Here is a 144179-nt window from a genome sequence, read left to right on the forward strand (position 1 = left end):
CGTTCTGTGAAAGTTTTAGTTGTTTGGGCAGATGGTGAAAGCACTTCAAAATCCTGGGGACAGAATTCAACATGAGTGAGCCCAAGTAAGGGGGAGTTCATCGAAACGATAAAGGGGCATCTCAGCAAATCTGGAGAAGCCAAGCATTTAAGCATGCCTTAAGGAAACCAAGTTATGGGCCCAGAACCCTTTCTCCTTGCAAGCAGGGGCGACCTCCAGCGGGTTTCAGATAAACTAAAAGTGGCTAATGCTGGCCGGGCGTGGTGGCTCACGCCTATAATCCCAGCACTTTGGGAGGCTGAGGTGGGTGGATTACCTGAGGTAGGGAGTTTGAGACCAGCCTGACCAACATGGAGAAACCTCGTCTCTACTAAAAAAAAAACAAAAAACAAAAAACAAAATTAGCCAGGCATGGTGGCACATGCCTGTAATCCCAGCTACTAGGGAGGCTGAGGCAGGAGAATTGCTTGAACCTGGGAGGCAGAGGTTGCAGTGAGCTGAGATCATGCCATTGCACTTCAGCCTGGGCAACAAGAGCAAAACTCCATCTCAAGAAAAAAAAAAAAAGTGGCTAATGCTGTCATGTCATTTGGGGAAAGATTTCATTCTGGAGATGTCATGTGCCTCCACAAAAGGAAACGATATGACTTCTTTAACTAAATTCAAAGTATTCTGTTTTGACCCAGATGTATATAGATCAACACAAGTCCTTATCAATATACAGCATAAGAGGAGGTGTTTAATGTCTCTTTTCTCAGAGTTGTGGTACTGCACCACCCAAAGATTTCTAACCACGTGAGATTTTTGAGAGCCCAGACCCAGAAGACATTCTTTGGGGGGACATAAAAAAGGATGCTGATCAGTCCCCAGTTAAGGTCATACAAGGAAATAGAAATAATCTGGAATTAGGGAGGCCAGTCAAAACTCTGCTAAAATTATGAGCTACATTAGGAAAAATTCAAAAGTACCATTTATCTGCAGATGTCTATGCATTTAAACAGAGAGATATTCTGAGCCATTCCACTCACAGAGAGACTGATAACTACTTTAAAAAGTAACCTGTAGGTTGCTACATTTAGGAAGGTCCTTAATAAATATTATGGATGGCGATATAACTGATGCTTAAATATCTGTAATATGGGGTTGAGGGCAGAAAAAAAAATCAGAGTTGGATATACTGCATTGAAAATAAAATTCCACCCAAAATATCAAAAACATAGAAATTGTACAGAGGCAGGTGAGCAAGAGGAGCGAATTCTTAAGAATACAAGGTGGCCTGCTTCATCGTTCTTTCTCAGACTTTTATAATCTTCCTTTGTATTAAAAGACTAAAGCCGACATGGCCTCTTGTCTCTGTCCCCGACTCAACACCTGAACCATATATATATATTATTCTGCTTCTCTACAGAGGTCAACTGGCACGTGTGTTTATTTATATGCAAAGATCCTCAATTGGCTGCCCCAGAAAGAGACAGCATGTGCAGAAAAGATTTAGAGAGATCCCAAATGGGACACAGAGAGAACGCAATTGGTTGTCATTTATCAATGAATCAGCTCCTCAGGAATGAGATGTCTGTCCTTGTCCTGATCAGCTATGATAGGGATAGAGCCACCTTGCGAGACTTTTTTCTCTTTAATCAATAAAGAAGTTGTGAGTTGGGCACCCTTTCCATAATTTCTCTATTTTTGGTAATTTGGGTGGAATTTTATTTCTCATGCAGTGTATCCAACTCTGATTTTCTCTCTCTCAATTCCACATTATAGATAGTTAAGCATCAGTTATACAATCACCCCTAATATTTATTAAGGACATTCTTAAATGGGGCAATGTATCGATTACTTTTTATTTATTTTTTATTATACTTTAAGTTCTAGGGTACATGTGCACAACTTGCAGGTTTGTTACGTATGTATACATGTGCCATGTTGGTGTGCTGCACCCATTAACTCATCATTTACCTTAGGTATATGTATAGATTACTTTTTAAAGTAGTTATTAGTCTCTTTGTGATGGAGTGGCTCAGAATATTATACACCTGAAGATTCTCTCTTATCAATGACCAGCCGTGAACATCCTCAGGGTGACACCTTGGAAAAAGAATTTACATCTGAATCTGTGTTTTATGCTTCTAGTCAATCTACCAACTTTTGGTACCACTATACTTAAAATACTACAAGGAACAACATAATCTGTGCCCTCAAGGAGTTTTAATCTAGAGTGAATCATGACATATATAAGTTTTTAACATTTTCTCCAAGCCCAGCTGTGAAATGAATAACTAAATTGGCTCCTCAAAACAACAAAAAAAATGCCTTTAAAATATCTTCTGTTAGCTTGCATGCAAAAGTTTTAACTACTCTCTTCCTAACTAACTCTTTTCTGGCGAGGTTATGCTTTAGCTGCCACCACTCAGGAAAGCATTATAATTGTAGCACTAGCTTAGCCAAAAGGCCATGTTTTTGCTTTAGGATAAACTTGTTAAAATTGGGAACTCAGCCAGGGTCATGCATCTAAGAACATTGTGAAAGCATCTTAGGGTTGTTCATCTAGCTACGGTCTAATTAATTTTCAAATGGACAAAGTAGCTTCTTGGGCCATATAACAAGCATTTTCATTCATTTAAGTGAAGCTGGATTTGGCTCAAAGCAGGGTCATGAGAAATTCTAATGGCTCCTTCTCTTCTTTGTGTGTCCTCAGGAGAGCTTCCTTGATGTCAACAATGCAAGATTTGTGCTGCGGGCAATTGGAGTAGAATCAGCTTCCTGAGAGCCAAGTTCTTTGACTTCCCCTAGAAGGAAAGGGTATGGAACCGAGCATATGGGAAGGCTCTCTAGGCCCTTTTACATTATTGGATTTAGCTACGCTCACATAATGAAATTGTTGAGATTGTTTAAACCTTCTGCAGGGACTTCTGTTAGCAGAAAAGAAACTTGTACTAAAGCCATAAGAAGATTGTATTATAGATATAATGGAATCTTTTTTATCTTTTGCCTGGTTTTCTGCACAGGACTGACATATTTTTCTGGGCATGAAGCCAAAGGTCTATTTAATTTCTACTTAAAATTTCCCATGGCCACTAATACTCTCCCCCTAGATAGCTGCTTTATAAATGAATAAATAAAGACAAAGCCACTAGAAAGGTTGTGAATCCTTGTAAGCTTTTTTTTTTTTTAAGGTGGCTATTTTGCACTCCAATAACATCTATAAAAAGCGTGTTCCTGAATCTTTAGGACAATGCTTCACTGCTATCACTCAAACTTCAGTAAAATATTGAACTTATCTTTGTCCTAAGACCACAGCCATGATTAAATAAGACTTGAATATAAAAATGCAGGTTTACTTGCATCAGATGAATTCTCGTGAACATATGAGGTTATATCACTCCTATTTTTACTGCATTTAGGATTTTTGAGTGGTAATAATGTTTTTCAATTTAAAACTGACTTATTTTTATTTTTCTAGGAGGTTTTTGCCAATTAGGTGACAGGTTTTTTTGTTTGTTGTTTTGTTTTTGTTTTTGTTTTTGTTTTTGAGAGAGAGAGAGAGAGAGCAAGAGTGAGAAAGAGATTGAAGTCGGGGAGAGAACCCAGATGTTAGAAACTGGCCCAAGCAGTCAGCTTCTCATAAAGGACCATCCTGACAGTTTGACTGTAAAAAAGGCACCCCGTTGAGCACTACATGTTCCAGGAAATGGCTGGCCACGGAAAACCTTCTGTTCCTAGCATTCATTTCCAGAATGTCCCCAGACTGCTTGTTTGCTCCCTCCCAGCCAACAAAGGGCAGTCAAATGTACCTGAAGATCAATTAGAAAGTCACCCTGGCTTCCAGAAATCTCACCTTTATAGAACCCTCAGCAGTCAGAGGCTGTCTCAGCCTATCCTTTTTTATTCTATAAAAATCACTCTCCTCTCTAACACCCGGGAACCCTGCTGAAACGAAACTGACAGCAGATGGGTTCCCTTGCCATCAATTTATGAATAAACAGCCTTTGTTCATTTTGTCTCGAACTTAGTTTTGTCTTTGACAGATGTAACCATGACTTAAAGCAATACCCGGCTTGTAGAAGAAGTATTTACTTATTCAACAAATATCTACTAAGTACCTACTAAGTGCCAGACACCATTCTCAGCACTGAGACGTAAGATACGTAATTTGTCATTGGTGACTCACTTCTTGTGAATCCAAGAGCTCCATAAATAGTGGTCATTTATTATTAACAATCCTTTCTGAGATAAAAACCTGCTTTTTATAGTTTACGGAGAAGTAGCTTTTCTTTTATAAGTGTAACTGCAACCAAATAGTTCCACATGATATCATAGCCCACTTGTGATACGGGAGTACCGGGAACGGAAGAGCGTGGTCCCTTTAAATGATACGGAAGTGGGGAAGGGAAGTGAGGGGTAGAGGAAGGCGGGTTCCTGGCTCGGCTCTACCCCCATGGATCTAGGTGAGGACAGGCGCTCCTGCTTTCCCGCCCAAATGTTGTATTTTCCAAGCCTACCCTTGCCGGCCACGCCCCCAACCTGGGCCTATAAAAACCGCCCCCCGCAGGCCCTAGCGGGCAGACACACTGAAGTCGCTAGACGTCTGAGGAACACATCCGGGGAAGAAGACACAGGTGGCTGGTCATCGAGAGCCCGCTGGGGGAAGAGCACACAGACAGGCACCGGCAGGCCATTGACCAGCGGGACAAGGTGGAGTTTGGCTGGGGCAGTGGGAGGAGAGCTGGGGCCGCCGAGCTGCCCTACTCCAGGGGAAAACCACCTCCCTTCTCGCTCCCCCATCACCGGAGAGCTACTTCCACTCAATACAACTTTGCACTCATTCTCCAAGCCACGTGTGACCAATTTTTCCGGTACACCAAGGCAAGAAACCCGGGGATACAGAAAGCCCTCTGTCCTTGCGATAAGGTAGAGGGTCCAATTGAGCTAACACAAGCTGCCTATAGACGGCAAACTAAGAGAGCACCCAGTAACACATGTCCACTGGGGCTTCGGGAGCTGTAAACGGTCAGCCCTAGACACTGTCGTGGGATCGGAGCCCCACAGCCTGCCTGTCTGTATGCTCCTCTAGAGGTCTGAGCAGCGGGGCGCTGAAGAAACGAGCCACACTCCCATCACACGCCCTGAGAGGGGGACAAGGGAACCTGTACCGTTTCACTTGTGATAGAGATAAAGTTATTATTGTTGTAATTTTAACTTATAGAACTATAATATAATGGCACAATGATATATATTGACAATATTCCTCTTTCACCCACATTTTGTATCTGTGTTCAAGATTAAATGAAAAAGGATATTCTCAAAAAGCTAGCAAAACCAAAAGCAAGACGTTATGCCAAATATAAACATATTTCTGTTTAGCAAATAGCAGGAGTGTATAAAACATTTCTCTTTTCACATAACAGAATGTTCTATGCTTACTGTATTAGTTAACAAATTCAAGTCTGTTTATTTTGTTTGAAATTCCACTTCATCCATAAATTACAGCATTACACAATAACACCAGAAGGACAATATCACCATTGTTTGCTTTTACAGTCATCTCAGCCCACAAAATGCTTCCTATTGTCAGCTTGCTGTCATCAAGCTATTGTTGTTTTCCTCTTTCTGGGGTCTTGTATTAATATCATTCAAATTATTTAGACACTCAACAGTGTTTTTGCTATCAGTGCAAACCTCTAAAGAGCTGGAGCCCCAGCGTGATGACCAAATAACCCTTGACTATTTATCTTTCCATAAGTCATTATTTCCTGAGGCCCTGGAGAAGCTGTGTTGCCATGTGTGCACTGCAGGGACGGGGAGCTTCTCCTGCCGGAGCTGGTTTGTTCCACTGGACAATGAGCCCTTTTCTGCTTGGCTCTCTGTATGGGCACATACACAATGAGGCGGTTTAGGGAAGAGGGGTGATGTGGGTCATTGATAACAACAATCCCCAAACTTCTTAGAGTAAAGAATTGTTGAGCCCCCTAAAAATGTGTTGCCTTTATGAATTATCCTTAACCCTTTTTAATTGCATAAAAACTTCAGGCACTTGAAAAAAATTAAAAAACGAAAAGTAAGTCTCTAGTATCCCTCTTCTCCTTTGTAGAATTACATCCTTTATTCACTCTGCCACTATTTATTATGTGCCTCCTGTGTGTAAGACATACTGTTAGTCATTGGAAATACAGAAATGAATGGGACAGACACACTTCTTGCCCTCATGGAACTTAGGGCCTAATGGGAGATACAATGTTAAGGTTGTTTCTAGTGTTTTTTTTTTTTTTTTAAGAATATGTTCTACATGTATACATGTAATATGTATTCTCTCCCATTTCTAAAAAACATAAATGGTGGTTTACTATGTGTACGCTTTTTGGTTTTGCATTATTCTTTTAACAGTATGTAGAGGATGCATTTTCTACTGTATAGTGTTCTTTCCCCCTTAAATAGCACTCTGATTTTATTTTGGGGGAATCACGACTTTCTAATTTTGCATATTCCTTGTGGGATTGTAAATCAGGTCCCCTGTCCTCAAGTAGGCAATGGTTAGGTATGCATCCCAGCTTATTTCTCTTTAGACTGAATCTCAAGCAGATCCAGAGTTACTCAGGATCAGAACAATATTTGAAAGGCATTACCAGAATCCAGACAAGATGGTGGAGCAATACCTGATGCCCAGTGGTCTAGGGTAGCCGATTCCTGTTCTGCTCTCCAGGCTCCTGTCCATTCTGTGGATCAACTCATATTGCTCCAATTCATTTTGTTTTGCTTGCATAAGCCAGAATTAACTTCTGTTGCTTGTAAACAAAGAGAGTTAACCAAAGACATACAGTATATCAGAGTATAGAGACCTACTTTACTCTCGGTCGTTGCCTGCATGAGTCTTCTTTATATGGATGTATCACAGTTTATTTAACCACTCCCTTGTAAGTGGACATTTAAGTTAGTGTTCTGTAAATAAAAGGTCAGAATATACGTCTGTATACAGTATATATTCTTGCATATCCACCTTTGGACAGATGTGTGAATGTGTTTTGTAGAAATACATTTGTAGAAATGGAACTGCTGGGTCAAAGAATTAGTAGATTTTTAATAACATCAAACAGCGTTGAAGGCCCCCATATAAGAATAACAACTACTGATTGAAGACATAACTAATTAAAAAAATTAATGACAGCTTATTTGTAATAACTTCTTATTGTCACGGAGTGAAAAGGTAATTCTCGTTGAATTTACGAAAAGTGACTAATAGGAAATTTAGAAAACTCAGAGAATATATAAAAACACAAAGAAAAGCCAACCACCAAGTTGCTTATAATTCTCTCACCAACAGTGGCAGAATTACATTTAGTCATCATCATTATTCTTATATCCAGTTTTATAGTTATTTTTGAAGAGGATTATTATCAACTATCAACTGTGTCATAGCTGGAAGTAGAGGCCACTAAAACAGATTTCTTGAACTCCAAGTACTGTATATGGATTTTCTACTTTTTTTTGTTTTTGATTACTAATTTAGTTGCTAGAGGTCAGAGAACATACTCTATATGGTTCCAACCTCTTGAAATTTATTAGGAGTTACTTCATGGCCTGTTATCAATTGTGGTTACATTTTACATGTGCCTGTGAAGAATGTGCCTTATCTAGTTTGGGACAGTATTCTATGTACTTGCTTTGAATTGGGTTTGCTAGTTGTATTCTTCAGATCTTTTACATCTATACTGATTTTGTTCAGTTGGCCTGATAGTAGCAGAGAAATAGATGTTAAAATATCCTACTATGATTGTGGATTTACCTACTACTTGTTATAATTCTGTTAATTTTTGATTCATGTATTTTGAGGTTATGTTGTTAGGTGCATACAAATTTAGAATTCCTGCATTTTCCTGATAAGTAAATATTTGTTATTTATTTGCCTCTGTTTACTCCAGTAGTACTTTTGACTGAAAATATATTTTGTTTTATTTCACAGTTTCCATTTTGTTAGTTTATATGGCATATATTTTTCCTCTTTTTAAAAATATTTTGCCTTCAACCATTATACTTAATGCCTTTTAAACAGTGTATAGTGGTTTGTTTTGTTTTGTTTTTAAATCCAGTTGGATGGTCTTTGTCATTTAAATGGAGCATTTAGTACATTTATAGTTAATGTAATTATTGATATATTACAGAGTGTCTCCTATCTATCTAGCCTATCCTCTCTTATTTTTCTTTTCTCTTTTATGTTTTTGGATAAATTTTATTGAAGAGTTTTTATTATCTCATGCTTTGCTCTAGGAGTTTGAAAGTTTTACTTATATTATTTTGGTATTTACATGGTTATTAAATCTATCTTTGACATATCAAAGTCTTATATTAGGACTTTTAACTTTATTATGAACATTAGTGATAGCCACTTTAATGCTATTTATTCTCTACTGATTAATATGACATTGTGCATTTTAATTTTATATATTACAAAAGCCAGTAAGACATTAGTATTATTGTTTTGTACATTCAGTATTCATTTTGACACATCACATATTTACCATATTTTTTTTTGCTCTTTCCTCTTTTTGTATCTCTGTTCTTTCATCTGGGATAATCTTCATTCGGCTTAAAGAATACTTTTTAATATTTTTTTAGTAAGTATCTGGTGACAAATTCTTCTAGTCTTTTAGAATGAAAATGTCTTTATTTTGGCTTCATTGGGAATTAATTTTTTTAATTTGCCAGTTTGACAGGTGATAATGGTATTATACTGCTTTAATTTGCATATATTTTATATATTTACTATCTTTTTTCTTTCTTCTCTTGGGTACTTAATTTTTTACAAAGTTAAAAGCTTCTTTTTTCTTTCTGTTTCTTTTGTCTTTTTGCAGGAGAGGAGGAGAGGCTGAATTTTTCATATAACTGGGGTTAAAATACTATTATGATTTTGGTAACTTATCTGTTTATTGTGCACAGGTGTTCATGCACACACACAGACACAAGACACCTGTCTAAGAGCTGCCTATGGCTAGTAAGTTAGCTCACATAAAGTTAGTAAAGTTAGTAAGTTAGTAAGTTGCCCACATAGAGTGGGCAAACATTTTGTTAACACCACAAGACGTATAAAACATTCTGTAAATGTTTTTTTATAAAAAATTCTGTAAAAATTTTGATTTCTTGGGACAAACTTTTATTTCTGATAAAGCCTATTAGTTCAGAAGGATATCTTGGTACCATAAAAAGACATCAGAAAAATTACAAATTATATTCAATATGTACTTTATTATTCTGTAGGTGCAATAATGAAAGAAAACCTGGGTGACAGTCAACTTGTAGAGCTAAAAGGGATCCTAGAGACAACATAGCTAACACCTAGGATTTCTTACAACTTAAAAGAGGTACAGATCAGTCCTATCTTCTAAGACTTCCAAAATGTTAGAAACAAAGAAATACCTAAACCAGCTTACAACATTTACAACATTTTTTAAAGTTTGAAAATTTCAAATTAAAATTTAGTCAGCATACAAAATACAGTGCAACATAACTGCATTGGTCACAAGTTATAGTTTTTAAAAACAAATACTAACACCACATTACACGGGCAGTGAGTTCAGATAATGAGACATAAATTTAAAGTTTTGTGGAGAACGTTATCTATTATCCATCCTTGAGTATCTTTCTCTGATTACATGTAAAACAATACATAGAGTTCATGTTTCAGCATCTACACCTAAGGCTTTAAATCCTAGGCCAAATGACCCACTTAGCCACTTTTTTTCATTTTACTGATGACAAAATGGAAGCCCAAAGGGGGAACTGCTTTGTCCAGCATTGTTTCACTGAGTGGCAGAGCCCGGGCTGGAGCCAGAACTCTGAATGCTAGACCAATGTTTTCTCATCTGAGTGCGTTCTCTCTCTTTGCTACAATGTTTCAGTAAGAGGAGATTTTTCTGTTGAAATTTCATTGAAGGGAAGAGATAATCCTGGGCCAATAGAAATTCACTCCTTCAATGAAATATTTTATTTTAAAAGTTACCTGAAAGTTTATGGTTATTCTCTTATCCCTCCTGCCCTTGTTTAAGTTATATATTGATGAATAACAGAGCACCCCAAAACTTAGTGGCTTAAAAAGATAATAATTTATTATTATTCACAGTACTTACATTAGGAATGCTAGTAGAGCTTATCTGGGCAGTTCTTCTGTTCCATATGGGGTGGGCTGGGCTGGGAGCTACAAGAAGATGCTACTTACTTGTCCCACATTGCATCTCTGAACTTCACCATGTGTCCTTCTTTCTCCATGTGGTGTTTCATCATTTAGTATTCTGGCCCAAGCTTTTTTAGAGCATGGCATCTGGCTTTCTACATTCAAAGTGGAAGCTCTTAAAGGCCTCTTGAAGACCTTGACCAGAACTGGCAGAGTGTCACCCCCACCATATTCCACCAGCCAAAGCAGGTCACAGGCAGGACCAGATTCAGAAAAAGGGGCAGAGCATTTACCTCTTGATGGTTGGAATGACATGCAGGTACAGGGTGGGAAGGAATGGAGGGAAGTCGTCTTTGGATACTATTCACCACTCTCCCTTAGCACGTACTTGGTATTTCTTTTCTGAAGACCAGAACACATTGCTTCTTTCAAACTTGTTTTTATTTTAAAGCATAAATTAGAACATGAGTTGCACATATGCTTACCCACTTGGTCCTTTCCTTATTGACTAAAGATAGAACAGACTTGTTCTAAACAGGCTTCAGTTAATGCAAAGTATGTAGGCCACCCCTATAGAAACTTGCTTCATAATCAAGAATTCATGTAATGTTTTAGTTTTTCTTTTGCCTCAGCCCTCCTGGTATTAGCCAATAAAAGAATTATAGTTTTAATAACTAATTGACACAGCTGATTTTATCGATTTTAATAAATAATCAAACATGCCTAAAAGCAAAAACATCAAACAAATGATTTAAATCCCTAAAACCTTGCCTGTGCTAATCATGAAACTCAGTTAAATGACTAAGATAAAACAGATTAGTGTCATTAGGCAAAAAAAGAACATGCACCAATTACAGAATATGTCTTATCAGTTTGCGTAATAAAAACCTCAAATGCTAGATGAGCAGCTGTGCTCTCACACATTTGTGGAGTGTTTCAGACTCTTATTTTAAATAGTCATCCAAGGGAAACCAATAACCACAGCATAAGAAAGAGGAAGGGAACGTGTATTAAGGACCCGCCCTTCCCTCATGGCGTTCTGTCCTTTTGTATTTTTCCTGAGCCTTATAAAGTTTGGCGAAGCTGGATACAAAGACTCAGAGATGAAGTAAGTAGTCCAAGGACCTACAGCTAATGAGAGGTGGAAGTAGGATTTGTACCCAGGTCTTAGTGGTTAACCAAGTCCATGTGATTTCTACCACTCCTATGCTACTTCTCAAAAGGGAATAAAACCACAGCTTATCAGGAGCAATGCTCCTTGGATCAACCCTAAGACCTTTCCTGTTTATTTTTTTATTTTTTCCTTTTTTTTTAAATTATACTTTAAGTTTTAGGGTACATGTGCACAACGTGCAGGTTAGTTACATATGTATACATGTGCCATGTTGGTGTGCTGCACCCATTAACTCGTCATTTAACATGTTAATGCTATCCCTCCCCCCTCCCCCCACCCCACAACAGGCCCCGGTGTGTGATGTTCCCTTTCCTGTGTCCATGTGCTCTCATTGTTCAATTCCTACCTATGAGTGAGAACATGCGGTGTTTGGTTTTTTGTCCTTGCGATAGCTTGCTGAGAATGATGGTTTCCAGCTTCATCCATGTCCCTACAAAGGACATGAACTCATCATTTTTTATGGCTGCATAGTATTCCATGGTGTATATGTGCCACATTTTCTTAATCCAGTCTATCATTGTTGGACGTTTGGGTTGGTTCCAAGTCTTTGCTATTGTGAATAGTGCCACAATAAACATATGTGTGCATGTGTCTTTATAGCAGCATGATTTATAATCCTTTGGGTATATACCCAGTAATGGGATTGCTGGATCAAATGGTATTTCTAGTTTAAGATCCCTGAGGAATCGCCACTCTGACTTCCACAATGGTTGAACTAGTTTACAGTCCCAACAACAGTGTAAAAGTGTTCCTATTTCTCCACATCCTCTCCAGCACCTGTTGTTTCCTGACTTTTTAATGATCGCCATTCTAACTGGTGTGAGATTGAATCTCACTGTGGTTTTGATTTGCATTTCTCTGATGGCCAGTGATGATGAGCATTTTTTCATGTGTCTGTTGGCTGCATAAATGTCTTCTTTTGAGAAGTGTCTGTTCATATCCTTCACTTTTTGATGGGGCTGTTTGTTTTTTACGTGTAACTTTGTTTGAGTTCATTGTAGATTCTGGATATTAGCCCTTTGTCAGATGAGTAGACTGCAAAAATTTTCTCCCATTCTGTAGGTTGCATGTTCACTCTGATGGTAGTTTTTTTTTTGCTGTGCAGAAGCTCTTTAGTTTAATTAGATCCCATTTGTCAATTTTGGCTTTTGTTGCCATTGCTTTTGGTGTTTTAGACATGAAGTCCTTGCCCATGCCTATGTCCTGAATGGTATTGCTTAGGTTTTCTTCTAGGGTTTTTATGGTTTTAGGTCTAACATGTAAGTCTTTAATCCATCTTGAATTAATTTTTGTATAAGGTATAAGGAAGAGATCCACTTTCAGCTTTCTACATATGGCTAACCAGTTTTCCCAGCACCATTTGTTAAATGGGGAATCCTTTCCCCATTTCTTGTTTTTGTCAGGTTTGTCAAAGATCAGATGGTTGTAGATATGCGGCATTATTTCTGAGGGCTCTGTTCTGTTCCATTGGTCTATATATCTGTTTTGGTACCATTACCATGCTGTTTTGGTTACTGTAGCCTTGTAGTATAGTCTGAAGTCAGGTAGCGTGATGCCTCCAGCTTTGTTCTTTTGGCTTAGGATTGACTTGGCGATGTGGGCTCTTTTTTGGTTCCATATGAACTTTAAAGTAGTTTTTTCCAATTCTGCAAAGAAAGTCATTGGTAGCTTGATGGGGATGCCATTGAATCTCTAAATTACCTTGGGCAGTATGGCCACTTTCACGATATTGATTCTTCCTACCCATGAGCATGGAATGTTCTTCCATTTGTTTGTATCCTCTTTTCTTTCATTGAGCAGTGGTTTGTAGTTCTCCTTGAAGAGGTCCTTCGCATCCCATGTAAGTTGGATTCCTAGGTATTTTATTCTCTTTGAAGCAATTGTGAATGGGAGTTCACTCATGATTTGGCTCTCTGTTATTGGTGTACAAGAATGCTTGTGATTTTTGCACATTGATTTTGTATCCTGAGACTTTGCTGAAGTTGCCTATCAGCTTAAGGAGATTTTGGGCTGAGACGATGGGGTTTTCTAGATATACAATCGTGTCATCTGCAAACAGGGACAATTTGACTTCCTCTTTTCCTAATTGACTACCCTTTATTTCCTTCTCCTTCCTGATTGCCCTGGCCAGAACTTCCAACACTATGTTGAATAGTAGTGGTGAGAGAGGGCATCCCTGTCTTGTGCCAGTTTTCAAAGGGAATGCTTCCAGTTTTTGCCCATTCAGTATGATATTGGCTGTGGGTTTGTCATAAATAGCTCTTATTATTTTGAGAAACATCCCATCAATACCTAATTTATTGAGAGTTTTTTGCATGAAGCGTTGTTGAATTTTGTGAAAGGCCTTTTCTTCATCTGTTGAGATAATCATATGGTTTTTGTCTTTGGTTCTGTTTATATGCTGGATTATGTTTATTGATTTGCATATGTTGAACCAGCCTTGCATCCCAGGGATGAAGCCCACGTGATCATGGTGGATAAGCTTTTTGATGTGCTGCTGGATTTGGTTTGCCAGTATTTTATTGAGGATTTTTGCATCCATGTTCGTCAGGGATATTGGTCTAAGATTCTCTTTTCTTGTTGTGTCTCTGCCAGGCTTTGGTATCAGGATGATCCTGGCCTCATAAAATGAGTGAGGGAGGATTCCCTCTTTTTCTATCGATTGGAATAGTTTCAGAAGGAATGGTACCAGCTCCTCCTTGTACCTCTGGCAGAATTCGGCTGTGAATCCATCTGGTCCTGGACTTTTTTTGGTTGGTAAGCTATTAATTATTGCCTCAATTTCAGAGCCTGTTATTGGTCTATTCAGATATTCAGCTTCTTCCTGGTTTATTCTTGGGAGGGGTGTATGTGTTGAGGAATTTATCCATTTCTTCTAGATTTTCTAGTTTATTTGCGTAGAGGTGTTTATAGTATTTTATGGTAGTTTGTATTTCTGTGGGATCGGTGGTGATATCCCCTTTATCATTTTTTATTGCATCTATTTGATTCTTCTCTCTTTTCTTCTTTATTAGTCTTGCTAGCAGTCTATCAATTTTGTTGATCTTTTCAAAAAACCAGCTCCTGGATTCATTGATTTTTTTGAAGGGTTTTTTGTGTCTCTATTCCCTTCAGTTCTGCTCTGGTCTTAGTTATTTCTTGCCTTCTGCTAGCTTTTGAATGTGTTTGCTCTTGCTTCTCTAGTTGTTTTAATTGTGATGTTAGGGTGTCAATTTTAGATCTTTCCTGCTTTCTCTTGTGGGCATTTAGTGCTATAAATTTCCCTCTACACACTGCTTTGAATGTGTCCCAGAGATTCTGGTACGTTGTGTCTTTGTTCTCATTGGTGTCAAAGAACATCTTTATTTCTGCCTTCATTTCGTTATGGACCAGTAGTCATTCAGGAGCAGGTTGTTCAGTTTCCATGTAGTTGAGTGGTTTTGAGTGAGTTTCTTAATCCTGAGTTCTAGTTTGATTGCACTGTGGTCTGAGAGACAGTTTGTTATAATTTCTGTTCTTTTACATTTGCTGAGGAGTGCTTTACTTCCAACTACGTGGTCAATTTTGGAATAAGTGCAATGTGGTGCTGAGAAGAATGTATATTCTGTTGATTTGGGGTGGAGAGTTCTGTAGATGTCTATTAGGTCTGCTTGGTGCAGAGCTGAGTTCAATTCCTGGATATCCTTGTTAACTTTCTGTCTCGTTGGTCTGTCTAATGTTGACAGTGGGGTGTTAAAGTCTCCTGTTATTATTGTGTGGGAGTCTAAGTCTCTTTCTAGATCTCTAAGGACTTGCTTTATGAATCTGGGTGCTCCTGTATTGGGTGCATATATATTTAGGATAGTTAGCTCTTCATGTTGAATTGTTCCCTTTACCATTATGTAATGGCCTTCTTTGTCTCTTTTGATCTTTGTTGGTTTAAAGTCTGTTTTATCAGAGACTAGGATTGCAATCTCTGCCTTTTTTTGTTTTCCTGTTTATTGCCAAACCTTCGCCATAGCACCAAGGGGAAGATGGATGCTATTTTCACTGATGTCATTCTTGTGTCTTAGGGTTCCTGTTAAAACCCCAACTTCCTGTTAATAACCTATTTGTAATTTCAGCATATGTAATGTCTTTGGAGTAATTGGCTCCAGAGTGGTGTATGTGCCATTGTATTAGTTAGTTCTTTTGCTGCTATAAAGAACTGGGTAATTCTTTACTGCTTTCCTAGACTGGGTAATTTATAAAGGAAAGAGGCTTAATTGACTCACAGTTCCACATTGTTGGGGAGGCCTCAGGAAACTTACAAACATGGCAGAAGGCAAAGGAGCAGCAGGCACCTTCTTCACAGGGCTTTAGGACGGAGTGAGTGCAAACAGGGGAAATGCCAGACGCTTATAAAACCGTAAGATCTCATGAGACTCACTGACTATCGTGAGAACAGCATGCGGGTTATGCTGTTGCCTGGTTCCAACCTTGACAGCAGGATTCAGTTACCTTCACCTGGTTCCAACCTTGACTCATGGGGATTGTAGGGATTACAATTCAAGGTGAGAGCCAAACTATATCAGCCGTATACTGCCCTGGTTTTTATACTTTGGGGTATTACTCAAGGGTTCTTCACCTTTTTATACCCTTTTATTTTTAATTACTGTAGATACATAATAGTTTTACATATTTCTGAGGTACATGCTATCATCTGTTTTTTGTAAAGTTTACTGGAACACCATGACTTTATTTATATATTGTCTATGGCTACCTCTAAGAAAATAAAAAAAAAACAAAAACAAAAAGTCTTCCACTTTGTTATGCAGAGTAATGCAATTTTCCTTAGTTCTCCCTTAAAACTCCATTCCAGGTCTCCTTTCAATTCCAAAGATTTGGTCAAAGCTTTGAAAATACCTATTGTTAGGACAAATGATGTTCTTAAATTTAGGGCCCCTCTTCTCAGCCCTAATATGTGGGTAAGGAGAGTTTGTTTTTTCTATTAGTCATTCAGAATGTGTATAATTTGTCTGTAAATTTAACAAAGCCAACTTTGACCCCTGAGTGCTTTCATTTAGTTGAAGATTTAAGAGAGTGAAGAGACTCCATAATTGTATGTGAGACTGAAATGAAGAATTTACTTTTTTTTTTTTTTTACTGTGGAAGTGAAGTCAATTGGTTAAGAAGTGTCTGAAAACTGTGGGTATTTCAGTTCCATTTCTCTGATACTGTAGCAAAGAAAACAAAGATTGGCAAAATCCTATAATGCCATTCAAACATAGCCTGGGAGGGAATCCAAGAACACAGGCTCTAAAACAAATAAATCACTTGCTATTATGAAGTATGGAAAGCACAGTGATCTCAGACCTAAAGAAGGAAATAATCACTGCTCATACTGTGTTTGAAAACACAAGTATTAAAGAGAGAACTGTGGAAACTTACTCTGGAAGTTTCAGATGAAATAAATTCCCAGAGATGAGTGCATCTGACAACCAGAAATGGCAATGCTGTGAGTTAAAGGTGATATGACCTTTAGGCCAGAAGAGAAAGGGATGGTGTGAATGGTCTCAACCCCTTTCTCTAGCTCCCTCCTGGACTGAGCAGGAGAGCCTGCTGGTTCCAATCCATGATCCAGAGCTGGAGGAAAGAGATGTGACTCCAACCTGAAATCATGAAGCTTGAAGTTATTTTCAAGCAGCAGTGTCTGTTGGTCTCTGGGGAAGGTAAAATCTCTTTTACCTGCTATGGGAGTCAAAAAATGGCTCCTCAAAAATGTCTGCATCCTATCCTTGGAACCTCTGACTTTGTTACCTTTACAAGGGAAAGGGGACTTTGTAGATGTGATTAAGAATCTTGAGATGTGAGGCATTTTTTTTTGTTGATTATCCAGGTGGGCTCAATGTCATCACAAGGGTGCTTAAGAGGGAAAGAGGAAGCCATGAGGGTCAGAGTCAAAGGAAGACTTGAAGATACTACACTGCGGACTTTAAAGATGAAGGAAGGGGCGAAAACCAAGAATGTGGGAAGCCTCTAGAAGCTAGAGAAGGCAAGGAAACAAATTTTCCACTAGAGCCTCCAGAAGGAACACAGCCCTGCTGACCCACTGTAATGTCTGACCTCTAGATGTGTAAGGTAATACATTTTTGTTTTTTTAAGGCACTAAATTTGTGGTAATTTGTTACATCAGCCATAGAAAACTGGTGTACTTACTTGCCCCTTTTTATTCTACTACCAAGAAGGGTCTTTGACATGACCCAGTGAAATCAGAAGACATGAATTGGGCCAAACTGTAGAAGGTGCAACTTTGAGTGTGATGTAGAGAATGGTGAGGCTTTGCTATGGCAAAGTTTTCTGTTTCTTACCTTTGGTTGTCAATGGGAAGTTCTCGTACATAGATAGGATGGTATAAGGGTCTTGGGGCCTCTGCTACCATACAAGGAAGCACCGTTCTTCCTTTTTATCTGCCCTAAAAGGCTGAGTAAAGAAGATAACTGTGATCAATAATCTACTATCAAGTTTGTAGACTCTGGAGCAAGATCATCTAGTTTTGAAACATACTTGCTGTGTCATTTTAAGCAAGTCAGTTAATTTTGGTTTTCCCATTTTTGAGAAAAGGATAAAATTAACTACCTGTTCCTTTATTTAGGTAAAACACTTGAACAGTTTCTGACATATAGTAAATGTGATGATGATGATGATGATGATGGTGATAATGATGATTTTAAGTTCCTAATTTGTCTAGGTTTTGACTCTGGCTTTGTTATTTTTAGGTTTGTAGTCTTGCCTAGTTTTTTAAAGCCTGAATGAGTTTCTTTTTTTAAAAAAATATAAACTAGAAGCAATAAGAGTAGCCTCCTCAAAGGTTGTTATGAGGAGTAAAATCATACATATAAAGCATTTGGCACATAGTAAGTGCTCAGTTATAGTCAGTCATGTTGCTTTATGAATTGTAGTCAATGGAGCTCCAGGCAAAGGAGGCCAGTACATGAGCCTCCCTAGGATGTAATTCTTCTTCATCTTCTTTCATTCCGCTTCTCCTTCTCTTTCTTTCAGGGTAGTAAGACTGAAAGTCTCAGAAAGGCACTGTTACATTCTTAATCCACAACTATGCAACTCAAAACTGGGGTCCTCAGCAGTGAGCGAGGGGTGAGAGAAGACACTGTATAAACATGGCACATCCTCCTGGAAAGTCAACTTTACTCAAAGGTAAATAATTTAACATATTTTTCTTTTTAAAACACACATGGATGTATTATGAAGGAGAATGCAAATTTTGCATGAATTTTTAAGAATAGGCGTGGATTATTCAACCACTTTCTTATTGCAGCTTTAGAAACCCAGCTCAAACTAGCTGAAGCAGAAAAGACACTACTGCGCCTATAAGTTGAAACTTTGGAGGGATAAATTTCAGAGGTGTGGCTAGATCCAAGGGCTCTCTGGAAAACTCTGTGAAAAAAATGCTTCCTCAAGTCCAGAAACCAGAAGCTCAGGAAATTCTTGCTTGGTTCCTCTTGTTAGAGGCAAAGATTATTCAACGACCTACAGGGTAGCATTTGGCTAACATAATCTGCCTTCCAATGGAGTAAGAATGTCTGTACTCTTTCCTTCACCTACCCCCAAGACATGGAGGCGTCTAAAAGATAAATAAAACTTGGCAACTGACCGAAGGAGGAAGAGGGGATTTCAGGCAAAATCAACGCTGTTCACTACGAGGAGACTTCAGAAAGGTTGCCTGCTTCTGGGGAGCATAGTCCCTGATTCCTCAAGACATACGTTTATTCTTTTCTTCAATGTATTTGCCTGCAGTCAAAACAAAACCATTACCTTTAGCCAAGTTCATACATTTCAGCCAAATCCATATGCATCGGATCAGTTCTGTAGGTTATGGGTGAGCATGAACATATAAAAGAGGCACCTGCCTGTGCCTATCTACTCCATGGAGTTTGAAAAGGGGCCACTTATGGAGAATGTCTTTAGGGACAGAACCAACCACCCTGTCTTTCCTCCAACTCTCAAAGTAACTTCTGGCTTTAATCCTCATGTGTCTATGCTGGAGTTTAAGAAAAATGTTTTTCATAGAATTCATGTGTATGATATTGCATGAGTTGTCCATCTTTGTATATATCTCAAGACTTGTGGTGTTAGTTAAAGATTCAGAGCTCTGTGTCCTGAACACAGAGTAATACCAGCATTACTAAGGATGATCATGGGATTTTAAAATTCCTCCCTTAGATAGATCTTACGAACTTAGGTTACCAATCAACATAAGTTAAGACAAAAAGAGCAAATTTAGATGTAAAACCATCTTGGGGCCAGGTGCTGTGGCTCACGCCTGTAATCCCAGCACTTTGGGAGGCCGAGGCGGGCGGATCACGAGGTCAGGAGATCGAGACCATCCTGGCCAACACGGTGAAACCCTGTCTCTACTAAAAATACAAAAAAATTAGCCGGGCATGGTGGCAGGCGCCTGTAGTCCCAGCTACTAGGGAGGCTGAGGCAGGAGAATGGTGTGAACCCTGGAAGCGGAGCTTGCAGTGAGCCAAGATCATGCCACTGCACTGCAGCCTGGGCGACAGAGCGAGACTCCGTCTCAAAAAAAACCAAACCAACAAACAAACAAAAAAAACCATCTTGGGACTTCCCTCAGCATTTTGGGAAATGTCTGCGATATAAAAAAAAGTACTGGATGGCCAGAAGTGCTGTTCTTTTTTTTTTTTTAAATGTTAACAAGTGGTTTATTTACCCAGTGTACAGGGAAAATCAACCTATACATCTTGTCTTTGGTAATTGAGACATTACTTAGTATCTGCAATGTTTAGAAATTTGCATTGTTGACATTTCCTGTCATCAGGTCTTACTTGAGGTGTCTTTCTTTCTTTTTTTATTATACTTTAAGTTCTAGGGTACATGTGCACAATGTGCAGGTTTGTTACATATGTATACATGTGCAATGTTGGTGTGCTGCACCCATTAACTCGTCATTTACATTAGGTATATCTCCTAATGCTATCCCTCCCCGCTTCCCCCACCCCACGACAGGCCCCGGTGTGTGATGTTCCCCTTCCTGTGTCCAAGTGTTCTCATTGTTCAATTCCCACCTATGAGTGAGAACATGTGGTGTTTGCTTTTTTGTCCTTGTGATAGTTTGCTGAGAATGATGGTTTCCAGCTTCATCCGTGTCCCTACAAAGGACATGAACTCATCAATTTTTATGGCTGCATAGTATTCCATGGTGTATATGTGCCACATTTTCTTAATCCAGTCTGTCATTGATGGACATTTGGGTTGGTTGCAAGTCTTTGCTGTTGTGAATAGTGCCGCAATAAACAGACATGTGCTTGTGCCTTTATAGCAGCATGATTTATAATCCTTTGGGTATATACCCAGTAATGGGATGGCTGGGTCAAATGGTATTTCTAGTTCTAGATCCCTGAGGAATCGCCACACTGTCTTCCACAATGGATGAACTAGTTTACAGTCCCACCAGCAGTGTAAAAGTGTTCCTATTTCTCCACATCCTCTCCAGCACCTGTTGTTTCCTGACTTTTTAATGATTGCCATTGTAACTGGTGTGAGATGGAATCTCATTGTGGTTTTGATTTGCATTTCTCTGATGGCCAGTGATGATGAGCATTTTTTCATGTGTCTGTTGGCTGCATAAATGTCTTCTTTTGAGAAGACATTGAGATCCTTTTGAGAAGGATCTCTTCACATCCTTCACCCACTTTGTGATGGGGTTGTTTGTTTTTTTCGTGTAACTTTGTTTGAGTTCATTGTAGATTCTGGATATTAGCCCTTTGTCAGATGAGTAGATTGCAAAAATTTTCTCCCATTCTGTAGGTTGCCTGTTCACTCTGATGGTAGTTTCTTTTGCTGTGCAGAAGCTCTTTAGTTTAATTAGATCCCATTTGTCAATTTTGGCTTTTGTTGCCATTGCTTTTGGTGTTTTAGACATGAAGTCCTTGCCCATGCCTATGTCCTGAATGGTACTGCTTAGAATTTCTTCTAGGGTTTTTATGGTTTTAGGTCTAACATGTAAGTCTTTAATCCATCTTGAATTAATTTTTGTATAAGGTGTAAGGAAGAGATCCACTTTCAGCTTTCTACATATGGCTAGCCAGTGTTCCCAGCACCATTTATTAAATAGGGAATCCTTTCCCCATTTCTTGTTTTTGTCAGGTTTGTCAAAGATCAGATGGTTGTAGATACGCGGCATTATTTTTGAGGGCTCTGTTCTGTTCCATTGGTCTATATATCTGTTTTGGTACCAGTACCATGCTGTTTTGGTTACTGTAGCCTTGTAGCATAGTTTGAAGTCAGGTAGCGTGATGCCTTCAGCTTTGTTCTTTTGGCTTAGGATTGACTTGGCGATGTGGGCTCTTTTTTGGTTCTATATGAACTTTAAAGTAGTTTTTTCCAATTCTGTGAAGAAAGTCATCTGTAGCTTGATGGGGATGGCATTGAATCTCTAAATTACCTTGGGCAGTATGGCCACTTTCACGATATTGATTCTTCCTACCCATGAGCATGGAATGTTCTTCCATTTGTTTGTATCTTCTTTTATTTCCTTGAGCAGTGGTTTGTAGTTCTCCTTGAAGAGGTCTTTCACGTCCCTTGTAAGTTGGATTCCTAGGTATTTTATTCTCTTTGGAGCAATTGTGAATGGGAGTTCACTCATGATTTGGCTCTCTGTCTGTTATTGGTGTATAAGAACGCTTGTGATTTTTGCACATTGATTTTGTATCCTGAGACTTTGCTGAAGTTGCCTATCAGCTTAAGGAGATTTTGGGCTGAGACGATGGGGTTTTCTAGATATACAATCGTGTCATCTGCAAACAGGGACAATTTGACTTCCTCTTTTCCTAATTGACTACCCTTTATTTCCTTCTCCTTCCTGATTGCCCTGGCCAGAACTTCCAACACTATGTTGAATAGTAGTGGTGAGAGAGGGCATCCCTGTCTTGTGCCAGTTTTCAAAGGGAATGCTTCCAGTTTTTGCCCATTCAGTATGATATTGGCTGTGGGTTTGTCATAAATAGCTCTTATTATTTTGAGAAACATCCCATCAATACCTAATTTATTGATAGGTTTTAGCATGAAGTGTTGTTGAATTTTGTGAAAGGCCTTTTCTTCATCTATTGAGGTAATCATGTGATTTTTGTCTTTGGTTCTGTTTATATGCTGGATTATGTTTATTGATTTGCATATGTTGAACCAGCCTTGCATCCCAGGGATGAAGCCCACGTGATCATGGTGGATAAGTTTTTGATGTGCTGCTGGATTTGGTTTGCCAGTATTTTATTGAGGATTTTTGCATCCATGTTCATCAGGGATATTGGTCTAAAATTCTCTTTTTTTGTTGTGTCTCTGCCAGGCTTTGGTATCAGAATGATGCTGGCCTCATAAAATGAGTGAGGGAGGATTCCCTCTTTTTCTATCAATTGGAATAGTTTCAGAAGGAATGGTACCAGCTCCTTCTTGTACCTCTGATAGAATTCGGCTGTGAATCCATCTGGTTCTGGACTTTTTTTGTTGGTAAACTATTAATTATTGCCTCAATTTCAGAGCCTGTTATTGGTCTATTCAGAGATTCAGCTTCTTCCTGGTTTATTCTTGGGAGGGTGTATGTGCTGAGGAATTTATCCATTTCTTCTAGATTTTCTAGTTTATTTGCGTAGAGGTTTTTATAGTATTCTCTGATGGTAGTTTGTATTTCTGTGGGATCGGTGGTGATATCCCCTTTATCATTTTTTATTGTGTCTATTTGATTCTTCTCTCTTTTCTTCTTTATTAGTCTTGCTAGCAGTCTATCAATTTTGTTGATCTTTTCAAAAAACCAGCTCCTGGATTCATTGATTTTTTGAAGGGTTTTTTTGTGTCTCTATCTCCTTTAGTTCTGCTCTGGTCTTAGTTATTTCTTGCCTTCTGCTAGCTTTTGAATGTGTTTGCTCTTGCCTCTCTAGTTGTTTTAATTGTGATATTAGGGCGTCAATTTTAGATCTTTCCTGCTTTCTCTTGTGGGCATTTAGTGCTATAAATTTCCTTCTACTCACTGCTTTGAATATGCCCCAGAGATTGTGGTATGTTGTGTCTTTGTTCTCATTGGTGTCAAAGAACATCTTTATTTCTGCCTTCATTTCGTTATGGACTCAGTAGTCATTCAGGAGCAGGTTGTTCAGTTTCCATGTAGTTGAGTGGTTTTGAGTGAGTTTCTTAATCCTGAGTTCTAGTTTGATTGCACTGTGGTCTGAGAGACAGTTTGTTATAATTTCTGTTCTTTTACATTTGCTGAGGAGTGCTTTACTTCCAACTACGTGGTCAATTTTGGAATAAGTGCAATGTGGTGCTGAGAAGAATGTATATTCTGTTGATTTGGGGTGGAGAGTTCTGTAGATGTCTATTAGGTCTGCTTGGTGCAGAGCTGAGTTCAATTCCTGGATATCCTTGTTAACTTTCTGTCTCATTAATCTGTCTAATGTTGACAGTGGGGTGTTAAAGTCTCCCGTTATTATTGTGTGGGAGTCTGAGTCTCTTTCTAGATCTCTAAGGACTTGCTTTATGAATCTGGGTGCTCCTGTATTGGGTGCATATATATTTAGGATAGTTAGCTCTTCATGTTGAATTGTTCCCTTTACCATTATGTAATGGCCTTCTTTGTCTCTTTTGAACTTTGTTGGTTTAAAGTCTGTTTTATCAGAGACTAGGATTGCAAACCCTGCCTTTTTTTGTTTTACATTTGCTTGGTAGATCTTCCTCCATCCCTTTATTTTGAGCCTATGTGTGTCTCTGCACTTGAGATGGGTCTCCTGAATACAGCGCACTGATGGGTCTTGACTCTTTATCCAATTTGCCAGTCTGTGTCTTTTAATTGGAGCATTTAGCCCATTTACAGTTACGGTTAATATTGTTATGTGTGAATTTGATCCTGTCATTATGATGTTAGCTGGTTATTCTGCTCGTCAGTTGATGCAGTTTCTTCCTAGCATCGATGGTCTTTACAATTTGGCATGTTTTTGCAGTGGCTGGTACCGGTTGTTCCTTTCCATGTTTGTGCTTCCTTCAGGAGCTCTTGTAGGGCTGACCTGGTGGTGACAAACAGAAGTGCTGTTCTTAGGAATTAATATTCCATATTAACACATTCAAGGGCCTGAGAAGTCTTGCAGTAAGGAACCCTGTTTGGCTTTGTTTGACAGCCTTTGTCACACTTATTGGCAACTCGAGTAACAACTATTAAAATTTGGTGGAATGTGAGTTCCCTGAATCCTCTCTGTGAAGAAATGCTTCTTCAAGTCCAGAATCCAGAAGCTCAGGAAATTCTTGCTTGGCTCTCTTTTCATAGGCAGAAACAATCCAAAGGCCTTAAAGATAGAGTTAAAAATGCACTTGTGCATCACAACCAGACAAATGATGGTGTTCCTGCAGCATATGAGGGACTGGGCCGAGCACCAGTTGCAATTATCTGATTAGCCAAATCCCCACGTCAATTTTGCAGAAAAGAGTACTAAATATGGATCTAAAAGTCATGTTTATTCCCTTTTATTCTTTCCTTTAGCCTTCTCTGTCTCCTCAATTCTTTATTTTTCCACAATCAAGAGCTAAGAGATTAATGCAGAAAGCAAAAATTCAACAGGAACATGGGTCTTCAGGCACCCTAGACGAAAGAGTACAATTTTTGACCTCTCCTAGGAAATGACCAAAGGAACTGAAATTATGCAAATGCTCTGGATTTGCACTGATTTTCTTCTATTAGTCTGCCCACCAATATGGAGACTGTGGCATCTGTGGTAGTGGCAGATGAGTCAACAGAACCAGGCCTGGCTGCAGGCAAACTTGTCAAAGAGGTGGTGGTGTTTATTGCAGAGTCTTCCCATCCCTGTGCAGCTTGGGATGGCAGAGCCTGCAAACTCCTCATACTCCACAGCTTTCATCCACACATTTCTCTTCGCCTTCTAATCATCTGATTGAGCCTACTTGGATCTCATTCCTTTCCCATTAGCTAATAAGAATAGTAACAATAATAATTAATAATAATAATGATAATAGCAGTAGCAGCTACTGTTGATTGAGCACCTTTTACAATTCAGGCATGATGCAAAGTAAGCCCTTTATGGACATCATTCCACGTCATCTTCCCAACAACCATAGGAAACATGCATCCTTATATAAACATACCTTGTTATTTACCAATGAAGGAATGAGATTTAGAATGTTTAAGCAAGTTTCTTAGTGCCAGAAAGTGAGAAAATGGCAGAACCAAGTTCTGAAAGTGTTGGTAATGGTGAATCAAATGAAATGTTTGTATTGTAGCAGAGGCCCTCTGGAGATTATGAGGCCATAGCTTCAAGAACAGAGTTAAATGTTGGAATTTTATTTTCCATGGAAAGTGACTTTAGAGCATTTCCTCTTTTCACCACATTGGCTGTTCATGGAAAACATTCCCTGTGTGTGTGTACATTCAGGGTGGGGAGGTGGGAAGAGAAGGGAGGATGTGAGACGTGAGAAAACCTTTTTCAGTAACAGGCCACCAAAACACATTTCCTGTCATAATTAGTGTAATGAGTTCTCATTTTCAGTTAAAATATATTTTTTCATATTAGATTTTCTTTTATTTCAGTTTGATATGTTTACTTTTCAAGAAAGAAGCCAGCATATGGCCTCTTTTTCAGCCTTGTTAACCTTTTGCTGTTTTTATAACTGTTTACCTATTTTTAGACATTTTAGTCAATGAAAATGATGAAGTTCATCCACTTATAAAATAAAACATCTGTGGCAAAATGAGGAAGTGGCAAAATGCTAAAAGAGCAGTCAAGAAAAACATAGCTTGTTTAAATAATGCCAAATGTATTTCTACTAGGCCTGATTATATTTAGTTTTTTCACTTTTCAAAACCTCTCTTTGGTCTTCTGTAATTAATTGTCTTTAAGGATCCAAATCATTTTCAGTGGAACGGCTCAAAGATTTTCTCAGATTGTGGTGATATTAACAGGGAAAAAAAACCATCATCATTATATATTTTATTATTTTGGGATTGTTTTGAAGCCACCAGAGTAATTGGACTGTAGCCTGCTCCAATTAATAAGGTTTTTAAGTGCATTTGTACAAATCTGTTTTTTTGGAAGCAAAAATCTTGACTTAAAAAAACTAGCTTGCAGCTGAGACTTATTGCTATGCATAGATAAAACCTGAGGGCCATTTCTTTTTTAATAATTATTTTCAAAGAAACCTATGAAATCTTCATCAACATTTTTAAGAAGTAGTTCTTATCAAGGGGAAGAAAGACTTTGAGATCTAAACCTGTTTAGGCACCAGAATGGAGGCGGTAGGTGACAGAGTTTCACATCACCTGCTGAGTATTAGTAGTGCTTGCTGGAAGGCAACATCTTAACGAGAAGGGCCTTTTGTTTTTTACCAATTTAAAGATTTTGTTCCTCCAATAATCTGTTGTCCTTGAGTTGGGGCTAGAATATACAGGGATTTCTACAAACCGATTCTGCACAGTAATTCAGGGGATTCAAATGACAACGTGATATTCCAACTGGCCCCCCAAATGTACCTAATTTGATTTCATTAAGAAATTGTTGCCGGGTGGGGGGAGGGGGGAGGGATAGCATTAGGAGATATACCTAATGCTAAATGAGGAGTTAATGGGTGCAGCACACCAACATGGCACATGTATACATATGTAACAAACCTGCACATTGTGCACATGTACCCTAAAACTTAAAGTATAATAACAACAACAACAACAAAAAAGAAATTGTATTGTGATACTGCCAGTAGGGAAGACAGACATCCAATTATTTATGAGTCCTCATGTTTTTTTGGTTCTTTTGCTCTTTCAGTTGGGAACATTTATGGAACTAATTTTATTTCGTATTGCAAAATCTATGTAGCACTCTGACTTGTATCATAAATTCCAAAGACAATTCTAATTGACTAGATGAAATAAAGTCCCTTTGGACTTAGCATCTTACCATTTCACCATGTCTTCTTGGGTTGTTTCTCAAGAATACCATTAAATAATTCACTGATTCTCATCAAGTTTGGTGCACAGCTAAAGGGCCTAAGCCCTTCTAAAAGATTCAAGTTTCATTTGGTTTGACTTTCTCATTTTGAAACAAAATATTAGCTGACACCATTTTCAAGTGGAATGGCTCTGCCATGTAAAAATTGTTTTTGTTATCATTTTATTCTGGGGATGAAGGAAAGATTGAGTGGATACATTTCTTGTGAAGAAAAAGTTGGGTTGGTATTTCATGTAATTGCCTTGAATTAAGACAATGGTTAGAAGAATTGGGTCCAATTTTCCTATTAATACAGTGTTCCACTAGACACTAAAACATCGCTATGATCCGAATTGCAAAATCTCAACTTATCTCATAATCTCTGCTTTGATGTTGGCTTCTTAAAATTCATTTTAGTGAAAAGTGCAAATAATTTCCAGTCTCAAAGACTAGGAATCTTATATGTTTCTTTAGGCCGGGCACGGTGGCTCACGTCTGTAATCCCAGCACTTTGGGAGGCCGAGGCAGGTGGATTACGAGGTCAGGAGATCGAGACCATCCTGGCTAACAAAGCAAAACCCCGTCTCTAGTAAAAATACAAAAAAAAAAATTAGCTGGGCGTGGTGGCAGACGCCTTTAGTCTCAGCTACTCGGGAGGCTGAGGCAGGAGAATGGCGTGAATCCGGGAGGTGGAGCTTGCAGTGAGCTGAGATTGCACCAGTGCACTCCAGCCTGGGTGACAGAGCAAGACTCTGTCTCAAAAAAAAAAAAGTTTCTTTATTTCTTTATATTCTTTATAATATGTTTCCTTTATTTCCTGTAGTCATGAATTTCTTACTGTGTAGCTATTACTCATGCCACTGTTCAAAATTAACATCTGGGAGGCAGTGTTCATAGTAAGTAAAAATGTGAATCTTAACTCTGCTGTAACTTCTCCTCCTACTTCTCCTTGACTCAGTAATTATCGGTGGCTCCCATTTGTCCACTATCAGAAATTTAGCTGCATTTGCTTGTTGTTTGAAGCAAGGTATGATCTCTATTTCGAGCTCTTGCCATGTCCATTTCTTTTGTCATGTGTATGTATTCCAATAAAACTTTATTTACAAAAATAGGCCTGGGCCAAATTTGGACTGCAAGCCATAGTTTGCCAACCTGTTATTGAGTCTTACAACCTACACCATGTCCATTTCTGTCTCTGTCCTTCTGTTCATATTGAGCATTCCTCCCAGAATGCCCACAGTTTTTCCTTCTGCCTGTCTCCAGCTGACCTTATTCAGGCTTGGTGTAGCTCTTCCTTCCTATTTTTTTCCTAATCATTGTACTCAAACTGGTCTATCCCTAATTTCACATCTACCTCAGTCACTAGCAGGTCTACGCAATTCTGCCTGGGATTGCACTCTCATTATTCTGTCTGTCTCATTTCCTCAGTTAGATTGGCAGTTCTTTGACCCAAAGAACAATGTCTCACATTTCTTTTATATTCCTACAATGAGCGGTACAAGTCTAGACATATAGTGGAAATGGAACCATTGCATGCTTTTCACTGATATACGATGATAAAAGCTTAATAGTTTCCTATTATTTTTCACGATTTCTCTGTTTTTACAAATCCACTTCTTCTAGTTGTCACAAATTAAACATTAGGCAGACATATAATTTCTGATTGGAATAGAAACTAGTAGATGATATTAGACCAGCATTACCTCAAAAATAATAATAAAATTAGCTGATATTTGTCAACAACTCATCATATATCACCAAATGAAATGTAGGATTTGAGAAAACAAGCTGTTTGCCCAAAGACATGGAGCCAGTAAGCAGCAAAGCCTCTGGTGCCAGGAGACCCCTCCCAGCCACCATGCTCTGCTGCCTCCCAGCTGAATTTTGCTTCCCCGTAATCCGTGGTTCTTCACTAGGTCCTTGAAAGATACATACATGGAAGAGGCAAAGGAAAGCATTCGAATTTTCCTTTGTTGACAGGGGCTTTGACTACAAACCTCATCGCAGAAGACCGTCATTTAGGCTGGTTCCAAGAAAGGCTTTTTGCTTTGTTTTCCAGAGATGAGAATCTAAACTGAATAATCTGTTTGCTTCTACCTTGTGCAGATCTTGGATCTTAACATTGATAGCAAAACAAAAGATGCAGAGGAAAAGGAGTGAGAGAGGCAGAAAACTCAAGAATGTTTAATTCCTTGGGGCTGTTTAGTCAATTGTGAGAAGAGGTGGAAGATGACCTAAGACTGTTGAGGTCATGAGCTTGCCCCATTCTTGGTGAAAGGGGAGAAGATGGGGCTGAAAGAGGCCTTGAGCTTCCTGTAGATAACACCATGGGCTAAGATCTACATAGTTACAAAGGGCATGTTATTTTATGATAAAATCTGTGAACTCCAGAATGTTTGCCAGTTGGCGGATGTGGTAAAGTCCGAGGCATATTGTCACTTAAAAGAATTTAGAGAAAAAGATATTTTGGAATAAATACCATAGTTTTATGTTAATGCTGAGTCTCCAGTTGTTTTATGTTTTTTTTTTGTTTTTATTTATTTATTTTTTTGAGATGGAGTTTCATTCTTCTCACCTAGGCTGGAGTGCAGAGGCACAATCTCAGCTCACTGCAACCTCTGCCTGCCAGGTTCAAACGATTCTTCTGCCTCAGCCTCTTGAGTAGCTGGGATTACAAGTTCCCACCACCACACCCGGATAAGTTTTGTATTTAGTAGAGAAGGGGTTTCACCATGCTGACCAGGCTGGTCTTGAACTCCTGACCTCAGGTGATCCACCCGCCTCGGCCTCCCAAAGTGCTGGGATTACAGGCGTGAGCCACCGTGCCTAGCCTGTTTTATGTTTAAGTAGCTAACAACCACCTTAAACCATAATTCCTATTCCCAGAAAGAAGTCAGAAAATAGCAAACAGAAAGATGAAGACCCTTGAACAACATGGGAGTTTGGGGCACCAACTCCCACGCAGTTCACAATCTGAGTATAACTTTTGACTCACTACAAACTTAACTACAATAGCCTTCTGCTGGCCAGAACCCTGACTGAGAACATGCAGTCTGTTAATACGTATTTTGTATGTTATATGTATTATATACTGTATTCGTACAATAAAGTAAGCTAGAGAAAAGAAAATGTTATTAAAAACATTGTAAGGAAAATATATTTGCTATTTGTTAAGTGGAAGTGAATCATCATATGGTCTTCATTCTCATCATCTTCATATTGAGTAGGCTGAGGAGGAGGAGGAAGAGGAGGGGTTGGTCTTGGAAGAAAATCAGCATATAATTGGACCCATGCCTTTCAAACCCATGTTGTTCAGGGTAATGGAAATGACAAACAATGAAATTTTAGTAATTTATAAAAGTAAAAAAAGAGAAAATAATTTTGGAAAATCGTTTAATGACACAATGAGGTGTTTCTTACTTAGATATTTTATTTTGCTAAGGTGCTAAGTTATTTTATGAAATGAAATAATGTCATTGGAAGATGATATTTACTGCTGCTCTCCAGACATTGAATATATTCTGTTTTAACTTCTGAGAACAGGATTTCTGATTTCAGGAACTAGTGGTCCTGATTTAGTGTAGTTGTTAGCTGATTGAATATAAGACAGTTTGAAGGTCAGGAATTAATTTATTTTATTCATTTTTTTCCATTCCTTCCTTCTTTCTACTTTTTCCTCTGTTTCAGTCTTTCTCACTTGTCTCTCTTTCTTCCTCTATGTTTCTTTCCCACTGAAATCAAGATTTCCTGCTGGTTAGTAAAGCTTTCCTAAATATCTGAGGGTACTGCTTTAGATGACAGACTGCAGAAATATTGAAGACATATCAAGTCCCTGATCACCACAGACAAGTGGTCTAGACTAGGATTTTTTTCTCTGTCCACAACATCCTGTGGGAGGAAAATTGTTAAGATCACATAATATGATAATCTTATGGTAGCCCGAGAGATGCTGATGGAAGCTCCAAGTCTCTTTAGAGATTCATGTTGATGATCATGCAGTAAAAGGAGCAAGGGTCCTCTGAGTTTACCACACTAAGATTCTGAACTGGTTAGCAATGTCAACCTACTTGGTGGAAATATATTAATTGGACATAATTGTGTGATGGTGCAAGCATGACATTTTATCCTATCAGTCTTTTCTTTTTCTCTTAGCATAATGAATATTGATTAAACCCAGTTAAAGAAGCATCCCCGGATGGTGGAATAAGGCAACAAATTGAATTGGGACATCGTTTTAGCGCTGACTCCTGGAGGCCCAGTGCTTAAAATGAGAAAGTAGGGCCGATTCCCAGACTCTCCTGGGAGTTTGTAAAATGAGTTCTTTAAAACCATTTTAACAAAGAAGTCTGCAACCCTGCAGATCACACTCCTATTCATGATTCAGAACATTGAGGCATTTTCATTTGCTATAATTTTCTTTGAGGTTGAATGTTCATAATGATTTATTTCAGTAGTTAGCTAAAATATTTGTGTCCTATTTAGACAAAGTAATGGAGAGGGAAGCATTGTGGACTTTGAAGAATGGAAATGGGAGAATTGAGCTTTAGGAAAAATGTATCATCAGCCATGTAGAAAGTGAGAATTTGGTATAGACTAATTAATTGTGACTCAATTTTTGTTCTAATACCCTTGAAGACATCAGATGTTAATCTCCTTTCTCTCCTTTGGAGAATCTACTGAAAAATTTAAGTGAGCAAGAGGTGGACTAAATTAGAGTTTTCTTGAAAGCCATGACTGAAATTTGTCATCAAGCTTGTGCTAGGTTATCTCTCAATATACCAACCCACTAATTTTAGAAACCTTCCCTCTTTGTCATCAAAAGTCAATTTAATGTCATGAAGAATCATTTTACTAAATCGAGCAAGTTGTAAAGATTGTTATGAGGGTTGGAGTAGGTTGATAGCAACAAATACTGGTTTATTTTAGAATAACACTACCAAGGTGGATCTATGCATTTATTCTCTTACACCAAATCTATTCTTAGACCCATTCATCCCCAGATGTTGCCATCTTAGAAGCCATACATCATCAGCGTAAGGTGCTCCTATAATGTATTGCACTAATATATTGTGCGAAGGACAGCACTGATGATAAATTTCTTAAATGATGGTGCTGTCTAAGGCTAATGACTCTGAGAGCAAATGCAAGGTAATGCGGTGATTTCTTTTCGGGCCCCAGCAAAGAATACAGAAGACATCTCAAAGCCGTTTTCATTTGGGGGTAATATTGAAATAGACAGTATTTAAAAGGCCTTTGCAACACACACTTCAGCAGTATTAGGGCAAATGTGAATGGCTTTGCATTTTCAGTTAAAAGCCACTTAATACTTTACCTCGTCGACTCCTTCCTTCTTGCCTGCCTGCCTGCCTGCCTTCCTTCTTTCCTTGCTTCCTCCCTTCCTTCCTTCCCTTCCTTCCTTCCCTTCCCTTCCCTTCCCTTTCCTTCCTTCCTTCCTTCCTTCCTTTCTTTCTTTCTTTCTTTCTTTCTTTCTTTCTTTCTTTCTTTCTTTCTTTCTTTCTTTCTCTCTTTCTCTCTTTCTCTCTTTCTCTTTCTTTCTTTCTCTTTTTCTTTCTTGTCTTTCTTTCTTACATTTTAGACAGCTAAAAAACACCTCAAGTTGTTATTTGATGAGGAATAGCAGTTGAGGGCTTACTCTCTCTTTGTGGGAATGATGTGCCTTGTGCTTCTTTGAATATGTTGTGTTTGCTTTCAGGTCTTTACTTTAGGCAGGAGATACATTCCCAAGACCATTCACACAATTGCAGCCAGAGGGGTGAACTAATGGGGAGAATTTGTGGCTGTGAGACTCTTGTCCTTTGAAAAGATTTGTGGGTAGGTGGCAAATTCCTGTCTATGCCACAGAGTTGTGTCACATCCAGGCCCAGGAAATGCCTGGTTATGCATTAGTTGAAAAAAAATCCCTAAATTTGAGAAATTAAGAGGTAAAATGAAATATTTAATGGAAGATTTTGGTGGAAGACATTCCTTTGGGCTGTGTGGTCTATTCTCTTTGTGCTAACCACAGCAAAAACTGTGACAGAATTATTTCTTAGTCTAGGGGATGAAGCCTCTCCAAATATTTTCATTCTCATTCTTTGGGCATACTCAAAATGAGATGTGTCTCATGTTTTTCCAGTGGTAAAAATGTCATCCACGCAGTGGAGTTTTCTCACTGATGATAATGATAGTAGTAAGAGGTAAAACATATTTGTCATTGCCAGCTACTGGTCTAAGTGCTTTCATACATTGCCCACTGAACTCAAGCAGGTACAGCTGTTAAGCCCATTTGACAAGTGAGCAGTCTGGGCTTAGAGAGATTAAGACACTTGTTCCAGGTGACTAGGAGATCTGGTATTTGGACCATATGACTCCTGTATCCATGAGCTAAACCATTATACCATATTGCAGGCACATGTATTTTAAAATTAATCCTGTGTCTTCTTCTGCATCACAGCATGTGATAGGAAGTATCAAGTCATAGACTGGACTTGAAAATAAATAATTTCATTGCCCAATGCATTGGTTTTTATCAGAATAATACACTTAACCCGTCCTTCTTTTCAGCCAGACACATACATAATAATAAGAGTAAATTCTCTCCTCTTTGACTAGATGTCATATCAAATTTTAAAGTCTTTTAAACATACCATTATGCCTAATCTTTGAACAATGGATGAGACCAATGTGGAACCTTTTCTTAGTTTAATGTCCCTTCAAAGTTCTCTTCTCTCTGTTGAGAGCTAGAATAGTGCTTCTAAACCTCCCATTTAGCCAGAAAGTAGCATTATCTTTCTATTAATTATCCCTTAATTTGGCTGGGCGTGGTGGCTCATGCCTGTAATGCTCCCAGTTTGGGAGGCTGAGGTGGGCAGATCAGTTGAGGCCAGGAGTTTGAGGCCAGCCTGGCCAACATGGTGAAATCCTGTCTGTACTAAAAATACAAAAAATTAGCAAGGCTTGGTGGCTTGTGCCTGTAGTCCCAACTGCTTGGGAGGCTGAGGCACAAGAATCACTTGAACCCGGGAGATGGAGGTTGCAGTGAGCCGAGATCACACCAGTGCATTCCAATCTGCGTGACAGAGTAAGACTCTGTCAAAAAAAAAAAAAGCCCTTAATTTATTGGTGAAAATAGCTGCTTATTGAATTAGGTCCTTTGGGGTATAATTTTAACTTCCAATAGGAAGAATTGGTTGAAATCCTTGCTTTTTACTATTTGAGTATCGTTTGCATTAGAAATCATTTCTCTGTCCATTACTTGAGAGATTCTCACTTCTAGAATCGTTTTCTTGAATTCATATTTATTCCAGCTTCCTCCATTGTAAAGAAAAGAAGTTGATTTCAATGATACTTTTAAATGAATTTAATTTTGATTCTTACTGTATGGAATATTTATCTTGTATGAGTGCTAGTAAGAGAGAAATTGGCATGACAATGTAAAGCTTGGTTTAATATTTTTGCCAATAAATTTGTCCAGATGTGAATAAGAAAAGTTAAATAAATAATAAAAATAGCTATGAGTGTTTAGTGTTATCAAATCAAATGTTTATAAAATTTTAAAAAATTTCACACATTATTTATTGCCCTATTCAGATTTTCTTTTTTGTTGCTTAAGTGATTGAGAGACTGGGAACTAGCGTCTAACTTTACTTTCCTTCTTTGTCAATTTTCTTTAAGATGGAAGGACATTGCTGGCCACCTTAAGAGACTAGATTAAGCAACCGGTTCTGATGGGTGATCATCTTGCTTCACTTTCTACAAATATAACCAGATAGCTAAGAACAAATAGCTAATATTTTCAAAATATAACTACAGCTGTTGAGTCCTGACCATATGCCACACATGCTATTAGGTGATTCTACATCATTATCTCACTTATGTCTGACATCAATATCCTGACGTGGTTATTAATGGCCTCATTTTTCAAATAAGGAAACTGAGGCTCGGGAATTTTAAATGAACTCCATAGGTCTGTAAGTGGTGGAAGTGAATTTTAAGCATGTGTTTGTCTAACACCAAAACCCAATGCAAAAACAATGAAAATAAATAATCCAATTCAAAAATGGGCAAAGGACGTGAATAGACATTTGTCCATAGGATATATACAGATGGCCAGTACACATATGAAAAGATGCTCAACTCAACATTGTTAGTCATTAGGAAAATGCAAATCAACACCAAAATAAGATACCACTTCACACTCATTATGTTGGCTATTATTTTTTAAAAAAGAAAATAACAATTGTTGGCAAAGATACAGAGAAATTGGAACTCTTGTGCATTGCTGGTGAGGTGTAAAATTGTACAGGTGCTGTGAAAAACAGTTCAGCAATTTCTCCAAATTGAACATAGATTTACTATGTGGTCCAGCAATTCCACTCCTAGGTACATACCCAAAGGAATTAAAAACAAGGACTCAAACAGTTCTTGTAAAAAGGTTGATGGCAACATTATCCACAATAGCCAAAAGGTGGAAACAACCTGTGTCCATCAACAGAAGAATTCATAAACAAAATGCAGTATATACATGCAATACAATATTATTTTGCCATAAAAAGGAATAAAATTCTGATACATGCTACAACATAAATGAACCTTAAAAACATTACACTAAATGAAATAAGCCAGACAAAGGACAAATATGGTATGATTCCACTTATATGAGGTACCTATAATAGGTAAATTCATAGACATGGAAAATAGGATAGAGATTACCAGGGTTTGGGGGAGATAGGGGGTATGGAGAGTTATTTAATGGGTACAAAGTTTCCATTTGGGTTGGTGAAAAATTTCTGGAAATAGAGCGATGGTTGCACAGCATTGTGAATGCACTTAGTGCCGCTGAATTGTACACTTAAAATTGTTAAAACAGTAAATTTTATGTTATGTATAACACACAGGAGAGGGTGAAATACTTCTGGGCAAAGAAAAGACTAGGTAAGAACTGAAATGTAAAGCTAAGTATAGGCATTGCTTAAAATTGTAGTGACTATCAGTTTTAACAGATGGCAAACATTTTTGCAGGAAAAATATCCTTATTTTAGGTGTATGCCTAATTAGTGGGATTTGGTTAGCTTTTCTAAATGAAACCAACTTGGTCTTCCAAGAGAGTTCGATGATGAGACATTAAAACACTGTAGACCGACAGAGTTTGTAATGGCAGAGTGGTTCTTCATGCTTAAGAATAAATACAGCCATCAGCACAGTACCAGGCTCACGGTAAGCATGCAACAAAGAGTTGTTGAATGGAACACCTAAAATTATCAAAAAGCAACAGCTATGTAATAATTTCAAGTTAATGGTAAAGATTACTTATGAGTTGTGTTTTACACATTTTTGTGTGCAATGCACATTTTTCCCTAACCATAAGTTTTATAAAATGGAAAAATAATGCAAACTGGCACACTCAATCAAAGGCACTGGAATTCTATTTTTAAATTTATAGGAATTTGGGAACATGATTCTTTTAGGGATGAGAGCTGCCTAGAATTAGGATGAGGCTGTTATTTTGATCAGCCAATTAACATTTCTAGGCTGCCCTCTGAACAGCCACCCATATTTGTATTGAATTTATGTCAGAGTACATCAAGCAAACAGGAGGAGAAGGGTACAGGAAAAAAAAATCTTTTAAATTAATTTGAATAAGTCTGGAATAGAAAAAAAATAGCCACTTGCTTAAATTATTTTAAAGGTAACTTTTTATTGATTGAGTTTATAGCAACAAAGATTTGATAAAAATATAGTAAAGATGTATTGAACCGTGAATTTTAAGCTCCTTCAGCCTAGAGGATTTTGCTTTATCTGTCTCCTTTACTTAGTATTTCTTAAATTACAAAGGCTGGGAAGAAAACAACTTTACTGTAGCATTTTGATTTGAGTGAAAAGTATTTGGTCATATATTTGACAGCTAGGGCTGCAGATCTTACGCTTTCTATTAATGAGTTGATATCCTTTTATCTGTGTTCAAAATATGTGGAGTTTGATGGTTAGTACCATGGAATGGCTTAGGATAAGTTTTATGGATTGATTCATTTAACAAACATCTGAGGAACTGTGGTAGGGGCCAGCTGCTCTGCAGCAGGGTGTGTTCCTCAAGAGTTCAGAGCCCGGTGCGGGGAAGAGAGCACTAAGCCAACAACTACAATCAACTATAGGAAGTGCTGCAACAGGGCTAAGCTCAGAGGACCTTGGGAGAGCTCTTCTCTTTGGACAAATAAAGGAAAACTTCGCAATGATGTAGCAGATGCTTTGGGGGCCTTTCATAATAGCTCCTCAGTCCACTTCTGATTTCGTTGCCCAGGTGGGGGACAATTCTGACACACTGAGAGTGTGAGCTGTGCCTCTCAGCTTGTCTGTGGAGGGCTTTCTCTGAGGCATCAAGATCTGGAAGTATAAAGTGTCCAGTTACTTAATACTCCTGGGGGTAACATCTGACGTGAGGGGATGGAAGCCAATTGGCTTTAAGTAGACAATCCTGAGAAAAATTCTGCGTGGTTTTCAAAGGCCCTAACATTGTCTATAGCAATGACCTTGATAATGCAGCTTTACTTACTTTTCCTTCTTCCCTTTCTCAGTCTTCCTACCTCCCTCTCCTACTTCCTATAATCATTTCCCAAGTAAACCACCTGCACTTGAGCCCCTGATTCAGGCTGGGCTTTCATGAGAATCCAAACTAAGAGAGAATGTGGCATTTCAGCTGGGGAAGAATAATGTGAGGAGGGATTTGTTCATGGTGTATGTGGGCAGAAGGGCTGCCATAACATCACCAAGAACCATGGGGTGTTTCTTGGTGGCAGTAAAGGTGATGAAGCATCAGAGTATGCTGGCCAGTGGGACCTGAGAAGGGAGAGAGACTGGCGAAATATGCTGGGATTAGTCTTGAAAAACCGTATGAGACATAGCTAGAACTTGGGACTATTTTGCAAGTAACAGCCAGCCAGATAAAATGCTTAGCAGGGATGTCATGCATGGAGGTCAGAGACCAGAAGTCAGGCAGTTATGAGACTATTGTAACAGGCCAGGTGAGAGAGGATGAACTAGGGCAGGTCAGATATGAATGAGGAAGAGGAGACTGCTTGGAGAGAGGTGGAAACAGTAGACTCAATGGATTTGGGGACTACATGGGGGCTGAAGGAAAGGGTGAAGTTCAAGTTGTCATCTAGCTTTTTAGCTTGGGAGATTGGATGAATGACGATGTCTTTAGCTAGAAAATATGGAAAAAGGAGGATGTCAGAGGATGGGGAAGGACAGGAGAGAATTGGGCACGCAAAATCTGAACAGTGTCAGTTTGGGATATGTCCTCTGGAAGACTCCTATGAGCTATCCCAGTAAGATTAAATGGACAGGTGATAAGATGGATCTATATTTAGGGAGAAAAAATGGAGCTAGAGATAGAAATTTGAAAGTTATTAACTTTTGTACTGGATACCATGGAATTAGATGAAATTGCCTGAGAATAAATGGCGAAGGGGAAGGAGAGATGGAACCAAAGCTGGGCCGTCTGTTTGAGCATCACATAAGACATCAAATAAAAGTTTATATTAACAAAATAAAATAATCACCTATATTTCCAACACATTTCCTGGAATATACATTACAAAGTTGCACGATATTGCTATTCTCTATGTATGTGTATGAAGTTTGACTGTCTATAGATTTTTAAAAGGCTATATTTAGTAAAATAATTTGATGAATATATTCATCGAAGAATGGGTTTGGCTGAATTGATTTCTTTGTGATTTTTGAACTTGTATATAGATACTGCCATTGATAAGAGCCAAAAAAGAAAACGTTTAAGCCTGGAAACCATGCAGTATATATACCCTCCAGCAGTTTGATCTTTGGGTGCTTTGAACTTAGGGCACCCCTGGAGTGCAGAGAAATGCCATCAAAACTTTTGTTCTGCCAGGCGTGGTGGCTCACGCTTATAATCCCAGCACTTTGGGAGGCCATGGTGGGCTGATCACTTGAGGTCAGGAGTTCGAGACCAGCCTGGCCAACATGGTGAAACCCCATCTCTACTAAAAATACAAAAATTAGCTGGGCATGGTAGCGGGCACCTGTAATCCCAGATACTCGGGAGGCTGAGGCAGGTGAATTGCTTGAATCTGGGAGGCGGAGGTTGCAGTGAGCCAAGATTGTGCTACTGCACTGCAGCCTGGGTGACAGAGCAAGACTCCATCTCAAAAAAAGGAAACAAACAAAACCCTTTTGTTCTATGGTGTTGTACCCTATACTATTAAGAGGAAATCTTAGGTTAGAATTGTTCTATTAATTTTTTACTGCTGTGTAACAAATTACTGTAAACTTAGTGGCTTAAAACAATATCAATGACCTCACAGATATATAGATCAGAAGTCTGAGGGGGCTTGGCTGGATTCTCCGTTTAGGATCTCATAAAGCCCAAATTAGGATGTTTACCTGCCTGGGATTTTACCTGGAAGTTATGTGAAGGGGGGGATTCACTTCGGGCCCATCCAGGTTATTGGCAGAATCCAGGCTGTGGTGTTGTAGGTTGAAGGTCCCTGTTTTCTTGCTGACTGTTGGTGGAGGACTGCCTCAGCCCTATTCCTTAGGGCTGTCCACATCCTGTTTCATGTGTCCCCCAGCCCCTTCTTGAAGTCAGTAACAGCACACTGAGTGCTTTTCACACTGCAAATCTATTTCTTCTACTGTTGACTAGAGAAAACACTCTACTTTTATAAGGCTCATGTGATTATATTAGGTGTACCCAGATAATCTTCCTACCTTCAGGTCAACTGATCAGTAACTTTAGTACACCGGCAAAGTCCCTTCTTGTCAGTATATAGATTGATGTTTAATTGAATAACCAGCAGCTAGGAATCCAGGGTGGCCATTTTAGAATTCTGCCAATGTTATTTAGCAATTCAGCAAATGTTATGCAACTCCGGGAGTACCAAAAGTGACCTGTTAGTCCCTACTGACTAGACCATCACAGCCTTTTAGCCAAACCCTCCGCAGTTTCTCTTGAATTTCCTCATTTATCTATTCTGCTGATTCTGCATTCCAAAAAATTTAGGAGGCAGGCTGGTGATAACCTTTCAACTGATGATAGCGGGAAAGGAAGGAAAGTAGGGTCTAGTCATTTTCAAACTAATTGTTTCTGAGTCACACTCATTGTGTACAAATGTGTCTTGTGATTTGTTTATATCTTTCAAAAAGAATAATTCAGTATGATCTATTTAGAAATCCTATATCATAGGTAATGTAACTGACCAAATAAATAAAGTATAACAAAGATTAAAATACAGAATTATAGTTAGAAAGTGGGAGGATATTGGGAAAACAATATATATAAAAAATAGTACCTGAAGAAAGTTAAAATAACATGTAAGTCCAAAGGTAAGTATAGATGATTGTCTTCAATGGGCTTACAGTCAGATAAAATGGTTTTAATTTTTTTAAGCTAAATGATGATTTTTTTAGAGAAAAGCTTGTAAATAAGCCAAATATATAAAACACTAAAAGGTGAGATACTTGGTTTGGAATAAGGGAGAGAGGCCAATAGTCCCACACTTGCAGTTTCTTTATATGCCTCTATTCTAAGGCAAAGTCTCTTTGAGGTCCCTGGAGTATTGTAGATTCTAGTATGGAAACACCTGGGTTAGAGATGAGGGCTGACTACAGTGGACATTTATAATTTCTTGGCGACCCAACATCTATCTCATGTGTCCAACAGCCTGTATTTTCTCCTGGTGAACAAGCTCTCCCCCACTGTCTGCTCACATGGTTTGAAGGGATTGATATCACTCTCAGATGAAGGCTTTTGTTCTCATTAGCTCAATCATAAGTATGTCCTCCTAACTCAGCCACAGTGATTGTTTAAAAAAGTGGGCATATAACCCAATTCTGACCAATGAAAGTTGGACCCAGGACTTTTGTTCTAGCTTTGCAGAAAATATGCTGTTATTCTTCTACTGGACAAAAAGCTGAGAGGAAATAGGTCTGCTATAGCCATGTGACTGCCACTGTGGGAGAACCTGTCTCATAATGAATTCAACCCATAGAAGAAAGCCAGGATGAGTCAAATCAAGAGCAAAGATAGGGTGAATTGCATTTTGATGATGTTTTCTGAGCACCAGGAACCAGGATTACTCTTTAACTTTTCAGGAACATAAGCTCTTTCTGCTTGCTCTATATTAAAAAAATTGCTGTGAGGAATATTCTTAAATGATACAATGACCATAATGGAAAGTCAAATTACTTTGTGCTGAATGGAGGAATCAACTAATTACTATGCAAGAGTAAAAGAAGGAAATATGATTTCTTTATTTAGTGTTGGAGGATAGGATTGTAAATAGCATAGGATGATGATTAATAGAATGTCAAAAGGTAGAGAGGAATAGAGGAGGACATTTAATAGAGGTTGAGATTAGTACAGGAGGATGTGGTATGTTTAATATTTTCAATGCCTGGAACATAAGGTATGGTACAGGAATGGGAGTCTATGATATTCATGCTACCTGTAGTGAGCATCTATTGATTTGTTTTTTTTTTTTTCACCCCTCCTTAAGGGAACAGCAAACCATTTCCTTTTGATTATGGCTTTACCCAATTCTATCTGGACTGCCATTCACGCTGTCCTTCCCCTCTGGCTTCAACAATTAGCCTGAGTGGTAGTCATATGATCAAAGAAGGGTCAAGCAGGGTCCTTCTCTAGAATGAAATATACAGAAAGATGTTAAGAAATCCCTCTCAGGGCCCTAAACTGGGATGGTATAAGTTGAGGATGATTGGTTCATAACTCAATCTCCTCCTCCGCCCCGACTACTTTTATCTCCAGTGCTTATCTACAGTAGAAGCGGATGAGCCCAACAGACTGAGGGCTGGGCCAAGAGATGGAGAGAGAAAAAGGAGGAGAAATACACACAGACAAATCTGGTGATATTATCTCTGTTGGCTTCACCTTGGACTTCCCGGTTATGTGAGCCATTATCCCTTAGCCTTTCTTTTCCATCTCTTAAGCTAACTTGAGTTCTGTTTCTGTCACTTGGGAAGAAGACTCCAATGCTATTTCACTCATCATTCTTGCACCTGTGGCAGACATTACTAGTTGATTACAGCACTCTTTCCAGTTGAGCTGGAATACACCCTTAGATTGCTTCTCCATGTAATGCTTCATGTAGACACTCTCAATTGACCTAAGGTGACATGAAAACTATTTTTAAATCTTACATGGAGAGAGGAATTGTCAGATAAAGCTAATAAAGTTGTTGAGCTCAACATCTGGAAAGATTTGAATGCCATACTAAGGTGTTCGATTATATTAACCTGGCACTTCCATACTGGGGATTATTACACTTGAGAAAAACAAGTCAGAGAATATGGCTTAGCAAGTCTAAATCACTGGAGTGGCATTTGGCATGTGGTGAGTTTCTTATTTGTGATGGTTTTTTGTTAACTCCATTCAAGAGGGGTCAGGAAACTTCTTGAGTATTGCCATGGTTTGGATATGGTTTGTCCCAACCACAACTCATGTTGAAATTTGATCCCCAATGTGGCAGTGTTGTGTGATAGGGTATAATGACAGGCATTTGGATCACAGGAGTGCATCTTTCATGAATAGAAGAATGCCCTTTGTTGTTGGTGAGTTCTCATTCTCTCAGGAAAGATTATTTCCCACAAGAATGAGTTGTTAAAATAATCTGGCTTCCTTTGTCTCTCTCTTGTTTTCTCTCACCATGTGATATCTTTGCACATGCCCCCTCCCTTTCCACTTTCTGCCAGGAGTTGAAGTAATCTGAAGCCCTCACCAGATGCAGCTACCCAATTTTGAACTTTCCAGCCACCAGAATCATGAGCCACATAAACATCTTTTCTTTATAAACTACCCAGTCTCAGGTATTTGATTATAGCAACACTAAATGTACTAAGACTAGTATCTTAACATAATTTATACAGAAAGGCATTTTGCATCCTGGACCTCAAATACAGCATCAGAATGAAGGTTGAGGTAACTGTTATTCATTGTAAATACAGTTTCAGTAAATGCTGTAAAATTGTGATGGAAATTTTGAAGTAAATGAAATTTCCTTAAAGTATTTGTTTTTAGATGGACTCTGGGAGCCCCACAGTCAGATGAAGCCTCTATGAATCAGAAGAGACTGAATGAATAGAAACAATTTTTCAAACAGAGTTGAAACTGGAGTCAGAATAGCATAATTCATAATAGGAGATCATCTTGGGTGAGGCAAACACAAATAGAGGTTTGTGGCTGAGGAGTTGAATAAAACTGAACCAGTGTGAAGTGGTTTAGGAGCCAGTCCGGAGCTAACAGGGAGTATCCTGGTCAGTTTTCTTGGAAATAGAACCTGAGACAGGGCTGTGGTTATGTTATATGTGATTTTTGAGCAACAGCTCATTATGACAAACCTCTGTGAACAGACAGAGAGAGAAAGAAACAGAACAGGAAAGGAAAAAAAGTGAAGCCTAGCCTCAGTCTGATCAATAAAAATGGGAGAAATCTTGAGACTAAACTGCACCACTGAGTACTTGACCTGCCCCAGCCCTTTGAATCTTGTCTCCATTAGTTATTGGCCATCAAGTAGTTTAAGCGATTTAAAATCGTCCAAAAGCCATCCAAATGGGGAGGGACTGGGAGGAAGCTACTATAATAGCTAATTTTATGTGCCAACTTAGTGGGTGTTTTTGGGTGAAGCCGAAATTTAAATTGGTAGACTTTAAGTAAGCAAACTGCCCTCCATGTTGGGAGTGAGCCTCACCCAGTCAGTTGAAGACTTGACTAGAACAAAAATACTGGCCTCTCCAAGCAAGAGGGAATTCTCCTACAGACTGCCTTTGAACTTTATCTGCACCATGAGCTCTCCTGGGTCTCCAGCCAGATGGCCACACTGAAGATTTAGTCTTGCCAATTCCTTAAAACACATCTCTTCACACACACACACACACACACACACACACACTTTCTATTGGTTTTTGTTTATCTAGTGAACCCTAATATGCCTATTGGAAGTCTCTGTCTCAGGGGAGGTGGTTCCCATCAGCCAAGGACAAGTCTTCTGCAAAGATCACAGGTACAAGCTCTTAGCAGTGGTCCCTGCAGCAACTGGGTGCACCAGCAAGGAACAGGAATCTTGGTGGAGTGCCATTCTACTTCAGGGAGGATACATTTGGACAATGCTTTTATGGAGTGCTTGAAGAATGCTAGAGGAATAAACAGCATGGAATTAAATTTATTTTAGTTGCAAGTGAAGTTGATGGCCCTTCACAAGTTCCTCCTCAGTATATTGTCAGTTCTTGCAAAGCTCCTTTTAGTAACCATTTATTTATTAGTATGGCAACATGATATGGTGATTTCAACTTTTTGGGCTTTAAAGTCAGAGACACCTGTTCAAATTCCAGCTCCCTACTTACCAGCTGAGCAACATTTGCACATGTAACTTAACTTCTGAGTTTTGAGTCCACATCTATATGATAAATATTATAATAACCACCTGAAAGATGTGTTGTGAAGATTAAAACTAAAATTGATATCATACACAGAAAGCAGATATATGTCACCTGTGAATACTAAATTCTTCTGTGCCAGACAGTGGGTTAAGCAATTTAAAATCATATGAGGCTAAATTCCCACAACAATTTTCTGAAGTAGATATTCAACCTGTTCTCTAATGTGGCAACTACGGTGCACAAAGGTTAAGACATGTGCCCAAGGTCACCAGTCTGGGAAACAAAGGAGCTAATGTTTTTCTAAGTTTGTATCAGGAAGTAAAGACTGGTCATCATTCTATCCTTTGTAGAAAACAGCACAGTGAGATACTGTTCAGCTTCTGATAAATAGAATTCTAGAAGCTTGGTGACTTGGTTGTCACTCTGGAGGCGTGGGATCCTGCTCCGGGAATCTAAAACCATGAGTCAATGCTGCAGGCTTCCACCACCCTTTGGAATGCTGCAGTAAGAGAGATGAGAAGTGGGAATGTCTAGGATGCCAGGTGGGAGGGGCACTTGGCCATTGCATCTTGAATCCAATGTGTCCAGTGAGCCTCATGCTCTTCCCACCACCTGCCAATCATGGTGGCTAAGGGAGGTGAGTAAATGGAATCCAGGGGAAAATGAGACTTCTCAACTTCATTTTTGTATGCCATAATCAGGATGCAAATCAAAGTCTCTGGGACTGAAAAGGTCATAAATGGAAAACCTGCTGCACCTCTGAGTTTTCATAGATTTCAATGATTTGGTCTAAATCCAGATATCGTCTCAAGACAATAAAAAGGCTGCTGAATGGTAACTGAGGAGGACTGCTAAACTCTCAGCGAGCTCCTTTGATGTTACCAGGGGCATTTAATTTTCATGTTCTTGCAGTAAATTTGAAAGCAAATTATAAAAGTAAGGCTCAGTTTTGGTAAGGCTCCAATTTATTTGCATGGGGCTTCTTCTAACTAGGCTTTGGGGGCTGCTGGCTAGTAAAGTTTAGATTTAAAGACCTTTGCCAAAGTGTCCTGTGTAAAAAGTTCCCGCATTTGCGGAATTTCCAAAGACATTTTGTTGTATGCTCCTAGGCCTCGTATTATCCACAGGTTTGGAAAGTGGGATGTGGTTGCTGGGAAGTAATATTTTTAAAGGGCAAGTGTGATAGGAATCAAATCACTTTGTCTAACGTATTTAGGGAAATCACATAGTGTCTGCTTCTACGTTAAAATTTAATTATTGCTTTAGTTTCACAATTTGCCTTTCAAGGGAAATTGAGGCCTGTAAGAGGTGTTCTGCATAGTAATTAGGATCTCCAGGTCTCAGTTTCTTCATCTACAACATGGTGATATTAGATGAAGTAAATTTAATAATGCTTGTAAAGCCCTTAGTGACATTGGTGACATATATTATATATTAAGTACAGTCAGCCCTTTGAATCTGTGGATTTGAGCAACCACAGATTTAAAAAATTTGAAAAAATACCAATAAAAAATAACAATACAACATATTAAAAATGCAAATTAAAAAATACACTATAACAACAATTTCCATAGTATTTACATTGTATTAGGTGTTATTAGTAATCTAGAGATGATTTAAAGTATAAAAGAGGATGTGCAGAAGTTATGTGCAGATTTTGATATCTGTGGGGGTCCTGGAACCAATCCCCCATAGATACAGAGGGATGCCTGTACTTATAATAGGAAGCTAATATAGCAATCATTAACAGGAAAAAAATCTTGCAGTTATAGGATGAACAAAAATTGTTTGCAATCCATGAGGCTGAGAAATACAGCAATCTACAGGTTTTGACCCAGACATTATTTGGACTCTGGTGCATGATCAATGGCTTTGAATGAGGTTGCTTTTTTGAAGGAGGGAAGATGGATCTCCGTCTACTCTGAACTTCATTCGACACTGAAAAGGATGACGATCAGTGTCATGGTGTATCAGGGTTCCATTTTTACAAATGGTTGCACATATCCCTCATTTGAGAGTTCAAATGAGCAGTTTAGGAAGAGAAAATGAGTATCTATGTTTTTGAAGGCCAACCTGGGAGCACAATTCTGGAATTTGGGATCTCACTAGAAAGCCTGTGTTATTTAAATTTCCAAAATGAGCCCTTCTAATGTGACCTCAAGCTAATGTGTGGGTCTGTTTGAATAACAGCTTTGAGCAATTTCTTCCAACAGTGCCTACTAAGCAATCCAGGATAAAAGTATTGTTTTTCCACGAATGGTGGAATTGTCAGGAAGGCAACAAATTGCACCAGACTTTTGCTGGTGAAACAGAATTCAAGCATGTTTTGTTGTTGTTGTTGTTGTTTTTACTTTTTAAAAAACCTTTGAGAGACTACTGATGTGAGAATACTATTGCTTGCTAGAGATTCTACAGATGACAACACACTATACTAGAATCTTGCCTTATTTTTCTCTTTCCACTAGCCCCATCAACCATCTCTCACCAGACAGAATAGGTGAAGAGGTTGAGTTGTAGATCTCATTTCTCCTGTTTTGCTGCTTGTGAAGTCTGCCAGCAGAATCCACCTTGACAAAGTCAAGGACTGTGCGTTTAATGTTGAACTGAGTGAATAAATTATGCATGAAATTGTGCCGGAGTCTCTAGTGTGCAGAATTGCTCCTTTTGATATGAAAGGTTAATTCAGAAAGGAGTCCAAAATAGCTGGAAATTGTGGGGATAAGTGGAGAGTATTCACTGTTGTGAGCTGTTATTACTAGAAATTGCATTCCCTCTCTGGCTTCCCCAGAGATTTCGCTTTACCAGTGAATATAAACTGTACTCAATAGAATAGCATTTAGGAGTAACAAGAGTGTATGTCCACACACAATAAAATATTCTAATGGTGTTTTAAAGAGAAGTTGTACTTTTTCATGTATATCATGCACCCCAAGGAAGAATTTCTATTGTATTTAGGTCAAGAACAAGGCATATCAAAAGTAATGAATTTTGATCATATATGTATTACAAGGGGCTGTTTGAGATTCCCATTTCAGAGCCAGGGCTGGTCCTGCCACTGATTGGTTATGCAAGCCTGGCTTTTGATAAAACCCAAAGCATCCTTGAGAAGGAACCACCCCAAATAGTTTTATCACTGCATCTCACGCATCCGTCTTTAATTTAATCTTCAGTAAATTTATGGAATTCTTCAACCTGTTTCACTTAAATGTCCTTTTTACACACATTCTTATATCATTTTTACGTTAGTTCATTATTTCCAGCAGAAAAAAAATGTAGTTGGCCAGAAAGCTAAATTTTACTTAAAATACACGTACACATATTTTTGGAGCTTGTTAGAGACTCCTTTTTGTGTTTCTATCACAAGGGAACAGAATTGTGCCACCAGACTGTGGTAGTTGTTTATTTTTGTCGCTCTTATGTACATTTTCAGAAACCATCTCCTTAATCTCCACTGGGTACCAGTAGTTTTTTCTCTAATTATAAAGTGATATCATTTCTGACCTGGGGTAGTTTTTAATTTTAATTTCTGCTTTGTGTTTATAAACTGATAGACTACATTATCCTGTTGGGAACATTGGCAGAAAGACTTCAGTCTTTTGTGTTGGTTTTAACAATTAGATATTCATTCAATGTATTAAAATGTGTTTGGGGCCAACTAAAGATGCATTTTTGATGTAGATTTTTTTCCTTTCTGTGTTCCACTTATCTATATATTTTACATTAGCAATGAAGCTTTAAAAATTCTAGATTGGTGATGGTGAATAGCTGTAGTATTATTAAAAAAAATCTAACAAAAGTTAAAGTGAACAAAATTGATCCAATTACTCTTTTTTAGGTATTCTTTTTTTTGTTTCAAAATGTTTATGCAGCAAAATATATATAAATCTTGGCATAGGGAAGATATTCCTACGAATTTTGGCAGATGCTGGGTTAAAATAAAGTAGTTATTGAAACACCAAGGTGCCTGTGGGCTTTTTTTTAAAATGTGTTTTTTGTTACTTTATGGCATTACCAATGAGCATTTAGAATGACCAATCCTTAGCCCACTAATTAATGCCAAGTGTATTAAGTTTTTTGTTCTGCTGTCTGTGACTCATTAGTCTGAGCTCTGGATAGCAAATTGGCAAAATGGCCTCTTGTCACTGGAAATTCTTCCTAGTACACAGTGAGAATATATTGCGCTTAGGGGGTAAAGGGGATGCAGATTTTTTTTTCAGGTGAATCTGGATGTTTTAGGCTGCTAAAGTTTGAGAAATAAGTCCCAAGACACTATGCAATGTGCTTAACATTCCGATGATTATAGTGGTATGTACCTAGGTAATGTTAGCTGCTGTGTACTTAAACATATTTTAAGCCAACCAGATATTCATTTTTGATGTAAGTTCAAATGCCTTCAACAGATCAAACTGAAAAATCATTAAATCAACTTTGTAGCACTGAGAACAGGTATCAAAGGCAGTGAAGATACGGATTGGTGTCTGGTTATAATTTACACAATGTGCAAGACAGACTAAGGAGTAGAAATTTTCCTATTATTGTGTAACACACACATGCACAAATAAAACAAAAACTGGAAGTTCTTTTAAGCAATATTTAATGTAGCATTGATATACTTACAATATATATTACATAAATAAAATGTAACTGTTTACATATAAAATCTATACTTCACATAAAAAAGAAATAATTGTAAATATTTTATATATTTTAAATGTTTTATATAATTTTAATTAAACTTTAAATAAAATACTTTAATTATATTAAAATATTACATAAAGTAAAATACTTTAATTATATTAAAGTATTACATAAAGTAAAATACTTTAATTGTATTATCAATTATAATATATTATAATTAATATATATTATTAATTATAATATATATTATAATTAATATATATTATTAATTATAATATAATTAAAGTATTTTATTTAATATTATTTATTTAGTATGTTTTAAATATTTTACTTAAAAGTATGGTGACAGAATGTTGACTTTTACCCCAGACATTTTTGCAGGCAAAGAATCACCCATAGAAACAATTTAGAAGCAAATGGAGGATCTTTTCCATAAGTAATTAATACCTTTAAAAGCATGTTTGAAATAATTAGTTAAGCAAGAGAATCAATCTCTTTTAAAAGCTTCCAATTCACTAGAGGCTCATTCAGTAGCACACACCTGCTCACCAATAGTCCAATGCCCTGCCACCATTAATATATATTTTTTTTCATCCAACCCCCTTTTTCTTTGAGGGGAGGGAAAGTTGATATATATTTTCTTAAAAATATATTTGCTTCTTCCGCCCCCACTCCTTTACCCCAAGGTCCAAAAACATGATGCATTCATTTCTCACTCCAAAGTGAAGCGACTAGTGAATATTTAGAAGCTCGGGTTTTAAATTGCATATATTAAATGCACATAAAATGAATATATTGTTTGTGAAATATTAAACCAAGTAATTTTTTCCCAATTGTTGAGCACAAATGTGGGCTTTTAATGCACATGTGTTACCTTGGGAAAATCTGGAGCTTTATTAGCTCTTCTTTAAATCATACAAATTATTCCTTTTAACTGTAAATGATCTCTTCTTTTGGTAAGTTTCCTTAACTACAGATAACTTCACAAAAGCACATGTCAGCTAACGAGAAACGCAAGGAGAAAATAACTCTGTTCAGAGGTGATTTATCTTTTTAAGCATCACTTGGGGGCCATATAAAAGGCAATTTTTAAAATGCAAGTAATCTTTAGGAAAATATTATGAAAGGACACTGTTAGTATTCTGTTGTGTTGTATTAGCATCCATTTCTTGGGCAAGATGTTTCATTTTAACAGTATCCTCCACTGCATGAAAATTAATTTATTTTCTTCTTTGGCACAACTCCATGCCTTTTTTTCTTTATCATCCCAGTGGATGAAATGATCTGAGTGAGCAACATATTTTTTTTGAAAGAACAAATGTATAAGTGAAGGTGACCAATGAAAATATTTAGTTAAAAAGGGAAAAGTGATTGATGCAGATCTTGCCGGTGAGCACTTTGGAGTCCTGCTGATTGGCTATAAGAAACAACCATCTACCCCAACTTTTGAGGGAAATCATTTTAATCCATGAATGCTGCATATTGATTTTGGAAGATTTGCAATGTGGTACATGTAATGGGTATTTTTGCAGCTGGTACCAAATGTATCCAAAATTAATATTTATTTTACATTATTCATTTTATTCTTGTACTTTCCAATTTTTAGGCATAAAAATTAATACTTACCTTGAAATACTTTTGAAAATCAGTATTTTTATTACTTGGAAGCCTGGGAATCCTGTTTCTTTTGTTGTTTCACATTGCACTACTTTTCTATTGCTTTTGCAACAAACTACTGTAAACCCTGCAGTTTCAACAATACATATTTATTATTGTACAGTTCTGGGGCTCACTGAGCAAAATCAGGGTGTTGGCAGGGCTAAATTCCTTTCTGGAGGTCCAGGGGATAATTTATTTCTTTGCTTTTTCCTGCTTCTAGAAGTGGCCCACATTCTTTGTCTGGTGGCCCCTTCCTTTATCCTCAAAGTCAGCCCTGTTCATCCCTCTGGCTCCCTTCCATAGTCACATCTTTCTCTCCCTCTGACATCATCAGGGAAAGGCCTTGTTAAGGACTCATGTGACTAGGCTGGGCCCACCCAGGTAATCCAGGTTAATCTATGAGCTCAACATCCTTAACCTTTGTTACACCTGCGAATTCCCTTTTGGCAGATGAGGTCACATATTCACAGGTTCCAGGGATTTCGATGTACCATTGTTCTGCTTACTGCTCACAGAAAGATAAAGAATGTTAACAGTAATAGCAGTTACTGTCATTTTTTAGTTGATGCCTCTTTTGGACCCCTTACAAAAGTGATAAAGTATGGTGCATAGTAGGCACTCAGTAAGTATTTTTTGGGCTAACGAATGAATGAATTAAGGATAAAACTATTGCACAGGAACAAAAAAATATAGTAGATGCTCAGTAAATTAGGTATTATTATTATTATATAATTTCTCTCTCTTTCTCTCTTCTTTTTTTTTTGAGACAGAGTCTCGCTCTATCACCCAGGCTCCCAGGCTGGAGTATAACAATGTGTTCTCGGCTCACTGCAACCTCTGCCTCCTGGGTTCAAGCGATTCTTCTGCCTCAGCCTCCCGAGTAGCTGGGACTACAGGCACACACCTCCATGCCCAGCTAATTTTTGTATTTTTAGTAGATATGGGGTTTCACCATGTTGTCTGGCTGGTCTCGAACTCCTAATCTCGTGATCTGCCCACCTTGGCCTCCCAAAGTGCCGGGATTATAGGCATGAGCCATATAATTTCTCAAGTATCTTCAAATTGTGCCAGATGTGTGTGTCTTTTTCCATTTGTGATACTATAGAAAAACACCTGAGACTGGTTAACTTACAAAGAACAGTTCTGGAGCTTGGAAGTCCAAGATCAAGCTGCCTGCTTCTTGTTTAGACCTTCTTACTGTGTCTTTGCATGGCAGAAAGCGGAAGGGCAAGAGAGCGTGAATGTTGAGTCCCCACATGGATGAAGAGCAGAAGAGAGTTGATCCGCTCTTGCAAACCATTTTTTATAGTGGCATTAATCTATTTATGGGGAGTGGAGCCCTCATGACCTAAACTCTTTCCATTAGGCACCACCTCCCCACACTGTTGTATTGGGGATTAAGTTTTCAACACATGGATTTTGAGGGACATATTCAAATCATAGCAATGATTTGAATAGCAAATATACCACTCAGGTAATTAAAAGACACATTTTGGTTAAGAGTTTAGACTCTGGATTTATTCATTCATTTTTTTTTACACATTCCACAATTCCCTATTACTAAATATGCACTGTGCTACTGGCTGTGAATACAATGATGAGCAGAACAGATGTGCTCTCTTGCCTCATGATGCTTTCAATCTAGTGGAAAGGGCAAACTATTAGGTAAATAAACAAATTAAGGTTCATATCCTGGTGCCATAACTTAACAGCTGTGTTATGTGATTCTGGGCAGATGACTTAACCTCTCTGAAACTTGATTTCCTCATCTGTAGCTGAGGTTAATAGGACTTATCTTGAGAGGTTTTTATAAAGATTAAATTACTTATTACACATAAATTTTTATTACAATCCTTGGCACATAAGAATCATTTTTAAGTAACTTTTTAAAATGATCATTATTAGGCACCTAAAGAAAACTTGACTCTATTTTTGATGAGGAAATTTCATCCTTTATAGGGACAACACCAAATAGCAATATAAACTTGAAGAAGGTAAAACTGTATCCTAACTTTCTCTCCCTGATTGCTCATGCTAAATTTTCAAGAAAATACTATTACTACTACTATTGCTACTATACCTACAACTATTAATGTTATTACAATACTTACCTTTACTAACTTCTTCTTATGTGTCAGACACTATTCTAATCACTATGTCTGCATTATATTATTTAATCCAGATCACAGCCCTGTAGTGTGAATTGGTTGCTCTTATAGAACTCACTTCACAGCTAAGAAATTTGAGAGAAGACGGTTAAACCCTACATCTACAACAGGAGAGTGACAGAGCCAGGATTCCTACTCAGGCAGTCTGACTCAGGTGTCAACCATTCTTTGGAAGGCGGCAGGATTTGGGATAATTTTCCAATGAGGCAAATTGCATGGTGTAGGATGGTGTGAAAATAGAAGAGGACTATAGCACTGAGAATTTCATTTTGCTCTGTATTTTCTAAGATAAAGGATCAAAGAGACATAACTCATTTGTTCATATATTTATTCTTTGATCAAACATTTACTGCATACCTACCAGGTAGTGGGTACTGTTAGAGGTGATTAAATTTGTGTCCTCAAGGAGCTCTTAGTACATTGTCGGGACAAGTAGTCACCATGGAGTTTGCTGCCTGTCTTAATAGAAGTCTGTGCATATGATGCTTAGGAAACTTCAGTACATCTCACCTAGCATTCTCACCAGCCTTTTCCTGGGTGGCCAGGAAAGGCTACCCAGAGGAAATATGTCATGAGGAACAATTCATTTGCTTACTAAAATCTTAGAAAATTACTTACTGGCAAGATATGTGGATATGTACATAAATGCATATCACAATGATTAATGATACAGGCTTTGGAGTTAAAACTGGCTGCTTTCAAACCTTGCCATTGCCATTTATGAACCTTTGACCTTATACCCTTTAAGTCTTAAGAATATCTCTTTCTTTAGGTTGAGGTGAAGACTACAGGTAGAGATCTTGGTACCGTGTCTGGTGTGTGGTAAATGGCCAAAGCACATTAATGTTTATTATCATCATTATTGTTGTCACTAGCGTCATGATCACCATCATCATCATTATCATCATCATCATTATCATTATAATTCTTTTAGAAATAATTCTCAAACAACATGACAGGAAATGAGGGATTTTTTGTTGCTGTTGCTGAATTATTAAGAAACAGTATGTTGGTCTTAATTTTTAAAGCTGGAAAAATTTCAGTCACTTTATAAGTCCCTGTGATCTCATAGAAATATATATTACTGGAATTGATGTGTGGAAAGAGCACAGTTTGTTTTTACCCCAGCTGAAAATGTGCAATGACATAATGTAACCCTTTAAGATAACAGAAGCCAGCTGCCCCATTCACATTTAAATATGAGTCACCTTCCAGGGAGACTTGCAAGATTCTATGTGCCAAGCTGGAAAAGTAAAAAATTGCCAGGAAGGAGGGAAAGAATAAATTCACAATTGGAAGGAGGTATTACAAGCTAAAGGCCCCACCTAGCCAATTCCCTCTCAGAGCAGAAAGTGGCATGCTAGTGGCCAGAGAGAAGAACTGCCCCACTGTGGCATTGTGATCTATATTACTGAAACACAGAGGCCTTGTCACATTTAGAAAATTCTTTCTACTCGATTAAAAATATTTTGCGTTCTGTGTAAATGGCACATTTGCTCAGGTACAAACACAGTCTGCTGCAATGAATTTCTAAAAAACGCAATATAGTTATTTATGAATTCCTCCATCTCACAACCCCACCCAGGACCTTGGCATTGGGTTGGCCAGCCACTTCCAATGTCTTCCAGTACAGCAGAGCAGCTCTCAGAAGAAAACCGAAGGCTATAGGGACAAGAAAAGACAGGCTTGAAATTTCAAATGATGTCTTTGTGAGTGTTTGCTGAGAACCTATCAGAAAGAAGAGACCTGTATGTGGTGCTTGGGACCAACATTTTAAAAATTAATTACATATGTTAATTGAATTGACACATAGGCAATTAGAAGAAGTTAAAGGTTAGTTTAAAGGAATGACACTGCTAATTAGGATTCCCCTCATGGTTGAATCAGATTTGCTATGGATCTGTCTTGGTCAACTTTTACCTGAATGATAATTCAGTGATCAATGATCAGTTGGTTGACTCAAAACCCAGAAGTCACTTTAATTTTGGCAGTTTGGAGAGGCGGAGGCATAGACTAATCCATGTGCCTGGAAGAAGTCATGCTCACCAGGCACAGCAGTGGGTGCTGTTTTCAAGAATAGAGGCAGACTGGCTGGGTGCAATGGCTCACACCTGTAATCGCAACACTTTGGGAGGCTGAGGCCAGCAGATCACTTGAGGTCAGGAGTTCAAGACCAGCCTGGCCAACATGACAAAACCCCATCTCTACTAAAAATACAAAAATTAGCCAGGCATGGTGGCACACACCTGTAATCCCAGCTACTTGGGAGGCAGAGGCAGGAGATTGCTTGAACCCAGGAGATGGAGGTTGGAGTGAGCCGAGATTGCACCACTGCCCTCCAGCCTGGGCCACAGAGTGATACTCCATCTCAAAAAAAAAAAAAAAAAAAAAAAAAAAGAATACTGCAGATTGTTAGAGAAGGTAAAATGGGAAGTATAAAGGTGAACTTGAATTTGGCTTTTCAAGAAAATCTTTTGGAGGACAACTTGATAATATGAATCCTACACTTTGACTTCTAATTTTATTTCTACCAATTAAACAACATACTTCAAGATGTACATAAGGATTTAACAGGGAAGATGTTCAGAGTAGCATTGTTTAATGAAAGATTGAAAATCATATATAAATATTTATTAGGTTGGTGCAAAAAGTAAGTGTGGTTTTTGCCATTACTTCTAATGGCAAAAACCACACTTACTTTTTGCACCAACCTAATAGAATAGGGGATTGATAAATAAATTATAAACATCCATACAATGAAATATTTCTGTGCTGTTAAAAGGGTTGTTTAGCGTTATATTTATGGACACACGAAGATGGGATCTATTTATTGCTATGTGAAAATAAGGTGGTAGATCTGATTTTGGTTATGATTTTATATAACTAGCATCTTTTTGTACAATGTTATTTAGGTTAAAAAATTGTAGAGTGTCTATCATTAGATCTCTTTCCATTTCTATTAACTTAATAAATTTATGTTGGTGGAGTTCTGACATTTAATTTCTTAGCTTTGTAAAAAGTAATATTTAATTTTATTAAAGAGAATTCAGGCTGGTGCAGTGGCTCATGCATTTAATCCCAGCACTTTGGAAGGCTAAGGCAGGAAAATCACTTGAACCCAGGAGTTCAAGACCAGGCTGGGCAACGTGGAGAGACCGTGTCTTTAGAAAAAAATTAAAAAGTAACCAGGCATGGTGGCATGTGCCTATAGTCCCAGCTACTCAAGAGGCTGAGGTGAGAGGATCATTTGAGCCCTAGAGTTTGAGGCTGCAGTGAGCTGTGATTGCACCACTGCATGCCAGCCTGGGCAATACAGCGAGAACCTGTCTCAAAAATAAATAAATAAATAAATAATAAAAAAGAGAGAGAATTTAAAATATATAACCTATTTATTTTCTTAACTCTATAACTACTTATTCACAAAAAAAGCAAAAATAAAGTATTACCCACAAGAATATTCCCACTTTGACAATGTCCCCAGAATAATCACAGTCTCTCACATACTCTATGTGGCCAGTCTAATATCAGTGTGACCCACTGCAGTGTCAAAAAATATATTTTGCAGGAGTAAATGACGGAGGAGCACTCCCTATCTCCTTGAGCAAAAGCCACCTCATCTCTTCTCTCCCCTGTTACCTCAGCAGCTTCCTGCAATCATAGAAAAAAAATGGGAGAGTAACACATTGTCCACTAGATATATGTGAAGAAGCACTTTATAATTTCAGCATTAAATTTTATTTGTACACTGCATGTATGCTACTAAAATAGTAGCAAAAATTGGTCAAATGTGAGATTTGGGGAATGCCATTCCACCTAACATTTGGTGGTGGTAAGTGGAATTCTGGCATTAATGTTATGTAACATATGCATATTTGCATGTATGTTTAAATCAAGGTTTCTCAGTCTTGGCATGATTGACATGTTGGGCTGAATAATTCTTCATTGTGAGGGGGTGTTCTGTGCATTGTAGGACGTGTAGCACCTGTGAACAACCAAAAATGCCTCCAGAAATTGCCAAATGTCACCTAGGAGTTAGAGGCTGGGAGAATGTAGGGACAAAATTGCCCTCATTTGAGAAGCACTGGCTTAGATTGATATATATGTATTCCAATGTTAATGGGTATTATTTCAGGGTGGCAAGAACGTGAATGATGTCCCCTTTTCTTTCTGCTTCTCTTGTTCTACTTTATACATCTTGACTTGTGTTTCTTGTATATTAAAGAAAAAAGTCAAAAGACAAAAAATGCGTAATAAGCCTATCAGTGCTCTGAAAAGCAGAGCATACAGTGCTGTCACTCATGGTCCTTGCAGTTGCATAGTGCTTTGGAATTTGCAGTTCCTTTCACATATGCCTATCATCCTTTTGGAGCATTCATATCCTGGGAAATAGGTGGATAGGGATTATTACTTTTCTTCTCTACAGGGAGAAATGCTGAAGTCTAGATCAAAGTCATTGTAGTGGTTAAATAGCAGAAGTTGCACTAGAGCTGCAGCTTCTTGACTCTTGAATTACATTAACCACTGCTCACTGATAGGGAGCCTGTAGCCTTTTCCATGCATTACATGTAGGCATGGCTCTGAGCTGTGTTTGCCCTAGGGGCTTGTGTGCATATCACTGTGATCATGAAGACTTGTCAATGGGGCATTTGAACTAACACATAGAAAAGAGATCAGAAAGGCAAGGCATTCCCCTGTTAAAGATGAGAGCCACTAGTGGTGAGGTCTCAGATGGGTGACTCATTTCCTTGACTGAGCTCCCACATAGAGTCCCAAGCCATTCTGAGGTTTTCAACACACAAGGAGACTGACACGTGCCAATTTTGTAAGATATTGTCTATGAAATATTTTATGCACTCAGTTTTTCTGTCCTGGATGCATATATATTTTGAGGAATTTTAATGGAATTAGTTCAGTTAATTCCCAGGGAAACAGACCCTTCCAGGTTTCCCATTATATTACATATCTGGGGGTCTTTCTTTTTTTCACTGGTGCATTTCCTGTGGAACTATTAACACTGCTGGGAATTATGCATGTGCATCGACAGGTGGATATACCCACATGTTGGGAATTTAATTTCTCAGTCTATGTATGTCTTGGATAAGGTACAGTAATTATTATTATCCATTAATACTAGAATGCACAAAAATACTCTGAGAAGTAAATATTTAATATTTCACACTCATTGCCTTTTTAAAAAATTTACTGTGTGCATAACAAGCAAATTGTACACTTTCTCTTCCTGCAGTCTTAAAATTAAGCTCTTTTACTTTTGAATAACAACTGGTTGGCAAACACTTACCATTTAATTTTCTTACGTTGAGTATGAAGCATTCCAGCATATCTGCAAAGTAGTCAACATATAGATATAGGTGAGTGTAAGAAATCTTGCTTTAGATTTTAATTTTAGTTTTAATTTTAAGAGCATTAATATCTTGCCCCAGTGACTACACTTTTAATTTAACCTGCTGTACTCGCATTCTCACATTTCAAAACTGACAAGTGAATGGGGAGGGAGGGAAGGCTTTATGTAGTGTTGAACTTGGCATAACTCCTTTAAAAGCAGTAATACCCATCTCTGGATCTTGGAATGCACAGCAAGGAAGAGAGCCCAGCACATAATTTGGTTCTCCAAATAATTCCTGAACTAATCAAAGAAATCTGTACCTCATAACGCCTCCATTCGTCCTCTTGGATCCTGTGTCTGTTGACTTTGCATCCTCTCTTGTTCGGTCCTTGGTTTGACCTTCAAATCTGACCATTTGTCTTTAGGGTTGTGACATTCTTTTCTATCTGTGACTTACTCAAGTCTAGCAGGCTAAACTTGACCATGGTCACCATGTATAACATTAACCCCCAAAGTTAAAGGATGAGTTTCTATCATCCAAAATTCCTCTTAGCTTAGATTCAGCATTGCAAACTCTGTTCTGTCCAAGAGCCAGGCAGGCAATGTTGACTGGTGGAGCGGGCAGTGGGCAGGACAACATGGAGTGATGAGGACTGTGGTCAGCTAGAAAAAGTTCGGGACTAATCTCAACAGGGAAGTAGCTGCTTCATCGCTGCTCAATGTTGCTATTTAGAAATGTGTACCTAGACTTGCCAGATCTTTTTAATTTTTCAGGAGAAGTCAGAAATTTAGACTTCTGGCTGAAATATCTTGATTTTCAAATGTAGCATAAAATTTCTAATTTTTAAAAACACCATGCATATCAATTACAGAGATTTGAAATGCTATTTGATGATGTCAAGGAATTATTATTAAATTTTGGTGTGATCTTGATCTTGAAACTGTAGTTGTTTTTTTAAATGTCCTTATATTTTAGAAATATTAACTGCAATCTTAACAGATGACTGATGCAATATTTGAGATTTGCTTCAAAATGATCCAAGGGTTGGGGTGAAGAAGAGGATATAAATGAAACAAACAAGGCTGGCCAATAGGTTGATAATTATCGAAGCTGGATGATGGAGGAATATATACATATTTAAATTTGTATATGTTTGAAGTTTCCATAATAAAGAATTTTAAAAAACCATGGCCACAGGCCAGATTTGACTTCAAGCTACTAGAGTTGTCTCTGATCCATGAATTTGTCTATACACATCCCAATCTACTTATATTTTTAATCTGTACTATATTTGGTTGTAGTATTTTTAAAAGTTTATCATAAATGTACCACTCTAAGGCTATGAGAGCTGTCCCTTATTTCACAATTCGTGAACTTTTTTGAACAAGTGCATGTTCATCCCATTTACTTTGTACATTTTTAAACCTCCAATGATATTTCCCCTGAGCTTTCATCCTTCCAGAAGAATTTATTATTCTCTCCTTATATAAAAGTTCTCAAATTTATCGACATGTATTTCAGAGGCTTTCCGTTGAACTTATCTTATGTGACCCATTGTGTCTTTTCTAAGGCATGTGGAATTTTGCATAAATTCTAAATAATGTGTTGTTGTATGTTGGAAAAAGGAGAGATTAATTTCCCTTTCAATTATTGTCACCTTGTTACCTATTTCTCCTTCCTTTTCTTTCAGGATCTGAACCATCCTATTTATTCCTTCCTCTTTGAACTTTGAGCTCTTTGAGGACAACTGTAGTGTGCGATCTTAGTGCCTAGCCAATACCTACCACATAAATAGCCTTTCATTTACTCAGAGATATTTATGAAGCCCCTTACTTCTTCCCACTCCTTCAACTCCACTCCTTTCTTGCTAAAAGTGATGTCTCACTCTCTGAAAGAAGAGAGCAATATTTCAATGATCCTTTGGGCAATTTCTGTTTTCTTTCCAGGATCACTGCAGACTGAGCCAGAGCCCCATTTATAGATTAATCTTGACACCTGTCTTTCTTTCCCATTCTTCTCCTTCTTGTCATACCTCAAAGTTAGAGATGAAGGGCTTCTTGGAATTCCTTTTGATTTTTACTAATCTCAAATTTGATAGCCATCACCATGTGATTGTCCATCTGGCCTTCCTTTGCTCCTTTATTCAACAAAGATTTACTGGGCACATACTATGTATCAGTCACTATGTGTCTATATCAAGGATCTGCTGGTAAACAAAACAGACAAAAAGTCTTTTCATAAATAAATGAAGAGGATGAGTAAGGATTTCAACAACAGAAGGAAAGACTTACGAGCTTCTTAAGAACTGTATCTGTTCATCAACCGTTCGGCTACCTTTCAGGTTTTCTAGTTTTGTTTTCTTTTTGTACATAGTTATTTAGAAACAACCTGTCCCCTTTTCCAATTTTCATGACCCATTTAATGTTTTACATATTGTTTCTCTCTCTCTCTCTCTTTCCCTCTCTTCACTAAAGCTTTTCTTGGAAATACACTATCGAGGTGGAAAGTGATTTAACAAAGTAAAGTTAAATAATATTAAAACTCATAGTGTATCTATTAAAATGTTTATATTTCACATCTAACACTTCTTATTACATGTTAAAATACAGTGGTATTTAAATTAACAAAAGATTCTCACTCATGCTACAAGATAAACAGCCCTAATCCAGATACTCTTCCCACTGTATTAGGCAGTGTTCAGTCCTTATCAGTTGCATATATTTTTCCTACGACAGGAGGCCATATTTTGATGCCAAAGTTAAGTAGTGCTATATTGAAAAAAAGCCTAATCTATATAAATGAACTAGTTTAAAAATATGACGGCATTTAGTCAACTAATCAGCTATGAAAATAGCTGCAACCAGAGAAAACATTTATCTGTAGGAAGTATCTAATCTATTTGTGTCCCAAAGAAGGCAGGCAGGAATGTATGGATGTGATAGTTAGCCAAAGAGACTGTGAAAGAGAAAAAGAAATAGTTTCTTAATACTCCTACTAAATTACATTCAGAGCACTTCCTTTCTATTACTTTGTCACAACATGACCTTGCCCAATTTTAGTCAAGTCAGAATGCAAAATAAGTTTCGTGGATAATTTTGTTATTGGGGAAAGGGGGTTAAAAATGATATTCTTTAAATATGCCCTTCTTTTCTATCTTACTCCCTTCCCTCTCTACTTTTGAATGTTTATCTTCTTTTGAAAGTTACCAGATCTTAAAAGGGTACAGTATTTTTAATTCATTTTAAAAGAATGTTTCTATATACATTTTTAAAATTTTGGATTATTCTCGTGGGACTAACACAACACTGAAAATTTGGCGTCTGCAAGCATAATTCAATGAAGAATTGTCTTTGCCTTGTTTGAGGACATTTAGTTTTGAAATAACAGCATTAGAATCTTTTGAAAATAACAGAACATGAACAGAAAATTATTTCCCTTGGAAAAAACTGTAGCTAATTTTTCCTTTGGCTGATTTGTTGCTGAAATCACACATTCGTATAAATGCCAAGCTATACATATGCATATACATATGTATATGGATGAGTGTGTGTGTGTGTGTGTGTGTAAAATTCCACTCTACAATCATGCTATAAATTGGAGAATTTGTCTTTTTAAACTAACACTCATTCATATACGGGTCAGGAAGTAATGCAGAATGTTGGTGTTGCTAACACATTTCATCCAAGATTTCAATTAATTAAGTTTTACAATTCCCCCATGCAGTGGGCAAACACTGTCATTTTCTCAGCTTTATTGATGGGAAATTTGAGTGGAAAATCCTGTTCCAGGTCAAACAAAATCCAGGTCCTCAGAGCCAAAGAGAAAGGGAAACTTGAGATATCTATTTGATATTTCAGTTGAAAACAAGTATTTGTTGAGTGAATGAAATATACCTATTAACAAAAAAGGTTTTGGGATCTGAATTAGTCAAAATATCTCTTCATTTTTTTCCTTTTGAGAAGAACGCCATCTAAACTGTGAATTTAACTGAACTTCATTCAGCCTCAAGAAAGTTGATGAGGAAGAACCAGATACACATACATAAATGTAGGCAGTTGAGGCTTGCATTGCACAGGGGTTGCAAGAGAGACAGAGGTAAACAGTTCTCACAATGCAGTTTGCTGAATGCAAAAGGATCCTGCCATCATGAATTAGAATGGGCACTGACCTCCTTAGCATAAAGCTGCATTTCTGCTTGACTTTACTTTGAACCTGCAGTTAAAAGTTTGTCTTAGTTTGGATGCGGTAAAAGTTCCAGCTGAATCAGAACAGATTTGGGTATTCCAGACAGAATCACCAGATCTAACAAAAAGGTCTTCTAAAAATTCAAAGGGGTTTCATGAAGCTATGGGGAAAATTTCAGGTTTATACACTTTGAAGTATAATGTATGTCCTGGACCCAGTTCTAGTCTCAGTCCATAAAAACCCTGTGCAGGCTTTGTAGCCACAGTACTGAGGAGAAGTAAGAATTTTGTTTAAATGGATATCGGGCAATTGATACCATTCTCATTTAACTTGCTCATAATTGCAGTTATAAAATGGGTCAGCCCCAGCAACCATTCTTGTCCAAAGTTCTTTTAGAATTACATTGTCTTGTTTGTTCCTCTATAATAGGAGGCCTGCAATTGATCACTTGCTACTTACCAGTGACTGTATATACCATCATATAAATCTCAAAATAGATAGGTTCTATTCTAATTTTACAGTTTAACAAATCAAGTCAGAGAGATTAAATAATTGACTAAGGGCACATAGCTACCATGAAGTGGAATTCAGATTTGTATCTAGTTTGTAGGATCCCAAGCCCTAAGCCTATAGGAACTATCACTACTCTTGTCAGCGGGAAGGTATTAATATATCCGTTTTATAGGTTGAGGAAATCAGGGAGGCTAGTTGACCTGTTTAAGTTCATAAGAAGTTAGTTCCAGAGCCTGGGCTATATCTGGTCTCTATTTTTTCTAACAAGGAGCTCGTTCTACCAGACCCCAGACTTGTAGGATGATAGAAGTATGTGCTGGCTAGAAGAGCTTTATATGTATTATTTGTAAAGTGACATGTTTATTGTAAAATAAATAATAATTCAACCTAAATCAATAGAAATTTAATTTTAAATCAGAGGACGAGAACATTAGGTAAGCATTTTAGATAGAGATCATAAATTCAAAATTTAGTTCCCGTAGTAGCCAGGGTTATTCAGAGAAGAAGAACCAATGGGATATATAGATATATAGAAGGAGATTGATATGAGAGATTGGCTTACACAATTATGGGAGTTGAGAATTCCCATGATCTGCCATCTGCAAGATGAAGGCCCAGGAAAGCTGATGGTGTAGTTCTAGCCCAATCCCCAAAGACAGAGAACCAGGGGGAACTAATCATGTAAGTCCCAATCTGAGTTCAAACACCCGAAAATCAGGAGCACTGGTGTTTGAGAGTGGGAGAAGATAAATATAGTGGCTTGAAAAGAGAGAGCAAAATTATCCTTTTGTTCTATTCAGGCCCTCAGTGGATTGGATGAGTCTGTCCACATTGGTGAGGACAGTCTGATTCAAATGCTAATCTCGTCTGGAAACACACTCACAGACACACCAGAAATAATATTTTACCAGCTATCTGAGCATCCCTTAGCCCAGTCAACTTGACACATAAAATTAACCCCCCAAGTTGGCAAGTTAAATTGGCTATGGGGGACTTTCTAGCTGTTTTAGTGAATGACACCAGCATTTATTCATTTGTCCTACAAATATTTAGAATCATGTACTAAATGTTCACTGTTAAGGGTAATAATAAAAAGTTGAAGAAGACAGACTGTCTTGAAGATCTTGAGTGTTATTGGTGATGAAGATCTGATATACGGGAATCATGGATAACAAAAATCTATGAAGTGCTGTAGAATGTATGAAAAAAGAAAGACCTTTGTCAGTTGATATTAGTGAGGGACTCTTCAGGGAGATTGTTGATCTTGAGCTATGTCTTAAAGGAAGAAGAAAATTGGGATTTGTTGAGAATTAGATGCAGGAGAATCACTCTGTTAGTGCAAGACTTACTTATTGCTGGAATATTGAGTGCCCACTTCATGCCAGGCAATGTGCTATTTGCTAGGGACATGGCTGTGACAAGGACAAAATACATTCCCTTATGGAGTGTTTAGCCTAGAGGGAAACCAACAGTTAAACAAGGAATTATTATAAAGTCTGTGCTGTGAGAGCTTGGAGAAGGGGAACTTGACCAGCAGGAGAGTCTGGGAGGCAAAACCTCCCAGGGGAAGTGCTATTTTCTCTAATAAATATGAAAAAGTCAAAAGATGCACTGACTATGGTCATAGGCACTATAATTCATATACAATAACTTTTAGTCAGGAACCAATTTTTATTTTCCTCTGCCATTCCACCATTTCTGAGCGAACTTTTCTGCTATCTATTGATAGATACTTAGGCTTCAGATTAATTTGAAGGTTATCCTGGAGAAAATATTATGATGGCTTATTATTTCCATCACCTCCTATTTGCTGTCACAACTTGGGGGGAGATGCTACTGGCATCTGGTGGGCAGAGGCCAGGGATGCTGTTAAACATCCTACAATGCACAGGACAGTCCCCACAGCAAAGAATGATCGGGCCCAACATGTCAATAGTGCTTCAGTACCCTGATCTAGACATAGAAAAACTTGGACTGAGTTTGGGAATCTGAGCAGTCCATATTAGCAAAGCTTAGAATATGTACATATGAAAGGGAATAATGGGTTAGACAGGCCATACTGTAGAGGGTCATGGATGTAGGTCAGTGGAAGTCTGTACTTAAGTAGTGGAGAAAAGATGAGAGGAAGAGGGAGTGAGTGGGAGTGGAAAATTATCTGGATATTTTAGATTGGAAGTCGTGAGAGCTTAAACTGGAGATGATGCCAATGAAAATGGAGGAAAAAGGATGTATGCCAAGATGCAGACATCCATGCATAAAAGGATGTATATCCTGACTGCAGGAGGAGAGGGAAGGCCATTCCAAAGGTGGTAGCTTTGGCAGTGGTGCTGCCATTCATGAGTAATAGACAAGGCAGGAAGAGGGATTTGGTGGAGAAAAATGTATTTGGGTTTGCGTGTGTTGTGGTTGAGATACCGACAGGACCTCCAGTTGGGACTGCCTAGCAGGCGAATGCAACTGTGAGTCAGGAGCTCAGAGCCATGACCAAGTCTAGGGACCATGCTAACATCTTTGTTCTAAGCCAGAGGTCCTAAATTGGCAACCTGTGGGCCCCATCTGGACTACAGATGTGTTTTGTTTGGCCTGCATAATGTTTAAAAAATCTTTAAGATTTGTAACAACATACGCATCGAGAGACTGCATATAAAAACCCATCTTTTCTGCTTGTCTTGAAATATCAGAGCATCTGGCAATTCTGGGTTCTCGTTTCTGCATGGCCAAAGCCTGAGCTGAGGCTTGACTACCCACTTTCCACAAGGCATGATGTCTCCAGTTTGCCTCAATCCCCACCATGCCCTGTTAAATGTCACCAGGGCAGCCCACCTCCCAAGTTTACTTTACCTGCCTAAAATTTGAGTTTGCAACGCCTGGGTTAGGTTATGATTGTATCAGATACTAGCTCCCTCCGCATCTACCCACGGCTACATTCATTCCCCTTGTGTCTCCTCAAGTGTGCCTTATGCCTTCAGCATCTCGGTTACCCTCTCAGGGTTTTCTTTTGCTGTAGATATGCACAGATCTCTTGTCACTTGCAACAGCTTCACTTGATTCTGCCATCTCCCAAGTTCTTTTTTCCTTTGACTCATTCATTTTGTTGAATGAACAAATGATTCTATGTGTAAACAAACCAGCTGCTTACACTTATGTCTTTGGAACCCCCAGACTCCCCTTCATTCTCTGTAGTATTTTTGATCCCTGGCCGTAGTCTTCACCATTTTACAGGCAAACCCTCCACAGTGATCATCCAGCAGCCAAGTCCGTTGGTTTTTTCTTCTCTCTAAGCACATTGCAACCCCACGGTCTGTGTGCCACTGTTTCCTCTGCCCATGGTGCTGAGACACCCGCATGGCCCGTTTCCCCACTTCATTCATGCCCATACAAATAATAATATCGGCATGTTAAGGAGGCCTCTCCTGACCCCACTGTCTAAGAAGGCCCCTCTCCCCATGGCATGCTCTTTCTCCTTGACCTGTTTTATTTTTTTCACAACATCTGCCACCACCTGACATTATATTAAGTAGAACCACATGAGAATGCACATTTTGTAGGTCAAAACCGGACAAATACTGGCAATTTCTTGTGGTTTGATTTAACATATTAATTTGCTCATTTTCTATCCTCTCCTCCTTAAAATGTAAGCTCATTGAGGACAGACTCTGGTTTGCTCACTGTTCTATCCTCAGGCCCCAGAACAGTAGCAGGCACAGAGTGGATGCTCAGTACATATTTGTCAGACACAAACATTTTGAGATGCTCTTCATGATCTTTCTGTAGCAGTCACCAATAACCATAATCTCTTTGATATTGCACTGCTCTTCCGTCATTGTGACTTTTATCCTCCCTCTAATGTCTCCTCTCTGCCCATTCTCTGGCTTCTCACATCACTCCTTTCCAAAGGGGAATGTCCCAAAACGTTCAGGCCTGGCTGTCTGTTTCGCTCTGCCATTTCTTGCCTCCTCTGAAAGTCAATCGTCCTCATGTGTTCATCTCTGAGTTTGGTGTAAATGACTTCCATATCTGTACCTGCAGCCGTGAGCTCAGTCCAAAGTGAGCTGTTAGTATTGGCATCAGTTGCATATTGGACATTCTATTTTGGGTTGCCCATATCTTCAGAAATACAGTATTCCAAAAATTTACATCTTCCTTTATTTTTGAAAATTTGACTTCATCACCTGGTGTCCCTTCTGCCCTTCATTACAAAACTGAAGCACTTGGGAAGTTCTTTGTCTCCTGCTTTGTCTGCAGGGACCCTCTTCCTTCTGTCACCAGCTACCCCCCCGCCCCCGCCGCATTGACTTTCTCTGAAATGCTTCTCACATTGGTCCCTTTCTTTTCTTTCTCTTGACAAATATCTTGATTAATGCTAGAGCCTTTTATCTCACTGCTTCGTACCTGTTCCCTCAACCCTGCATATTGAGAACAGATTAACTTTTGTATAATATTTGAATAGGTTCATTATTCTACACCAAATATATCTTTAGACCCACCTGCAACTTTGTGAATATTTTGGTCTTTTTCCAGCCTGCTTTTCAAATCCCATTTCCTGTGATGCCTTCTGAACCGCTTAGCTCTCCAACCCCATTGGATTCCTTGCTCTTGCTTGAAGATGCAGCACATATTCCCAGTGGCAGCAGCCCTAGGTATTCTGGGAGGCTAGCCCTTCTTGAGATCCCCATCAGCTTCTCTTCTTTTAGGTAGGATCCGTGTGCCTCCTCTGCAAACATAGCTGCAAAGAATTACATCTTTGAGCAGCCCTTCCCCCGCAAACAGATTTTCATCTGAAGTCCCTCCTACAGAGAAATTCTAGAGCTGCCACTGCATATCCCTGTCTCCATCTTTGCTGACTTTGTTTCCTTCCCCCAGAAACCCCTTTCTGTGAATCAAGGAGACAGGAGACAGTACAGGAGAGTGGTTCAGAGCATGAGTTATGGCGTCCAGGTAACTGGAGCTTGAGTCTTAACCTTTTACACTCCCTTGCTGAGTTACCCATCAGCAAAATTCAGCTGTTTAATTAAGGCAATATTTGTAAAGGGCTTAGCACAGTGCCTGGCATATCTTAAGTATCATTAGCATCAGCATCATCATTCTTCATCATAATTTAAGGCCCACTGTCTACAATAAATCTTTTCCTACAAGGTCAGTCCTCAGATCTCACCTCCTAATTCCTATTGCACTTCTTGTCTGGGCTATTCAGAATACATCCACTTTACATTTCATAATTATATGACTAGGTTGTAAGCTCTCAGAGGGCTGGAACCATGTCTTACCCTTCTGTGGGTCCAGTTCTAAGTGCCAGATCTATACATGGCTTTCCACAAATATCTGTGGGATAAAAAATTATTTGAGACTGTGAATGAAGCACAAAGCTGTATTAAAACAGAGTTCCAGTGCCTTGTCATTTAATCAGAAGGAAAATGCCCTGTGTTTCTGTCTATTGTGCTGTCTTAAAATAGGAATAATGAAATATACCAAGTACGTACTAATTTGGCAGTCATTCTCAGAAATCTGGGACTTTACACTTTAATTAAGCACTTGTAGTTAAGCGTTTGGCCAGAAGATGGTGCAGTGTTCAAGGGATCCTTCTCTCTCAAAGTCAAAACTGATTTTCAAGGAATGATATTGCAATCCGACCAAGTCTATAAAGAAATGGGAGAAAGTGATGCCAGTTCAGCTTTGACACCATCCTAGGGCTTAGCAAGTGTCATGCTTTCATGTAGTTTCTTCCTTCCTACTGCCTAGCATAATGAGCTGGAGGACTCTTCTAATTAGCTAAATATTATTGTACATCAGAGTGGGGCCATGCTTCCTGTACATTCTTATTTGGGTTTTGCCAGCCAAGGGAAGAAAGCTGTTAGAGGCAGGAGCAGATGTAAGGAAGGCACAAAACATGCCAAGAAGTCATGGCGCGTCTTTGCTATTGGATGAGTCATTTTACTTCACATGTTTTTATTCTGATATTAGTAGGAATTCTTCAAGTCAATATGTCTTACTGGAAAAATCTTTTGTGTGTGGTGTGTGTATGCATGGCGTGTGTATGTGTGTGTATGTCAAAGTTTTCTCTACCCCTGAAAAAGTTATATAAATAGGATTTGTTTGCTAAAATATCCAACGTAAAATGCAGACTGACATAATCTTCTCATTATTATTATCTTTAATGCAATGTAATTTACTGAGCCAGAAAAATAATACTGCAGTTTGATTTCAGATGTGCTGTTTACATTGGTTGGAAACTAATTTAAAGAAGAAGACTCAAAGTTGGTGCTGATCAGCCATCTTTTATCAAGTTTGTGTATCATACACTTGTTCCATTTTTTTTTTTTGCTATGTAAAGTCTTCTGAAAATTGAAAACTAATTTATTATCATGTAGTTATTAGCACAATCACAAAAGAGGTCACTGGTCTTTCCTTTAATTTCTGTCACAGACTGCAGGCCGTATTATGCTAAATCAAGGATACGGGGAGATAATTAACATAGCAACTCTGGCAAGTTTAATAGGTGAGTGATGAACATTTAGAGTTTGGCTTCGAAATCCATGTCTTAATTACCACCCACCTGCGTGCAGTGACGAGGGTGGGGCTCTAGCACACCTATTACAGATACAGTCTGTTGGGCCAAAGTTTTCATGAGTTGTCCATAAAACTATTATTAGATTGAGAGACTTCAAGGCAAGAAAGAAAGAAAAGTGCTTTGTGTTTTGTTTTTTTCAGAAAAAAAAATGTGAGAAATCTGAAGCCATTCCAATGTGTGCCTCTTTCAGAAGTATCCACTCTACTGCAAGAGTTCTCCCTGGGGGGCTGTTGTCCTCTGTGGGACATATGGTACCGTCTAGAGACATTTTTGGTTGTCACATCTGGGGGAGGATGCTATTTGCATCTCATGGGTAGAAGCCAGGGATCCTGCTAAACCTCCTACAATGCACAGCACAGCCACCCCCACAACACACACACAATACAGAATTGGCCCCAAATGTTAATAGCGCCAAGGTGCAGAAACCCTGCCCCAGAACTGCCCACTCCATCCCTTGTTATTTTTCACCGCTGGTTGCCAACAGGTGTCACCGCAGGCCCATTTCTATCTGCAGCATTATCAAAGAGAGTCCATAAACTCTTGTAACATATGGAACGAAATCCCAACTGCAAAGCTTTTGTGGAAGGCAGTTACATGCTGGTGAGCTGAGGCCTATGTAACCAAAATTGATCAATTACACAAATTAAGCATAGCCCTTAAGGAATTTATTTTATTGGTCTGGACATCTGTTGCAGTATTGTCCAAATCCAAAACTCAAATGGTGCCTCGGGTTGCCAAGTTAGGCAAGAAAATCTAGTAGCTATAAAAGTACAACTGAAAACCCTATATTAATATCACGTCCATCTGCTGAATGTTACATAAATATGCAGACTTTTTATTTTCCTTGGGAATAACATTTATTTTTACAGTGCCCAGTTTGACATTCTTATGACATTCTGTTCAGTTTATTACATTGTAACTTCAAATGTTTCTTCAGAAATGCATTTATAATGTTGTTGTTAATCTTTTTTCAAGGGTCTGTACCACCTGTTTAACTTATAGTTAAATAGAGAAGTCCTTTTTCTTATAGGAAGAATGGGAAATCTTTGGACAAAGAGGCTCAGAAAAGATTTTGAGTAACACTTGTGTAGTGTAAAGGGAAATTATATAACAGCCATGAATGCTAATATTCCATCCTGCTCTTTTACAAGTTGAAATGTAATCTCCATTTTAAACTAAATTAGCATCATTTCCAAACAGAGTATCATATTTATATCAGATTTATACAACCACATCAGATTACTATTAACATGTAAAATAGTCTCTTTTATGCTGCTGGTAAAAAATAGATTGAAGAGAATGATTTGATTTCCACTTTAATGTCAGGGATTTAAATTAATCTGAGTGGACATGTTTAGGTTGAGAGTTGCTCCAACATTGAAGAAACAGCAGGTAGGGGCGGCTTTACCTTAAGAACCTGTTGTGATCCTGGCACGAAGAAAACCTTGCAGTTATAAAAGTACATCTGAAAATCATGATGTTCCTATCATGTCCATCTGCCGAATGTTAAATAAATATGTTGGTTGGTTATTTAAATATGTTCAGTGGCTAAGCCAACTGGAAAATTATAGGATATGTGTAGGAAAACTTAGAGGACATTTTTCTTCATGTTTTTCCCCTTCATTCTCAGTCTATATATTCAGGAAAACACTTTTTAGTAGTCAATTATTGAAAGAATTCTAATCTAATAATAAGACCATCTAGAAGGGTCAGGGAAACTTAAAAAGCAAAACCAGAACTGAACAAACAAACAAACAAAAAAACCAAGGCAAACAAAACTTGGCACAGATATCGGAGAGATTTCCTTATGGTATTTTCCATTTTAAAAGAAGAAAAAGATAGATAGAATTTTATCAGATTTATTTTAAAAGAACACTTTTAACTGCAAAAGTGGTTCATGTTTACTATGGGACATTTAAGTAATATGAATCTAAAAGTGTATTCAAAAAATTTAATTTTAAAATTTTAAGTGAAAATATATTAACCCATAATTAGATGGGTGGGAGATTCAAGAAAAGGGTAACAATAGGTACTGTTTTTTTTCTTACTAGAAATTCATGATTCATTGACTGTCATTTGTACCAGAATTCTTATATACCCCTCCACCTCGCCCCCACTTGGAACTAAAGAAAGGAGGGTTGTCTGGATAAAACCCAAATACATTCACTTTTAGGGAAACACATTTCCATTGTAAAAGAAGATAAACTTTCAGGGAAATGAGGAAGATGTCTGAGAGTCTGAATTGGTCAAGAAGGCAAGAGGAGCCAGTTTCTTGTCATTTATGCATTGGTGGACTAATCCTGTTTGAAATAAGATGAGCTGCAGCTGTGCCTGTACTGGAAAAGGAGGAGCATAACTCCTCCAATGTCACCTGCAAAGAATTTTCATGCCAGAGGTTGCCTTATAGTAATGTGGGGTGAATAACTCATTGAGGTAGGGTGACATAAAGGAGCATCTACCATGTACATGGGAGACCTGATTTTTTCCCCTGCTTTTGCTACTGTCATTTCCAAATCAAATCAGTTATTCCATTTTTAAAATAACCAACATGGAAACTCTTTCACAAAACAATTTGTAGTGGTGGAGGTAGAGTCTATAAAAAGGTATCCATATCTCTGAATTCAGCAGTATATAAATATCTAGGAGGCCTTGTGATTTATATTCATGCACCCAGTTAAGTAGATGGATGGTTGAGAAGAGAAGGTAACTTGCTTTTGGAGAGATAGACTCTAACTGGCCAAACTAAGAATAACTCTTTTGATTCCCAATAGTCTTAAAACCAACAGGCATTTTCTTTTCCTGTTATAGAACCGCTGCATTTATTGAAGTCATAAGCCCGTAGTCTATCTTTAGACTCCTGATGTAATTTCTGAATCACCAACCATTTCTGAGACCACAAGATATTTAAAAATAAGATAAGAAATATTGACTGAGACTCCCTGAAGCCTGCAAGGGAAACGAAGATACCGCAGCAGAGGTTTACGGTGGAATTTCTCTCCTGTAGTTCGTGCACATTGAAAATGACATGATCTATCCCAAGGAATAGCTTAAGACCTGATCCACTTAAACAGCTCCAAGTGATTTATCATAAATGTGCTTATTTGGAAGGTTTAGCAGTAACCGCTTATGGGAGGTGGTGGGGTTAACTACCAAAATTGTACATAACTTGGATCCTGTGTATGGCAATTAATCAAGAAATTATATTCTTTGACTTTCTAACAACCCACACAGAGTGCTACATCTGTGGCATGTTTAAAGAGAGAGAGAGAGAGATGAAATATTTCTTCTAATAAAATGCTAATGGCTTTGTTTTGGAGAAAAAATATTGGATTATTGTGGTGTTAGATTTATCTGTATGAGGATTTCTCGAGTCACAGTCAGTAAGTACTTCTGACAGAAAACCAACTATGTCCTGAATACAATATCCCAGTCTTCTAAATGACTTCAGGATTATGGAGAGGCCCCTTTATGATGCTGAAGAAAGAACACAGGAATAAATGGTGTGATAGAGAACTGTAGCAGTCGAAGTTATTACTGTGAGCATTTGTTAAATGTTCAAGAGTATTTATTTAACCCAAAGCACATTGGAATATGTTAATTAAGACAGGTGAGGCATCCCATTGATTTGTGGTGTCTCATGGGCATAACTTGCACCCACTTAGTTGCTCTAGTCCTTAGGTTTCCAAGATTTTGGGGGGATGCCTACTATGGTTAGGAACCCAGAGCTCACTCCCTTGGAGGGTTAGTTTTACAAATTCAGTATCTGAAAACCTAAAAGTACCATCCTCTAAAAAGAAAAATTTGGGGCAACAAAAGCGTCAAAGTGTAATGTCATTTTCATTCCTATAATCCTTTGTGATGTGGTTCAAATGGCTTATTTTAATATTTCACTTTTCAATCAGTAGCTTTTTAAAAATGACAATTTCACAAATGCTTATGGAGCATCTACTTTGTGCCTACACTGGCCAAGAGACAGAAAGATGGAATAATACCTGACTTCTACCTTTTAAGATCTCATAGTGCAGCAAAACAGAAAGCTGTAGCAAATATTTGTAATGTGAAAAGAGCAACACTCATGAAACAGTCCAGTGCTGGACACTTACTGTAGTAGAGACACTGCATCAATGATTCTCTTTTACAGGCAAGGGAACTGAAGCTTGTAGAGAGGTTAGATCACACAGTTAACAAGAAGAGGGACAAGCATTTACCGGAAGCCCTGTGTGGTTCTGGATACTCACATAGTGCTTGCCAGACGCCCGGCATTGTGTTTAGGGCTTTACACTCATGACCTCACTCAGTCCTCATGACAACCCTATGCAGGGGATACTATAATTATCCCCATTTCACAGATGAGCAAACTGAGCTCTGAGAGGGAGCAACTTGACCAAGGTCATGTAGGTAATGTCAGAGCAGCAATTTGAATATAGGCTCTTAACAACTAAACTTTACTGCTGTGAGATGTAGAGGCATTTCTGCCTGGAGCTGCGGGAAGGTACCGAGATTAGGGCAAATAAATTATAAGAAGATTAGAAATATGGTCTTGATAAGGACTTTGAAGATAATGCTTATATCAGACTTCCTTCTGATCTGAGTCAATTGAAGGATGTATTTTTGAACCTTTCAGAAATCTCTCTATAAGTTATAGATCTGAATTTTAGTGAGAATCTATTCCATTCCTTGGAGTGCGAAAATCCAACACAATGTCTGGGAATTCAGACTTATAAAAATCATACAGAAGTAATTCTTAAAAAATATTGTATTTTGAAGTAATTGTAGGCTCATAAGAGGTTGTAAAAATAAGAGAGTTATAGTATGCCCTTCACCCAGCTTCCTCCAAAGTTAACGTTTTATATAACCATAGTACATATCAAAAGTGGGAAATAGACTTTGACAAAATACTATTCATTAGACCACAGATCATATGGGGATTTCATTAGTTTTTAGATGCACTCTATTGTTTTGTATAGTTCTTTTCCATTTTATCACCTGTATAGATTTGTGTAACCACCAAGAAGTAATTTGTTTTAAGCTGGCATAAAGAAAAAATAAAATAAACTGTTTTGAACAATCTATCATTTTGTTGTATGGTATTGTTATGTTTAGGGGCTGCTTTGCCAAATATCTTACTCTTTTAAAATAATTTATGTTTTAATGGAATATTACCATGATGTAAGAATGATTATTCATAGTAGAAAAAGGTTGCTTAAAAAAAAAAATCCCCTTAGGGGACATAAATTGATCCCATTAAGAAAAATAAGGTTTCCATATATTTATTACTTAAAGCTTACTTGTTAGATTTAATTTTTAAACATTTACAGATGGCAGTGATAGGCTCTTGATTTTTCTATGTATTTCTGTGTATCTCAAATGAGTATGAGCAATACTGTATTGAGGTGTATATTGAAAGACATCGTCTTATATTAACATGGGAAACTGTCTATTGCCATTCAGAGCTTTTTATTTTGTAGCTCTTGTTTGGAAGAAGGATATGGAGGTAAAAACCCAAATTTTCAGTATGTTCCTAAAAGCCCCAGACGTCTGAGCTTAAAAAGGGGTTAAATTTTAATGAAAACATACCCTGTAGTCAATGTGCTTTAAATTATAATTTTAAAAGCCAATCATTTTCTTTTTTGACTGACATGTGGCATTTTGGAGAAATTTTTAAATCTTTAAAATCTGTAAGAAATGAATTTGGGGGTCTTATAGGTATCGTATTTAGAACAGGGGAAAAAAAGGGATAGCTCATAGTGAAGGGGTTGAATTAAAATCATTTGTAATTATGCATCACAAAGAGGTACAATCACAGTGCATCCATTTATACGTGCATCTGTGCATCTGCCTCTGACCCCAGCTTTCTGGTTTCTGTCTCCTTTCTTTACAAAATCTTCAGTTATGCGTAGATGCACACATTAGAGAGGAAATTGGGGCTAATGATTTAGGAATGTGCTAATTAATTCTCATTATGTTCTATGAACCGAAAGAAATAGTGAAAGGTTGTCTGCATATGCATATACACTATGTATATTTTTCCACAGTGTTTTCTTCTGAAGGAAAGTTATGCTGGTTTTTTTTTTCTTTTTTTCTTTTTAGGTTCTTACACACAGTGACAGCTAGCAGAGTCTAAAATGCTGACATTATGACTTAGAGATGTGATAAAGAGAAACATCTACTGCATTTTCTGTAAGTAAATGTGGTGCCGGCATTGAGAGAACATACGTAATCAGATACCTGTTCTCCCTGAGTTTCTTAATTTAAGCCTCGCGATTCCTAATTAGCAGTTAGATTGCATCCATTGTTATTTTGTCTTTGGTTATCAATGATGATCAACCTTTGCTAAACAAAGATATGTCATCATGCTGGGGACACTCATGGATTTTTTTTTTAAAGGTTTTAACATTTGATAATAGGTTTTCCAATAGCTTGAAGGGTAGCTTTTAACATTTCTTTTCCAGCTGAAGTATTTCCTGAGTTCTGTCCAAGCCCTCTGTAGTTAAAGAAAAGGCTTTTTGACACTGAATAGACAATGTTGTGGCTTTTTTTTTCCTTCTTCAGACAAATGTGTAGGCATTTAGACCGCCACGTTGTACTCTCGTAATTGAGACACCTTGCAGAAATGGCAATTAAGGGTGACTCGTGTCAAAAATATTCAGGACAAATTACATTTTACTGATTTTTAAAAACTTTCAAAGGTACTCTCTCCTCTTTCTTTCTCCTTTCTCTCTTCCTACCTCCCTCCCACCCGCTCCTCGTTTTTTCTTTTAAATATTAAGTAAACTGTTTGCATTTTTACGTCTCATCAAAGTTGTTCCAGGTTTTTTCTGGGTTTACTGAAACTTCAAATCGACTACTCAGATCAAAACAATTAGTGAAGTCTAAGGTATTCTTAATTCCTGAAATGAAAACAGAATGGACGTTCAGGACGTTCTGTTTTGCTCTGGCTACCCGCTTGGCTTCTCGCTCAGAATATTCTTGCTCTCAAGTTAGTTCCAGTTCTGTTTATTTTGTCCTGAGCTCACTGAACTTTCCAAAGCCCTACTCTTCAAACAACACTTTTTTTCCCCCGCCCCGTGAGCTGGAGTTTATTTTGTGCTCACCCTTCATTCTGTGAGTTGTGAATAATTTTAACACAAAGAAAAAAAAATCTCCTCCCGACCACGGAGAGAAGAGGGGATTTTAGAATAAAGATAAAAATTGCTGTTTTAGCCCCCAAAGCAAAGGACTTGGGAAAGAAGAGAAAAGGGGGGAAAATAGAACAGCAAAGGAAAAAAAAAAAAAAAACAGAAAAAAATTTTTTATAAGGGTGTCAGTACAAAACAGGTGTTTGATGAAGCTCAAGCAAAACAAATGACAAAGTTAGCATTGAAAGGCCAAATACGTGATACACATTTAAACTACTTAGGTAAATTTATTTATGAAATAAATATGCAGTTTTTCAAATTTGAACATGGAGCAAATGTTTACAGATTGAAACTTATCATTTCTTGATTACCAGTATGAAGTAGGGCAATAGTCCTATTGAAAGCCATTCTTAATTGGGCTCATTGTAAATGTTTGGTTAAAAGAAAAGATTAAAGTGAGCTTTGACCTCTGTGGAATGCTGAGGCTGGTGAAATTTCTGGTTCTAGCATTATCCTCAAATTGTCTCACAGAGAATTATATTTTACAAAGTTAGAAGGCAGAAGAACCCTAGTCTTTGTTTTAGATTTGCCTAGCATCCAGTCAGAGATGGGTAAATAAGGACAGAACCATGGGACTCCAGTGGCCTTACTTAGGAGGCCCATACTAATGGCAACGGCAAGACAGTGCTACATAGACATAAATAATCTGTGATTGCAGATGTGCAGGTACAGTATAAAAAAAATTATTCTATCCTTATAGTCTTAGGTGTTGGCACATTTCTTTTGAGCCCATGTATAGAACAGGACAACATGAAAAGTGAAATATTCAAGCCGTGGAGAAAAAGAAAATATATTGTTGTATTTTATTTATGGAATGCCCACTATGTGCTGGTTCTCTACTGGCCCTAGAGAAGTACAGCTGTGATCAAGACAGACATAGTTCCTGCCCCCATGGAGCTTACAATCTATCGCAGAGCTAGACCAGGGAAAAGAGTATGAAGTGTGTAGAATGAGAAGTAGAGAGTGTTACAGGAACACCCAGAAAACTAAGGTTATTGGTTTAGTTGATTTTTCCCCCTCTTTTTTTCTTCCCTCTTTTTCCTCTTCACCGTCTCTTTTCCTCTTCCCTTTCTTTCTCTCTTTCCCCTTTCCCTCTCTCTTTGTTCCTCTCTTTCCTTCTTGATCTTTATTTTCCAAACAGAATTCAGCCAAACTCATTTTTTAAAAGAGAAACAGTCTAACATTATTTAGAAAGAGCAGCATATTATAAGTGGTTACAGCCATAGACTTGGAAGGGTGTGACCCAGATTGGAATCCTGGCTCTGCCATCAACTAGCCTGTATTCTTACTCAAAAGATATTATCTGTGTCTTCTTTTATTAAAAATAGGGCTAGAAATATGTACTTTTAGGAATTTATAGGAATTTTAGATGTGACCTTGTAAGTAAAGTCTCTGGCTTCCTTCCTAGCAGGTAGTGATCATGCTAAAATCATTAGCTACTACCATATTATTATTATTACTATTACTATTATTATTTTTCTTTTTATTTTGTAGAAGCAATGTCTGTATTATACAACAGCTAAAAAATAGTGAATGATGATATTAATCAATTGAAAGAATTTTCTCCAAAAACAATGACTAGCTTTGGAATTACGTAATTCTTATGTTTTGTTTTGCCTATTCACAAAAGCTGTTGTTTTTGAATGTTAAATATAAAAACCATTTTCAATAAATAAATTTTTAGATAAGATACTAGAGCCATATTATTTACAATTGTGTTGTCTTTTCCTGTGAACAGTTTTAGGATTAAAGCTTGAGCCAAATTTCAATGAGCCCCTTTAGGAGATAGGGGAATTTATTAATACTTACTTTGATTCAAGAGTGATTGAGACATATTTCTTAATGCACCCATATAGAGTAATGTGATAGATTTTTGTGTGTGTCTTGTGAAATCAGTTGTACTGTATTAGAGACAAACCCTATGCAAGTGTGAATATGTATTTATATAATTTGATAGTGCTAAAGCACAAATTTATATAATTTGATAGCACTAATTCAAAAATTAAAATTGTTATAAATTTGTCCTTAATCAGGACATTTAAAAATCAGTCTTCGTGAACACTTTTAGATTCTGGAAGTGCTCACACTACATCCCCATGTACAAAAGGTAAAGGTGACATAATCACATGTAGAATTTAGATAGCCTCCTCTCTGGTTTGTACATAGTGTGCATGTCCCCCACCTCCAATCCCAGCCTAGGCTTTAGCATCATTGAACATCTCTCTTCCAGGAATGGTCCATTTACTCTCACGCCTTCTGTTTTGCTTGTGTGGTCTGATCAGCCTGAAATGCCTTTCCCTGTCGGGATGAAATCTTACTTATCTTTTAAGGTCTGGTTCCAGTGTCGTCTATGGTGTGATTCATCTCCCAATACCCCTGGGTGCAATAAAACTGGTCCCTTCTTTGTACCCCGTAGCTCTTTGTTCCTCTCCTGGTACGTGATGGCTGTTTGAGCATCTTTTCACCCCTCCACACCAGGAACTCCTCAGTGAGTTCTTGAGATTTATGACCTATTCACCTTTCCAGAAAATTTGATTCCTGTCTTCAAGGAGTTTCCAGTCTGGGCAAGGAAGCAGACATATAAACATGGAATTACGTTGCAATTTGGAAAGTGATGTAAAACAATTATCTAAATTAGTGTACACAGATGAGCACTAATTTACTAAAGAATCCTGCTTTTCTCATATAACAACTGAGCAGTCGGCATGTAGGTGTAGTCTGTTTCTTAAAATAGCAATGTTTTCCCAGTCTTCATATCAATATTTATGTTGTTACTCATGCTCTGTTAAAACAAAACAAAATAAAACAAAATCTCTCAAATGACATTGTATATCTAATGTTAGTGATGGGGAATTTAGGAGTCTGTTGAAAATTGTGACACATAGCAGGACTGATGCTTCATACTCCAAACCAAATAAAGTTTCACTGGACCTTAGCTGTAAGCTAAGACTTTAAGTGCCACTTATTTGTTGAGTTTTGCCACTCTAAATTGCTCAGCTTGGCACAAGATCTTTAAAAGAAGTTATAGTTCAATTGGTTTGTGGTTTATTTTCTATTATATTAAAATGACCTGCTTATATTAAAATGACATGCCTTTCAAAACCTACTAGTGCTTTAAAACATTGTTGTAGTGATAAAAGATTTCCAAATGTTATTCTGAAAAGCAAGGAAAAGGATTTCAGACAAACTCATAGCGCAGTATAGTGGATTATGTCGAGCTCCTGGATGTAGCTATAAAATCATCTTTTCTTTCATATAAGCCTAGAGTTTTGGGCTTTTGGAAAATGTTTTCTATAATTGTTATTTTTCGGTACCTGTTTTTTTTTTTTTTTTAATATTCACTCTGAGGTAGTCCTATTACAGTAGGCTCATAATACCATAACCTTTACCCATATATAGCCAGGCAAAGCTTTCTGCTGTTAAGTAGAACTTATGAATACTTAAGAGAAGGAAAGCATTGCTATTCTTGAGCAAATTCGGAGAGTTTAGAAACATTATTTTGAAATGTGCTTCCTTTAAGTCAGAAGAACTTAATTAAGTTCCCAGGGTTAATTGTTTCTGAAGTGTTAACATGTCATTTGTCTATTCAAACTCCAAAGCAAATCTAATACGGGATTTAATAACCTGTTTATGTGAATAGAAATTTAGGGTGAGGGTGGCGTGGGAGAAGAAGGAAAAGCTAATAGGCTTTTACCTAGTTAGTGGGTTTAAGGAAGAATTCTTTCTGTCTTTATTTGAAACAAAAGGTAAATCCTATGTTCAAAACTCCTTCTATTTGGGAGTATAAATTGGGATGACAAGGAAGTTTTGGAACAAAACAGTATTTTTACACTTTGTTCATTTCATATTTATCACTAGCTTGTTTGCTAATTTTCATTTGCAAGAGGCAATTCTTCCAGCTAACTGGGTGCCTCAATGGGCCACTGATTTCTTTGAAGTGACAGTCTGTAAATATGCATAAAAAAGGGATGCAATTAGCGTGTGTGTGGTTCAGTGCAGCCTGATTCCATTGGCAAGTTTACCCACAGTGTTGATAAGCTACATTATCTAGAAAATTGGCCGCTGAAAAACAGCACCTCTGATTGCCAGCAAAGGTTCCAGATAACAGGGTGCTGAAGAGAAATATAATTGAGGTTGAATATATTAACCAAGGTGTCACATGCTCCTTAGAAGCTCTAATTTATCAGCATGTTGGAATTTTTATTAACATTTGGAATGCGTTTCTACCACACTAATGAAGTGGAATTGGCAGTTCAGGTTTTAGTTATTGTCATTTCTGAGAAGTTAAATGTAATTTCTCGTTAGACACAGTTATGTAAATATATTTGTTCAGGGGCTGAAAAAAATTATACATTTTACAAAATACAAATATGTTGTTAAGAGGCAGTCTGACAAATCAGTGGTGGCTTGAGTCCTGAAAATCAGCCATGTATTTATGCTGCATTTTGTACATTACAGCTCTTCTTTGTGGGGGGAATTTGAGAGAAATGAAGGAAGCTTAATTTCATTAACTCTGTGACTGGCTTGCCATTGTGAAAAACAGTTAAAATTAGCCACTGTTTTAGTAGGCTAGCACTTCTAAAAGGATTTTATGATTAAACTATTTTTTTAAATGAAAACTTGCTCAAATTATAAGGTGAATTAAGCTTTCATGGACGATATCTGCTTTTCTTTTTTCTATTCTTCTTGGAAATGCCCAAGATTTATATTCATTTTCTAATTCCAACAAATAGGTTTGAAAGATATTTGTTAACAAGACTATTAATTTCTATTATAAAAATAAATTGAGATGTGCAAATTTGAAATTATTTTAGATTGCATACATATGTGATAACACTATATGTTTTTTGAAGCAAGGAAATAAAAATCATAAACCTTGGGATAATGTTTCCTTGGGAATAAAGAGGAGGAAAGAGTCAGAGGTATCAGGGGAACATACACAGGCAGTTTCAGCTGTATATTAATAGCTACTAAGTTTGGTGATAGATTTTTGAGTGTCTGTTTTATTATGATAGTTCGTAATTACATATATGTAACATGTGTTTATATAGATCCTATATCAGAATATAAAACATTTTCAAAAGGAAATAATTTCTATTGACTCGTAAATTTTGTTTTCCCATGGAAATGATTATGAATTACAGTCTGTAGAGCACTGTGTATTTGTAACATGCTTAGTATTAGTTAATTGCACACATCTCCGACCTCAGGGAATGATGCCACATTTGTCCTCCATTAGTAATAGATACGCTGGTCACAAGGCATTGGTTCCCTAGAGACAAATGACCCACGGAAGAAATTCTCAGCTTTCCCTTTGCATTCAATCCTTAGCAACTGCCAGTCTTCTACTGTCCTATAGGGCTCCTGATTTCATTCCTTCTTCTTCTACTGGCTGCAACCACTCTTGGCATTCCTTGACCCCATTTATCCCTGCTGCAATACTTCCGTGCATTTCACACACTTAACCTTTAGCCCTCAATGGTAAACTTCTCATCTTATCACCTATCCCATCACATGTGTGTGGGGGGAAGATTTAGAAGATGGGGGTGGGGAGGAGTGGTGTTCCCTTTATTAGAAGGAACTTCTGGTTGGAATTGAACTTGACACAGGAGAATCTCGTGCCCATTGGACAGTTACTCTTAGGATACCCATTATGGTAGATGTGGTAAATTGTCGCTTAGCACAAATTTGCTTTTCTTCCAATGTCACCAGTTAGATAGCAAAAATCTGTAATTCTCAGACTCTCTTGCAGCTAGCGTTCTGCAAAAAAAATTAGGTTCACATAGGTGCATGCAGGTGCTGTTTGAAAGGTAATATTCTAAGTGTGGTTCACTAAGTCTCTGGGTGTGGAGTGGCAATGTGGTGGCCCTGATTCCAGATCATGCTTTTATCACTGTGTCTTTGAAATTAGCTGTTCTGTAGGCAGCCTTCAGATTCCCCACATTCTTGAGCAAGCAGATGTGGAGACTCCCCTGGCCCGCCAATTTTTCAGTGTGGTTACCTCGATTTACCTGCTTCTTTGGCCCTTCCTACAGTTTTGCAGGCTCTTATTTCTGTGTGTTAAATCCCTTTCTGCCCAAGTCCTTTACTTTTAAGCAACTGAACCCTGATCAATATCCCTGCAAATCTGGTTCAGATGACTCCGTAACAGGGCCAGGCCCAGAGTAAAGCAATACAGGCACCCATGGCACAAAACTTAAGTTGTTGGGCACGTTCAGGGTCATGGAAGTGTCTCTTTAAATTTTATGTCCTGGGCAACTCTCTTGCCTCACTTTAGTGCTGGCTCAGCTCAGTAAGCAAATAGCAGATGTTATTTATTTAAAAATAATTAAATCACATCTATAACAGATGTTGGCAAAATACAATCCATGGACTAAATCTGACCCACTGCCTGTTTTTGTAAATATAGTTCAGTTGGAACACAGCCGTGCTCTTCTTTTATGTACTATCTATGGCTGCTTTTGCACTGAAGAGCAGAATTGAGTAGTTGCAACAGAGACCGCAAAGCAGAAAATATTTACTCTCTGGCCATTTACAGAAAAAGTTTGCAGATTCATGCTCTATATGCTACTGTGGATATGCCTAAATGTGTGGGGTAAGACTGGCTGAGATCAAATTCTGGTTTCTCTATGAGTCTCTGGCTAAGTTGCTTAACTTCCATGAGTGGTGTGCTGGAATCACCCAAAACTTGTGGGTATCTCTTCTTAACTCTAGGTCCATTGATCATCTTGATAGCCTGAAATCAGCCATGGTGGGAGTATTTACCTTAGGAAAATTGGGAAATGCTACAAATCGAGGCTTCCCCAGAGACCCAGGAACTAAACACTTGCTGCCTCTATAAGTATGGATGGACCCCGACTTATGATGGTGTGACTTATGATTTTTTTGACTTCACGATGGTGTGAAAGTGATATGCATTCAGTAGAAGCTGTGCTTCAAGTACCCATACAACTGTTCTGTTTTTTCCTTGCAGTACAGTAGTCAATAAACTAAATGAGATATTCAGCACTTTTCTATAAAATAGGCTTTGCGTTAGATGATTTTGCCCAAATATGTGCTAATGTAAGTGTTCTGAGCACACTTAAGGTGGATTAGGATAGGCTATGATGTTTGGTAGGTTAGGCATATTAAATGCATTTTTGACTTACGGTACTTTCAACTTATGGGGGGTTTATCAAGACGTAACCCCACTGTAAGTCGAGAGGCATCTGTACTAGATTCTTCTTTTTCCAAATGATGTGACACACACACTTAGTGCCACATCTGGAGCCTCTTTAACCATCAGTGCACCCAGCCCCCAGCTGCTGTGAGTGCTGCAGCTAACAGCTTATAGCTGTGCTCTCCTCAGGGGCAGCAAATGGCTTGCTGATATGGGTGGCACAAAAGCCCAGCTCCTTTGCACTATTCTGTCATGCAATTTATGCTCCAGAATGCCTCTCTTGCCATGGTTTAGACCATGGCTAGACTTTGCCTGGGATTCTTGATTGGCTTTTTCACCTTCTCTATCTGGCTTCACTTTTTTCATTACAGGTTTGTTCTAAAGAATTAAGTCCAGGATCCAGACTAGGTGAGGTGAGGACAGCGAAGTGCCTAGAGCACACAATATCAGGAGGCACTCACTGTCAGGCCAAACGAGTTGTACAACCCTTCTAGGAGGAAGAAAACAGGTGCCTCCTAAAATTTTATGGCTTAGCTGTTTCCCTCTTCTTACCCTAGTCTGGTCCCTCCTTGCCCAGATAGATCACATGCACTTGAATTTCTGCTTTAGCCTCTATTCCTCAGCAACCCAACCTAAGGCAAGTGGCAGTATAATGGATTGTTACCTATTGATTGTTTTAAGGACTAAATGAGTTAAGGTATGGGAAACAGCAATGATTGAAACAGTAATGGGGAATGAACAAATACATGTATAGATAGAAATGGTGATGAGACAGATCACTCCTGTGCCTTTGTATGTACTCTTCTGCCTACCTTCAGTGCATGCTCTGTTTCTATTGGCTTATGTAAATGCCATTGTCCCCCTGTCCCCCTCCTCCCTCAAAAACCCTATTTTGTCTATAAAACTCTTACTGGCTACAGCATTCTAAATGACATTAATTTACTCTACATAATTCTCCAATCCCTGACTGTTTTTTTTTTTACCAAATAATTATTTTCCTTCCATTGTGTTTATGTCCTATAAATCATCATCTGTATAACTTACTTGAATAGATTGACAAATGTGGTAAAATCAATATAACGATATTGCAAAAATGATTCTCAGAAGTGTGAAAAAAGATCCAGCTGCTAACCTTTGAAGATGTGGTTCCTGTGCTTTCTACTAAGTGTTCAAGTATAAGGACAACCCAGGGCCTATAGTTCACTCCATTTGCAGCCCAGGGAGGTGGGTATTTTGTAATGCCTACAAAAGTTGTTTCTTTGAACGACAGACTTTTAATTGCTATATTGATAGGTATCCCCAGATATCTTAGCCAGTTTTGTTCATTGATACTGTCACCATCTATCTCAGCACTCTAATTTCTTCCTAGCTTTCTTTGTTGTTGTTTTGTTTTTGTTTTTGTTTTTGAGATGGAGTCTCGCTCTGTCGCCCAGGCTGGAGTGCAGTGGCGCGATCTCTGCTCACTGCAAGCTCCGCCTCCAGGCTTCACTCCATTCTCCTGCCTCAGCCTTCCAAGTAGCTGGGACTACAGGCTCCCGCCACCATGCCCGGCTAATTTTTTGTATTTTTAGTAGAGACAGGGTTTCACCATGTCAGCCAGGATGGTCTCCATCTCCTGACCTCGTGATCTGCCCACGTAGGCCTCCCAAAGTGGAGGGATTACAGGCGTGAGCCACCGCGCCCTGCCTCTTCATAGTTTTTATCACCACTTATAATTTCCTAATTAATTTGCTTACTGACAATCTTTCATCCTAACAAGACTGTAAGCTCCATGAAGACAGGCTCTTCACTCACTCCCCATTATTTGTAGCCCACCTTGTGCATGGCAGGCACTCAGTGAATATACGTTGCAGTGACTGACAGAACAAATGAATTATGTAGACATTTTCAGAACTGGTGTATAGTGACATACTATGGGCTCAGTATATATTTGCAGAGCGAGTGAATGAATGAAGTCACTTAAAGGAACCTTCTGGCACATGTTTCACCGGCCAAGAGCTTCTCTTGAGTTTGATAAATATTGTTGCACTTTTCTACAAAGTACAATGAACAATCAATAGATATTCACAGGTGCTTTTCCTGAAATTAATCCTCATGGAGAAAATGCAGGAATGTGGCACCCAAAATTAAAAGTGTGACACCACAAATTATTGACTCTAGAAATACCCAAGTCATGAGGAGAAAGATGAGTTTAGGGTAAGGAGTGTAGCCAAAATGATTAGTGTGACACTCAAATGCTTTATAGATTGACACAAAGAGGGATGGGTTCACATCAGAGCTGTTGTGCAGGTGTAGTGCTATGACTTGGTAATGGGAGGCCCTGCTTTGACTGTTATTCCAACACAGGAACAAATCAGTTGATGTTGAAGATATCAGTCAACTCTGTCCTGGTGTTGGCCTAAGAGCCTCCCTTAGAACTTATGTAGTGGGCTTGTTTGGAGATCATGGAGTGAACAAGGGCGGTGGGTATTAGGAGACCCACTCTGGCTCAAATAAGAACAGTGCTGCTTCTGTCTGGTAACACAATGGGAGAGAGAGTCTAAACAAATAATCCATATAACAAATAATGTCGATATAATTGTGATTAATATTAGTTAATAAAAGTCCAATGTCTTTAAAAGCATCTCCCAGAAGGAGCTAACCTAGGCCAGGGGTTCGGGGCAGTGTGTGGGAGTGTCTCTGCAGAAATGACATTTAATCTGAGAATGGAAGGATAAACAGGAGTTAGGCTACATGTTGTTGGGGAAGGTGGTTTGGAGAGAAATTATTGCTGGTAAATTCCCAGCCTTTTTTCCTTAGGAAAATGAACCCTCAAACCACCTTGGTTTCTGCTCCTTTTCTTGCTTTCATATGCACTTACTTGCCAATACTTAGAGGGAACACAATGTAGTCAGTGGAAAAAATGCGGAGTGGTATGAACAGATGTTTGAACCCCAGCTCTGCTCTTCACTGAGCTGTGCATTCTTGGGTAGCCTTCTTGTTTTCTCTGAGCCTTATCTGTAAAACAGGACTCTCCATGAAATGTAGGGAGGATTAACAATTACTCTCCCAATGGCAAATGCTGCTATAGCATCTACCATATACTGGTTTTAAAGTAACTCATTTAATCTTCCTAACAGCCCTATGAGATAGATGGGGTTGCTATCCCCATTTCTCAGATGTAGAAACTAAGGCAAGAGGTTAAATAATTTGCCCAAGATCACATTGGCTGGTAAATGATGGAGCTAGGATTCAAATCCAGACAGCCTGGCTGTAAGGTCTCTGTGTTTTGCTACTAATTCTTGATTTTTAAAGTGGCCCCCAGGAAAGGGAGCAGAAGTAATCTTCGTTGTCATTTCCTTGGCTATTGGTGAACCTCAGACCCCAAGGACTTTTGTTGATCCGTAGGACTCCTCAGGGGCACAGGGCTTGGTTATCAGAAGCAAAAGCACTCACTTTTATTTAAGAGCTCAGGATTGTGATCATTTGCCAGAATTGGCCGTCTTGAAAGGATTGTATTGCTTGCCATTTGGTTTTCATTCTGAGGCCGCATGTGACTATAACGTAAATACTTATGGGGGATATCATTACTCTGAAATTTAAAGTTTACATGTCAGCTCCCTGTCTTTATAGCAACTGCTTTGGGTCATCTCTCTTCTTGTTCAAGCCAGGAACTCTGGAAAATCATTCTCATGCACAGATTTCTATGTCACCTCTATCCCCGACTTCTAGCAACTCAGGGAAGGGTGGAAGTGGTTCCACCTTATCCCATCTGTATAAGTCACCAAATCTTGGCCATGACCTGTGTTCAAAGACAGCATCAGGACCTTAAATTATGAGTTGTTCTCCAACAATTGCTGGATTTCTTTGAATGCCTCTGGGCGTTGAGGGCATCAAGGGGGAGTTCTTCTTCAAGGCAGTAGGGATTCATGCTCTTTTTGCTGCCTTCCTTTCTTTCCTGAAGCTTTGTTTGGTGAACTCCTGCAGATCCTCTGGTCTCAGTTCTGCATATCATTTTAGAACATAGCCTTCCTTCCTTGACTTCCTTCCCTGCATTGAATTCTGACCTCTTATTATGATCTGTCATCTCATCCTTACTTAACCTTCACACAGTATCTCCCTCTGTGTATATATTTTTGCATGATTCATTTTGTTGTCTGTCTTTCTAGTGAAACTGTAAGCTGCATTCCAAGTAGGAGCTCCGTAAATAAGGGTGGAATGAGTGAATGAATGAGTGAGTGGAGATGAGTAGCACTTACATAGCTATTATTCCTAGCATTAGCTATTTTCATCATTCATGCTAATTGGAATCCCAACCAGAGACCTTGAGATTTACTATGAAATATACCAGCACATACACTTTAAATGAATTTTGATTCCCCATCTCACTCTTCCACCTTGACACTTTCACATCAGGATGCCCATCACACGCCTGTTTCTCACTTTTTTTGTCTGTTGTTCTTCAGCATGAGATTCGTAAACAAACCTCAGTGGGAGTGCCCTCAGGAACTCATCCAAATCATTTTGCCTGGAGACTGTTTATTAGGGGTTACCTCTAGCCTGCTGCAGCCTTTTCTAGAATCATGTAAGGGTAAAGTGGCGAACAAGAATGGATTTGAAACAGAAACCACCATAGCAATTGACACTAATTAACAGAGCTAAGAAAATCTTTCATTAGGAGCGTCTAAATCATGCAGCCTGCTTCTACTTAGAAGGGAAAGAAAAGTGGCCTGTGAACCATTTAATAAAATTTGAAGAGATGATTTTTCTTCCTCATTTCTCAGAGGATATACTGGGGTTGGAGAAGACAATTTGTTTAGAAGTGGAGTAATGGGAAAGGGGTACAGGCCCCTTGCCTTTGTGCCTGTCCACACTTCCCATGGTTCCGACCCTTGTGTTGAGTTGCTCAGCCAGGCACTTCCCTGCGTTACCTCCATGACAGCTTTCCCTCCCCATTAATTCTATATTTTCAAATTCTAGAGTCATAACCATGAGACTGACATTTTATTACTTGCAGACAACAGCAGCAACTACAAAAAGAGACAATATCTATTCAGCACCTACTGTGTTCCAGGCACACTATATGAATTATTTTGTTTAATTTGCAAGCAATTTTGTGAGGTAAGTGCCACTAGTATCCCCAATTTACAGATGGGAATGGGACTATAGTATGGTAAAACAACTAATTACATTGACAAAGTAATGGACTGCAAGCTTATCCCTCCCGGACACAAAGTGTACATTAGAATAGCATGTGCTTGGAAACAAGATGTCTTACCTCAAGACTGGGTGGGTGTGGGTGAGTTCTGGGGAGGAATCAGTGAGGGCAGAGGGGAGAGGGTTAGTTACGGTTTCTGGATAAAGCGGTCAAGAGGTCATATTAGGAAGTGGCATGGCTTCAGAAGCCTCTCACATCAAACCGTAGAGTGGGCACCTTTTCCAACTGTATACTGGTTTGACCTTAACTATATATAGGGTCAATGACTAAGTTTTTACCAACCTTCCCAATCCTGAAAAAAATATTTTGACGGCAAGAAACAGTTAATAGTTATCTGCTTAATATCCTTCTTGTTGGTAAGGGCTGACTCACTGAATAAACATGCGAGAATTCTTTTTGGGTTCCCCCTTTTTCATTATCACCTTCATGACTTGATTACTAGCTGGGATATTTTATTGCCACTCAGGACATTGAGACAAATGTAGGGAAGCCAGTCCAGTAAGGCTCGAACATTTGTAAGTTTTAAGACACCCTTCATTTGCTAAATTCCCTCCACCTGGGGGTGCTCAGTGGGACTACTTTGATTTGGGTAGGTTTCTTAATTTGAGTAAGTCTTCCATTACCAAGTTCACATTAAATTCACTTTTGGGGACCTCTTCTTGATATATTGAAGGAAGTCACTCTTCCTCCCAAACTCCTAACTTACCCAAATTTTATGAATACATTTTATGTTTCTTCTGGATTTTGTTAATATTTTAATAAGTATAATATGGTTATTGTTAGTAGACTCAGTTTAAACACAAATAATTATATAGTGTCAGCTTCTTACAAACTCTACATTGCAGTTACTATCAATTTCACAATCTAGTTCCTCCCAAATACAGGAAGGACTAGTGTGAGACACAGAGCAATAGAACAAGTTCTCTTGCAGTGAGGTACTCTTTTAAAGAAGTCATAAGCTGATCAACAAATGAAACCTTAATCATAGCCTATGGCTCTAGGGCTTCTGTTTCAATTTTAAGGAATAAAACAATACTAAGAGGTCTAGGCTGTTTAAGAATATCTAATAGTTGGCTATGGGTTTCTTAAAAGCATCACTTTTCAAGTAAGTATTTATCACGGTCGCTGTATTATTTCCAAACACCTTTTAAAAAATTCTTATTGGATGTGGCAAGTCATTTCAACAAAAGGTCAGTCTGTTATTACTAAGAAAACCAGTGAAGGAAGCAAGTTTTATCTTTGATGCTGACAAAAATCTCTCCTGAGCCTGGCTCAGGGGCCATGGCTTGCCTTCTCTCTTCTCACATCACCAGGGGGTTATACCTGATAGCTCTATTTTGTGGACTCATGGTTATCCTCTGTGGGTGTATCAATCTCTTTATCTTCTGCCTCAAGTGTGAAAATAATTTTCCCTCATTTTAACCAAGACGAATTTGGGTATTTTCAAAAGGATCTATTACGTAGTAATGAAAGTAAAATAAAATACATGCAAAGATAGAGATCTGAGCTTTTCCTGCCCATAATTTTACTCTGGCATGGTTGAGCTAGGATAAAATCCACTGGGTTGTCTGGTAAAGCTTATTGGGCAGCCTGCCCTGGTTTCTTTCACCATGCTGAGTTCTGTCTGGGTTGGATGCTAAAACAAGAGCCTCAGACTTCCAACTTGAAGCAGATTTTGGTTACAAGTCCTCCCAGGCCTGGTAAGATTTTTCTGTCTCTTCTAGAACTGGCTTCTTTAAATTCTGTAAATTCAGCCCCCTAAATCTGGGGCTACAGGGTTCTTGAATTCTTTCAAATGTCCTTGCTGGAGAAGTCTTTGCATGTAATGAGTTCTCATACTGATTATGATTAGTTCCAACAGCAGAGTTAACATGCATTGAGCATTTTTCCCTTGCAATGTAGTGTCCTCAGTAATTTACACATGTATGGGCTTATTCATTTAATCCCCATGACAATCCCAGGAGGCATTATTAGTTTTATTTAGCTGAGGGGAAAAACTGAGGTATAGAGAAAGTAAAGCTACTTGCCCAAGGTTGCAGAGCTCCTGGCTGAGCCCCAAATACAGCCCGCAGCTGTTTGAAAGGTTGAAGCACCATATAACCCCTTTCTGAACCTGAAAGATGCCATCTCTGAGCTTCAAGCAATCTTTAACTGGCCTTTGCTTTCTCCAGGAGGACACTGAGGATTCACTATATTGAAGTTCTCTTGCCCTGGATCTCCGCCATGTTGTTTTTTGAAATATTCATAGTGGCCAATGGTTAAAGGATACTTTCCTTATTTGACCCTGACTTTGTAGCTTTGGGCCATAAATTGTCTTCTATTTTGACCAAGTCTCATTCCAGAATTCTATCTGCAAATAAAAATTAGCTTATTTAATTTGATGGAAAATTAACTTAAAAAGTTTCCTGAGAGATACAAATGTATATTTTTGGAGGAGTAGCCAGTGCCATGCACTTTAGGTACATATTCTTGCCGACTTAGGGGTCTCAGCCTGAGACCTTTTTCTCTGTATGCACATTCGTCCAAAAATAGATTCAACCTTTGAAATGAAACAGATCTATTGACTCAGTAATTTTGTGGATTCCTTCCACAGGGAGGAAGGAATATCCTTCCTCTGAGATCCAAGTGGTATAGCCATGCATGTTCTCATTAGCAGAGATGACACTGGAGTTATTTTCTGACTCAGTAGAAAACATGAGAGAAGAGAAGGAAGGCTTTCCCATTTAAGAAATGGAGTGGGCTGGGGAAGGCATTATCCTTGTTATTTATCATCAAAACTGCATTTGGAGAAATGTGCCAAGAATGATCAGAAGAGAATCATGGGCACTTCAGTTCTCCAGAACTTCACTGTCTATAGCAGACACACACTGAAGCAGTCACAGCTCTAAAAGAAGGCAGTGTGCTTATTTATAAATAAATAAGCATACTAATTTATGCTTGTTTAAGGGATGTATGGATGAGTTATTAAAGACAGGGGCAAATATCAGAAACCTAGCCATTTTTTAGTAAATTAAAATGATGCTTTATTGGCTGGCATAACTAAAATGTATAGGGGAGAGCATTGCTTAAGGTGTGGCTGAATCCAGGGGCCTAACTAATGATACAAGCATTTGCCTTCTTTCCATTCTTTGGTTCTGCCTTCCTCTGTGATGGCTTTATTCCCAGGTAGGTTTTCTTCACTTAGGGTCTCCAAATGCTCTAGGGTTACAGTATAGAGTTCATGCAACCTTAGGATAACGATAGTTTTTCTTTTCTAATGCTTCCAACAGACATTCAACAATAAGCTTAGGTTGCATGCCAATCCCTGAGTTGGTCTCTTGGGTTAGGATATATGTGTTCTGATTGATTAAACCTGTGCCTATGCCCAACCATGGAGCAGGGACTAGGTTAGTCGTACTAACTAAGTCATGTGGACAGAGAATGGATTAAGGGATAATTTCAAGGGAAAACCATGTTATTACAAGGAAGAGGAGGAAGGCAGAAATAACAGATGTTCACCATGGTGCATCCAACGTGCACCATGGTGCATCTCAACGGAAGTGAGAAAGTAACTAGGGATAAAAGGCAAGGCATGTGGATAAGAGAAGAATGAGAGAAAGCCCATGTATAAATTGGCTAAGCCCTTCTCTGTTAAATTTGGGATCTTTTGTAGAGAAGGTGAGACAGTAGCTGAGATGTGTATTTGATATGGATGAGCTATCGTCGTTCAGTAACTGAGCCTCAGTTTCCTCTTTTTTGAAACTGTGATAATATTTCTATAATAGTTTTGTTGGGAATTATCAAAAGAGATAATTCAAGGGATAGAGATTAAACAAGTCAAAGGTATTATAGTAGTTCCTTGCATTCAGAAACTTGCAAGCCTCTCTATTGGTTATGATTTTCTCTATACAATAAGGTAGAGATGATAAGAAAATATGTTATCCCTCAAGATCTCAGATCAGAGTTATGTTGATAACAATGAACTGTGAGATGGGTACTGGGCGAGTGACTAGGCACATTGTGTATTTTCACTCAGAAAATTTCTGTTTCATTCCAGGTTTATGCCTCAGCAAAATGATGAGCAGACCAGGGTCTGCTCAGGGTCACTGAGAGTCAAAATAGAAGTTGCTAAATTTAAAAATATGTTTCCTCTGCACTAAAATGGGGCAATAAAAGAGGACGCTTGAAAAAACAAACTGCTTGTTATATTGCTTGCTATAATTTGCTATATTCTGACTTTTCCCAAGAAGATAGGTTTATTTGAGGATCTCTCTAAATGCCCAGACAAGAATAGAAGAGTTTTACTAAAGTAAGCTAATACATATATACTGAAAAGCAATCATAATATACTAATTAACATTTATTAATGAATGTACACTATGAGTACAGGTTCTCTGTGCTTAATATGCATCAACACATGCAATCTTCACAGTAGTTTTATGAGGTAAGTGCAATTATTATCCCCAATTAATGCACAGGAAAACTGAGTCAAACAGAGAAGTAAATTAGCCAAGGTTATTCAGCTTGGACGTAATGAATTTAGGATTCAAACTCAGAAAGCCTGTTCTGCTAACTGCTTCACTGTGATACATCGTGCATTTTTTAGGCAGATGGACGGGGGGTGGGGGTGGGGCTGAGGGTGATGGGTGTTGGACTCCCAGCAGGACCAATCACCACTATCACAAGTGATAGCTTGTGTTTCTCCATTGGGAAAATGCGTGTCAGAACGGCACCTACCTCTTTGGGTTATTTTGAGGAAGAATAAGGTGATGCTTTCAAAGTGTTTCGGTAGGGGCCATTTTTGGATGTTTTCAAAAAATATAGTTATTCTTGTTAATAATAATGATGATAATTTTCGCAAAGTTTAAAAAAAGTATTTGTCCAGGAGCAACTTTGACTCCTATGGGTCAATCTTTACAGGTAGAGTGTGGGAGTCTGCTTTTCCCAGCCCTGCATCTCTCTCCTTTGATGGATTAAATGCCCCTATTAAGCAGATGGCTGGGTAAATGTCCCCATTTTGCTGGCCTTACTTTTCTTGAGTGATTTCCTATTATAGGAAGGGAGTATCCCATAATAATGAAAAATTGGCAGTAGCTATTGATTAAATTCTTTCCTACCCTTTTTTCCTTGACTTTCCCCCATTCGTTAAATATGAACACCTCAAAGACAGATGTAAAAAGGTAAAGGGAGGTTAGCTGGGATAGGGCTGCTTTCTTTCTTTTTAAGAACAAAATAGTATTTTGTTTTGTTAAAGTCCAATCTTCCTAATAGATCAAGGAAAGAGAAAAAGTTTAGATTACCCAATTACTGGTAATAAATTATTATTTTTTCTCTGGGACATATGAAATCTTAGGGTGGCAAATACCATCTGAGAAATGTTCTTTTTATTTTGGTAGCACAGCAACTCCAGAAAATAGGTTAATTGGTTCAGAGACTTGCTCTTACTGTTAATGGCATTTAGCTTGTGAAATTGAACAACTGTATCTCAAGACAGAATGTTCATAAAATCGATATTCTGGTTGCTAAGTGTGTGTTTTTAAGATATAGTTTGAATTAATTTATTCAAAGCCAGCTGGTGTTGTTCCCAGTATAACCTCTAGGAGGAAACCTCAACCCATGTTGTGTCTAAAATAATCGGGTTTTCGTTCTCTCTTTATTCAACTTTCATATTGTATCTAAGTTAGTACTTTTGATATTTCCAAGTTTTTTTTAAACATTTATGTAGAACACCACATAATTGCAGAAAAGATAATAGTCACATACCCTAGGGCCTACTGTACACTTATGTTAAAAGTACAGCTTTTATTGGCAACTAAAGTAATAACCTTTCCATGTCAAATTGCTTTAAATTAAACTTAAAAAAAAAAAACCATTGGCTGATACCCACACTTAGTAATTGTCAAACATTAGCATAATGTGGAATACTAAAGCTGCCTGAATCTTAGGCTTAAAAATAATTATTTACTTAGATAAATTTTGTATGCAGTAGCATATTATTAGAAATCCTTTCTTCCTCCTCCTTCTAAAAATGCAGGATCAATGTATATGTTAATATTATACTTAGGCTTGACATGTAAGTGGGACTGTAACTTATGTTAGCCTCTGAGAAAGGGGTCTTATTTAATCTCTGCTCATCCATCCATCATAGACCACATACAAATGGGGTGAATCGACACTTTGGATGGCTTAGCGTATTGTACTTTGTGTTGGGTGACCTAACACGTGACCCAAGGGGGAAAAATGCACAAGTCTATTTTTGATTAGGCTGCAACATGGCACAGTCTGCATAATTTCCAACCATTTCAAGGCACTTGGGAGATGAGGATCCTAAATGATTGTGTATGTGAAGCCCTCAGGCATAGGTCGCAGCCGCCTTTCACACTAATGCATTTGTATTTCCCGGATCTCTCTTGGCTCAACCATAGAGATTTCCACTGAAACAAGCTTACAAGGGCTTCAGGTTGGTGGGATTTGTGTGGTTTTCAGGCTCTGTCCCAAGACTGGGGACTATCTGGGCACATCTGACTGCTGTAGCCAAAATAATTTTTGTCAACTTTATGGCACATTGATAATTCGAAGTAAAACTTTATCAGTAGGGACTGACTTCCTGTTGTTCACTGATTTTATAAAATCCTGCTTGTAGTCACCTTGAGCAATTCCCTTCCAAATCTGTTGATGAGGCATCTTGAAAGTAACCACTTCCAATATCCAAGAATGCTGACGTATATGGACAGCCTAATAAGCAAGTCTGGCAACATCATAAGCTGGGAGTGACAGGCAAATATTTGGTGATGTCTCCAGAAACTAGAGACTCATAGGACAGGCACACAATAGATGCTGGAGGAGCCTTCATTTCTCTAAACTGTATTCTTCTAAAAGTCAAGAGGTATGCACTCAAAGATCTCTAATGATAGTGGACAGGCAGGGTTCTCAGAAGGAATAATATTATAATCTCAAATACTCAGTTGAACTCCATGTGCCTACATTTTGGAACCCCTGTCTGCCTTCTTTCAGTTCATACACGAAGTAAAGGAAATTAAGGGTTTTTTTTTGTTTTGTTTTATTTTTTAATTTCTCCTCATTGAACCTGAAACCACTAATATCCAAGAGGCATCTAGGAATAAGGAAGCGAAGATCTAGGCTCTAGGCCTGGGTTTCCACTGTGCTGGTTAACTTTGATTTGGAAATGAACCTCTCTGGTCTCAATTTGCCTGTATGCAAAGTGATACTTACTTTGAAATTAAGTCACGAAATGAGAGTGGAATTAGATGAGGTTTTCAAAGATTATGCTCCTGAAGCTATATATAGTTTTAGTTTTTTTTTTTATTTTTAAGTTTTGTGGGCACATAGTAGATATATATGTATTTATGGGTATATGAGAATATACATGATGAACACTTCTGTTTCCTCCAAACATGCCTTACTCATTCCCACCTTTGGGTCATCAGTTGCATCATTTTTCACCTGGAATAACTTCTACATTCCATTTCATCATCTTTCTTGATCAAACTCATGCTATTTTTTTTTATATAAAGCTTTCGTCTCATTGTTTTCTCATCATTCTAGAATCATATGACATGATCATCTCTCCTACATCATCTATCATTTTATTATTTCCTGCTTTGTACTGTTTAATTTAAAACTGCTATTCTTTCCTCCCACACAAAGAAGAACCTTTCTTCTTTGTTCCCAAGCTGGGGCCCTGCATAAACTCGTTCTGTATTCTGTTCAACACTCATTACATTGCTCAGCACACAGTCAGAGCTTAATAGACACTGGATGCTTAATTTTTTAATTACCTGTTCACTTGGTATCTCATCTTATCCTGTCGTAAATGCAAATGTACTTTTGTGTATAGATGTGACCATTACTCCTTTTATTTGTGGAAGAGGTACCTGAGACAGACAGGTTTAGTGATTCGCTTGATAAAGTTCTGAGGGAGGGTCTCCGGATGTGTTGTCTAGTGTTTTTTTTGTTTGTTTGTTTGTTTTTTCCACCAGATAAATATTCTTCAAATTTTCTTCTGCAAATCAGTGCCAGAGATCCTCAGGGGGCTCTCCTGGGATGGTAACAGTGAGAACCATGGGATGAGAAAGAGAGTGGAGTGATCTGAGGCACGGCTGGGTATCTTTGCTGATCCTCATATTTCAAACCCTTGCTTGTTTCATGTCTCTTCCACAACAATGTGAGCTTCCATAGCTAAAGGGCTGTCTTTTCTCTGCCTTCAATGTTCTTGCCTTCTTCTATGAATAGCATGGGACAGGGCATAATCAGAATAATGCGCACTGACAGAGAGCACACTCTATGTCAGGCAGTGAGTCAAACATCTTTCATGGATAACTTCACTTAATTCCCACAGCAGGTTTATGGGCAACTGTGCCCATTTTGTAGATAAGAAAATTGAGGCTACCAAAAACTAAACAAGAGCTGCAGAAATGATCTGGACCAGCTGTTAAGACTCTTGAGGATGATACTATCTTAGATTGTCAATGGCTTGGATTGTAGATCTTTCTGCCTCAAGAAAAGGCAACTTGGTTGTTTGTAGATGACTAAATGACTTGCTCTGTGTCAGACCTCTGCCACAACCATCTTCTGAATTAAAGAAACTGTCTTTAAGATAATTTCTTATTTACATGGTGCACACAGGTCTCCTCTTTGGGTGACATTTAGTAATGTCCTTCTAGCTGGATACAAGGGTGGGGTTTGGGTATGGTGCACAGAGATCCCTGAATAGCTATGCAAAGAAGGAGTCAAGATTGTGAAATTCCATGTATCCCATGTGGCACGGTGGAGTGGGCAGATCTCTTTGGTTCTTTAGTTTAGAGATGCAAACTGAGACTCAGAAATACTTCTGAAGAAAGTGTTTGAAATGACGCCTGGAGCAAAACCATATTGGCCCATTCATTTAAAAAAATCTGTTTTCTAAAACCAAAGCTTTTTGATTCTTAAATGGGTGATTGAAGTCCTCAGTCAAAGCCCTTAGGTGCCTTTGAGGGACGTTTTGCAACCCCTAACCTTCTGTAGTAAATTTTCAATGTTTTATTTTGTGATATATGGGGAACCAAAAACCTGACTCTGGGGGCCAACATTCCTGAGCCTCTGCCTTTGACTTTGGAAATCGGGAACCATCAGCCTGAAATTGGTGCAAATTATATAAAATTCAGATTGTGCATGGCTGAAACCTTTGAATCCTCCTTGATCTCTCCTCTCACCTTCCCTTGCCCAATCACTGTTTTCATCTCCAAAATATCTCTTGATCATGCCCGCTGCTCTCCATCCCTATCGGCTCCACTGTATAGGCCACCACCAGGATCTCATCTAATAGCCTCATGACATCTGTTCTGAACTCATCTAATAGCCTCAGACATCTATTATTGACTCCTTCCAGTGTATTCTACTCCAGTTCAGAGTAATGTTCTCAAAATGCAAATATGATTACGTGAGCCTCCCACTTCCCCATCCCCACTAAATACCTTTGATGACGTTCCACTCCATTGCTCTTAAGATAAAGACAAAATTACTTAATATGCTCTAAAATTCTCTGCACTGTCTGGCTCTTCTGAGCTCTCTCACCTCTCCCCAATGTCTCAGTCCCACCCTGAATGGCCTTTTTTCATCCTGTCTGATTTAAATTGTCCCTTCCTGCCACAGGGCCTTTGTGTTTGCTATTCTCACAGCCTGGAATGCCTGTCTCTCTTTAATAAAGTTTTACTTAAATTTCATATTTCAGCTTAAGTGGCCCTTACTCCCTGGTTGGCTAAATGTTACGAACTGAAGGTGGGTCCACCTATCCTGTGCAGCAAAGCCAAACACTGACATTGAGATGGCAGCGAGAGAAAGAGTGAGGCATTTATTGCAGGGTGCCAACCAAGGAGAATCAGGCAGCTGATGCTGAACTCTTGAACTTCTTGACAGGTTACAGGTAAGGGTTTTTAAAGGTGGGGAGGGAGAGGTTACAGGCAAAGTCATAAATCAATACATAGAGGCTGTACATTGATTTCACCTAAAAAGGCAGGGCATCTCAAAGCAGGATCCCACAGGAGTCACAGGTAGATTCAAAGATTTTCTAATTTGCAATTGCTTAAGGATGTGAAACTTTGTCTAAAATTTTGGGGTCAGCATAAAACAATGTTAGCTTTGGCTAGTAAGCGTCATCACCTCCAGGCCCCTCAGGAAGAAATTTAGAGCAAAGAATGGAGGTCAGGGTTCAGTCCTCAGTTTTCCCTTATCTTAGGTCTATGTGCCAGTAGATCCATTTGGTGGAGGTCCAGGTTTCTGAAAAACCACAGGAGGACATATGTTAAGAGGTTATCTTTAGTTCCCTTAGGGAACAAACCATCTTTTGACTCTAACTTCCATGGCTGTGTTTTTAAGCTACTATTACCTTCTTGCTTATTAAGTTGCTCATTTGCTTCTCAGGGCTAGCTAGGTGCCTGGAATTTCCTTTAAATAAACTCAAGATTTTCCTTTATTTCCATGCTTGATGGGAGAGGGAGGTGCCTGACAGGCTCCTAAGAGAGGTCCCCGCTCCATCTCAAATCCTTTATGAGAGACTGTTGTGGAATCACATACTTTTCTTTGTAGGACTCGTCGTGGTATATATTTCACATTTGTTAGCATGATTTTAGCATTATGTTTAAAAAGTAGGCTCAACACCCAGCTCTGCCAATTGCCAGGAAGGGGAACCTGAGCACTCAATTTCTGTTGACCTCAGTTTCCTCACCTATAAAATATAGACAGTAATGGTTCTTAGGAGTTGTTTTGAGGGTTAAATAAGAAAATATATAGAAAGAACTTAGGCTATTTATGTGCCACAAATAAATGCTATATAAGTGTTAACTATAATATTCATGTTAACTATAATATGTCAGTGCTTATCTACCCCACTTCACTAGAAGTTCTGTGGGGTCCAAGAAAATAACTAATTTGACGTATGGTTGCATCTCAATGCATATCACTGACACATATAAGATTATTGCCACATTACCACAAACTTAGAGTCTGAATCTAACACATGTTTATTTTTCCACAGTTTCTGTGGTCATGAATCCAGCATGACTGAGCTGAGCTTTCTGCCTCAGGGTCTCTCACAAGTCAACATTCAAGGTATTGGGCAAGGATAAGGTCTCATTTGAAGGTTTTACTGGGGAAGGCTCTTCCTCTAACCTCACATGGTTATTGGCAGGATTTAGTTCCTTGTGGGTCATTGAACTGAGAGCCTCAGTTTCCTGCTGGCTGCTGGACAGAGGCTGCCACCAGTTCCTTGCCAGGTGGGCCTCTTCTACTTGGTCACTTGCTTCATCTAAGCTAGCAAGTTAGACAGTCTTGGCTGGTGCAGTGGCTCATGCCAGTAATCCCAGCACTTTGGGAGGCCAAGGTGGAAGGATAGCTTGAGGCCAGGTGTTTGAGACCAGCCTGGGCAACATAGTGGGACCTTGTCTCTACAAAAATTACAAAAATTAGCTTGGTGCGGTGGCGCATACCTATAGTTCCAGCTACTCAGGAGACTGAGAAGAGAGGATTGCTTGAGCCCAGGAAGTTGAAGCTGCAGTGAGCTATGATTGCACCACTGCGCTCCAGCCTAGGCCACAGAGTGAGCCCTTCTCTCAAAGAGAGAGAGTCTGCTAACAAGACAAAAGTCACATCTATGACTAATCCTGAAAGTGACATTCTGTGACCTTTTGTTCACAAGTAGGTTACAGGTCCTATTTATACTCAAAGGAAGGAGACTACACAAGGCCATAAATACCAAGAGATGAGGACCACTGGGGGGTCATCTTAGAAGCTGCCTACAGAATTAATTAGTTAATTAACAGCAACATGTTGTTATTGTCCATGTAGCTCCTCATTCTGTTAACAAGGTCACAGAATGTATGTCTAGAACAGTGTTGATCAAACCCTGTTCTGTGTAACCGTAAAGAGCTATGAGATGTTGAGAGATGTCTATGGCCTGGTGAGTTTGAGAAACACTGGATTGAACCATGTAAAACTAGCTTGTGACATTTTCTGAATTGAAAATACAAATACGACCTGTGATCTTCCTGGAAGAAGACACGATCATATGGCTAAAGAATCATAAAAGTTGTTTTTCTCCCCTTGCAGATCACATATAAACCTCTCATAACACAATCTGGGAAATGCTGACCCATATGTGAATGAATATTGGGTGCCACCCCAAACACTTGTTTTAACACAGCTGGTAAAAGAGAACTGTGAAAAGCCATACCTCTGGTAGATGATTGTGGGATGAATGAATGAATTTGGAGTTTACACAAAACAGTCAGAATTGTTGTTCAAACAGAGAAAAAACAAAGCCAAGGTCAGGAGAGATGTGGGCCCTAGATGGCACTCATGATTCTGTTTCTTCGCCATGAGGCCTACTGTTCTTTGAAAGCAGGACAGTCTTATTCCAAGTATTGGTTCTTTCTCCAAAGGAGGCTAGGCACAAAATTGTGGATGAACCGGTATAAACCATTACCTGCTATTAGGAAAACTACTTGAATAAACTTCTTTTGCTATCTTTATAAAGCATCTAGTCTATATATTTCCATTAAATTTTATAACTTGATTTGTTGCCTTCAGCCCAAACCCTAGTTTATTCCTAACAGGCCCCAAATTAGGATGAATTGTATTGGCAGATATTGGGTGCCAAGACTGAAGTCACTTATTCGAAAGGGCTCAGAATTATTACGGCAAATTGAAACTCCAAATACAATTTGTATCATTAACCTCTTAGGGATTATATTTTTGACTTTCTCCTATGTGACATATATCTGGTCACATATTCATTGTGAACCAGTGCTTAAAATGCATAATCCTCAAAGGTTACTCGCAATCATTTAAAAGACCCTATATTCATCTCAAAACCCAGAACCGGGAGATAAGGTTTGAGAAATGGCTGAATGGGATACTGGAATAAACAAACCATTTCATAGTTCTTAAAATAAAGCACTTATGGAGCGCATTTTTATCTACAAAGCTTGAGAAATGAGTGTATTAATCCTCACAACATTCTTCATATTATTCTCACCACATAATAAATAGGGAGCAAGGGGTTGAAAGGTTAAATTAGCTTTTTCTCCCCTCCTTGGGGAACTTGATATTACTTTTGAATTAGAATTAAGTCATTTGTGTTCTCCAGCTTTAAGTTTGTGCTGCTTTTGCCAAATTTACCCACTTGTGGATTTTTGGGGGATAGAGAAATTATTGCAGGGCAATTTTGCCTCTAGAGTCCAGGTTTTTTGAGACTAGAGTCCAGATAAAGTCAGCATCTTGTCCAAACCTTCTTGGGAAATGTAGGGTTTGTGTGTCATTTCATCAATGGCAGGAATCCCTGCAAATTGAAAGCGGTCTCACACATCTTGCCTCTCTCCCTTCCCTCCCATCCTGTTCCATTCTCCCTACTGCCACCTGAGTGAGCTCTCTTTTTCTTTTTTCTTTTTTTTTTTTTTTGAGACGGAGTCTCGCTCTCTCTCCCAGGCTGGAGTGCAGTAGCACAGTCTCGGCTCACTGCAACTTCCACCTCCCTGGTTCAAGCAATTCTCCTGCTTCAGCCTCCCGAGTAGTTGGGAGTATAGGTGCCTGCCACTACGCCTGGCTAATTTATGTATTTTTTACTAGAAACGGGGTTTCACCATCTTGGCCAGGTTGGTCTTAAACTCCTGATTGTGATCCACCCGCCTCGGCCTCCTGAAGTGCTGGGATTACAGGTGTGAGCCACCACGCCCGGCCTCTTTTTCATTTCTAAAATTTTACTTTGAAGTATAAAGTGTACAAAAAGGTACAAAGGATAGTACAATGTATTCCTATGTCCCTATCACCCTGCTTAAGAAATAAAATATTATCAGAATAAGGAGAAACTCCCAGGGGTTTTGTGCCCCTGTAGTAAAAAACCCTTCTCTTACAGTGTGGCGATTATTGTTTTCATTTACCTTGCTTTTCTTTACATTTTACTATATCTATGTGTGTCTTGAAGCAATATAGATTATTACACCGCATGTTTTCAGACTTTATATATATGACTGGCATGATAAGGTTTATATCTTTCTGCAACTAGTTTTTTCTCTATGTCACTTAATTTTAAATTTAAGAGATTCACCTTTGATATGTGAGGCTCTAGTTTATTTTTAATGCAATTTAATGTTTCACTGTATGAATAGATCACACTTTTGTGCTATTTCCTTTTGTCAGACATTTAAGTTCTTATATATATTTCAAATATTGACACTACTTCTATTAAGATTCTTGCACATGTATATTTACAAGGTCTATTACAAAAAGGTGAATTGTTGGATCAAAGGTATTGGCGTTTTAAACTTTTATTGACCATTGCCACATAGTTCTCTTGAGTGATTATACCAATTTACTCTCCCATTAACAGTGTATAAAAGTTCTGCTTGTTCTACATTTTGATTGCACTCGGTATTGTCAGATTTGTGTATCTGATGGGTTTTAAATGACACTTCATTGTGTTTTGACTTCCATTTTCCCCATTCCTACCACAGCTAAATATCTTCTAAAATGTTTCTATGGTCATTTAGGGTTTGTGTTCTGGAAATTTGTCTAAAATTTTTATCAGTTTTTCAACTGGATGGTCTTTTTATTGATTTATAATTATTCTTTATATATTCTGGATATCAATTGTTTGTCAATTATATGTTTTGCCAAAATTATTAATATTTTCTTCAAGCTTGTTCTTTGTTGCCTTCAGTTTGGCCTTGATTACTCCTGCAGTCTTGTTTCTAAACATTCTCCATCTCCTACTTAAGTTTTGGCAAATACGTCTCATTCTTCCAAGTTCTTGCTCACGTGGTCCCCTCTGCAGTTACCTGCTCTTTGCCTGGTTAACATTTATTACTTTTTCATAACCCAATATTCTGGGGAGTTTTTGCTACCCCACACCGTCCCTCTCTCTGTACTTGCATGTTCCCTGTGCAGACCTGTGAAGACCTGTCAGCTTATCTCCTCTCAGAAGTAACTGTCCTGAAGAAGAACATAGTGCCACATGAGTTTTGCCAACTTCACATATGGCTTTGGTGAAGCCTTCCTGAATGGCCTACCAGAAACGGCTGGTGAAATGGCCTTCCGAGGAAATGTTCAGCCAAGGCTCAGCTACAGAGTCTATCTAGGTCCTATATCAACACTCTGATTAATTTAGTTTTGGCAGTATTTTCATTGGGGGTGCATATTGTCATACTCTTTTTTTTTTAATTTGAGACAGGGTGTTGCTCTATCACTCAGGCTGGAGTGCAGTGGCACCATCACAGCTCACTGCAGCCTCAACCTCCCAGGCTCAAGCAATCCTGCCACCTCAGCCCTCTGAGTAACTAGAACTACAGATACGAGCCATAACATCCGGCTAATTTTTGTATTTTTTTGTAGAGATGAGGTTTCACTGTGTTGCTCAGGCTGGTCTCGAACTCTTGAGCTCAAGCAATCTGTTTACCTTGGCCTCCCAAAGTGCTGGGATTGCAGGCATGAGCCACCATACCCGGCCCATCATAGTCTTTCAAACCAGCAGCATTTTAATCCAGTTTTCAAAGGCAGTTATCCACTTGAAAAAGTGGGGGGAAAAAAAAAAAAGCACCAAATGTAGTTTTCTGAAGTCTAGAAAAAAACTCATAGAAATTTTTCCCTAATTCTTTCCCAAGAATCTTTTCCAAATGGAACTCATCGAAGAACTTCCAATTTCCTGCCTAAAGTGAACGTGAATCTGAACGATATGTTAATTTACTCTGTTCTCTTGTGTGAGTGACAAGGACATGCATTGGGACATCTATTATTTTGAAGCTGGGATCTAGCCCAACTAAGGGGGGAAAAAATCAACATACCAAACTGTGTATTATTTACACATTTCAATATTTAATTTCCTGTCTCCATTACACATATTTTAGTATGCAGATTATTTGCCCAACATAATTTATCAGTTCCTTGTTAGATAATATTCTCCTCAGGGTACATATTGTTCATATTTAGAAATTCTTATTAATCTTGAGAATCACATTGTTTATCCAACAAAATTATTACAGCTTTGATGAAGCTTTTAAAGTGTAACATGTAAATCACTATTTTCTCACTTTCATAAGCAGCTGAATTTTTGATCTGGTGGATTATTATGGTTTAGAAGATATTTAGTCTTAGGGAAAATGCACAAGATGGTGCAGTAATGTGTAGATGAGGCTATATAATTACAACTGCTGTTAATGACAAATTGCTATCACTGTAGCTACCCCCTCCTCCAAATTGCCTTTCTTCAATAGATAAATGAGTAGTGCTATCCAGTGTTGTTATAAATAAGATGGGTCCAATATTTAAAACCATACATATTATAATAACAAATGACAGGATGGAAGAAGTAAACACATATTTAGGTACTTATAATTACTTATTTTCTAAATTTTATATTGATTACTTTGCCTGGGAAAATATTGGGGACATTTTTTATGAAAAAAAACTTAGAAGAATTGCATTATAAGAGGCATAATTATTATTTGATAATTTACCTCGTTGTTTACATATAGGTTTATTTTGACGCTGGATGAGGCCATCCCAAGTGCATTAATTGTATAGATTAAAGAGTGAGAAAATAAATATGTCTTTTAATTTTTTAGTGTTTTTGAGAAAAAAGTACCTTCCTTCTTTGTGAATTATGGTTTTACATGAGACAATAAGCGTTATTTACACTACATGCTAATGTATTTAAAATACCTTACATCTGGAGAGCCTTTTACCTCTTGCAAGCATATTTATATCCGTGGTTGCATTTTGTCCCTCCAGTATCCCTGGAATTATAGAATTCCTCATTTGACTCGTAAGGAAACAGACCAAAAAGGTTAAGTGGCTTAAATAAAGCTGAAAAATCAATTAATAACAAAACTAAAATTATAATTTCCTGACTTCACAGATAATGGCTTTTTGAAAACATAGACAAAATGTAGAAGGTTGAACAATGATTATAAGTTATGAGGTTTTGTAATACAAGTTATGAAGGTTTGGTAGTGTTCCAATATTGGAAACAAATGATCAGTTCCCTAGTTATATCCACTAGTTTCTGTCTTTAATATATTTTCAACATTTCCTTTGTGTTCTTGACTTAGGTCTTTTCCTTCATAGTTAACATATAGCTAAAGTCCAGTGAGCATTCAACTGAGGAAACATGCTTGCCATTTTCAGGATGTTTAGAGATTCCATCTTAGTCTTATCTGAATTAAGTTGATAAGCTCTACACATTTTGTTTTTACTAAAATCAGCAATTTCATCTTTTTCTCCTCTTCTCTATTCTTAGCAATAATAATATAACTTTCAAACAAATTCCCATAAGCTGCTACCCAGATGAAATATAACAAAGCCATCATGAAACTGTGAGGAATATCTGTTCATCAGCTGATGTAAAAATACTTCAATTTGGCATCAAAAAACTGTTTTAACTGTGAACATATAACATACTGAAGTATGATTCTTATCAAATTTGAAGACCATCTGTAGTAATTTTTCTAGGGACGTCTGGGATCTTTCTGAGAATCCCACTTCGTAGTTGAATGGAAAGACCATTGGAGGAGTATCTCTAGTCTCCAGTTCAGGCCACTTCTTTCCCAGATTTTTCATTCCTCTTTCACCAGTGAGCTGGGTGGCAGGGGTGATATCATGTCTATTCTGTAAGGTAAACTGGGTAAAGGAGGGAGAATTCATCACTGATCTTGTACGAACAGCTCCAAGTTCAAGCTCACAGTCAATGAGCTTAGAGAGTCAGCTCCTGGTTCAAAGGATTGCATCTTGACCCTGGTCTCTAAATGCATGCAAACTGGGTCTCTGTAGTCATCAGGAGAGAATGGACATAGAGAGCGAAAGTTAATGGATGTATTTGGTTGTTCCTTGGGCTTTGATTGCTCTGCTCTGCTCTTTGCTTTGGCCCAGCCTTATTCCCCTTTCCCTGTCTTATATACAGTGCCTCTCTGTTGAGAATGGTGTGATTAAAGGGAAGCAGACCAGCCCCTTTGATAGCCAATTTGGAAAACTTTCTACTAAAAACCATTTTTCTACATCAGGGATTGCAAACTCAAATGCACAGTGAAATAGGTCATATAAATAAGTAAAGCAGGCCAAGGTTGGCACTTGAGTGATGTGGACTCTGGCAAACTGGAATGCCCCACCTAAAGGAGTGGCTTCCACTAAGCTTCAACAAATTGGTACCGTGCTGGAATGCAGGCCCACGGTTACCTGAGTATCTCAGGTTTTTCAACAAAACCCCCAAATCTGGATTTTTATATGAAATCTCTTGATTTAACAAATTAAAAAACAAAGCAAACCATCATGTAGGCCAAACAAAATATGCCAGATTGCAATCAGTATTTCCATGTGAATGTGGAGACCAGATTGAGGGAGAGAGAAGAAACAAAGGCTATGGCAATGTTTCCCAGTTTACATAAGTTACCTGCATCTAGATGTATGAGGTTAATCCCAAGTCAAATGGTTTCCTGCCGTATAGAAATGGCAGAGCAAACTTCTTATCCCAGTGTATGCAAAATTTGCACATCTATACATTTTTATGGTGAAAATGTCAATGGCTTTTATTAGATTCTCAAAAAGTCTGTCACCCTAAAAGATTGTGAATCTCTTTGGTTACATCCTTGACAAGTTGTCATCTAGTTTCGACTTGAATTCTCCTGGGAGCAGGAAACTTACTACTGCACAAGATAGCCCACTCCTAATTTAGACAGCTCTGAAGGTAGAAAACTTCTTATTGGCGAAAATTCTTACTCAACTCTTTTGTTATTGGAGGCTAAAAAAGGCATCTAATCTTTAACTAGGAAAATGCACTTGAAACAATCATCTTAGAAATTAAGAGGTTGCTATAATTTCCTGTAACTATCACACATTCTTGCAAAAAATGAGCGTTATTAAATTGTGATAGTTACTAATGGAATTTCTAATTCTTTTACAATTAAGGTCATTGAATCTTTATGTCTTGCCCTTCATCCTGAGACTATTTGCATGAAAATAAAGTCTCCAAGTTTCAGCATGTTCTATTGATTCATTTAAGCTTTTTTTTTTTTTTTCCTATCATAGATTTCTAGAAATGTAGAATTGGAAATGACCTAAGCTTCTGTGGTAGAACGGAAAACTCAATGGTGTTCGAGTCAGAAGATCCTGGATTGATTTTTCTGCTTTTTATTAATTCTATGATGTTAAGCTGGAAGTCTTGGTTTCCTCTTCTGAATGTGAGAGTCCAATAAAGTCTTCACAGGACTTTTATATTTGTTAAAAGCAAATACGAATAGGCAGTTTAGTGTAGCAATCAGCAAAACCTCATTTTTTTTTTCCTACACTGCGATACTGTGCGCTAGTTATTTAACTTCTCCAAGTCTCAATTTCCATATCTGTAACATGGAGCTACCAGTTCCTGCCTCTAGGAGTATTTTAACCAGTGAGTGAAATCATGCATGCAAGGGATTCTCAGGGTGCCTGACAAGCAGTAGATATTCAATTAATGTTTGCCATTTGATGATGCTGATAGAAGTAAAAGCCCTAGGTAATATGTAAAGTTTAAAACTATTATGATCACTGGAACCCTTAATTCTGAACACGGAGAGGAGGATGCGAACACCCCCAAGGGAAAAGGAGCTGGGTCAAGGTGTACCCCAAACCATGTCGGATCTTTACAGAGTGCCAGGAGCTTAAAACTATTTTAAAACATCTTTCAAATGAAAATGCAAAACTGTTATAAGTTTTTAGAACACCTCAAGAGATTCCAAAGAAACTTGCTTTTGTGGCAGTCCATATAAACTGGGTGTCAAGGCCTGGGGTGTGTATCCCTATGTGTGGGTATGTTGGAAATTTAGAAGCTCAATTACCTCCAGGCCTTCGTTTTTCACATATGGATCTCCCATGGGAAGTAATCTGACAAATTTTAGGATTCTGATCCCTTCAATGTGAACTTCTGAACAGAAAGACTCCTTCTAATGTAGGTTCTCAGTAGCCTCAACTATTCTATTTAAAGTAGTAATTATGTGTGAATTTGGGGGGAAAGCAGTAAAAAAAAAATCAACATTGGGAAAGGAAACAGAAATATGCCTAACCCAAGCACCCTTTCTCAAGGATTGCCATCAGATATAGAACCTTACTCAGGGAGAGATTTTTTTTTTTCTCCTTTCATAGTCTCCAGACAGAATCAAGGGAAACGTAACCCCAATTTTAAAAGATAGGCTGAAATTATAGGAAAGTAATCTTTCCATTGACTAATTCACTTTGCTTTCCTATTGTTGAAGAAAAAGTTGTTGGTTTTATACTTTGCTAAAAGCAAAAGAGACGTAAAATAGCAATTATTTTTCACCATTAGTCTGCCTTTCTTTGTGTTGGGGGCATACCACCACACAATAACCATCTGTGATTCAGAAATAATGAGCGGGGAGAAGCTGGAGCTGGAGTTTATATATCAGTACTTTTACAGTGAGTACATAGAACAGTTTTATTTGGGAATTGAATATTTGAGGGCTAGGGGCCCCTCCCTCTGAAAGTGCAAAGACCCTGAAGCGTGACTGCTCCCTCCGTTTCAGTATTTGAGTGGCATGTCGAGATCTTTCCAGCACGAGGTGCATAATGTATTGTGCAGGCTGACTCCCATGTGGAAGAGAGCACAAAACTTCCTTATGCATGAGGCATTTTTAGCAAATTGGACCCCATTTCAATCTTGATGAAACTTGATGACATTTCCAACTTGCAAGTGCACAAAATGAAAAAGCAAATTTTTAGCTATTTATGTGTCAGAACATCAAAAGCTCAAAAGCCATAATTAAGGGTGTCAGCGTGGCAGGGAGACTATATTTCTACTCTTCTCAGGGGTCTTTTGGGTCTCTCCTTAGAGGTGAGAGAGAAGCTGTTTCTCCTTGAAGACTCGAATCAAACAATTTGGATTTCATGAGCCCCACCTGGGAAACCTCCTCTTCATTCCAACTCTGTCATGTTGATATTTAGTGTTTTTCATTTCCTTCATGGAAAGAGAAATTTCAGGAACAACGATATAGTTGGTGCTCCCTACTCCTTAACACTTTCTCTTGGCTGCTTTCTGGAAGTCTGAGGGCAAAATGCAAGAAACAGTGATTTGAGATGGTATTTTAATTCCTTTTAATTCTTGTTTTCATATTATGTGCAATTAACTTCTTGACTTTAAATTCTACTAAATATACTGAACACGCTCTTCTGATATATCCACTGAATAAAATATATGGGCATAATATATTTGGACCTAAATATATGTCCAAATAAATGGACACTAAAATTTTAATAAATTTCCATTTAAACATTTAAACCAGAGCTTCTAAATTTTGTGTGTATTTGTTAAAATGCATGCCTAATCCCATAGGTCTGGAGGGCAGCCTGAGAATCTGCTTTTTTTTTTTTTTTTTTTTTTTTTTTTAAGAGACAGGGTCTAGCTCTGTTTCCCAGGCTGGAGTGCAGTGGCATGATCATAGCACATTGTAGTTTCAAACTCATGGGCTCAAGCAATCCTCCCACCCCAGCCTCCTGAGTAACTGGGACCACAGGCACATGCCACCATGCCTGGCTATTTTTTTTTTCTAGAGATAGAGTCTTGGTATATTACCCAGGCTGGTCTCGAACTCCTGGCCTCAACCTATCCTCCCACCTCAGCCTCCCAAAGTGTTGGAATTACAAGTGTGAGCCACAGCGCCTAGCCAGATTTTGCATTTGTAACAAGCTCCCAGGTGGACCCATGCTGACGGTCTCTGGACCACACATGGGGAGGCAAGGCTTTACAAAGCTTTTAAACTAAGGGGCGACTCTTAAAATTCAGCTATGGTCATTGCGATCATCAACAGGTGCACTTGTCTGGGATATACATGTGTTGGTTAAGATAGCCTTTGAATTTTATAACAGAAATATTATTAAAATTAATCCCCAGTACTGCTGCTGCCTGTTAATGATTCATAAAAGCCCCTGCCTAATAAGAGCTATTTTCTGAACAGCTCACGTTGAATTGCAAATACTACTTCCAATCTGAGTGACATCCACAACTCACATTGCTGGAGCTGGGGACAGAGCAGCTTCTGCAAGTATTGGACACACAGTGTATGTAATGCATTGTCTTGAGAGCTATGTGGAAATAGAATGTTGAATAAGGCATAAATATGCCATCAAGAAATTTAAACTACGTAGAGGGGGACCGGGTAAAATGGAGACTAAAGTGATAAAAGACACACCCAAATTAAATGTTATTTGGATTCAAAAGAAACGGAGGGAAAGCTCATTTGATGGCAGAGCCCAAAGAGAGTCCTAACAGAGAAGATAGCATTTGAATTAGGCCTTGAATTAGTTACCAGGATTGGGCATGTAGAAATGAGGCTGTAGGATATGGAACAAGGTAAGAAAATATAAAAGGGAGGGAAGGTTTGAGAAAATATACGAAGTAGGAAAACTAGCTTATGTGTCATAAATTGGGAGTGGTCTCGGTTTGGCTGAAATGAAAATTTCATGCAGGGCAATGGTTGCCAATAACCCTAGAAAGGAAAGTTGGGATTATAACAGGAATGACCTCAAGAGCTGGGGAAAGGTGTTTGGACTTAATTTAGTAGAGAGCAGGGAGCTGTTCTTTACCCAACCCTCTTGTTCTCAGTTCTACTTTCCGAATTTCTTCCTTAGTTTTTTTTTTTTAATTTGAATTATTTGTGTGTGAATTGACATTTTAATCCTTCTCAAATTTCTTTTGGTAGTCTATAAAAGAGATCATAAAAGGAAAATAGATTTGTCATATGAATTAATAGGATATAGAGAATGAGGGGGAAAGAGGATTCTACGTACCAACCTCTGAAAGGTGATTCTGTCTTACAAATTGCAATGAAGGGACCCAGATACATGGAGAATTTTACCTACCATGTATTTGGATTCTTGCTTCTTAAATTGAAGACATCCTGCAATGTGTTAGGTGAGATGGGAAGGATACACCTGGTACATCTTCCTGGATCATCAGTTTCATTCAATCACAGTTTCACTCTATGGTATATAATTTAAAGACTTTAAAAATATAATTAGAAACAATTATATTTAATCTTCAAGTTAATTTACACAGTAATTAATAATAATCTAAAGTCAGTCACAGGTACCATTTTGGATTTAGATGTGTTTTCCTCTTGTTCTTTAAACATGAATATTTAACCAATGCTGATTGTGTTAGACTGGTTTCTTGAAAAGCTCTTTCTCATTTTTTTTTAAGAGCTGTAATGAAATTTAAAAATCATCTCTCTGTTAATGTGAAGGCCAGCTGCTCAAACCACATGGCTCTAATAGCAACAAGGCACCCTGGTGGCCGCCCCTGGAATTGCAGGTATAAGAACATGGGGAAAGGGATGAATTGCAGAAGGCTAGGTTTACGCAGGCAATATAAGTGCTACAAATAAGGTCAGCCGTCAGCAAGCCCGGCATAGCTTATCCATGTTAGTGTTTCTCAACTCTTGCGGTTCCTTTTTTTTTTTTTATCATAACTCAACTAAGGAGCTGATTTAGACTTGTTTTTCCCTAATTGCTACTTCTCACCTATTATATTTTAAAGCCACATCGCACAGGCTGAATGTTTGTGTTCCCCTCCACCACCCAAATTCATATACTGAAACTCCAATGTAATGATAGTTGGAGATGGGGCCTTTGGGATATAACTGGAGTTAGATGAGGTCTTGAGGGTGGGGCTTTTATGATGAGATTAGTGCTTTTGTAAGAAGCGACACCGGAGAGCTTGCTCACTCCCTCCCCGCATGCACACAAAGAAGTCCTGTGAGCACACAGTGAGACGATGGCTGCCTACAAGCCAAGAGAAGATGCTCCAGAATGAAACCAACCTTGCTGGCATTTTGATCTTGAACTTTTCAGTTTCCAGACCAATGAAAAGGAATTTTTTGCTGTTTAAACCATCCTGGCTATGGATGTTTGTTATGGCAGCCTGAACTGAATAATATACCACAGATGTATCTGCTTATGTTCTGTGGCCAATTGGATGGCTAAAAATCATTATAGTATCTAAGATTTTAAACCCTTAAGGAACAATTTTTGTCCCCTTGGAGTGATGTTGGCCCCATTGATGATGCGTGAACAAGAGTTTTGCAGCCTCCCTTTCTCTTAGGGTATGATCTTATTCTCATACCCCTGTAGCAGCTCTAAACTGAATCCTCTGGAACCACCCTTCTATCAACCAGAGATTTGTCAGAGTCACTTATTGAGACATCTGCTATTGAAATCAGATGTTCCTTTACTGCCCACTCACATAAACACAAGTCTACCTATGTCACCAAAATAACTTGTCCCGGTAATTGATTGACCCTTTAGTCACTCTCCTAGACTGGACTCCTACCATTCCCAGAGCTCTCCTCTTCTCTCAGTCATTTCCCCTAAGCCCCCAATTGTGTGGAGCCCACTTCCATCCCGGCTACAATTCCCCCAGCTACAATTCCTTGAGTTCTGCATGCTAAAGTTGGCAAATAGCACATACAGAGGTGCTTAAAGCTACACTCTTAATCCAACCAGCCAACTTAAAAATGGTGTAGAGAGAACATGCAGGAGAAGAGCTTGGCCTCTGAGGTTCTGCAGTTTCATCCTATTTTCTTTCCCTGAAAGCCAGACTCTACCTCGTATGAGTATGTGTGTCCTTTGGGATACTCTCCTGCACATCATATTCACAATAGCTCTGTGAGATATTGATCAAGAGCATCTCCACGTTTCAGATGAAGAAAAGATTGTGTGGCTAATACGCGTGGGATCCACTCTGTGATTTCAGGCATCTCTGGCTCCAAAATCAGTGCTCTTATCTTGTACATTATACTGCCTCCTTAAAAGATCCTCTAAGGACTTTCCAGATAAAATTAATTACTTATTATTTCTTCTGTCCTATTTGTGTAGAGGTACCTTCATTTGTTTTTACAGGTAGTCATTTGTTTAGCAAATATTTATTGTGCAACTGCTATTTCATAGAAACTTTGCAATTTATTTGGGATACTATGGTGAAAAGCACCATTTCTGTTTCCAAAGAGCTCACAGTTTACAAAATAGGTGGGCCAGTGAATAGATAACTTATACAGTGTTTGATACATTAGTGATCGTGATAACCACAGGGTGCTGTAGGAGAGGCACCCAACCTAGTCTGGCTAGTGGTGTGGAAGTGGAGATACACAGAAAACTTTCTTTGAGGTGGTGAATTATTTTGTATTGCATCATATGTTCGTGTGTCTTTCTCTCTACTCTTACTCTGTAAGATACTCCAGGGCTGGAGCTGTCTTTTTCGTATTTGATTTTTCAGCACCAGCTATTGTTTGGCACATTGTCAGTGCTGGACAAATGCTGGCTGTCCTAGAGCTCAGAGTATTTCCCCTGCTATCTGCCACAGACTCTATTTGTATCCCCAGGGTTAATGTCTTAGGATTTTTCTGGTTGCAAGACATGGCAGCCAATTTGATCTAACTCAAGTGAAGAGGGGTGATTTATTATAAGGATGTAGGGGTGTAGTGTGGAAATCAGTGTAGAAATAATGCAGCTGGTCCTCAGGAGAAAACTAGAACCAGAAACTGGTCCAATGTCAGAATTCTCTTTCATCCCTATTTCTCTTTCAGAGCTGGTATATCCTTATCTCTCTCCATGGTGTGGAATCCAGTCACCTTATACCTCTCAGGTTTAGATACTGTAGGTCCAGCCACAACTCGAATTCTATCTGTCTCAATTCTAAATACCCTGAAGGGAAAATGAGATTGGCCCAGCTCAGGTTAGTGAAAATATGGCTATGGGTGACCCATTGTTGTGGAGATGAGGGCGGTGGTAAAAAGCAGTTTCCAGAGAAAGGGTAAATTATTGTGAAGTGAGTAGACACCTGAACGTATGCCACCTACTTGAAAAGTTGAGAAGACAGTCCTTAGGATGATCTTAAGTGTGGCAAGACACTTCTCCCAGGACACAAGAAATTAGTAACCAGGGATAAATGTTTCTCTGATCAAATTTAAGACCCTCTGTCTAAAGCCATTTACTCACGATGCGCCTGGCTTGCCTGGGGGCCTCTGTTCCTCATTAGGTCAATTATTAGCCAAATGATGGGAAGGCCAAGTTATCAATAAAGGCATGTCTCTTGGTCCATTGAAAAATGATGTCCAAATCCATTGGTAAATGATGATTCTTCCCTAAGACTAGTGTGTTATATTGTTTTTAAACCTTTACATAATGACATGGTGTTGGGATGTCTAGGTCTTGCAATACAACAGTTAGTGAAGGTGCTTTCTGACCCTGCATAAGAACACATGATAGACTAGATAAGAAAGAAACAAATAAAACACTTTTTAAAACCAATTCGTTGTTGGGTTCAAAGGAAATAAAAATAAATACTCAAGTGATTTATAAATACTAGGAATCATCCAGAATAATGATCAGGATAGCAGACGTATGCATAGTTTTTAAAGACAAAAGACTGAATTCTTAACACTAACGTGGAAACTTAAGACACAGGACAGATCACCTATCAGACCAAATAAAAAACTGTAAAACAGAATTGTTTCCATAATTCATAATGCATAGGACTCCCATATGAAAAAATAACCTCAGATGATGATGTGTCCACAATATAAAAATTACAAAGCACATGAGGAAGTGATTCACTACTAGGGAGAATCAACTAAGTTTACAAATAAGAGGACTGATACTGAAATGAACTTGAGCTTATAAAGAGGATATTACATAAGTAGGTTTAAATTTCCTGAAGGCTTCATAAATGAGGAAAGAGAGTATAAATAAAAGAACTGGCAATTTTGGTTCCAAAATCAGGAGTTCCAGAAACAAAGAAATGTAATATAAACCTCAATGGATAGGTCAAATAGCAGATTAGCTATATAGAGGAGAGAGGGGAAAGGGAGAGACAGAGAACGAGAAAGAAAGACAGATCTAAACAAATAATATCTATTGCTGCCCAGAGTCATAGAGAATTGGAAAATAAGAAAGGGACATTAAAAGTCTTGAAAGGTAGAATGAGAAGGTCCAAATAATTTGCTAGATTTTTCCTGAAGGAAAGAATAGAATGAATGAGAGAAAAGCTACATTATAGTTGATAATGTGAACTATTAATGAAAGATACGAATCTTCAGATTGAAGAATTACATTGACTCCGAAGCAGGGTAAGCAAAAATAAATAAACAACTAGCAATACCACAAATAAACTGTAGAACACCAAAGTGAAAACGTTAAAGACAGCTAGAGAAAAAAGACAGATTACATATCAAGGAGCAGTAATTCCTCCAAGAGTAGAATTCTCATTAATAATAACAGGTGTCAGAAGACAATGGAATATCTGCACAATGCTGGGAGAAAGAACTATCAATGTACAATTATGTACCCTACAAATCTACTATGCAGCAGTAAGGGGTGAAGCCAGAGAGCATGCTTCTCTCATAAAACCCTGCTAAAATAGTCACTAAAGGAGGGGCTTCAGGGAAAGAGAAAAATAGAAACCTTGGAAGGAAAGAAAGAGTGGGACAGAAGAAGCAATTGTGAGTCAGGAAATTGGAAATTATATGAGTTAACCTGAAAGGATATTGATATGGGAGAAAAGACTAATATGGCAGAGGGTAGAAAATAGGATAGAAGAACAATAGTTCACCCTAATGCCATGGATGTATAGGATGCAAGTGCTCTTGGGTACATCTAGAATTTTTCTTTACATTGTTGAGAAAGCATGGTAAAAATCAATTAATAAATGCAAAATAAATTGAAATATTTAAATAATCACAGTAAATATGAATGAATAAACTTGCCACTTAGAAGTCTGATATTTAAATTCGTTTTCAAAAATCCAATTACATACTCTTTCAAAAGATGGATTTTAAATACAAAGACACTTGCTGATATAGCAGACTTGGTTTTCTTTTTATCTCTTGAGAACCCAGAGTGCTTCGAATGAGGTCACTAAAACTCCATTCTCACAATAGATGCCAAAACTCACAGGAACATATTTTGGAGTATTGAGTGCTTTCTATGAACAAGATATAATAGCAGTTGAACATGTCTGGATCTAGGATCCCAAGTATTTTAACGCTTTATAACATCAAATTGAAGAACTGCTGATCCATGTTTGCCACAGGATTAGTTTTCACAGATGGCTGAGAATAAAACATATGAAAGGACATATATATATCTCCTTTCAGAATAAAATGGACACATATAACAGCATATGGTATAGTTATTTTAATTATGAAGTTTTATCACACCATAATTAATGATAAAATAGAAATTTAAAAGACATGAAAGCATTAATTTGTGTTGTAATGCTATGATATAAATCTCTTTCTCTCTTACTTTCCCCAAATCAATTTTTCCATGTTATTAGGCCATTCATATTTTGATCATGCACATAGTTTTTAAAAGCCAGAGTAAATAATGGGCTGGGTCATATTCATGTAACTGCACATAAACCAATGTTACAAATAATTATATACAAGCAGTCTATTTACAAAGGCAAAATTAGATGGCTTTAAAAATTTTAGATAATTAAATCTCACTACGTATTTGTCTAAAGACACTATTATTTATATTTTATTTGACCACTGATTTAAATAGTGAAGGCAGAGCTTGCCTTAAGGGACTTAGTCCAGCACACTCATAAATGTAAAGGGATGTGTACAAGTTTATCTCCTGCTATGAGTTTTGGAAGTCATATTTGGTACACTGACATGTTGAAACAAGTATTATGGGCTGTATTTTTATGTCCCCTTGACCGCCGCCCCAAACTCATGTAGTGAAGCCCTAACCCTCAGTTGATGGCATTTGGAGGTGGGACCTTTGCGAAATAATTATGTTTAGATGAGGTCTTGGGGGTGGGACCCCCATGATGGGATTCCTGTCATTTTAAGAAGAGGATGAGACCAGGACTGTCTCTCTCTCAGCCATGTGAGTACACAGTGAGAAGGCAGCTGTCTGCAAGCAGGAAGAGGGCCCTCATTAGGAACCAAAGCAAATGGCACCTTGATCTTGGACTTCCAGCCTCCAGAACTGTGAGATATCAATATCTGTTGTTTAAGCCATCCAATCTGTGGTATTTTGTTATAGGAGCCTGAGCTGACTAATGCAATAGGGTTCCCTGACGAGGTCGGAATTGACAAGTGGGTCAAATTGGAGGCGCCGATTCATTCATCTCAGTTTTGTGCCCTCCAGAGGAGCAGGTCAGAAGGAAGTTTGACCTTGAGTAGCCTCTGATTCACATGAGCCTAAATCTCTGGTGTGTGCCAGTTTCCTTATGTGTGTTTATAATGAGAATGTTTAAAACCAAATCTTACTCTGTGTTTTGTGGAGCATTGCAATGAGTAGATTACCCCGTGTGTACAAGGGTCTAGATCTTGTACTCTTGCCAGATGTTTCTTTTGACTTCCGGTAGAAAATATTTGATAAGTTTCTTCCTCAACGAAATCTCTTTGTCGATAGAGTAAAATATAAATCAACATTGAAAGTGAAGTAGACACACATAAGTTGTTTATGCAAACAGGCAATAAAACACGCCACTCAAAGGTTTTTAGTAAGTTTTCTATTTACAGTATTTGTCAGGAGACTCATTTATGCTAAAGTAGGGTAGAAATCATTTAGTTTTACACAACAGTGCTTATATTTTACTGCACCTTCGTGCCTCTGTTTAGTCCATTCTCATGATCTCTTGACCAAAAAATGAAATGATGGAAAAGTGGAATTTTTGAGAAATGAAGACATTGGGGAAAGATTTTAAAGAAAACATCTTCAACAAAGGCCAAGTAGAGATGATACACAGTGAATCTATGTGAGAAAAATATCCCATGATGGTTCAATTATAATATAGGATTCAAAGCATTACTATATATGAAGATATCAATTATTTAAGTGAGATTTCTAAACAAATTCAAGCTTTATTTAAGATATAGCTTCCTTTGGGACATTCTTTTAGCATGGCAGGAAGTACTTTATTTTCATTTTCTTTTGCTGAGCATTTTATAGTCACTTGGGGAAATTGTAGAATCAAGTATATGATGCTGGATTTGAAAGGGACCAAATCTTACATCAGACCACAATTTATCTTGACTTACGTAAACTTTGATAAGATTGCAGAATATGCCTTATTACTTCAGATTATTCATGAGAATAATTCACTATTCATCAGCACATATTCATTAAGTGCCTGGTCTGAAAATTTTGATGTTTATTTCCTTTGGCCATCTCAATAATCCATGAGGTAGCTATTATTATTATCTCTATTTTCCAAAAAAAAAAAAAAAAAAAAAGAAAGAAAAAAAGCAGAAGACTAGAGAGGTTAAGTTAAAGCTTTCTAGTAATTGGCTGAGTCAGAATTTGAACCCATGCCTCTTAGATCTTAAGGACTATGTGTGTTCACTATATTAGGGCTACTTTAATTTTCTCAGTAAAGAGATTTTCAAAAAGGATTCTAAAACAAAAGTTACCTCTTCAAAGATGTTTCATGAGTATTTTCATGGAAAAGATCATTTCCCCAATATTCATGTCTTAGACATACTTACATATCTAGTTTAAATTAAGCTAATTAGGATACAAGCATCCACATCTTGTTTAGAGAGTCAGAGATACTGATTAAGGGCCAACGTGGATTCTCTTTCTTTTGTTTTGTCATTAAAATCTTTGTCATTGTAATAAACTCAAAGTACTTTGTAAAGTGGAATGAGGGACATCAGTAGATGAAGGCATTTGTAAGAATTTTCTTCTCCCCTCTATTCTATGAGTCTACAGATATAGGAATTTATTCCCTTATTCTTGTCCCAACCTAGTTTCTCATTGAAATGAATAAACAAATGCTTTCTTAAACAACATTTGAAAAAACAAACAAAAAGACACATTGACTCTAAAATAATATTCAAAAGAAATCACTGAATTTGACCCCTCAGGGTGCTAAGTTGCCCAGTGTTGACATCTCAACCATGTCAGTTTGGATTTGTGAGTTAAGTTGGTGATATTTATTGGATGAGAACTTCCAATTTATCTGTTATTGAACTCAGGAACACATCCTGTAAGTCTTGTGTAAGTTTGGAATATGTACCAGAATTCTACATGTAAAGTCTTCCAGTCAAAAGTTTCATTGCAAAAGTTTTGCACAAATCTAATCACTAGGTTAAATTTGTGACACCCTCTTCAATTTTAAGGTTGGAAGATTTAACGAAAGTAACTAAATTCATGGCAAGAGAAAAGAGAGCAGGGAGATATAAAGAATCTAGCATTTATCTGAGCACAAATATTGGAAATTATTGCAAAGGGGATATAGAAAATGACTAAGTTAATGACTTGTTTTCAAGTTTTAGGAGAAGGGCGATGCTTTCTTTCATTTTTTTTTTAAAGAAAATAGTCTGCATTGCCCTTTTTCATTTTGTCATATTTTATTTTGATTTAAAATATTTTTCTGGGATTCTTTAGTTTTGCTGTATTCTGTGTACTTTCCAGTAAATGATCTATTTATTTACATGAAAGGCAAGATTCCGCAATGCAAAGGCAACACGAGAGACTTTTTCCTACCAATTTTCTAATGAAAGCCAGTGACAGTTTTTTTATTTGGTTCTAAGTTTCATTTGCTTAAAATGAAAATGTATTCTTAAAACTAAATAAAAAAAATCATATTATCAGTATTTCTGGCTGCAAGTGAATGAATACTTATTCTGAATAGACCCGTCTGAATGGCCACTCTATAACTACCGTGTTTTGTTAGAAAAGTATATTAAAAAGTAGAAACAGCATCATGAATGAAGAAAAGGGATAGAAACAAAGTATAAAATATGTAATCTTTTAAAAGGACCTTATCAAGGAGAATCTTAGTGAAACTTTAAATGGGAGATTCATACAATCCCAAAGCTTTCTTATTTCCTATTCAATGAATAATTTACTTTTTAGATGAGATTCACTAACATTATTGCAGAATAACTGTAATTGAAAATTATTAAAGCTCTATCTTTATTGCATTTTAAAACTCGTGCATTTGGTGTTTGACCAGGTCTGCCTCATCATTAAGAGTTTTGAAGAAACGCAAAATCTCTGTCTCCCAAAGAATAAAGAGCAAAAACCTTAATTGCTTTCTTGTTTCCCACAAAGATGCTAATATGATGAACTGAATGTCAGGAATAATAAGATAAAATGATGGTGTACACCCTGGGAAGAGAAAATAAAACATCTTTTTATGTAAACTGTCACCAGAACCTCAAGGAAACTCTTTGCTCTTTCTCTGCCCTGATTTTGAACTGCTTCATTAAAAGTAATTTTGTTTTTCAGAAGGATAACACCCACATTATTCTATTAAAAATTTTAAGAGAAATCTTCAATTAAGAGGTTATTGTTGTCTGAAAGATTTTTCCATAGTTGGTTGGTAGCTGAAAATGTGATCTTCCCAAATTTGAATGGAAATATGACATTCATCATAGTTTAAAATAGATAAATGTCTTGTCTGTTTGAAATGCCAATGAACTTGATATTATTTATCAGATCCTTTGAAAATGTTGTAATTTTCAGAGAGAGAGAATTTTAAAAAGGAGAGAAATGAATCATCAATTCTTCTTGCCTTCAATTGATTGAAAAGTTAAATTATACAGAGATATTTATAGAGCCCTTGTTCCATGCAGTATTTTGTCTTTTAAGAGTTGAAAACAAACAAGGGATCATGGGCCTCAGTATAACCCCCTGATAATCTTCCTTTGCATTGGTCTGGTGAGAAAGACCATAAAACCCACATCATTGGCCACCAATATCTTACCCAGGGCTTGTCCTGATCTCAATTTAGATACCTGCTTGGCCCACAGTGCAACTTGATAATTGTTTAGATACATAAATACATTTAAAGCACTTATAAGGAAATCTAATTTAAACCATTAACAAATTCTTTCTATGAAAAATATTTCTAGCTATTTATTTACCTAATAAATTTGTCCTCTGGATAATTTTTTAAATTTTATTTTATTTATTTATTTATTTTTGAGACGGAGTCTCGCTCTATTGCCCAGGCTGGAGTGCAGTGGCGCCATCTCGGCTCACTGCAACCTCCACCTCCCGGGTTCACACCACTCTCCTGCCTCAGCCTCGCAAGTAGCTGGGATTACAGGTGCCCCACCACCACGCCCGGCTAATTTTTTTTTTTATTTTTAGTAGAGACGGGGTTTTTACCGTGTTAGCCAGGATGGTCTCGATCTCCTGACCTTGTGATCCGGCTGCCTCAGCCTCCCAAAGTGCTGGGATTACAGGTGTGAGCCACCGTGCCTGGCCAGATAATCTTTTTCTTAATATGCACGGACAAATACACTTGGTTGCCAATTTAGACCATGAGAAGCACTTTGCAACTGAGGCAGTAGTGACCTGAATTACCAGATAGTTTCTCCATTGTTGTTACATTGTCTTTATGCCAGCAAGTTCAAATGTACCATTAAAAAGTTTATGTTGACCTGAGATGTCTGTTAGAATCTTTTTTCCCCCAACCTTTTATTTTGCACCCAAAATGTGTTCTGAGAAACGTTAATCCCCAGAAACACTCATCATAAAAGGATTTCAGGTCAAATAATTCTGTGGAAATCTGAATACTGAATTATATTTTGATTAAAAGGAGCATGGGAAAGGCTCTGAGAAGCCCTGCATTCTGTTCTGTAAAACAGAAATCTGTTCTGCATTGTTCAATGTCCCACCTCTCAAACTGATTTAACCATGGCACCCCGAGCCCTTTTTTAGCATCCAACATCTACTTGCTTCCTTTCAAACTAATGTTGTGGGGACCCTGCTGTGGTAAATATGTCTCAGTTAAACAACCTTTGTGAGGTAGCTGTTACCCCTATTTTACAGGTGAAGAAACTGAGGCTCAGAAGTTAAGTAACCTGCCCAAAGACATACAACTCTTAAGTGATATAGCTAAGATGTGAAGCCTCAAGTCTGAAGCCTATCCTATAATCTGGCAATGTGACCAGAAAATATGAGGAGATAGATTTGTTTGAATATATGGACCATTTCCAGCTACACTTAGCAACTTTATCTGTTCTGCTTTTCTGTGCACTCTTTCCTGGATTTCTTTTCTCCTCGTGTTCATGTCATTGGGGTTTTGTAAGAAAACTACTCTTATTTATTTATTATTATTATTTTTGAGACGGAGTTTCGCTCTTGTTGCCCAAGCTGGAGTGCCATGGCGTGATGTCGGCTCACTGCAACGTCCACCTCTTGGGTTCAAGCAATTCTCCTACCTCAGCCTCCTGAGTAGCTGGGATTACAGGCGCCCGCCACCACACCTGGCTAATTTTTGTATTTTTAGTAGAGACAGGGTTTCACCATGCTAGCCAGGCTGCTCTCGAACTCCTGACCTCAGGTGATCCACCTGCCTTGGTCTCCCAAAGTGCTGGGATTACAGGCGTGAGCCACTGCCCCCTGACCGCTACTCTTATTACATACAGTATATTTACTTAGAAAACGGTAATTGAATTCCATGTAATACAGTAATTAGGACTGGGCTGAAATAGCACATAGAACAGAAAATTTTATAATAAATATATAATGGCATAGAGGAAAGAAAAACATGTACATTACCTCAAAGCTGGGAATGACATTCAGGAAAATATTGTGAGTCCATTGAGCAACATGAAATGCAGGAATCCACTTTCCTGGACAGACCATTTAAGCAAATTTCAGAAATATTTAAAAGCTTCAATTTTATATGTAATATTAAAATAAAGGTTATATCAAGAAAAATGTTTAAATACATTAAAAGATTCCTCATAGTGAGAAAAAATGTTTTTAATTTGTGTGTAAACACATTATCTATGTATATATCTTTATTCTCTATATATACATGTGCATTTTTGTGGTAAGAAAGCATGCACACGAATATACAAATATGCATATATATGTAACTAATACAAACAACCTTGTATTTGAATTGTTAAAATATCCATTTTGGTTATTTTAAATGTAATATAATTTTAGATTCCTTTAATAAATGCCCAGTGGATAGATTTATTATTATTATTATTTTTAATTTCCTGCATCAGATCTAGGTCTTTGATAAATACCACAGACAACCCCAGAACTGTAGGATGGGCTTGACAGTTCTTCAATAAAGGGCTGTGTGGTTTTTTTTGTCAGTGTCTTCCTTCCAGTGACAGCTGCTTTGTTCTTTTCTAGTCAGATTTTCTAGTTAACACATCAAAAGTGTATCTGTGTACATGAAGTACGAAGAAAACAGTTCAAAGAGGTAAGAGATTCACTTTTAACTCTTCACCACATTTTCCCCACACTTGTCACGAGAGACACTTCATATGGGGGCTTTGGAATAAGGTGAGGAGTTCAGAATGGAACCCAGGGATGTATGGCATTTGGTGATTAGCATTTTAGAAGGCGAGTCGGTCAGCCAATGCTCTGAGAGAACCCCAAATTAGCGAGAGCTAATCTAGGATGAAGAATTTGATTTTTTTCAGGACAGTCAAGCCCATGCATTTGATTGGATGCAGGTTTTTACATTCAATTCATGTCAAAGTTTGGTTTCTTCTCGCCATACCATGATGGCACGCCATGATGACAGAAGCTGCCTGCTTCACGCATGTACTCTGGAGTGTTGCTCTCACCTTTGCCAGCAGGAGGAGCTCTTGCACTCATGTGAGAACTGAAGTCAGCCATGCCTCCATGCTCAAGCAAATGTCCTTGGAGGTGACACTCCAAGATTGTTTTTGACTGAGGCGACTAAACCTGAATTGGCAGTGAAATATTAAAAACGCAGGAGAGTATCCTCCAGCACCTAGTCTTCTCTTGAAGCTCTCTCAAGTGTCTGCTGAGTCAGGGATGCACTGAAGCAATGATCATATAGAGCAGTGATCCCCAACCTTTCTGGCACCAGGGACTAGTTTTATGAAAGACAATTTTTCCACGGACTGGAGGTGTGGGGGGATGGTTTCGGGATGATTCAAGCGCATTACATTTATTGTGCAATTCATTTCTATTATTACATCGTAATACATAATGAAATAATTATGCAACTCACCATTATGTAGAATCAGAGGGTACTCTGAGCTTGTTTTCCTGCAACTAAATGGTAAGCCCTATCTGGGGGTCATGGGAGACAGTGACAGATCATCAGGCATTAGATTCTCACAAGGAGCACGCAATCTAGATTCCTTGCATGTGCAGTTCACAATAGGGTTCGCGCTCCTATAAGAATCTAACGCCACTGCTGATCCGACAGGAGGCGGAGCTCAGGTGGTGATGTGAGCCATGGGGAGCAGCTGTAAACACAGATGAAGCTCCACTTGCCAGCTCACCTCCTGCTGTGCAGCCCTGTTCGTAACAGGCCACAGATCAGTACTGGTCCATGGCCCGGGGGTTGGGGACCCCTGCTGTAGAATGCAGCCTTTCATCTCCTCCTCTCAGTCATACCTAGCATAAGCCCTGAGTAGGAGGATGTCTAGAAAGAACTCTCCATCAGTTGAAATGGGCCCATACTGTACTGTATCATGTGTATGTTTGTAGTGCACCAAGCAAGGCAAAAAAAAATACACATTTACTTTAAAGAATTTTTACATTTGATCTTTTAACAAAGCATCAGAAGAGTCATCATGAGAAAAATAAAGACTTTCTTGGACTTTCTTCAGCTTCCTTTATAGTTGAGCATGGTTTTAAAATTTGAATTATGTAAGGTTTTCAGTAACTTGGGGCTTTGAAAGTCTTAAGCCGGCCCAAGCAAAAGCCAATACACACAGCAAACAAACAAAATAGTGCTGAATTTCCTGAGCGTCCACTGTGTTTCTGGTGCTTGTGCTGCCTTAGGCGTGAAGGAGACAGGACAGTGACAGGGCAGGGACAAAGACTGGTGGCCGACTGCCTGGAGTCAGCCGAGTCAGCTACGTAGCTTAACTACTTTAAGCTTGCATTCTGCCATTTGAAAGTGTGGATTCTAAGGATCCCACCTGCACAATGTTGTTGTGTTTGAAGCGGGGTGTTACTTGGCACAGTCCAGGCACTTGGTATGAATCTCGTAAGAGACTCAGAGGGACACCACCATTGACCAGGGTCTCGACAGACCTGGGATATAATAACAAGTATCGATTTGGTGCCAAAAATTATCCTATTATAGTGTTTGTGTGGGACATTTACTTTGGAATTAATAATAAGAGGTAAAAAGTATTAGTCATTGAGGATTTTATTTTCACTAATACTATGCAGTCTATAATCAGGAATGTGATGGTCTTTATAATTTTATCTCTTTCCTATTAATTTTCCTTTTTTGTAAGACAAAATTTCTCTCTGTCACCCAGGCCGGAGTGTAGTGGTGTGAGCCTGGCTCACTGCAGCCTTTACCTCCTGGGCTCAAGCAATCCTCCTACCTCAGCCTCCTGAGTAGCTGGGACTACAGGCGTGTCCACTAAGCCCAGCTAATTATTATATATTTTCTTTGTGTGTGTGGAGACGGGGTTTGGGGTTTTACCATGTTGCCCAGGCTGGTCTCAAACTCCTGGGCTCCAGCAATCCACCTGCTCGCCCTCCCAAATTGTTAGGATTATAGGCCTATGCCATTGCACTCAGCCCAACTTTCAATTATTAAAGAACATAAAGAATATAGATATGCTTATTAACAAATGTAAAATAACATTATGAACGTTTAAAACAGTAATAATTTAAACTAACATTAACTGTCAATAAGAAAACAAATAGTGAAAAAAACCATGTTTTTTATTCAAGATGAAAAGCTGTGAAACAGAAGATTTTTCTCTATTTCAGGCATGTATTCCTTAAATTGTTTCTAGAATAGATAACTTTTGAAAGATTAGTTTTCTAGGTCTCAAAATAGGATTGTTTTGCAAAATAAGTTTTTTATCCTATAGCATAACTTTTGCATGTACTGTAATTAATAGCAATGCTTTTCAATTTTTAAATTGTCTGCCAAATTTTTCCAACCTTACTGTTCTCGAATGTCTTCTCCAATATTTTCTTTTGTATAGCATTCACCTCACCGTCCTAGGGCATTCCAAAGTGTGTTTTTTGCAGTGAGGAATGCTCTCCTTGTGGTTCCCAACTCTCTGGACTTCTAAATTACCTGAAATACTTAAAAATAGTCCCTAGCCCTTACCTGATAACTCCTAGATAAATAGTTACAGCCTCAGAACCATTCAGAGGGCTTGTTAGAGCACAGATGACGGGGCTACCCACAGACTTCTCATTCAGTGGGGCTGGGGAAGGGGCCCAAGACTCTACATTTCTACCAAGTTCAAAGATTCTACTGATGCTGCTGGACTGGGGACATACTTTGGTAACCTCTATATTAGATCATGCCTTGCTGGTAAGCTAGTTTGTTTTGTTTTGTGTTTTTTGAGATGAAGTCTCGCTCTGTTGTCTAGGCTGGAGTACAGTGGTGTGATCTTGGCTCACTGCAACCTCTGCCTCCCGAGCTCAGGCAATTGATTCTTGTGCCTCAGTCTCCAGAGTAGCAAGGATTACAGATGCCTGCCACCACGCCTAGCTAATTTTTGTATTTTTGTAAAGACAAGGTTTTGCCATGTTGACCAGGCTGGTCTCGAACTCCTGAGCTCAAGCGATCCACTTGCCTCAGCTTCCCAAAGTGCTGGGATTACAGGCATGAGCCACCATGCCCAGCCGGGTAAGCTAGTTTTAAAGCACACTCCCTCACTCCCCAACCCCTGACCAGGTGATTATGGCGTTCAGCCATGCTTGGAAACCAGTGTTCTGGGAATAGTTTACATGGCTTTGTCACTGCTCACATGTCACCTGGGCAGGGAACTGAGCCAGGGAGTAGAAAGCCTTTAAGGTGCCTTCAAGTTTGTAGGGAGGAGCAGATCCCCTCTCAGAGATGTGCAGATGTGTTGGGGGCAGGGAGAGTGCAGGAAGGTAAAGCCTTCAGGCTTTTGGAAGGCCTCTGAGGATTCCCTTTCCAGAATCATTTTAAGGTATCAGAATGAAATGGAGTCAGCATGTGTGAGGATAAATGAGCACCCAGCACAGGAAGTAGCATAGCAGGAATGCAGGGAGTGAGAGCCGTTTTCAATGTTGTTGCCTCTGAACAGATTGGGAGGATGCCCGGAAGACAGATTCTAGGTCCAGCTTCCTCGCTGACTAACTGGGTACCCTGGGGAAGTCACAATCTCTCCTGGCCTTGGTTTCCTGAACATTCTCTCGCCTCTTGAATCGGTCACTGTGATTATTTGATTGTCTGTCTCCTGGGTTGTACTTTGTCTTATCCCCTACCATATCTCTAGCACACAGCACAGAGCCTACCTCACAGAACTTATTAGATGAATGAGTGAAGTTAATGACTATGTTTCTCTTCAATGTTCTATGGGAGTACTTGGCTCAGAGTAGGTATTCTATAAATAACTACTGAATGAACTAATGAATAAACTTACAAGTTACAGGTGTGACTAATCACAGGCTTTTTATCATTTGCGGGAGAAATGCGTATTTTTAAAAAGCTCGTCCAGTAATTAGGTACTAGGGAATCACATATACAAAAAATTTCCAAGTGTTATAATGTTAGTTGATAACATTTTTACCTGACATGTAAGCATTCTTTTATTATTAGACTTAAAATACTGTACCTGTGGCCGAGTACCGTGGCTCACGCCTGTAATCCCAGCACTTTGGGAGGCTGAGGCGGGCGGATCACAAGGTCAGGAGATCAAGACCATTCTGGCTAACACAGTGAAATCCCGTCTCTACTAAAAATACAGAAAAAAATTAGCTGGGTGTGGTGGCGGGCGCCTGTAGTCCCAGCTACTTGGGAGGCTGAGGCAGGAGAATGGCGTGAACCCGGGAGGCGGAGCTTGCAGTGAGTCAAGATCGTGCCAGTGCACTCCAGCCTGGGCAACAGAGCGAGACTCCATCTCAAAAAAAAAAAAAAAAAAGAAAGAAAGAAAGAAAAAGAAAATAATTTATTATATTTGAGGAAGGTCATTAAAATACATATAATATAGTTCCAATACACTGATTTAAAGGCATATGTATTTAATTTTTAAATATACTTTCAAAGCTGTTACGCACAGTTCCATAGTCCAGGTGGTCAATTTCTTCCTGTCCAAGTTGGAAAGCCCTTGAAAGACACAGGATTCAAAAGAAACCTTTATTAATTTTTAACACTTTCTTTTTCCTTCCTTAGGATCTGGTTTTTGTCTAGCAGATCGAGCAAATTGAACCACCATGGGTTTTCCAAAAAGCACATATCCATTAGCTTCCTTTAAGGCTTTTGCTGCTGCTTTTTCATTAGGAAGTCCAATGGAAGCTTGTCCTTTCATACGACCTTCTTTCATCAAACATATATCAAACATGATCTACTGTGTTTCTGATGAAAAGTCAACATATCTTCCAAAAATATATTTAAGGTCCTTTTCTTGAACATGTTTAGCTAAATTCTTTACATAAATTCTACAGTTTGGTTCACCAGGTTCATAACTTCTGAAAACTGAAAGTGTTTCCATTTCTTCTCTAGAAATTCTGTCCTTTTCCGATTCCCTTCTAGAAATACATTCCGATGGCATTTCATCAGAGTCTTTTTTAATCTCTTCTGTGATGTTCAAATTAGGTTTGGGAAAGATTTTTCCAAATCCTATACTGGATGCATCAGCTTCAGTAACAGGTAGATCATTATTTTTTTCTCACAATTTTCTTTCTTCTCTAAATCTTTCTTAAATGCAGCTGGCATGTCGGTAGATATATGGAATTCAATTCTTTTATTACCTACAGATTGTGGTTGGTCAAATACATCCGAAGGTAACAGCACTAGATGTAAACTGTTTTGTGAAGGACACGAAAGTATGTTCAGCATATCCTTTATTTTTCTCTTTTTTCTCACATGGCGCTGCCTTATTGTTTTGGGTCTTTGGGGCTGAAGATTTGCTAGTTCCATTAGTTTGTTCATTCTCTGTTGGTCCTCATCATCACTGCTGTCATCTTCTAATTCTTCACTAGATAATTCCTCATCGTCTTCTGGCCAAGGAGGTTCCTCAGGTGGCTGAGGAGATGTGGGTGGAAGAGGTGGATGCAATGGCATATGGTCTTCATAGATGGGAGGCCGTGCAGTAATTGATCTAAAAGCTGTGGGCAAATTCATTTTATTCATAAGATGAAGGACCTGTACATAGAACTTAGGCATGCTTGCCAAAGCATTTACTCTGTTTGCTAGGATTGTGCTGGAAGGTGGTGGGTACATATACTTGAGGCATGAATTAAGAAAAGTGAGCCCATGGTTTGGTGTAATTCCATTTTCTACTGTTAAATAACCAAATTCTTTCTTTTCTTTATTGTCTTCAACAGGGTCATCAGACCTTTTTTTTTTTTTTTTTTTTCAGAGACTGAAGTGGGACATGGGGGGTGAACTTGATCTTGCTCTTTTGCAAATTCAAAGACTAAAGTATGACCTAAAAGTTTCAGCTGATGGAGTCTTGTCAATGCCTTTATAGCTGCTTTTTAGGGAATGTGGCAAAAGCTGTATGTTTCAGCTGCCCCTTATCTGACAGGTCATGCACCAACTGTGCCTTGAAGTACTTCAGCAAGTCCTCTTTCTCCTCAGCGGTCAGCTCAGCTGGCAGGTGCCTCACCAGAAGGGTTCGGTCGGCCGAGGCAGGGAAAGTGAGGAGGAGCTTGTGCATCCCCTTGATATTGCAAATGGCTGATAGAGAGCTGGCATTTTCAAGCAAAAATTGGCCCAGAGACATGTGGGACTCACTGTTTTATATATCAAGATTAATTGTGAAAAGCTGGGCAAGAAAGTTAGGTTTTGTTTTTGTTTTTGTTTTTTGTTTTTTTTGAGATGGAATCTTTCTCTGTTGCCTAGGCTGGAGTGCAGTGGCACAGTCTCTACACACTGCAACCTCTGCCTCCTGGGTTCAAGCGATCCTCCCACCTCAGCCTCCCAAGTAGCTGGGATTACAAGCATGTGCCACTATGCTGGGTAATTTTTCTATTTTTAGTAGAGACGGGGTTTCACCATGTTGGCCAGGCTGGTCGAACTCCTGACTTCACCTGATCTGCCTGTCTTGGCCTTCCAAAGTACTGGAATTATAGGAGTTAGCCACTGTGCCTGGCCAAAATTAGGCTTTTAATCAAATAAAATTAAGTGGAACATTTTGAACTGTCCAAGATGGGTAGCATATATTATACTTATGTGAATGAATGTTTTAAATTATGACAAAGGCTCTACCACTTAAGAGTGTGGACTTCTATGTTTCAGAGAAATTGGTATCTAAAGCAAAGCTTCCCAAATAATGATATAAGATGTCATTTATTTTTATTCTAAAGGAAAGAATAAAATGTTTATATCCATACTTTATCATCACTATTATTATTTTCAACTTTCAGGATCCTCTTACTACATTCTTCCTTCTAGGGAAGACAGTGGTACAATCCCCAGCAAACAGCAGCCCATGGGTGTTTATCAGGGTCAGGATCATAAATTATCAGAACTTAATGAGTCCCTGGTGCTGGATGGCAGACAAGGGGCCGCATGTTTTCATTCTCCACACCTAAACTCTAGGCAGACCAGGGAAGTTGATAATGGCTCCATTTCCTATCCTACTACCAATGAGATATAGGATCTCATGTCTTCGAAAAATTTATTTTTATTAACAAATATAAATGGAAGCTACTAGGATTGATCAGCATCTGCAAGTGGAATGACTCCTATTTGCCATAACTAAATTAGTCCATGCCCCACATTTTGTTCTATTTTTTTGAGACAAAGTCTTGCTCTGTCACCCAGGCTGGAGCACAGTGGTGCAATCTCGGCTCACTTCAACCTCTGCCTCCCAGTTTAAAGCTATTCTTGTGCCTCAGCCTCTCAAGTAGAGAGGTACGTGCTGGCATGCTTAGCTGATTTTTGTATATTTAGTAGAGATGAAGTTTCACCATGTTGGCCAGGCTGGTCGCTAACTCCTGACCTAAAGTAGTCCGCCTGCCTTGGCCTCCCAAAGTGCTGGGATTACTGCATGAGACACTGTGCCCAACCATGCCCCACATTTTATAGATGATAGTTCATACTCTGGAGTACAAGGATTAGTAAGGACCAGAATGGATAACGTTCCTGGGTCAGGCATCATTTTACAGTTTATATGTTGAGTGAATGGAATAGCCCGCAGAAGTATGTAGGATCAAAGGAAATAGTGTAAAGTGATTTAAATGTGTCTGGGGGAGCATCCCTCTTCCTGTTCCCAGTTTCTAGGCATTCTTGCCTTCCGGCTGATCCTGACATTTGGAGTGCTGCAGTAAGTCACTCCATCTAAGACTGTCTACACAAGAAGTGCCTCAATTCCCCTTATTCCTCTCCCGAACCAAAACTACCATTTCTCCATCTGAATAGCTGCCAAGAATGTGTATATTACTGATAAGTTCACCTTGACAGTCCCTGAATGTTCCAATAAATACTAGTCCAGCAAGAAAAATAAAAATGAGTTTTGAGGTTAAATATATACTTCAGACCCTGCTTGGAGATTCCCAACAAATATTAGCTCCAAAAAGTCCCAGGTCAGGAATCCAGTTTAATATTTTAAACCATTTCATATTTTAAAAGGTAGCCTGATAATTCAAAAGACAATGATTGAAATACGGACTCTCATGATTGGAATAAAGACATCATATGATTATGGGAGATTTCCCTATCTATCCTCTTTCAGAAATTTTTTCCTCTTATTTTAGAAATTCTTATTTGAAAGGTTGCCCTTTCCTACTCATCTTTCGATTGTCTGACTCTTTAATAAAGGGAACCAATCCTTGGCTATGTTTTGGGGCTGACATGAACCTGAGAGGTCCAGACAAGGAATTCTTTTCAATTAGGAGCAAGATAAGAAGCATTTGGGGCATGAAATTAACATTGTGGTTTATTACTAATGATGTCTATTAATAACCCTCAGTATCTCTCTTAAACATTTTTGCCTGGTATATCTGGTAGTGCAGGAAAGTGAAAAGTATGAAAAATGTAGAGAATTTGTAGCAGTGTAGAAAGTAATATTTCACGGAGTAGGTAAATATAGCAATTTTCAATTTAAAAACTGCCTTATAAGGTTTATGTGAGCATCAAATGCATATAAATCTTTAACACCCGGTCTGGCACCAATAAATATTTTCTATTAAAAATAACAGAAAAGAGCAATTTCCTTTCACATTTATTGGATACTGGGATTATATGTATCTGGCCTGTGTCTCTATCTTCTGATTTAACATTTTGATAAAAGTAACTTCTTTTGTAACTGATAAGCTTTCCAAGTGGTCAAACTAGTGTGGTTGTCAAATGTGACGCAATTTTCTGTTAAATAACGGAAAACATTTATTAAGTACTTACTGTGTTCCAGGTTTTACTTTAAGCTTTTTGACATATATCATTTCATTTCCATAACAACCTTAAAAGATAAACATTTTTATGATTGCACTCATTTCCCAGATGAGGATACTGATGTTTAAGCAAAATTAAGTAAACATCAGATAAACAGCAATTGGTGGAAAACATTCGAGTATCTTTTAAAATAAATGTGTGATAGTATATGTTTGACATGGAAACAACGTTAGGGATGGCCTATTTTAAATATATCTTTCATAAGTAAGAGTAATGAGGCCTACAAAGGGATTGAATCTTATTCTTGATGACCCAGCTGGTAGTCAGACTTAGATCTTTTATCCAGCAAGTGCATTTTATTCAATGATCCTGGGACTGCTTATAGATTATGGTCTATAGATATGAAACTAACCCTAATTAAACATATCTCTGAGCTAGTTGCAGCAGATTGTATTTTCCATAATGAATGAATGTATAGCTATAGCTATATATTCCATCCCACATTCTCTTTTTAAAATATGATATGGACACTGTTCCATCAAGAGATGGGGCCTTTGTTCTGCCACTTTGAAAACGGTTAGACTTTATTTTATTTTACTTTAAAACATTATTTATTTAATATTATATATTTAAGCTGTACAACATGATGTTTTGATATACTTTATACATAGTGAAATGGTTACTATACTCGAGCAAATTAACACATCCATTATGTCACAAGGAAGTAACCCTTTGTGTGTATGTGGTAAGAGCCCCTCTAATCAATGGAATGGCAATATACACCTGTTTGAATTTTAGAACTGTGGTGAAACAGTGATGACAGTCTCCCATGCCCCCTCTTTATGAATAGGGCTGTTCTTAGCAGGGAGTCTACAGCTGTCCCACCATTGAATGTTGAATGTTTCTGGAATAGATAAATTGTCTCATTGATTAACAGTCTTAAGATGGAGACGAATGTAGTTGAGCAGCTGTAAGTCAAAGAATTGCATCTGAGGAGCCACGTCTGTACATGGACCTGAGGTGATTGTGGCGACAAGATCATGGACTTTGAGCTGATACTGCAATAAGACTTGAGGGTTTCAAGAGAGGAATGGTATATTTTGCATGTGCTAGGGTTGTGAATTATTGTGGCCAGAAGCAAACTGTGGCAGATGGCATTTCCAAAGTTGGCCATACAAATATACATCCCATGCTGTATGCTATTCTTACAACGTGATAATGACATTTCTTTGTTCCCTCTGCTTGAAACTGGATGTAACTTGGTAACTGTCCTGAGCTATAGAATGCAATGGAGGTGGCACTGGGTGACTTCTGAAGTTAGCACATCAAAGGTGATGTGGCTTCTGCTTGGCCCTCACTCCCTCTTGGGATGCACACCTGTGGAACCGAACTCAGTTATCATGTTTTGAGGAAGCCCAGGCCACATGGAGAAGCCAGGTGAACATGTTCTAGCCAACACCTTCAACTAGGTTCTCAGCCAATAGCTAACAAAACCATGCTAGTGAATGAACTTTTAGATGATCAAGACCTCAATCTTCAAGGACTCTAAAGACTTCAAAGATTTTTAGGCCTCCATCTCAGGCCTCAGGTATCATGGAGCATAGACATGCTATTCTCTCTGTGCTCTGTCCAAGTTCCTGACCTACAGAATCTATGAGTACAATAACTGGTTGTTTTATGCCACTAGGTTTTGGGATAGTTTATTATTCAATTATATTAAATGAAACTCTGGTCAGTTAAGAATAATATTGAATGCCCAAATAAGTATATAACCATTGTTTGGTTACCACTGGTATAAAATAGGGTACTTTTTGACTGCAAGTAACAGAAACTTAACTTAAGCCAGTTTTAAAAATAGAAGATATATCATCTCACTTAACAGAGCCCAGAAGTCAGACGAGCTTTAAGTCTGGTATTCTGAGTGGCTCAGCGATATCATTGAGGAACTCAGACTCTTTGAATTCATAGAGCATTCTCAGGATAGCATTATTTTAGTCTAAAAGCAGGATGCTTTTGAAAGTTGCAAGTTTCCTATACAGTCAAAATTATGTCTAGAAGAAAGAGACTTCTGTGGTTCTCTCTTAGGAGTAGGAAATTTGCTTAAAAGCAATCCCCAACCCCATGAGGTTTTCCCTGCTATCTCATTGTAAGCTGAAAATTCTTATTTACTAGACTATGAAATGAACATGATTGGCTCAGCCAGTTGTCTGGGGCAGGGTGAATACTGGGAAGTTGCCTTCGTGTCCATTATTTCCTTCTCTTATTTATCTTACTCCAATGATGAACAGGAAGAACAGGGTTTAGTTAATGCAAGGCAATAGAATTTGCAATTAAAAAAAAATAGAGGGTTTCACTTTGGTGCTGGAGCCCAGTGGCATGATCATGGCTCATTGCAGCCTCAACCTCCTAAACTCAAATGATTCTCTCACCTCGGCCTCCTGAGGAACTGGGACTATAGGCATACCCCACCACACCCAGCTAGTTTTTTTGATTTTTTAAGTAGAGGTAGGGTCTCACTAAATTGCTGGTCTAGAACTCCTGATCCCAATTGATCTACCCACCTCAGCCTCCCAAAGTGTTGGGATTACAGGCGTGAGACACTATGCATGGTCAGGATTTGCAATTCTCGATCATGCTTACAAGTAGCCTACCTATAATCAGATCTAGAGAATAAATAGGAGATGATATTGAGAAATAAAAATAAAATTCCAAGCTTCCCAAATGACTGAAAGGACCCCCTCTTGGCCAAGGGGACCCTAGAGAAACCTTAAAAACTGAGTTCTTAGCCATGGCAGGGTAGGAAGTCAGACACACCTCATTATATCCCCTCCCTCACTAAACACCATTAGGCTTTCTTCCCTAAGGGTTAAACAAAACCAGTCCTTTTGAAAGACTGGGTCCTCCACTGATATCAACCAACTGCCTGATGCTGCCCCTCCTTTTTGTGACTTCAATACAGCAGCCAACCAGCATTTCTTCCTGATAAAAGACCGTTGACCATGAGATGGTTCTGGACAGTCTTTGAAGGCTATGCACAGAGGGCCTTTTTGTCCTCTGCTTCACATTTGGCTGTATAGGGCCTAACTGTAATACATTTAAATGTTAAGTCTCCACCCCAAAGTGAACATGAGATACATGCTGTGTACATGTTAGCCTACTACACATGCCCATGCCTCCACTTCACAAATGTTCACAGCTCCTCCTGTAATCTGTGGGATATGTGTAGTTGGTAACCCCTATCAACATATATCCTTGTCTTATTCTTCCCAACCTCAAGGTGCCTGTTTTTGGCTTCTGGCAGGAAGCTACATTTTCCAGCCTGTCAGAATGGCCATCTTGCAGGCTGCAACCTTTATGAGAAATAAAACTCTCCTTTCTAAATTTAGGAACCTTGGGTTGGGTGCGGTGGCTCATGCCTATAATTCCAGCACTTTCGGAGGCCAAGGCAGGTGGATCCCTTGAGCTCAGGAGTTCGAGATCAGCCTGGGCAACACGATGAGACCCTAAAAAAAAAAAAAAGAAAAAAGAAAAAACAATTTATGAACCTTGTCATTCTTCAGTTGACAATCAATGTGCAATGTTTGAAGTTTCTTTAAAGATGAGCTTTGTAAGGCAGATCTTATAAAGGCAAATGTACATTCCCATCGCTGACTTAGACATGAGTGTTTGCTACCAGGTGAATAGTGTCTGTTAATGGTCTCACCTGTGAATAAATGAGAGAAACAAGTATGTAGGGCACTGTGATATTGTGATTATAATATTATATTATAAGAAATATATCCTTCCAACCCCCATTTTCTAGCACGCAGCTTCTACAACCTCTGGAATCTCTGAAGTGATATGTCTTTTTACATGCTGATGAGATGACTAATGGCTGGTGGCCCCTAGATAGCTGCAGGGTGGGGGCTGGTTTCTAGGGGAACCAGTCATGTGATTAGAGAGTTGTAACTTTCAGCCCCACTTCGTGACTGAAGGTTGAGTTGATTACCAATGGCTGATGATTTAATCAATCAGGCCCGCATAAGGAAGCCTTCATAAAAACGCAAAAGGACAGGGTTCAGAGAGCTTCCGAGCTGCTGAACACATGCAGGATGACCTGCTGGAGAAGGCATGGACACTCTGCCCCCGTCCCCCATGTCTTGCCCTAAGCATCTCTTCTGTTTGGCTGTTTCTGAGTTGCATCCTTTTACAATAGATCATAAATGTAAGTAACATGTTTCCTGGAGTTCAGTGAGCTATTCTGACAAATGATTGAGCCCAAAGGGAGGTTATGGGAGTCCTTCAATTTATAGCTGGTGAGTTAGAAGCACAGGTCACAGTCTGGGGCTTGTGACTGGTATCTGAAGTGTGGGTAGTCTTGTGGGAATGAGCTCTTAACCTGTGGGGTCTGACACTGTCTCCACATAGATAGTCTCAAAATTAACCTAAGTTGTAGGGCACAGTTGAGTTAAACTTTGGGCAGTTGGTGTCTGTCAAAGAATTGATGTGTACTGAAGGAGTGTGAGTAAAGAGAGGAAAAACAGTTGTTTTTTCCTTACTCAGTCATAAATATATGATCCACATGTTAATTAATTTTCTGAGGTATAGCAGGTAAGAATCCAGGCTTTGGGTTCAGACTGATGTGAGTTTCCTCATCTGTAAAGTGAAGACAATATTTTCTACCTTGCTAGGTGGTTGTAAAATTAAACAAAATGGGCCAGGTGCGGTGGCTTATGCCTGTAATCCCAGCACTTTGGGAGGCCAAGGCAGGCAGATCATGAGGCCAGGAGTTCGAGACCTGTCTGGCCAACATGGTGAAACCCCGTCTCTACTGAAAATACAAAAAAAAAAAAAAAAAAAATTTGCTGGGCATGGTGGCAGGTGCCTGTAATCCCAGCTACTTGGGAGGCTGAGGCAAGAGAACTTTTTGAATCTGGGAGACGGGGGTTGCAGTGAGCCAAGATTGTGCCACTGCACTCCAGCCTGGGTGACAGGACGAGATTCCATCTCAAAAAAAAAAAAAAATTAAATGAAATGATGTATGTGAAGAAGTTTGTGCCCAGTAGTGTTCCTGATACATAGAAAGTATTCAATAAATGATTTTTTTAACTTTTTTTTTTTTTAATAAAAAGTACTCAGTATGACCTACGAAAAAGTGTTAAGTACTACATGGAGGTATCCCTGCATTTCAAGTGTTTTTGTTGACTACAGTTGCAATGATACAATATTTGCCAGCCAAATAAAATATTTCCCAATGGATATATACTGAAAGTAGCAAACAAATAAAGTGTAAACATATGACTTAACTTGCATGCTTTACATACAAGCATAGTTATATTTAGCTTAAGACACAACTAAGGTATTTCATTCTTTAAATGTATATATTACAGTATATAATTTAATCTCAGTAAAATAGAAAAGCATTTTTATGACATATTTCTAATTCATTGTTATTTTATTACTTATACATATGATACATATTTATTTCTAAAACAAATATATCTCTTTGGCCACCTATTTTATTTTCTTAGGATACAGGCGGTACATTACTCATGAATGGCAGTGTGTGTCAGTTATTTATCTTTCCAAAGTATCTAAAAGTGAATGAAGCTTGAATTGGGCAAGGAAGTATCATAAATTAAAAAGTGAATCTCTAAGAAAAGCTGGAAAATGGTTTGAATAAAATTAAAGTACATTTTGCCATAAAATGTAACTGTCAAAGTGGCATGAACCCAAATATGAATTAGAATTGAATTGAATTTGTATTTTTATCTGCACTAAAGAATCATTTTGAAATCATTGATCTTGGCCAGCTTAAATCTTTATTTTTCTGATAACATGTCAATCAGGTATAAAGGTGGTGAGAGACAATTTAAACCTGTGCATTTATTTGTCAATAAAACCTATGGTCTTATTGGTTTTTTCTCAGTTGCATTGTTTTATCATGTCAATATTTCATAAGATTATATGACTGACTAATGGGAATAGCTATTACCACTGTTGATGTACTTTGAAAATAGCAATCTATATTTTATGGACCAGAAAGGAACAAAATATGTACCTTTGACCTTACTGAGCATAAAAGTAAGTTAATGTAAATGAAATTTATCTATTATTTCACCTATTCACAATTAGCTTCTTATAGCCTCAGGAATAAACATTAGAATGGGTAATTTACCCTTTTTGGGTTTGTAAGAATGACTTATGAATCCCAAAATTCTTCAAAAGGGAACTTAGAGAGCAGAAATACCTTAATGCAAGCCGGAAAAAAACAGACAATGGGCATTTTTGCATAAGTCTTTTTCTCATTAAAGTGATTGATGCATATTTTCTGTGGACATAAAAGATAAAAACACATAAGCCAAAGGAAAGCAATCCTGTTCAATCTAATATCCAGAGACACCCACGGTTAATATCAGTGCATGTCCTCCTAGTCTTCTTTCCATACATAAAATTCCTTTTCCAAAAATATATTCTATATGTTATGTAATAACCTGATATTTTACCAAATGAAATTCTGTACTTTCTATTTTATGTATACACTTTGTCAAGACACTAATAAGCTGAAGCAGTTCATTTTTACTATACCATTTTTCTCCATCTAATGCCTTGCTTCTTGTGTTTAATCACTTGAGCATGTGGCTTATGCAGCTAGATAATTTGCTTTTATAAAATACCCTGTGTTCTCTAAGTGTTTTTTTTTTGCACTGATTTGTCGGTTGTTATAGTTAAGTTGTAGTTTAAATATACTTTCAATATAATGTAAAGGTTTTTCCCTGCAATACATCTCCACACAAAACTGGAATATTTTAATCAGATTTTTATTTGTAAAACATGGTTAATTGTTAGATTTAAGGCCATGCCCATAGCTATTTTGGTGAATATGTCTGGGGAAGGTGTGTAGTAGCCAGCTTCCAAGATGGTGCCCAATGATTGTTGCTTCCTGGTATTCACACCGTTGTGTAGTCCCCTCCCACGCTGAATAGAACTGAGCTGTTCACCAAAAAGTTATTGTGGTTGTGTGACTCCCAAGTCTAGACTATGAAAGGCATTATAGCTTTCTTCTACCTTCCTCTCTTTTGTACCCTCATCCTGGGGGAAGCCAGCTGCTATGACATGAGTACATTGAGTGGATCTATGGAGGGGTCCATGTGTCAAGGAACTGAGGCCTTTGCCAATAGCCATCTGAGTGAACTACTTGGAAATGAATCCTCTGGCCCCAGTCAAGCCTTCAAATGATTGCAGCCCTGGCTGACAGCTTGTCTGTGCCTCTTGAGAGACTGTGAGCCAGAACCAACAGCTGAACGGTTCTTGAATGCTTGACGTACAGAAACTGTGTGAGATAGTAAATGTTTACTTTTTGCTTCAGACCTTTAAATTTTGGGGGAGTAATTTGCCATGCAGTAATAGATAGCTGGTATAAACTGAAAGTAGAGACATGTATTAAGTATTTTCTGAAATAAAAATAGCTTAGGAGAATACTGTATTTTATCAAGAGGTCAGATAAGGTTTAACTATACTTACTAATGCAAAGTGTAGAATTTGAAGGGCAACAATATCTTTAACTTAAGACATTTTATGTCATTGAAGTTTTGTTTTGATCTAAGTTTTTCTCCTTAGTTTTTATAGTTATGATCAACAGAAAACATATTCAAAGGAAATAAACAATAATATCAACATTTCAATAACAGTCTTTATGTGTATATGATAAAACTTTTTTTGAAATTTATGTACCTTTTATTTTATCACAATATTATGAGTCATAAAGAATTGCTGTGATCCAGGAAACCCATAGACACAAAACCAAAAGCTACAGATTTTTCTTTTTTGTCTCCCATCTTACGTCCAATGGTAACAAGTTAAACAGTTTGGTGTGTATCCTTCTATAGTCCTTTGGTCATATAGAATTAGGTAAACATATAAATATAATAATTTTGCCTTTTTTACAAATGTAAAATCATGCTCTACATACTACTTTGCAATATATTGTTTAGAGAAAGTATGTATAGTACAGATAGGTCTAATTTATTTTAAAATAACTCCTCGAGAGTTTATAGAAGAGGTTAGCAAACTATGACTTATGGGCCAAATTTGTCCTATTGCCTATTTTTATATGGTTTATGAGCTAAGAATGGTGTTTACATTTTTGAATGATTGGGGGAAAATTAGAAGAATAGTATTTCTTGATGTGAAAATTAGATGAAATTGAAATCACAGTGTCCATACAAAAAGTCTTATTGGGACACAATCATGCTCATTTTTTTTACATATTGTCTCAACTCACTCGAGTAGTTGCAACAGGAATATTGCAAAACCTAAAATATTTCCTTTCTGGCTCTTTACAGAAAACATTTGCCAGTTCCCAGTCTACACTTACACTGTCCAATGGAAATACAATGCAAACCAGAAGTGTAATTGTAAGTTTTCTAATGGCCACAGTTTTTAAAATAAGAATAATTAATTTTAACATTTTATGTTTTAGTTAACTAGAACATTATCATTTCAGCATGTACTTAATATAAAACATTATTGAAATTTTTTGCACACTTATTTTTTACCATAAGTCTCTAATATCCAGTATAGATTTTACACTTCTAGCACATCTTGGATAGACACATTTCACATGTGACTAGTGACTACTGTATTGGGCAGTGTAGTTCTGTACTGCAGATATATCACAGTTTTTAAATATATAGCTTGCTAATATACATTCATGTTGTTCCAAGTTGCTATTGTCGTTATAAGCATTGCTATCCTTATAAATATTTATTTCTAAGAAATATAGAGTCCCAGAAGAGGAATTGCTGAATAAAAGATGTGCACTATTAATTTTAATAGATACAAGAAATTTGTTTTGGGAATGAGATTCAAATGTAAAAGCATGCTGATTGTAGTTTGTCACAAAAAGTTTTTTGTGTTCTTCATAGAAGAAATAACATTTTCATTGGCACTTTAAAATCTGTATTAAATAAAATCCCCATTTTTTGTTTGTTTGTGTGGTAACTGGCTTAGTCTGTGCCAGCTGCTATAACAAAGATATCATAAAACTGGATAACGTATAAACAACAGAAATTGGTTTCTCATAGTTCTGGAGGCTGGGAAGTCCAAGATCAAGGGACTGGCAGATTCAGAGACCCACTTCCTAGGTGGCTGTTTTTTCCCTGTAACCTCACGTGGCAGAAGGGGTGAGAGATGTCTCTAGAGGCTTTTTTGTAATCCCATTCATGAGGGCTTTGCTCTTATGTCCTAATCACTTATCAAAGGCCCTACATTTTAATACTATCACCTAGGTGGCTAGAATTTTAATATATGAAATCATGGGGGGACATAAACATTTAGTCCATTGCATTCTGCTTTTGTTCTCCCCAAATCATGTCTTTCTCACACACAAGATACATTCAGTTTATATCAATAGCCCCCAAAGTCTTATCTCATTCTAGCATCAACTTAAATGTTTAAAGTCCAAAGTCCTATCTAAATATCATCTAAATTAGGTATGAGTGAGACTCAAGGTATGATTCATTCTGAATCATGTTGCTCTTTGGCTGTGAATCCGTGAAATCAAACATATAATGTGCTTCCAAAATATAATGGTGGGAGAGCAAACAACATTAAACCTTGAGTCTTTTTAAGTAAAAAAGCTTTTTAGAGACAGAGTCTCACACTGTCACCCAGGCAGGAGTGAAGTGGTGCAATCATAGCTCACTGTAACCTCAAATTCCTAGGCTCAAGTGACCCTCCTGCCTTATTTGAAATTGTGTAAATTAATACATTTTGATATATCTTCATTACAGAACTACACTCTTCAATACAGTAATCACTAACCACACTTGAAATGTGCTATTCCAGATGTGCTATAAGTATCAAATCTATACTGGATATTAGAGACTTAGTATGAAAAATAAAATCTGAGTAGCTAGGACTACAGACACATGACACCACACCCAGCTAACTTTTAAACTTTTTGTAGAGATGGGGTCTTGCTATATTGTCCAGGCTGGTCTTGAACTCCTGGCCTCAAGTTATCCTCCCACCTTGGCCTCCTAAGGTGCTGGGATTCTAGGTATGAGCTACCACACCCAACCAAACCTTAAGTCTTGAGAATAATTTTCTTTGGCTTATCCAGACCCACTGGGACAGTGGTCCTGTCTTCAGGACCCACTGTGGTTGCAGCCCCATACCCATGACTCTGGGTAGCCCTACCCCATGGCTTTGCTGGCCATTGTCCTTGTTGGGGCTCCTTGCAATGGCTTTTCCCCACAGGCAGCCCTCTGTCTGGGTCCTGTGGCATAATTTAAAATCTAGGTGGAGGCAGCCATGCCTCTACAGCTTTGCTGGGTGCAGCACATGGGACTCATACCTGGAGTGATTGAGGAGTACGGTTATGGAGTTTGGGGTAAGGAAGCCCATGACGTGATGTGCTGAACAGTAGTGGCCCCTCATTTGAAATTGCTCGGCCCCCTGGGTGTTTGAATTCTTGGCCTGTGATTTTAAGTATAGCCTTGATGTTCTCCAAAATGTCTTTGGGGTCATTCTTCCATTGTATTGGACAATAGAATGTGCAATACATCTTATTTGGACTTCTATTTAGATGGCTGACTAATCTCCCTA

The 144179-nt window shown here is 38.2% G+C and overlaps 1 long non-coding RNA gene and 1 pseudogene across 2 annotated transcripts; one reads left to right on the plus strand and one right to left on the minus strand.

The window, feature by feature from the left end:
- Positions 1-4354: 4354 nt before the first annotated feature.
- Positions 4355-77887, plus strand: LOC117979685 (uncharacterized). 2 transcript variants are annotated; one of them, XR_004670594.3, is made up of 4 exons: positions 4355-4695; positions 17173-17414; positions 18336-18488; positions 75880-77887. It is a non-coding gene; the product is annotated as an uncharacterized LOC117979685 (long non-coding RNA). The 2 variants fall into 2 exon arrangements; XR_010111575.1 differs by having other exon boundaries at positions 4416-4448; positions 75880-77387.
- Positions 77888-128808: 50921 nt separating this feature from the next.
- LOC100967397 (RNA-binding region-containing protein 3-like) lies at positions 128809-131945 on the minus strand (annotated as a pseudogene).
- Positions 131946-144179: the final 12234 nt, after the last annotated feature.

The sequence above is a fragment of the Pan paniscus genome, chromosome 2 (genome assembly GCF_029289425.2).
Source record: "Pan paniscus chromosome 2, NHGRI_mPanPan1-v2.0_pri, whole genome shotgun sequence".
Taxonomy (NCBI): domain Eukaryota; kingdom Metazoa; phylum Chordata; class Mammalia; order Primates; family Hominidae; genus Pan; species Pan paniscus.